Source organism: Cucumis melo, chromosome 11 (genome assembly GCF_025177605.1).
Source record: "Cucumis melo cultivar AY chromosome 11, USDA_Cmelo_AY_1.0, whole genome shotgun sequence".
In the NCBI taxonomy this organism is placed as follows: domain Eukaryota; kingdom Viridiplantae; phylum Streptophyta; class Magnoliopsida; order Cucurbitales; family Cucurbitaceae; genus Cucumis; species Cucumis melo.
Genome location: NC_066867.1, coordinates 29623148 through 29755006, shown reverse-complemented (window position 1 = coordinate 29755006; position 131859 = coordinate 29623148). Strand labels below are relative to the sequence as shown.

General features: G+C 32.4%; 15 protein-coding genes, 1 long non-coding RNA gene and 1 pseudogene across 32 annotated transcripts; 9 read left to right on the top strand and 8 right to left on the bottom strand.

Moving 5' to 3' along the window:
- The first annotated feature begins 1588 nt into the window (after window positions 1-1588).
- Window positions 1589-7554, top strand: LOC103497864 (mitochondrial thiamine diphosphate carrier 2-like). 3 transcript variants are annotated; one of them, XM_051091866.1, is made up of 8 exons: window positions 1589-1759; window positions 2051-2199; window positions 2805-2921; window positions 3876-3987; window positions 4971-5098; window positions 5628-5780; window positions 5891-6040; window positions 7047-7554. In XM_051091866.1, the coding sequence occupies exons 3-8, from the start codon at window positions 2877-2879 to the stop codon at window positions 7266-7268; spliced, it is 810 nt and encodes a 269-aa protein (XP_050947823.1). In that variant the 5' UTR covers window positions 1589-1759; window positions 2051-2199; window positions 2805-2876; the 3' UTR covers window positions 7269-7554. The 3 variants fall into 3 exon arrangements, with proteins under 3 accessions (XP_050947823.1, XP_008458464.2, XP_008458463.2); XM_008460242.3 differs by having other exon boundaries at window positions 2051-2206; window positions 7051-7554; XM_008460241.2 differs by having other exon boundaries at window positions 2051-2206.
- Window positions 7555-8334: 780 nt separating this feature from the next.
- LOC103497865 (uncharacterized) lies at window positions 8335-11516 on the bottom strand. 2 transcript variants are annotated; one of them, XM_008460244.3, is made up of 5 exons: window positions 11112-11505; window positions 10037-10161; window positions 8775-8916; window positions 8623-8682; window positions 8335-8505 (listed from the first exon to the last, which is right to left on the bottom strand). In XM_008460244.3, exons 1-4 carry the CDS (start codon window positions 11266-11268, stop codon window positions 8651-8653), a joined length of 456 nt encoding a protein of 151 aa, XP_008458466.1. In that variant the 5' UTR covers window positions 11269-11505; the 3' UTR covers window positions 8335-8505; window positions 8623-8650. The 2 variants fall into 2 exon arrangements, with proteins under 2 accessions (XP_008458466.1, XP_008458465.2); XM_008460243.3 differs by having other exon boundaries at window positions 8623-8916; window positions 11112-11516.
- Window positions 11517-12633: 1117 nt separating this feature from the next.
- LOC103497866 (uncharacterized) lies at window positions 12634-18590 on the bottom strand. 8 transcript variants are annotated; one of them, XM_051091863.1, is made up of 5 exons: window positions 18449-18590; window positions 16342-17178; window positions 14323-16188; window positions 13824-13890; window positions 12634-13078 (listed from the first exon to the last, which is right to left on the bottom strand). In XM_051091863.1, the coding sequence occupies exons 2-4, from the start codon at window positions 17176-17178 to the stop codon at window positions 13831-13833; spliced, it is 2763 nt and encodes a 920-aa protein (XP_050947820.1). In that variant the 5' UTR covers window positions 18449-18590; the 3' UTR covers window positions 12634-13078; window positions 13824-13830. The 8 variants fall into 8 exon arrangements, with proteins under 8 accessions (XP_050947820.1, XP_050947819.1, XP_050947818.1 ...); XM_051091862.1 differs by having other exon boundaries at window positions 12634-13073; XM_051091861.1 differs by having other exon boundaries at window positions 12634-13049.
- Window positions 18591-28539: 9949 nt separating this feature from the next.
- LOC103497868 (cullin-1) lies at window positions 28540-34679 on the top strand. Its single transcript, XM_008460250.3, has 20 exons — window positions 28540-28798; window positions 29226-29411; window positions 29516-29615; window positions 30209-30394; window positions 30520-30567; window positions 30649-30852; window positions 30952-31029; window positions 31151-31240; window positions 31394-31474; window positions 31604-31666; window positions 31992-32027; window positions 32114-32200; window positions 32288-32437; window positions 32515-32570; window positions 32732-32852; window positions 33022-33183; window positions 33349-33492; window positions 33580-33798; window positions 33910-34077; window positions 34166-34679. Exons 2-20 carry the CDS (start codon window positions 29272-29274, stop codon window positions 34265-34267), a joined length of 2235 nt encoding a protein of 744 aa, XP_008458472.1. The 5' UTR covers window positions 28540-28798; window positions 29226-29271; the 3' UTR covers window positions 34268-34679.
- A 2516-nt stretch (window positions 34680-37195) lies between these two features.
- On the top strand, window positions 37196-39083 carry LOC103497869 (pentatricopeptide repeat-containing protein At4g15720). Its single transcript, XM_008460251.3, has one exon. It carries the CDS (start codon window positions 37218-37220, stop codon window positions 39027-39029), a length of 1812 nt encoding a protein of 603 aa, XP_008458473.2. The 5' UTR covers window positions 37196-37217; the 3' UTR covers window positions 39030-39083.
- Window positions 39084-39817: 734 nt separating this feature from the next.
- LOC103497870 (cysteine-tryptophan domain-containing zinc finger protein 7) lies at window positions 39818-47150 on the bottom strand. Its single transcript, XM_008460252.3, has 12 exons — window positions 46863-47150; window positions 46556-46719; window positions 45652-45724; window positions 45423-45550; window positions 44804-45190; window positions 43784-44718; window positions 43229-43608; window positions 41825-43128; window positions 41577-41734; window positions 40860-41017; window positions 40582-40736; window positions 39818-40438 (listed from the first exon to the last, which is right to left on the bottom strand). Exons 2-12 carry the CDS (start codon window positions 46712-46714, stop codon window positions 40220-40222), a joined length of 4056 nt encoding a protein of 1351 aa, XP_008458474.2. The 5' UTR covers window positions 46715-46719; window positions 46863-47150; the 3' UTR covers window positions 39818-40219.
- Window positions 45290-45396, bottom strand: LOC127144094 (U2 spliceosomal RNA; annotated as a pseudogene).
- Window positions 47151-58490: 11340 nt separating the features above from the next.
- Window positions 58491-65369, top strand: LOC103497871 (sucrose nonfermenting 4-like protein). Of its 2 annotated transcripts, XM_008460254.3 has the most exons (14): window positions 58491-58729; window positions 59017-59229; window positions 59390-59477; window positions 60083-60265; window positions 60583-60717; window positions 60826-60885; window positions 61316-61405; window positions 61684-61818; window positions 62377-62521; window positions 62595-62768; window positions 63374-63437; window positions 63541-63610; window positions 64490-64604; window positions 64727-65369. In XM_008460254.3, exons 2-14 carry the CDS (start codon window positions 59105-59107, stop codon window positions 64816-64818), a joined length of 1476 nt encoding a protein of 491 aa, XP_008458476.1. In that variant the 5' UTR covers window positions 58491-58729; window positions 59017-59104; the 3' UTR covers window positions 64819-65369. The 2 variants fall into 2 exon arrangements, with proteins under 2 accessions (XP_008458476.1, XP_050947815.1); XM_051091858.1 differs by lacking the exons at window positions 63374-63437; window positions 63541-63610; window positions 64490-64604; window positions 64727-65369 and adding an exon at window positions 63204-63354.
- A 1245-nt stretch (window positions 65370-66614) lies between these two features.
- LOC103497872 (uncharacterized) lies at window positions 66615-69985 on the bottom strand. Of its 2 annotated transcripts, XR_007824905.1 has the most exons (6): window positions 69619-69985; window positions 69282-69425; window positions 69114-69171; window positions 68671-68912; window positions 67237-67527; window positions 66615-67151 (listed from the first exon to the last, which is right to left on the bottom strand). XR_007824905.1 is itself a non-coding variant. In XM_008460255.3 (5 exons), the coding sequence occupies exons 1-5, from the start codon at window positions 69969-69971 to the stop codon at window positions 67458-67460; spliced, it is 867 nt and encodes a 288-aa protein (XP_008458477.1). In that variant the 5' UTR covers window positions 69972-69985; the 3' UTR covers window positions 66615-67457. The 2 variants fall into 2 exon arrangements, 1 of the variants encoding a protein (XP_008458477.1); XM_008460255.3 differs by having other exon boundaries at window positions 66615-67527.
- Window positions 69986-70601: 616 nt separating this feature from the next.
- LOC103497873 (anaphase-promoting complex subunit 7) lies at window positions 70602-78161 on the top strand. Its single transcript, XM_008460256.3, has 18 exons — window positions 70602-70766; window positions 70906-70974; window positions 71124-71174; window positions 71275-71409; window positions 71588-71650; window positions 71733-71848; window positions 72004-72088; window positions 72647-72706; window positions 73424-73469; window positions 73666-73739; window positions 74535-74585; window positions 74667-74867; window positions 74943-74987; window positions 75066-75159; window positions 75280-75425; window positions 75525-75754; window positions 76680-76740; window positions 76900-78161. The coding sequence occupies exons 1-18, from the start codon at window positions 70698-70700 to the stop codon at window positions 76984-76986; spliced, it is 1683 nt and encodes a 560-aa protein (XP_008458478.2). The 5' UTR covers window positions 70602-70697; the 3' UTR covers window positions 76987-78161.
- LOC103497874 (monothiol glutaredoxin-S2-like) lies at window positions 77588-78086 on the bottom strand. Its single transcript, XM_008460257.3, has one exon. It carries the CDS (start codon window positions 78084-78086, stop codon window positions 77778-77780), a length of 309 nt encoding a protein of 102 aa, XP_008458479.1. The 3' UTR covers window positions 77588-77777.
- An 11205-nt stretch (window positions 78162-89366) lies between the features above and the next one.
- Window positions 89367-90036, top strand: LOC103497875 (monothiol glutaredoxin-S10). Its single transcript, XM_008460258.3, has one exon. It carries the CDS (start codon window positions 89521-89523, stop codon window positions 89830-89832), a length of 312 nt encoding a protein of 103 aa, XP_008458480.1. The 5' UTR covers window positions 89367-89520; the 3' UTR covers window positions 89833-90036.
- Window positions 90037-96156: 6120 nt separating this feature from the next.
- LOC103497876 (ISWI chromatin-remodeling complex ATPase CHR11) lies at window positions 96157-104315 on the bottom strand. Of its 3 annotated transcripts, XM_051091857.1 has the most exons (26): window positions 103926-104315; window positions 103494-103634; window positions 103295-103401; window positions 102668-102780; window positions 102476-102573; window positions 102016-102195; window positions 101695-101916; window positions 101277-101411; window positions 100899-101181; window positions 100747-100820; window positions 100382-100602; window positions 100215-100302; window positions 100039-100132; window positions 99700-99888; window positions 99555-99586; window positions 99379-99455; window positions 99198-99287; window positions 98981-99050; window positions 98796-98850; window positions 98655-98713; window positions 98356-98521; window positions 97490-97668; window positions 97179-97394; window positions 96987-97085; window positions 96862-96907; window positions 96157-96514 (listed from the first exon to the last, which is right to left on the bottom strand). In XM_051091857.1, exons 1-25 carry the CDS (start codon window positions 104139-104141, stop codon window positions 96890-96892), a joined length of 3222 nt encoding a protein of 1073 aa, XP_050947814.1. In that variant the 5' UTR covers window positions 104142-104315; the 3' UTR covers window positions 96157-96514; window positions 96862-96889. The 3 variants fall into 3 exon arrangements, with proteins under 3 accessions (XP_050947814.1, XP_008458481.2, XP_008458482.2); XM_008460259.3 differs by having other exon boundaries at window positions 96157-96907; XM_008460260.3 differs by having other exon boundaries at window positions 96157-96907; window positions 98655-98710.
- Window positions 104316-117113: 12798 nt separating this feature from the next.
- Window positions 117114-120907, top strand: LOC103497878 (uncharacterized). Its single transcript, XM_008460262.3, has 8 exons — window positions 117114-117531; window positions 117611-117723; window positions 117839-118011; window positions 118396-118489; window positions 118596-118796; window positions 119739-119824; window positions 119945-120009; window positions 120491-120907. The coding sequence occupies exons 1-8, from the start codon at window positions 117345-117347 to the stop codon at window positions 120595-120597; spliced, it is 1026 nt and encodes a 341-aa protein (XP_008458484.1). The 5' UTR covers window positions 117114-117344; the 3' UTR covers window positions 120598-120907.
- Window positions 120908-122005: 1098 nt separating this feature from the next.
- LOC103497879 (CASP-like protein 1E1) lies at window positions 122006-124570 on the top strand. 2 transcript variants are annotated; one of them, XM_051091856.1, is made up of 2 exons: window positions 122006-122652; window positions 124102-124570. In XM_051091856.1, the coding sequence occupies exons 1-2, from the start codon at window positions 122411-122413 to the stop codon at window positions 124358-124360; spliced, it is 501 nt and encodes a 166-aa protein (XP_050947813.1). In that variant the 5' UTR covers window positions 122006-122410; the 3' UTR covers window positions 124361-124570. The 2 variants fall into 2 exon arrangements, with proteins under 2 accessions (XP_050947813.1, XP_008458485.2); XM_008460263.3 differs by having other exon boundaries at window positions 122030-122652; window positions 124018-124570.
- A 510-nt stretch (window positions 124571-125080) lies between these two features.
- LOC103497880 (uncharacterized) lies at window positions 125081-130365 on the bottom strand. 2 transcript variants are annotated; one of them, XR_001763820.2, is made up of 4 exons: window positions 130229-130365; window positions 129891-130071; window positions 125688-128389; window positions 125081-125419 (listed from the first exon to the last, which is right to left on the bottom strand). It is a non-coding gene; the product is annotated as an uncharacterized LOC103497880 (long non-coding RNA). The 2 variants fall into 2 exon arrangements; XR_007824904.1 differs by lacking the exon at window positions 130229-130365 and having other exon boundaries at window positions 125688-127982; window positions 128070-128389; window positions 129891-130040.
- LOC103497881 (ervatamin-B-like) lies at window positions 127139-130791 on the top strand. The gene is made up of 2 exons (XM_008460265.3): window positions 127139-127589; window positions 127767-130791. Exons 1-2 carry the CDS (start codon window positions 127139-127141, stop codon window positions 128354-128356), a joined length of 1041 nt encoding a protein of 346 aa, XP_008458487.1. The 3' UTR covers window positions 128357-130791.
- Window positions 130792-131859: the final 1068 nt, after the last annotated feature.

Below are 131859 nucleotides of genomic sequence, written 5' to 3'. Positions count from 1 at the left end.
TGTATTGTCTAAACTATTGTATTTAGGGTGAGAATTGCATATAAAATTAATAAATCTTAAACTTTATAATAAATCAACGATGATTATAAATTGTTACCGTCAATGCTAGAGTGTCTTGAATTCTATGAACACCAAGTACGTGGTCTCGTTCCTCACTTTTCATTTTTGACACATGTATTTATTTAGGTTATTTACGATTTTGACCTAGAGTTTAGAGAAGTGTAGTAATTAAACTCTAATCGAATGATGTCATTTGTATTTTAAAAAAAAACTCACTCTAATAATATTGTTTTTTCCTCTACCCATGACGAACGTGGCTAGTACACTATTATTAAATTACGTATATTTGTGTATCGATCTTTTTTGTATTTCTTAAATGTTGATTTTGCAATTGTAAAGTGAGCAATGTCTACTATAGATTTTGAACTCACCTTATTCATTTTATCGGTCAATAAGTATAATATACAAAATAAGAAAATAAAAACTTTTATTCTCACTTTATTCCTTTTCTAAAAAATGGCAAATTGCAAAAGTCATCTTTGAGACGTCACTTGTACTTATACCTTCAAACTTTTAATTGTAGAAATTTAACACTCAAAATTGTAGCGTACAAAATGGACCTCAATCTACAACTATTATAGAAATTGAACTATCGGATTTTTATTTTAGATCAAGATAAACTATTAATGAATTATCACGTCATTTTTCAAATTAGTGACAAAGTTGCACATGATCAAATTTAAGACTACTTAAAGATCGACATGTATCTCATATTGAAATTGAAAAAATAAGTTAGAAAGCGCTAATAATGTCATGTGCATGTGCTTTCATCCTGACCGTTCGGTCCAATTTTGTTTTAATATTGAACTAAAGTCCATTTGAACGAAAAAATTTGGGCCCAAATACAAGTAGTTGGGCCCGAAGACCATGTCCATTGAACAATCAAATCCAAGCCTACAAAATCTACTCGAATACTCTATAAGTATAGGAGTTTTTCTTTGTTTTGTGAGGTTCATAAATTTTACACAAAAACACAAGTTATTAAACATACAACCATTCTTCTAAGTTTCAACTTGAAGAACGTCATATATTGTGCTTCCTCAAATCCAATACCTGTAAAACCTTCGAATTGTCGTCATATATTGTGCTTCCTCAAACCCAATATGTGTAAAACCTTCGAATTCAAAGTGTAAAACTTCGAGATAAATCAATACGTTCCAAAATAAATCAATATTAAGAACAACTCCAAAACCTTCAAGACAAGCTTACCCTCCTAGATAACACTTCAAATGATCCTTTAATAGAGATTATAATCACAATATTGAAACTATTACATATACAAAATTTACTTTTAACCAACAACCAATTAAATTCTTTTGACAATCTCATCAAATAGTCTTAAGAGTCTAAATGAATTTAACTCAACTAACCTAGGGGACACGACACCTGCTTACTACCCTAAGAGACTATTTTAATTTACCCTAAGAGACTATTTTAATTTTTCTAAAAGAAAGAAAGAAGACGAAGTAGTGAATTAAACACTTGAAAGACTAAGCTAATTGAATTAGAAGTAAATAAATAATACATTTAACACTCTTTTTTGGCTCCATGAAAATCTCTTCCCCTCACTCCTTCAATCTAGCCTCTTTTTCTCCTTTCCCAATTCTCACGTACAGACCTCTCTCTCTCTCTCTCTCTCTCCTTCAACGTATTCAATGGCGGCTCTTCAATTCTTCGCTGTTTCAGCCGCCTGTTTCAGGTCTCCTTCTTCTCTATTTTTCTTTTCTATAATCATATAATCATTTTTTTATTCAACATCGTTTGGCAGTTTGAATGATTTGTGAATTTGACCTTTCACCTATCACAGCAGCCTTCTTTGATTTGTCGTGATTTCGTTTCGCTTTTCTTTTTTTCTAACTCTGTGGCGATTCGATTTTGTTTTTGGTTACTGGTTCGTTTTTGTATCGCATTGATCTTTGAAGTTGTTCGTTGGATTATCAAGTTTGAGCTCTTTGTTGTTTTGACCTGATTTGAGGTGTCGATATTTTAGGTTGTAGTTCGTACCTGAGGAGGCATGGTTTCTCCGCCGATGGAGGAGCCTGGACAATTGAAGCGCGCGATGATTGATTCGACTGCTGGCGCAATTGCTGGTTGTGTATCTCGGACGGTCACGTCTCCTCTCGACGTGATTAAGATCAGGTTTCAGGTTGATTTTGGCTCTATTTGCTGCATTTGTTTGATTTCTAGGAAAAGTAGAAGAGAGAAGAACGATATGTTTTAAGCAGCGAATATAGTTTTTATGTCGTTGGCTGTAAGAACGAAATTGAACTTCATGTTTTTCTCTCCTCTTGCTGGATGAGTCCGTGGTTGTTTTATGATTTTAATTGGAAGTTCGAAACTGCTTCTGTTCTCAAAAGTGTATAGCGTACTTTTTTCTTTCTTCGACGTTGTTCATCTCACTTCTTCTGTTCAGCGTCTTGATGTGGCTTTGTCTTACGCAGCAGGATAGAAGCGTGCATATGAAGCTTTTGATTGTTCCAACTGAACTCTTTACACATGGAATTTCCACTATGGAATAGTTTCTTTATTTCAGGATAGTTGGTTTTGCAGCTGATATAACTGTGGTCTATCACTAATAGAACTTCAATGTAGATTCCATTGATTGACAGCTTCTTCTTCTTTTTCTTTTTTGCATTCTTCTGTGCTTGCTACAGAGTAAAATTTCCTGTGTGACTGTCTGCTATATTACGCGAGTTGTACTCCTTGCTTTGTGATGTATGCTTATATTCATGTTAATTTTGTAGGTTCAACTTGAGCCGACAACTTCATGGGCGTTGGCTCAAAGAAGTTTATCTGGACCATCAAAATACACTGGCATGGTCCAAGCAACAAAGGATATTTTCAGAGAGGAAGGCTTACCGGTTGGTTGTTTTTGCTTGTTTAGAGATCATGTTATATGTACTCTGCAATTGACATGTTATGTTGGAAATATATAGTTTAGGGAAGACTGCAATTACACTTTCTTGTTTGCCTATTTACATTACGTTACTCTTATTAATGCAAGAAAGATAGTGTGCATTTGGAAAGATATGCGATGTTTTTTTTGTGCGTAGAGATACTTGAGGAAAATTATGTTGTTTACTTGATAACTGATAATGGAGGAATAGGGATTGAGAATAAGGAAGAGGAGAGGTGAAGGTCATGTATTTGCTGATCAAATCGTCTTGAAAGCTCTTTGATGAAACCAATGTGGAACTAGGTAATTGCAAGTATGGTGATTGGATGAAAATTGGTTTACAAAATAAAGATTGACTGGTAGCTAATGCAGTAAAAATCCACACAAAACAGGGATTTTCAGAAGATTATCCAGTGTACCTTTCAAGACATGTAATGCTCTAAGTTTGATTATAAATTTGGAGGAAAAAAAGCTCGCCAAACCTGTACTCTTATCTACAAGTTTCTGATCTTAAAAGGCTCAATTCTAATCCGCTGCTTACTTCATTCTTGGTTTTCTTGAGACCTAATTTCTTTGTTAAATCACACTAACACTGTGTCATACTTGATTGAGTAATTGAAGGTTTCAGTTCCCTATGGCTTGTTCCTGTTCAGTTGTATCTGTATGCTTCCTACAGCTATATTCTTTTGACATTAGAAGTTAACACTGTGCATGTATTTTGTGACTAAAGTAACCAATATAATTTAGTATACTTTCTGAATGGTTCGACCATTTCCCCTTTCATTTGTTTACTTGGACTGTTTCCACTTCTATTTGACTTTCTTCTGGATATACTGCGGTGTCATATACATCCCAGATTTTTTTTCCTACAATAGAAAATGTATTTCTTCTTTCTTTAATTCAGAGTTATCTATTGCAGGGTTTTTGGCGTGGTAATGTTCCTGCTCTGCTCATGGTTATGCCATATACAGCTATACAATTTACCGTTTTAAATAGACTGAAAACATATGCCGCTGGTTCTTCTAAGACAGGTACTATTTAGAATATACATGAAATAGGCAGCCTAAGCATACTTAAACTAGTTAAGGCATATATATCTTCACAACTGTATTGTTTAACCCCCCACACCCCCACCCCCACACATATAAAGGAGAGATGGTCGAAACAATAATAATAAAAATTATAAAGAAATTAGAATATGGATATGGATAAGGTTTAATGGGGGGATAGAATTAATGGTGGAATCTAGATATGGATGTAAGGTGCTCTAATAGCCATCCTAAGTCGACCCAGTTAAAAGGGATAAACTATGAACTAAAGCTTTGAGGTTCAGATCATAGTGGCCATCTAGTATAATACCAGTTCCATTCAAGTTCTATGAGATAAAAATGTTGGAGGATCTAACCTTCTCCTGGCCTCTGCCTAAACTAGCCAGACATCCATAGTTGTTAAATAAAGTGATGAACAAATCAAATGTTTTCTTCCCTCCTCCATCGCCTCATCTTCCCTCCCTAAAATTGGAATAGAGGAACATTCATGTTTTTTAGTTTTAGCATCTAATATGTAAAGAAAGGAATCCATGTAACCAAACAAAAAAATCGACTACCTGGTTTCATGTAAGAAAATTGAGTATCATTTCTCATTGAAAAAAGAGATCATTTAAGTAAAAACAAATAATAATAAATAAATGTATTCTCCCTTCCTCCATCCCCGAGATTCATGTTTTTTAGAATTTCAACTTTTTTTTTTCTTTCTCACTGGATGCATTCTTCTCAAAGTGGTTTAAAGAAAAATTGAGCTCTCTTTTTCCAATTTCAGTTGATACTCTAGAACAATCTCTCTTTTCTCAATGAGATAAATGGACTCAATTTTCTTGCCTGAAACCAGGTAGTTGATGTTTTATTTGGTTACATAGGTTCCTTTCTTTAGATCTAGATGCTAAACCTACTTGTGAATCAGAATTAACTTGTTTCTGTTTTTATTTATCGATCTTGTCTGGTTTTATCTGATGCAGAGGCCCACAAACAGTTGAGTCCATATCTCTCTTATATTAGTGGGGCACTGGCGGGGTGTGCAGCAACCGTTGGATCATATCCATTTGATCTTCTTCGAACTATACTGGCTTCACAAGGTGAACCGAAGGTATCGAACTTGATGAATGACTCATTTTTTCTTATGGCACAACTAGAAATTGTTTTTACTATCGGAAGAACTGCTTTTGTGAACTATGATTGTGTTTATAACAAATAATGCTAATGTGCATAATTTTGATGCGAAAAATGACTTCACTTGTGCATGCGAAAAAAGAACACAATTTAACTTCTTTTTCTGAGTACAGTTTTGCTTTTTCAAAGATCTCTCAAATATTCTTTAGCCTTTCAAGCATTGAGCTGAATTGGGGATCTCTATCCTTTTTGTAATTTAAAAATCAATATATCAGTCTCCTCCCCCGTGTATAATTAGACATACATTACATTCTTTTGAAGAGAAAGGGATGAAGAAGATAGGCGTCGTCAAATGTACACTAACAATTTTATTTGGACAGCTTCTTAAAATCCTTTTATTTCTATAGGAGAATTCGAGTATGTTTCTGTGTCAATGATCTACAATTTCCAAGAGTGTACCGATGTTGTGAGCAACTTAACAATAGCATGTTTGCATAAATTTGTAGATATATCCAACCATGAGGTCTGCATTTATTGATATAATCCGAACCCGGGGGTTTCGAGGAATGTATGCTGGATTGTCACCTACACTTGTTGAGATTGTTCCATATGCGGGTCTACAATTTGGCACTTACGACACATTCAAGCGATGGACTACAGCAAGTCTACTACACCATTCTTTTTTTTCGATTGTTCGTTTTTTTTTTTTTTTTTTTGGTCGCTTATCTCGCTCCTTATCTCACAGTTTCCCTTGAAATTATATTTGCAGTCGTGGAACCTCCGCCACTACCCTAATTACGGACTAGGTAATACAGAAGATGGCCTCTCAAGCTTCCAACTTTTTCTTTGTGGATTGGCTGCTGGCACATGTGCAAAACTCCTCTGTCATCCACTTGACGTGGTTAAGAAAAGATTTCAGGTACGTATTTTTAGCCATCTATGACCTTAGATTAAAAATAGATTAAGATGATAATAATAATAATAATAATAATAATAATAGTGTAATGGAGTTCTCAGGTGATTCATTACCCGGTTAAATTGGCTATAGAGTATATTAGAACGAGTTTGAGATGAGTCTTTTTTAAGTGTAGTTTTTTTTCTTTTTAATATCTATTCGTGAGTGTCCTAATCACCCACACCTCGATTAATCTCACACAAGGCTATAACATTTAGGAAATTAACTTTTAGGTATATGGTTACCCATTTTTTTAAAAAAAAATATCATAATGTTTAACGAAGTAGGTTCTGAAAATTTTATGAACTTGCACTATTCTGAAGAAAGTAACTTGATTAATGTTTCTTTTAAGAGATGTGTTTATCAAAAGCATTGTTTTTGAAAGACGATCTCAAAAATCGTCTTGATTGCGTGCTTTCTTTTTGCACATAAATCAGATGCTTTCGGAGATTATATTGAAATTTCAATGCAATTTAATATATTTTTTTGGGAAATGCTTTGAAAATATAGATTAGGCGTTTTGCTTTTGCTTTTGCTTTGCTGATTCATTGAAATTTTATAGATGTACTTTTAGATCCTTGGTTAAATTAACTTTTGATTTCTGCTGAGTAGGCCTTGCTTGTTGAATATTTAATAAAAATCCCTTTCTTTTAACAGCTTTCATAAGGTTACCTAGGTTCTCTTAGATATACATAAACCGATTCAAACACAATGGACCTAGAAAAAGATTCTAGGTAACCACCAACCACGAGAAAAAACTAGGGTTATGTTTGACATTTTAAAAACATGGGATTGAAATTCGAGAAACTTTACTAAATCATTTTTGACATTCTTGATTGAAGGATCTAATTCAATTCAAAAATGACCCACTTATTTTATAAATAAAAGAATACCAAAATTGCAAAATAGCAAAAGATAATCATTGATTTTATTATATTTACAATTTTTTCTTCGATTATATTTTGGGTAGGTAGAAGGGCTACGAAGGCATCCAAGATACGGTGCAAGAGTGGAACAACATGCTTACAGAAACATGTTTGACGCTTTGAGACGAATTTTGAAAAAGGAAGGAACTGCTGGGCTTTATAAAGGCATAATTCCCTCAACAGTGAAAGCTGCTCCCGCTGGCGCTGTTACCTTTGTGGCTTACGAGATTACTTCTGATTGGCTTGAATCTATTTTAACTACTTGATCATTTATTCTCTAACCTTTTTTTTTCACTTTTTTACCTAAATTCTTTTCTCCAGGTTTCAACTATAGAATGCCCCCAACATAGAAAAAAGATAGGGCTATGGCATTTTTTGTTTTGTTTACATCCATTTAGATTTTGAGTTTAATGTAGAGATGACGGTGCTTTCCACATAGAAATTTTATCGAAAGCACAAAATAAACCTCGAAGGTTTATTCTCCGAAGTCGTGAAGAATTTATTCAGATTTTTATTATGAATGAACATCAATCAAACTAACACTTTTTTGTTTGTCTGGTTTATTTTTTTATTATTATTATTATTATTATGTTTAAACGAACTAAGGAAGATCTGAAAGAACGCCTTTCAGAAGTAAAAAACTCAAATGAGAACCTTTAATTTAATTTTGTATCCAATATAGTCTATAACAAAAATAAAAAGATTATTAGTTGTAGTGAATATTGTAGGGTTAATTGGATTGTGAGTCATTCTCAACTCAACCTATATTTTCAAAAAAAATTCAAAATAGTTATATATTCAAAGTTTAATTCAAAATTTCAAACATACATACAAACATAATATAAATATAAAAATAAATTTTATATATAATATTAATTTGGATCGGATTGACCCAAAATTCTTAAAATTTTCAATCTAATCCTTATTTTAAACTAATCCAACCCACATAATATGGATTAGATAATCTAAATGGTTGGGTTATTCTTACACACCTCTAATTAGTTGTGCAACCAACCAAACAAACAAAAAAACTGGAAAGGTTTATAATTTATTAAATTAAGAGTCTAACGACCTAATAAACACAAAAGGTTAATTACAAATTTTAGTTTTATGTTCTTCTTGGTTTTAAAGTTTAGGAAGTGCCTAACATGCCTCTTTAATTTCATTCTTCAAAATTGTCTAATTGGCTTTCAAAACTTGACATATAAAAAAAGACTCAACATTAATCCATCCATTTGAGATATAGAATTGACTTTTAAGTCTAAACCCTTAAACCTAGAAATTTGTGTTATGTAGATTAGTGAGTTTTAAAAAAAAAACAATAGAATTAAATAAAGCCAAAAACTCTAGTGGACATAAAGTTAAAATTTCAAGAACTTATTGTATACAAAATCGACAGTTTAAAAAACTCGTATAAAACCATTTAGAAAATTTTTGGAACCTTTATTATTTCTTCTTAGGAGCAAAAGTCGCCCCCCTACCGTTGTTTTCATGGCTCCATTCCTGGAAGGAATTTCAAAGTGTCAAAAATAACATTAAAAAATTTAGTACATAAAAATTAAATTTTAATGGTTAGTCCCAAAACACAAAAAGAGAGAGAGATTGAAAATACATAAAAACCTGTCATTTAGAATCCTTGATTTTGTCTCTAAGACTGTCCTCTGGAGGCAGAGACAGAAACTGCAAAATGGTTTGTATTTGAGCAACACTAACATTATACCTTTCAGCAATTTGGTGAGGTCCCATTGGCCCATCATGATCATCAGCCTTACCTTCGTGTAAGAGAATTATTTGTCGCATTTGTGCTACGTTTAGTGTTCCTGGTGGGGCTGGCCGATCCTCGTATTTACTCGATTTTATATTTGTATCTCTTAGCTTTGGCATTGGTCTACCGTATCTCTCCACCACAGAGGCCTGTTACATTTATTAAATCACAAATTCATCACATTAAGAGTTCTTAAAATGGTAGGTGCATGTTTAGAGATGATTTTAAAATGTCAAAAACAATCGCTTTAGAACAAGACAGGAAACAAAACTTTTCATTGATTGAATGAGAAGAGTCTAAAACTTGAGAAACAAACAATAGTCTAAAAGCTTGAGAAAAGAGTCCAAAGTTTCAGACAAAACTTTGAAACTTGCTTTTAATCACAAAAATCAATTTAATGACTAAATTTTCACTTTTTATTTTTGGAAATAGTCTAATTTAATACTTCTGAAAGCAAATTTTATTTCATGAAATATGATTTTGATTTTAAAAATCATAAAAGTGATTTTAACTGTTTCTAAATCACTCTCAAACATGTCCTAAGTCATTAACTCGTTTGAGCATAGTGAACAAAACACCCATTGTCACCTCACAAGTCAATGGATATATATATATATATATATAACACTTGTCTTGCAAATGATCATAAGATTATCAATTTGTATATATAGATAGATGCAGAAATACAAGAGATTGTCCAGAAATGGAAAATTATCCAGATAGCCAAAGAGAAGAGGAATCTCCTAGCCTAAATTTTGCTTATACACCAAGGAGGATCAGAAAAAAAATTCTTCCAAATAAAACAATAAAACTTGCCTCCTCACCAATATATATAGAGAGAGAGAGATAACTAAATCTCCATACTTCTGATGTAAGGTACCACCAGGATTTTGAAGTAAGGAGTTATTATTTAAAAAAAGGAAAATCCATTGTTGTGTAGCTTAGAATAAGGAAGGACTTTCCACGATTTTGAAGACAAAAACTATTAACTTATATTCTTCCGAAATCACAAATTTAAATAGTGTTTGATATAGTTGATAAAGATTGACTAGTTACCAAGTGATCAGTTATTTACTAACAATTTATATTAATCTTTTATTATCTTTATGAACTTATCAGTAGGATCACACCAGATTCCTACATTAAGGATTACTAATGGAGTAAGGAAGCGAGCATCGGATAATACTCAACAGTTGAAAGCAGTCTTAAAACTTGTATTCAATGTCTAGAATTTTGAGAATAATTTGGCAGCTTCTTATGGAAACTTACCTCCCCCATCTCAAGTTTTCCTCCGGGCTTTGATTTTATTCGACCCACCATTTGGCTAAGCATGGCATCAAATTGGGGATCTCGTTCTTCAAGCCTGTTTCCCGAATCACTTGCAGTGACATCACCTGAAGGAACAATAGAAAGTGGTTAGCATTCGATTATATTGCATCCTATGAATCAATTCCTGTCAGCAGAAAACACATCAAACTGATTTTGAAGTGACTTTCAACAACGCTTGAAAATTCACATACAAAAAATCAAGCTCGTTATCAAAATCCGATTATATAGAACTCAAAGGAATTCTATCGAGCTGCATTTGGTTCAACCGGTGAAAGAGAGTCAAACAAAAAGAGCATACGCAAGCCTAAATCATTTGGAAGTTTTTTCGTGGCCTCTGTTTTTTCTGTTTACATGTTTAGACACTGGAAGCCTAAATCAACGGAAGCTGACGAAAAAAATACGCAATAGAAGCAGAGAACAAAGAACTTCTAAACTTTGTCTCCATAAATGCAACTAACAGAAATAATATAAGAAGAAGAAGAAGAAAATCACAATCTGAGAAGCAAGTGAACTCAATGCTTAGGATACAAAAAGATCACATAAAATCGTAACCAGAAAGAAATGCTCACATTCAACAGTAACCTCGTCCATAGTTCTACTTCTACAAAATCATACACTAAGAACAAAGATAGACGATAATGAACAGTAACCAAGAGATATTTCAGTTCAGAAAAACAGAAGCCGTGAAACAAGAAAAAAACGGAAGGAGAACAGTTATTTAAGTGATGATGATCAGATCAATAGTAAACGAACTTTTAAATTCGGATCCTAATGGAGAAATGCTGCTACATTACCTACGGAAGATAATCAATAACAGCAAAAGCTAGTAGGAGAATGCAGAAGGAAAAGAAACTATCCAAAAAACTGAAGCTCGTTATCGAAACCAGAGATAAACAACTCATACGAATTCAACAAAACTGCATTTAACTCAACAGAGAAAAATACATAATCCTCATGCATGAATCTCCGGTCTCAATTCTCAAAACACCACAAACGATTAACAAATCACAATTACCGGAATCAAGAGAGCCACTCTCCCGTGCCTTCTCGGCAACACGCGGAGGAGGCTTCCGATCAACGATGCTTTCCATTTTCAACGAAGAGGCAGTAGTGGAATCGACACTCGAAGCCGGTTTGATTCTTCCAGCTGCTCGACGAAATGCCTGTCCCATCCTTTCCTTCTTCAAAACGAGCAACGATCTCACAGAACTAACTGGAATCAGAGGTTCAGATTCGTACGAAAATTGATCAGAGCCCTACGATACGGAGGGTTTTACGAGAAATTTTCAGGAGGGAGAAATGGAGACGAAATCAGGAATCGGGTGAGTCGTGACTCGAATTTTACTGAGTTCGAAACTCGAGGCGCCAAGAAGAAAATAAAAGTGTTGGGAGGGCGAACGTGGCCAATCCTATAATTCTCCACGTAATGGAACTTGGTGTGGTCATTGTGTATTTATATGTCTCCTCCTTATGGGCCCCATCTTATTAAATGAAGCTTTCTGATTGGAGAAAAAAACAAGAGGAACAAATTAGACAAAATTTATTATACTTCAATTTTTTTTAGAAAGGGTAAGTATTTGGTAAATTTTTCTATTTTTGACTGTGTTCTAAAATATCTACATAAACAAAAATCTTAAGGTATGCTTATCCAAATAGATAGTAATATTTTACCATGTTTATAAATATTTTAGTTAATTTTTATATATTTAAAAATAACTTCTTCTTTTTTTTTTATGTTTGGTTGCTCTCAAATTTTCAATTTATATAAATGAATTACAAAACATATAAAAAAATTTGGATGTTAAGGGGTGTTTTATAAGTTTAATTTTGGCCATAAATTGATGACAGCATAAATTTTTTTGACTTGTGTGTTTATTTAATCTCTAATTTTTAAAATAACAAATTTAGCCTAGAAATATTCTCATTCTTGAAAAATTCAAAACAAATTTGTAAGATCATTTTCTAATTTGTACCTAAAGATTAATTAATTTTTAAAAAAATGAATAGTTGCAAATATAATCATTGAATTAAAAAAATTAGCATATATAGCAACATTTTAAATATAGCAACATTTTAAAAAAATTACAAATATAACGTAAAAGTTTATTGCTATAGAAGTTTATCACTAAGTTACATTTGTAATTTTTAAAATTGTTACGGTATACTTAATTTTTATTCTTAAAATTGCTTCCAATTATGGTTTAAAATTTTGTTAGATACATATTATTAATTAATTTTAAAAAAAATGTTAGAGAGATATTATATATAAAATCGATAGTCGATAAATTTATTAGATATTTTTTGAAGTGCCAGAATTAAATAGATGTCTTGAATTGAAGTGACTAAACTTGTAGTGACAATAATAGTAAAAAGAAAAAAAATACATCTATATTCTCCAAAAACATGGAAAACCAACATTGGTTTGGTTGGCAATATCATTCATCAACAAACTTCGGCTTAAAAGTAAAGTCGTATTCTTAAATCATAAACAAAAATGTACCAAGTTTCAACTAAATTAGTCAAGTGTTGCCGATGCATAGAAAAGAAAATCGAAGATTTTTAAGTATTGTAATATCAAAATATACTGGTATAAACCACGACAAATCAATAAGCAATCTCTTGTTTTTAAGGATGCTATGATTTCCATTCATTAAGTTTCAAGCTTACTATTACGGTTGATATTGCTAATACATGAACCTTAAATCTTGAACTTTTCAATGCTAATATTCAAGTTCTCAATAGGTCTCATCTCACCTTTGGACAAGCACGTCGTGGTGGCTTCATTATCAAGTTCCTTTTCAGAAGTGGATATTTAGCTTTCACTTTTGTAACAATCTTAAAGCTCTTGTTTCCAGCGTTGTGGTCATCAAGGTCAGTTCCATCGACTGACTACTCTAATTCATATGAAGTTTCTGATAAATCGCCTTGTTCCTTGCTTGGTCAAGCTGTTCGTCTGGTTCCCAATCAAAATGCCAACCTTCACTAGCAAGTTGGAGCCTCTAAATGATGCTTTTAAACTTCCATTCTTAAATTTCTCCAGTAGCAGATAATACACAATTAAAAAATATATATATAGATTCATCAAAACCCAAAACTTCTTTCCAATATCAACACAAATTCAAAATAATAGAATCACCAAATATCCCAAAAGTTCAATAGAACCTTACAAAAAGATTCATAAACCAAACCCAAAACAATAAAATTAAACTCCAAAATCAAGTGAATTAACTCAACCCAGATCCACTTTCAATACCAAAACAAAGAAACTCAAAGAACATTACAAAATCTTACTCAAACAAATGCCATTATAACAACTTCATCAAGAACAAATATCCCAATGAAAGAAAAAACCCAACATCCCTAAAAGGAGGATTTAAACATGATCCCATCAAATTACAGTCGGTAAAACCACAGAGTAAACAAATAGGAAAATAAAAAATCAAATAAAGAACCTAAAATGAAAAGGGAAAAACAGTTATAATAATAATATTCAACCACCATCGATAGAAAACAGCAGCAAAAAACCCAAAAGCCAACGTGATTGAAAACATTTTGAAAAAAAAGAAGTCTGAAAAAAGGAAAAACCAAGTCCTCAACTTCAACTGATTACGAAGATTGAAAAGAATAAAGAAAAAACAAAAACACGAACATGAACATATAGCATACATTATATTTTGGAAATATTAATTAAAAATGAAGATGAAAAAAGAGGGGGGAAAAAACGTACCTGGGTTTCAAAAACAAAGCTGAGGCTTCGGTTTCATGCTGCTAATGAAGAGGTTGAAAATCGAGGACTTTGGGGGAAGGGGGAAAAAATAATAATAATAAAATCATTTAAATAAAATTTGGAAAGCAAAGTCAGAATCATAAACAAGAATGTAAATTTACCAACAACGAGGGCTACGGGAACTCGACAACGACCCGAGAGTGAAAGATTAGCTATGAGTTTCGATTAAACTAGCCAAGTGTTGTGGATGAATAGAAAAGAGAAGACTTCCAAATGTTATAATATCGATATATACCAGAATAAACTATGGCAAATCAAGAAGTAATATCTTGTTTTGAAGGATGCTAAGACCCTTTTCCAGGAATCAAGTTTCAAGCTTAGGTAACACCTCACTATTACTATTGCTATTGCTATTGCTATTACATGGACTAACAACTACTGCTCTATCTTCAATCTTGAATTTTTCAATGCTAATTTCCAAGTTCTCAGTAGGTCTCACCTTTGGACAACCACGTCGAGGTGGCTTAACTATCAAGTTCCCTTCCAGAAACGGATCTTTATGCTTTCGCTTTTGTTTGACGTCCAACAATCCTAAAGCTCTTGCTTCCAGCGCTCTAGTTGTCGGGGGTCGGTTTCGACTACTAACTCTCCTTGAATTCATATTAAGTTGCTGATCAGAAACGTTTTGGACGACTTCAGAAGTTTTAGCTACACTAGGATCGTTTGGTTCCTTGCTTGTTTGGTCAGGTCGTTCTCGTCTCATATGCATTATAACAGGTTCGTCAGTTTCAGCATCGAGAGGAACGGGCAAGTTTAAGTCTATTAAGGCACGAGATTGATTGAGGTCGATTTCCTTTGGGTTTCCATCAAGGCTAGATATGGGACTGCATCCAGATGAACTAGAAGATTTCTCCTGCAACAAATCTCCACTAGGCAGAATGTTCTTGCTAGTATCGGAACCGTCTTTAGAGCAGTAGGCATCCTCCTCTTTCGGTTTGCAGCAGGAATCCTCCTCTTTAGGGTTGCAGTAGGAATCCTCCTCTTTCGGTTTGCAGCAGGAATCCTCCTCTTCTGGTTTGCAGCAGGAATCCTCCTCTTTTGGTTTGCAGCAGGAATCCTCCTCTTTCGGTTTGCAGCAGGAATCCTCCTCTTTCGCTTTGCAGCAGGAATCCTCCTCTTTTGGTTTGCAGCAGGCATCCTCCTCTTTAGGTTTGGAAGCTACAGAAATATTACTTGTACACTTCAAACCAAAAGTATTTAATTTCCTGCGTTTTTTGGTTACATTTGTAGGTTTCCTCTTAATGTCCAATCTCGATTTTTGGCTAAACGGGTGCACAATACCGTTCTGAGATTGTGTGCCATCCAACTTGATGCAGCTGTGATCCTTCAAAACTTCTGCAGGTGAATCCATAGAATCTGGTTTACAACTAACCGGAAGCACTTGTTTCGACTTTGAAACATCTGATGGAGAATAATGTCCATTCGAAATGACTTTTTGTTTCTTGTTTTTCCTCAAGGCTTGAGAAGTATTGGCAGTCTCAGCCTTGTCGACACATTGGTCCTCTTCAGAATCAGATTCCTCCATTGACTCGCTGGAAGAACATAGGGCATGATTTTCGAAATAAGATCTCGATGAAGAAACGGTTAGTAAGTCTACTGGTAAACTTCTAAGTTCTCGAATTTTTGATGCACTTCCGTTAGCCAGACTGGTGTCGACGATGGTAAACTTTAAAATATCAGTGTTGGCTGGAGTTCTTGGTTTGAGATAACAATGGCGTTGCTGGGAAGGAAACTCCTCTTGGTCCACTTTGGAGTCATCAGTCCACCCATTTTCTTCGTTGCTCTTACCATCTTTATCAACATTATTGTCAAGCTCAAGTAGTCCAGGATCCAAAGCAACTTTACCAAGGACGTCACTGACAGAATCAAAATAGTGGTTACCCCGAACCAGCTTTCTCCTTGAAAACTTTTTGATACCTGGGACAAGAAAGACCAATGAATGCTTCATACCAGCAGTAAAACCATTACTCGGCTGCTCAGAGTGCCATCCACGAGCAAGCAAACGGGGCCAAACAGCTTCCCAGAAGAGATCACTCGATCGAGCTTTGCTCAACCTGAAATCTCCCGTTAGATAGTTGACAATTTCTAGTGGAGTAAGGGCAGAACATGCTTTCCCAGTAGGTATTTCAGGGCGGAGAGAAGACCCATGGTTCGACTTTACTGGATCCATGGAAACGCTTGTAAGATCTTGCTTCTCTTTACCAATCCCCACTGCATCCACAAAAGCTTCCAATCCAACTGTGGCCTTCAAAGCAAACACGAATTCTTCAAAAGAAAATTTGCCATCTCCAAATGATTTTGTGACCTGACAGTGCAACCATATTTTTTAAAAAACATACTTGGATGGAGAAAAATTAAAGAACATGCAAATGCAACAAAAACATTCAATGCCTTACAAAATTGATTAAAGAAAAAAACAAAAAACAAAGCAGATTTTATTGGATTATGATAAAAGTACCTCCATTAATGCATTCTTGTTATCCTCTGCTACATGAAGAAGCAACCGAGAAACCAATTCTTGTTGCCTCCAACCTTTAAACAATCTCTGTCCATAGACACATTTTCTGCCTCGAGTTTTCCGACATTCACACCATCGGCAGTACTTTTCTGACTGATAAAACCTTCCATAGTAAAAGGACAGAATATCCCCCATCTGTTTGCTTCCAACAAACTTCTTCACCAAAACAAGGTTTTTCCCAAATATGTATAAACCAAGAAGAAAACTGGCCTCTTCTATATTACTCCAAGGCTCACCCGAGACACCAGGAACCAGATGGAAACCGTTGATGTTATCCTTCTGATCCGTATCGGTTGCAAGTACTGTTTCTTTTGGCAAAGCTAAATCTGCTGCTTTACTGACCTTTATTTTACTACTTGTCGTCATTTTCGTTGCCTCAATGATCGATTTTGCACTGTCATCTTTCTGTTCATCTTGAAATGATTCACCCTTCAAGTCCTCCTTTCTGCTGCATTTCTCAACTTTATCCTCATGTAGCTTACGCTCCATCCAATGAGCTTCCTCGGAAATCCACATTACCTGGACAGGCAATCCCACAAAAAAATCGTGGAGGCTGCTATCCTGAATTTCCGCCTCCTTGCAACTCTGGAGCCAGTTAATATCAGATTTCAACAATAGAGGAGGAACTTCAACTTGATATTCTTCACCAACTCGAGGAGAAATCTCTGGATCTGAAAATTCATCGCATATTTCAGAATTTTCCTGAGAAACCGACTGTTCGGGAGATCCATCTTCATTGCCATCAATGTCTTGGTAATTTTCTTTGACCAAATCCATCTGCCAAAAAAAATGAGTTCAGCATCACAAAATGTGCCATTTATAATCTTGCCCCTCACAAATCTGTTTCAGCTCAACATATTTTAACCAAAACTTGCAAGATCCGCACATTCTCATAATGATCTTAGCTTTGCACCGTATTCTATTACTAAATTCTATAAATCAACTGATAAAATTTCAAGATGACAAGAAAAACTAAAGCCCCTCCAGTATTAGTATCACAATAAAGTAAGTTAAAATTACACAACTTTTTAAAGCTTTAGCATCTCCCAACCAAAAACGTCAACCTTCACTGGCAAGTTAGAGCCTCTAAAATGATGCTTTCAAACTTCGATACTTAAATTTCTCCAACGCTACTAGCAGATAATGTACGTATAAAATCAACAAAAAAAAATCACAAGATAATTCAGCTGTCCAAAATTTACACTGTAATAAAAACTACAACTCCTACATTACATATACAGTGTTTACAATGTCCTAGCGTGCAATCAAGAACTCAATAGAACCAAAAAAGAAACAAAGAAAAATAAAAATATTCATAAAAAACCCAAATTTTCGTTCCAAAATCAATACAAATTCAGAATAATAGGATCACCAAACATCCCAAAAATTCAAGAGAATCCTTACAGAAAGATTAATAAACCAACTCAAAACAAAATAATAATAATAATAATAATAATAATAACAACAATATCATTAAATTCCAAAATCAAGTCAATTAACTCAACCCAGATCCACTTTCCATACCAAAACAAAGAAACCCAAAGAACCAAACAAAATCTTACTCAAACAAATGCCATTACAACAACTCCATTAAAAAAATATATACCCCAAAGAAAAAACCAACATCCCTAAAACAAGAATTCAAACATGATCCCATCAAATTATAGTCACTAAAACCACAAACATCAGTAAATGAACAAATCCCAGACTAAACAAATAAGAAAAAAGGAAACGAACCTAAAATAAAAGGGAAGAAAAAGAAGAAAAGAAAACCCCATTTATAATAACAATATCCAACCTCCATTGATGCAAAACAGCACCAAAAAAGCTCAAAAATAAACGTGAAAGAAAAGAAAAAAAACAGCCTGAAAAAAGAAAAACTAAGTCCTCAACTTCATCCGATTACGAAGATTGAAAAAGAATAAAGATAAAAAGAAATAAAACCATGAACATGGATATACAAATATATATATACAATATGTTAATTAAAAACGAAGATGAAAAAAGAGAGAGAAAAGGGAAGAGAGGAAAAAAAAAAAAAAGGCACCTGTGTTTCAAGAACAAAGCTGAGGTTTCGGTTTCATGCTGCTAATGAAGAGGTTGAAAATCGAGGACTTGGGGGGAGGGGGAAGAATAAAAAGGGAAAAGATAAAAAAAAATGAGAAATAATTAAATAATGAAAATGAAAATTTGGAAAGCAAAGTCGTTTATTTATTTATGTGAATTTAATATTATTATTTTTTAAGGAAATAAATCGAAGGCGCAAAGTGGAGTTGCTTCACTGCAGTAAGTGAGTCGTGGCACGTAGGATTCTTGATTCCCGCTTCGGTTTTTTTGGATTGTTTTATCTTTTTTTTTCTTTTCTTTTAATTTGTCTTTTTATTCGTTCTTTAAATCCACAATTTTTATTTTCTACGTTTTTTCCTTTTCTTTTTTCTTTTTCCTTTTTTGTTTCTAAATTTTTTCCTTTTTTATTTTTTCCATATATATACATATATAGTGTTACTTTTTTTTTGTGTATTTTTTAATTTGAGTTGTGACTATGAGTGAAATTTGGATATTTGACTTCTAGATAAAAATTGAGGAAGATATTTTCTCAATAAATTGAGTTGGGTTGGAATTTTGTTTAGCAATTTCAATGCATGGGGGAAAGTTGTGTTTAGTTTTGTCATGAAATGATGTTTTGTTGAAAGTGTGGTGGGTTGATTATTTGAGTTTTTGTTTGTTCATTGTAATAATGTTTTTTTTTATAAGTTTTTTCTTATAAAATTCTTATCGATATAAAAGAATCGAAATATTTACAAAATATAGTAAAAAAAAACTAAGATTTGTGAGACGATTTAATAGATTTTGTTATATTTTGTAAATAATTTTAAATATTTAAAAATATCTATTTTATCTTTTTGAATTATAGATTTATTTGTTATTACGTGAATAACAAGTGCATTTTCTTTAGTCATAATTTTTATATTAACAAGTTTTGTTGCCCAATTATATTGTGTTATTAAAAGATCCTTTTAATAATTATTTGAGTATTGTTTGGTAAACATTTAATTTTTTATTTTAAAAGATTAAGCATGTAATAGTTTCTCACATTCTAATTTTTTACATATTAACTAAATGATTTGACGTTAAAAAATATGAAATCGTCTAAAGTTGTTCAAAGATAACCATTGTTTTTTATAAGTAAAATAGTCACCATATAAGATTTTGATTTTTTTTTTTTTAACAAAAGTTACGAATATTGCTTTTCTATTTTTTGTACCAAGATTTTTATAATTTGTTATCAATTTCTTATTAATATTTCACGTAATATTTTGATGTACATTTCTTAATAATGTTTTTCGTAAATTTTGTTTCAATGAAGGGAGGAGCACGGTCGAAGTTTTGTTGACTTAAGATAGGCTAACTTAGAGCTTGGCTAAAGCGAAAGGCTTACCAACCGCGAAGGAAAGGCCTAAGGCACTTGAGCCGTATGCAGGGAAAAACTCGTATGTGCAGTTTTTAACAGGGAGTGAAAGAGCCATATATAAGAACTTTGTTTTGTTTTAACTCAAACAATTATCTTTTAATATTATTAAAATTTTTGAATGAAACATATAAATCATAATTGCTACAAAATGCGACCTTAGCGTGATTAAATATATAAACATGATTTTTTTTCCATAAATTTTTATGCTCTATAGTTCACATTTTACTCATATTTTCAACAAACAAATCAAGTTATATATATATAATTAAGACTTGTAGTGTCTCTTTAATGAATAAATTAGAAAATTGGGTGGATAGAATAATAAATTACAAAATCATAACACTAAAAATAAAGGTATGTTATTATTATTATTATTTAATAATATTGAATGTAGTAGCACGATGTTGCATAAAAAATTGATTTGGTTAAAAGCTGGGTTGGGTTTCATCACGTGTTAGAGCAAAAACAACCTTAATGAAATAGCAGCTTCTTGTAGTGGTGAGTAACAACAGTATGCAGACTGACTATTGTAGTTTGATTTATAATGGTTTGTGGTACTAATTATTTTAGTATGTGTTATGATAATTTGTATGTTAATATAGTTTGAATTATAATTTTTTTGTACTACTATTCTTATGTGCAATACATATTGTTTTTTTTTTTTTTTCTAGTATAATTAAAACTATATGTTCCATCAATTTATATAAATTTAACTGGATTTTAATTTATGTTAAAGAACTATCTATTTGAGTCATTTACGGAGTTACCTTGGTTAAAATAAAATGGTTAAAAATGTACTGGATGCAATTCATGTATTTCATTCACGAAGCTCTTTTTTTTTTTAGGTACAAACTTGGTTATAAAATAAATAGCATGACTCATAATTACCTGCACTTCCCTAGTTAACTTTTTCATTTGTTTAATTTTGTTGACTTTTTGGTTTTTACTGAGTTCTTAAATAAAATTTCATATATTTTTTTGTAAACTTTAACTAATTAAAAAAATGTTATGGTTTTCTTTTCTAATTATAATATGCTAACTTCAAATTGATATAATTTAGTATTTTAACCTTAAATTAAATTTTTATATTTTTATAATTTTTTTATCAAAATATATTTGAAAAATAAAAAAAAAAATCAGAAAGTTTTAACCTCTGAGTTTTTTTTTCAACATTAGGCTAAATAATTATACTTAATTACATAATTGTACTCTGATGAGCTATTATTTTATAAAGAAAAACGTGACTTAATTTACCTTTCACCCTTCCTTATAGATATGTATCTAGAGGAAACATTAATTTTAAACAAATAAATTAAAGAGAGATAATTTTAAAAAGACAATCTAAAACTAATAATAAGTTTATAAATTAAAGAAAAAATGTGATATTAATTGTTCTTTTGCATCTAATTAAGTAATTATTTGATTTTAGTTTTTTTATATATACGAATTACGAATTACTAATTGAACACATCCAAATGCAAATATTAATTATTCATATACTTAAAATGTAGACAAATAGAATCATTTTCAAATATAACGAAGAAATTGAAACTCTTTACAAACTGTAGCAAAATTATTAAATTCTCAGTAGTTCATTTGAGTTTTTTTGCTTTATTTTGTAAGGAATTTCAATTTTTGCTATTTATGACAATTCCTCCAATCAAATTTCATATATTTATCAATATCCACGATTCAAACAATGCTTAAAATAATTTAAAATTCACTCACGAAGGCGTAAAATGGAGTGAGCTATAATAACTCACGCATCGTTTGGGTAAAGTTTAATTTAGTTTAATGATTAGAATTATGATTTCAAATAACCCTCGTTACTATTCTTCAATCTCAAGTAGGTCTTTGTTTCAAGGGTTGAGAATTTCGTCGACCAACTTTCATACACCTCTTCCGGTGACTTCACCAACAAACTTCCAACAATTGTCGCCAACCAACTTTTCGTTGCCACTAGTCAGACTTTTAATAAAAGCACTTCTAAAAATAGTTGTCACACACATTCGTGTCTTTATTTTAGAAGGTATTTATCAAAAGGGTTTAAAAACAAATCGGTTTTAAAGCTTAGGTACATTTGTTTACTTTAAAATACTAACGAACGAGTTATTTTACCTTCAAAAATTAATCTATATATATTTAACTACTTTGATTGTTATGGTTGCCATTTATGCACATTTTCTTATGAAGGTTAGAACTTGTACATTTTTAAGTTCATGGACGTCTTATATCATTATCTCATTTAACTTTCAATCTCTTTAATTTCAAGATTTATTGAAGTGTTGTAGTTCGCTTATATTTAAATTATTCGATACATAAATTTCTCTAAGATCAATTTGAATTAACAATATATTATGTAATCAGTATGTCATGTGAATATTGAATTCGTAAAGTTAACAAAAAAAAAATCCGACTTGCAACCTCAAGTAAAATAGTATATATATAAATTACCATCGAGTTAATCTCGACTTCCGTAAATAGTATGTTTGTTTATTTTTTAATAATAGTATTGCTTGTTATTTGCAATTGAAAAAATTTGAAATTAAGGCATTGGTGATCATAAAATTACACAAAAAGACAATGGAGGTAAGTTTTATTTTTATTTTACAAAGGTAAATTGTTTAATTTTTAGTATTTAAAAACTCGCTTTTTGTTATGTTAAACTAAAAAAAATCATCAACAACTTTATACTTTGTATAGAAAATGTCAAACTTTTTAGTTAAAAAAATATGATTATCGTTAGTTTTGAATGAAAATTATTCAAATTTTGTTTTAAAAATATTTTTGAACTATCGATTTTTTTTTTTAAATACCATTAAATTTAAAATAAGTTAAAAATAATTTTATTGATCCAAATTGTACACCAATTTTCTCACCAACCATAATTTTAAATTTACTGGACTATTAACAAAGATCGATAGATCACATATACACAATCAATCTCAAGAGTTATTTATAATTAACATACAGATGATTGTCAAATAAAAAAGTACATTTGACTATTAACACCCTTTTGATAGATTTATTAATATAATTTTTTTATTTGACTAATTATTATGTTAGTACGTTTGAAGAAGAAATTTTTATTTTGGAATTTTATGAGATTTTATTGAAACTTATATTTTAAATATGGTTTAAAACATAGATGTCGATGGATATATGGAAATGTTAATTTTAAATGAATTTTGATTTTCATAGATATTTATAAAATTATAAAAATAAAAAATTCAAAAAATAAATTTAAGTTAGCAAATAAATATTTTATTATTTTCAAATAAGTAAACATGTATATCTATTATTTATATTATATTTACCTAAATTAGCGTTATTTTGATATTTAATTCTTGTGATTTGTAGATTTTTCTACTATGTAATGAAAATATCGTTTTACCACTCCTACCGATATGAAATCCATGGAAATGTGAAAATTATCGATAGAAACATCCAACATATTGACGTAAATTTGAATTATGGTTTCAACTTAAAATTTTGATTTTTCTTTTGGATGCTGAGAAATTTTGCGTAAAAATTGAATTAATTAAAACATTTTTTTTAAGTTTAAGAGTATGTACGAAACTTTTTAATAATTCGTGAATATTTTTTAAACAAAACTTAAACGATTTTCATCCAAAACTATATTTTTAAAAGTTTAAGAGTATTTTAAAATTTTTTGAATGCTTAGAGGCATTTTTAACACAAACCATATAACGTCAGGGGTATTTTTTTATAATTTAATTTGTTTGTTTATCATACCAATCAAAATGTGTTTAAAATGCAAGCTATTTTAAATTGAGAATAAAATAAATAAACATTATAAAAAAAATTAAAAGATGATTAATATAAAGTAGAGATTACAAAAAAGTATTTACCGTAATTATAAAAAATTACTTATTTGATTTTCCAACCTGCTGTTTTTAAGGAGGATGAGAAATATTATATTTGATCAATTTCAAACTATGTAGAGTTTCATTTTTCTTTTTCATATCACGTTATATTCTTCGTAAAAAAAAAAAAATTATTTACTTACACTTCATGACAAAAGCTACTAATAAATACTAAATAGAAACTCGATGACTTTAATTTTGTCATGCAATATAAATATTTTCTTTTTGTTGATTTTTTCTTTTTCTTTTTCTTTTTTTTAACCATTTTTCAATTAAAATTACGTTCAATATACTAACCTCAAGCACATTTAAAATAAGATATTTTTAGAAAATGACGTAGAAAGGTATGGTAATTAATATATTTACCTCCCTCTAGTGAGTTAATGCTTCACATGTTATTTTTTCAAAGGTTGTCCATTGTTATGCATCATTGGCATGGATGTGAAATTATTTCAAGTTAGAAGGATATTAATTATAGTTAAATATTTTAGTTGAAAATTGTGAATTTTGATGAAGTTATTTAAAATATATAGCAAAAACTCCATTTAATTAAAATCAATGACTTTATAGAAATTTGTATAGCGATTCTTTTTTGTTTTATAAGTAGGCAAATTAAAACAACACATTAAGAAAGAAAAACTAACCGACTTGTTATTCTATGTAGAAGTCAACATGAGAGAATAAGGCAGTTGGAGAAAACGTCATTCCAACTACATGATAAACCAATCGATAAAGCATGTGTCGCGCTGTTATGAGCCAACTTACATTCTCTTCAGCAGCACATTCCTTTCGAAATGCCTATAACTTCAACAGTTTCGAGTTCCATGCCATCGCGAAAAGATAAAAAATATCGACCACAACAACATCATCGACAACATTACACGAACCGCGATTATTCCAACTTCGAAACCATCCTCTCTCGACATTCATTTTCAGTTGGGTTGACACAAGAGGGTGCCAACGACACACCTCATGAGAGCTCGAAGCATGATCCTCAATTTGAGGCACACCTCATCGACTGATAGGAGAGGAAGAAAATAATTAAATTAAAAAACATCGTGGTTTAATTTATCAATTTATTTATTTATTTTATGTATGCCAATGTTTAAACTTTTATCGTTATGTAATGAACACAACTCAATCAAGATAAAAGTTTGTATTATTAATCTCTTCGGTATGTTTTTACTGTAAAAAACACCTGACACTCCTCGTTTGGAAAGAAAAAACTCTAAACAAAAAAATCTCCCACACTAAGATTTTTCATCAATGGCTAAGATGAGGTGGACTTAACTCGACACAAAGTTAAACAAATGTTTAGTTCATCAAACATCTGTATGTACTTGAGAATAATAGATCTCGAGTTGAGATTTTGTACTTCAAATTTGTACGAAAAAACGATATAAATAGTCATAAAAAATAGCAGGATCCAAACTCCCAGTGATGGCTTAGTTTCCAACAACAAATTTGGGTGATGGTGCTAGACCCACGCCATATAAAAAGTTTGGATACTCACTCTCTACTAAATGATTTGTTTGAAATTTTATTTTCCATGGTTAATTTCATATCTTCCCTGGCTAAAACCAATGACCCAGAAAGAAGTTGCCACGCTATGAAGTTGAATTGTTTAGAAAGGAAATGAATCGAAGAACTTTTAGTCTCTTTGAATTCTTAAAAGAAAACTTTTTTTTCTTTCTTTCTTTTACTTTGTTACTTTTTAAAGATTCATGGTTTAAAGATTATTTTGAAAAAACAAATAATTCAATAAAAAAGAAAAACAAATTCTTGTTTTTATTTTGTTTTGGAAGACACTTTTGTTTCAATTTAAAATTTTTAAATTTAAATTTAAAATCCAGTGTTTATGTTAGAAATTTATTTGAAAACGAAATAGTGTATTGTTCGTAATTTTAGGAATATATATATATATATATATATCATTTATTGTTTTTTAAAATGCTCTATTTGAGCAATTGTTTTTTAAAACCATTCTTGAAAACAAATATACCTTAAATGGTTTTATTGTATTTTTTTTTTCGTTTTCTAAAACATAAAATGAAAATGAATGACAAACCAAACCCGACCTTAAATTTAACCTAATAATTTTGTTAAAAAAAAAAAAACATATTATCAAGTCCAACTCATCATTTAATGGTCGAAACATTATTTTGTTAAGTCAACCAATAAAAAATGGATTTAAAGACCATTTAAAATCGTTATTCAAACCTTATGAACTAAAAACGACTATTTCAAAACTTCAAAGAATCACATAGAGACGTCTGTCCTAATTCTTTCTATAACTTATGGACTTATTATTATCATCATTTGAAATAATAAAAAAAGAAAAAGTACATCTCATCTTTTAAAGACAATGAATAACAAAAGAGTACAAAACATTAATTTTATGTATTTGGAGTGTGGAGGGTGTGACCTGCATGGGGCCATCTTCAACCTTAGGTATCCCAAATTTCCAACAGTCACACTGCTCCCATTATTCTAAACATTGACATAAATTTTCATTCTTACATAATTTTAGTATAAGATGAATGTTTTAACAACTTAGAAGTTAAATGTTCTAATATTTTCAATTAATTTATTGACCCTTAGTATGAAATTTGTGTAAACAGGATCAAAGAATGTGATGTTTCTTAATATTTCTATTAATTTAACTTAAAGGTTAGACGTATTTTTAAGTATTTTCAACAACGTATATTAACGGTTAAAATTTAAAAAGAAAATGTGTGCTTATGTTTATAAATTGAATATTTAAAAAATAAAAAACTAAACAGCTATCCAATAATATCTTAATAATTGAAATTTAATAGATATTTTTTAAATTTTGTAACAATTTAGTTTTTATAGTAAAACATTTACCTCGTTTATAATTGTTATTTTTTAAAAATTATGTTTATCATAGTAAAACACTTAAATTACTAATTAAATTTTAAAAACAAAAAATTATTTTAAATAATAAAACTATCTAAAATATTTATAAATATAGTAAACATTCACCATAGATTATGATATTTTGCTATACCCATATGTCGATTAAATACATAATCTATTTCGATCCATCGTTGATATATTAAAATATTTAATTTAATTTATTTTACGATGTTTTAGACCATCAATGTACAGAATAAACAAAAACATCTTCATCCAAAGGTAATGAATGTGAAAACTTAATCGTGGGAAAAAACATTAAACTTAATTATTTTCTAAAAAAGAAACATTAACTTAATGATTAAGTATAAAAATGGCAAACAAATCGACCTTTGCTTAGAAATCAGCACCATTATCTCTCTCTCTCTCTCTTTAATGCAAAAAACTACACTTTTCTACTAGGCATACATTTTATATTAATATTTACAAATATAGAAAACTAATTATGAAGTTTGGTTTCACAATAATTTTGTTATAAAAATTTAAAATAGTAGAGTAATAATTCCTCAATTTGAACCCAAATAAATAAAACAATGGTTGATTGAACCTATCTTACTAATTATTGCACCTTGTCCTCCATTAAATTAGAGTAGTTTCGATACTTTGAATCTTCGAGACCATATTTATCAAACTATTTGTAAGGCAATAATTTAGAGTAAATCCACTAGCTAGGAAAGTTTGTTTTTTTTCCCCCAAATAAAATAGCTACTGTTTGTAGTCTTACCCTTCACTCCAAAAACTTTAACATAATTACATTTTAGCATAGATGAAAGTAGGGATGTTCGTAAATCGATTTTATAATCAAACTTTCATGAATCAGTAAACCTTAAATTCGACTTCAATTAACACCGATTAATGCCCTCCTTATAGGGATGAGCATGGTAGGTTAAAAAACTAAAACGACGGTCCGAATCGAGAAATGACAGTGGTGGTGAAAAATTGGGTTTTAAAAATTTTAAACCAATTTAAAATCGGTCAGTTTAAATGATATGATTAATGACAATAACAAACCAATTGAACCGACTTATAATTTTTTAATAAAAAGTATATGTATATAAAACTTAAAAAATAATTATAATTATGTTTTAATTAAGTCTTTAAGAGGTATTTTGTTAAACAATTATTTAGCTTTCTATCTGATTGTTCACCTCTTATACGATCGTATAGGAGGCCGTAGGGTAATTCTAATTAAAAAACTAACAATTAGTAAGAAAATCTTTAAAAATAATTCAACAAATAAAATTTTGCTCCAACAAAAAACGACCAAAATCGGTTCGAAGTCGGTTTTGTTTGGAATAACAACTGGAGTATGTTCTGTCATTCCCATACTGTGGTCGATTGGAATCAGTTTGGTTGAAAAATCAACTTCGATCGATCGTTGATCGCTCATACCTCCTTATATCTAACTGGCAGAGTTTTATTTGAGTTTTCGATCTATGATCCTAATTAAAGGACAAAAATATAAAAACTTTCATTTTTTTCATAATCAAAACTTCACGAATCCTTCTATTGGCAAAGAATATCAACTTAGACGAAGAGGAAAAAATATTCACACGGACTAGAAAATGCATTTTAATTGAATGTTTTCAAAAGAAGAATTAAACGGAAAATAATTTTTAGTAGAGAATATGATATCCGCAAAATTTTCCATGGAGATTCCTTGCTCCCATACCCATAAAATCAAATGGAAAATGAATGTAATTTACGTACAAAACGGCAACGACAACAAATTTTGACGACTTTAGGGGTCAAAGACTAAAAACAGGGAGTTTAAGCCCTTTCTTGCAAGAAAAGCAATTTAAAAATCCACGCGAAAATGCGAAGAATTAAAATTGGCAAGAAAAGAAAAGAAAAGATAAAAAAGAAAAAGAAAAAAAAAATCCTTAAACACACGGAAGAGGGTCATTCATTCACTACCCATCCAACGGGGCCTCGAGTCTTTTTCACCTTTCCCCCGACCGCTATCGCATTTCTCATCTTTTTTTTTCGCCGTTGAGATTTCTCCGGCGGAGCTTCGTTGGCTTCTCTCTTCCTCCGCCATCATTTATAGGGAGTTCGATTCTCGATTAGGATATTAGGGTTTCGTCGACGACCGTATCAGGTCGTCTTCTTTTTCTTGCTCCGATGATTTTTTTTAATGGTGTTTTTATGTGTGATTCTGGATCTATGTTTAGATCATTAGGATTGTTTTATTTTATCCTTTTTTTTTCTCTAAATTTTGCTTTGAATTTTGGTTCTCGTGGTTGATTTTACGTGCTTTGATTTTTCGTTGACGAAGATGTATGATTAAGAACGAATGACGGTGATACCTTGGATTTTGTAGGAGTTTGTTTAATCTCGTCGTCTCTATGATTTATGGAGCTTCTGTTTTTAAGCTTATATTAATGGAGACACTGCATTACTTTTGATTATTGTTTTATGTATGGATGGAGGGGGTGAATTATGGATTTAGGGTTTTCTTTCTGGCGAACTGTTCTTTAATCTCCAGCACGAATGCTAACATCGAAGGCTGGTTTTATGATCTGCAGGTATCTTTGAGTATTAGGTCTCTTGGATTAGGAGATTTGTGACGACATGACAATGGGCGAGCGGAAGACTATTGACTTGGAACAGGGATGGGAGTTTATGCAGAAGGGTATCACAAAGTTGAAGAACATTCTTGAGGGCTTGCCTGAGCCCCAGTTCAGCTCCGAGGACTACATGATGCTTTACACGTACTTTTCTTGTGTTGTTCGAAGTTTCTTGTTCAATTTTCTTCATATGATCGCGCCGTGATCTTATTATATTCGGTTTGTTTTCTTCTGGATTTCATCTGCAGTACCATATATAACATGTGCACCCAAAAGCCGCCGCATGATTACTCCCAGCAGCTGTATGATAAATATCGTGAATCTTTTGAAGAGTACATCACTTCTATGGTGAGAAACAAGTTCATCTGAGACATCCTTTACGATCTGATTCATATCCCTTATCAACAACTCGCGGTTATTGCGTCATTTAAATGAAATTATGTGGAAAGTGTAGAAAAGGAGTAGAGATCACTTCAAAGATGAGGGAGCTTAATAAAGTTTGTTCGATTGGAAATTGTTGTGGTTAAAATTGAATTCGCACACGCACAGTTTGCACTCCATAAATCCAACCTTCACACTTGCTTGGCAATGGAGGGTGTGACCATGTGATTCTTGTACATTAATCCAACCTACAGAGTTAAACTTACCTATTCATCAGACCACCAATGCATGTACATACTGCAATTTTTATCAGTTTGGTTTCATCCATGTTAAAATTTTGTGGTGCAATTTTGGAGTGCTTTACATGCACGACTTCGTTTGGAAAACCACATGCATGTGGCCGTGGGCACATAATCACATTTCTAAATATATTTTTCTTCCTTTATGTATCGTTTATATTGCTGGATTTTTTCTTTCAGGGGATCTATTGATGGAGACTTTTTCATTCTAATAATTTATAAACCATAAAGTTCTCTTTTTGTTAATTGTGGTGAACTTAGGTCTTACCATCCTTGAGGGAGAAGCATGACGAGTTCATGTTGAGAGAACTAGTCAAAAGGTGGACAAACCATAAAGTCATGGTGAGGTGGCTTTCTCGCTTCTTCCACTATCTTGATCGGTACTTCATCGCTCGAAGGTCACTTCCACCTCTAAATGAAGTTGGCCTCACATGCTTCCGCGAATTGGTATGCTTCAACTTTGAATTTGTGGCTTCATTTTCAAGTCCAAGCTCGAACATCTTTGTTCCACTTCAATTTACTTATAGATTCATTTGGAATTTTAGTTTAAATCTTAATCTTACTCATCTCAGGTGTACAAAGAGCTAAACAGTAAAGTGAGGGATGCAGTAATCTCATTGGTACGTCTTCCCCCTTCCTCCCTCTCATTTTCTAATTTGTTTTGGGATTTAGACGTACTTAATAATTATGGTCTAAATCAGATTGATCAAGAACGTGAAGGAGAACAGATTGACAGAGCTCTACTGAAGAATGTATTAGATATATTTGTGGAAATTGGTATGGGGCAAATGGATTACTATGAAAATGACTTTGAAGCTGCCATGCTTAAAGATACTGCTGCTTATTACTCTAGGAAGGCTTCCAATTGGATCCTAGAAGATTCTTGTCCCGATTATATGCTAAAAGTAATTTATTTTCCTTTTTTTTAAAGAAATAAAAATCAGTTGAAAAACATTTTTCTAATGCATGGAAATGGGTTCTTACTGATGCGATTGATTTTCTAGGCAGAGGAGTGCTTGAAGCGAGAAAAGGATAGGGTTTCCCACTATTTGCACTCTAGTAGCGAGCCAAAGTTGTTGGAGGTTTGTGGTGAACTTTTGTGATATCCTTCCACTTTCTTTATATACTTCAGTAGATCTCTCTCTCTCTCTCTCTCTCTCTCTCTCTCTCTCTCTCCGTTTATTCTAGTTTCCATTCTTGTAGAAAGTTCAACACGAACTGTTATCTGTGTATGCTACTCAACTGCTGGAAAAAGAGCATTCAGGATGCCATGCATTGCTTAGAGATGACAAGGTACTAACTATGAACTATGTTTTGTATATTCTTTCCCATATTTGAAATAATATATTTAATTGTGGTTCTTCCTTGATGTCTGTTTTTTTCTCTTGTCTTCCATTTCCCTTTTCTTGAATCTTTTTGGCTCATGGTGATGATGGGTTTTTTTAGGTGGAAGATTTGTCAAGGATGTTCCGTCTCTTCTCCAAAATACCGAAGGGATTGGACCCAGTTTCCAACATATTTAAGCAGGTCGGTAGTCTGCATTTATTTTCTCTTATACTTTTTCTTTGAAAGGATATAACGAGTTTAGAATAATCCCTTGTTCAATTTTTAAATTACTTTCTACTTAAAGATCTTTTTCTTGTATTATTTATTCAGCATGTAACTGCTGAAGGAACAGCACTGGTCAAACAGGCAGAAGATGCTGCAAGTAACAAGAAGGTTTCTATCTCATTTAGTTTGATTTTTTTGTTGACAGACCAATTTCTTCGATTTATTTACTCATTTAATGGATAATATGCAATTCAACCACTCTGTTATGATTTTTACTCATTTAATGGATAGTATGCAGAATGGGAGTTATTGTTGATGTGTTTTACCTTTCTTCCTTTTTTTTCTATGTAATTGTTGCAAGGATTAATTTGTTGGGAGTGAATTGATGATGATGGTTTTATTTTAAAATGGCCCTTACAAATCATAATATTTCTATGCAAGGCTTTTTACATGACCCTCTGTTCTGTTTCTGTGTTCTTTCTTAATCTATTAGGCCGAGAAAAAGGACATAGTTGGTCTGCAGGAACAGGTGTGTCTTTTGGCTTCAAACTTCTAGATTATATATATATTTTTTGTCTTGTTGTGAATGGTAGCTGAGATAAATGTTTGATTCAGGTTTTTGTAAGAAAAGTGATTGAGCTTCACGACAAGTACTTGGCTTATGTGAATGATTGTTTCCAAAACCACACACTTTTCCATAAGGTATGTGACTTCGCGTCATTGACACTCGGTGCAATTCATATCATTTGCATACTTCTACCCTTTTTTGAAGTGTATTTTTGTGTGTAGGCTCTCAAGGAAGCTTTTGAAGTCTTTTGCAATAAGGGTGTTGCTGGAAGTTCTAGTGCAGAATTGCTTGCTACCTTCTGCGATAACATCCTTAAGAAAGGTGGGAGTGAGAAGTTGAGTGATGAAGCAATCGAAGAGACACTTGAGAAGGTAATTTTTCTGTTTATTATTCATTTGAAGTTCATTTTGTGTTGGAACTTCGGATTTCATATGATTTAAAAATACAGGTTGTGAAGTTGTTGGCATACATCTGCGACAAAGATCTGTTTGCTGAATTCTATAGGTGAATGTTGATACTCTTTAGATGGTTGTTGCTCTTACAAAATGCGTGTTTTTTTATTGACCTTGATAAGAGTGTTCAGTGTCATTTGTTTTGTTTTGTTCTTTTCAAAATACGTGTTATCTTGAAAGTTGAAACAACTTATTTTGTACCATTGGTCGCAGAAAAAAACTTGCCCGAAGGCTTCTCTTTGATAAGAGCGCCAACGATGACCACGAGAGAAGTATATTGACCAAATTGAAGCAACAATGTGGTGGTCAGTTCACTTCTAAGATGGAGGGAATGGTAAGCACAAATTTACTATGATTATTTTTAATGTTAGACAAATTTTAATTTATCTCAATTTATGCAATAAGCTTTCTACAAAAACAATAATCCATTATCCATTTAAACAATTATTAACATTTCAGATGGAAGGAAGAATGAGCTGCTAATGTTAAATTCATATATTTAGGTTACTGATTTGACTTTGGCAAGGGAGAACCAAACTAGTTTCGAAGAGTATCTGAGCAATAATCCACAAGCTAGTCCTGGAATCGACCTAACTGTTACTGTTTTGACTACTGGATTTTGGCCAAGCTACAAGTCTTTTGACCTCAACCTGCCGGCGGAGATGGTATGCGTTGGTTTCTCTTTTATATATATAGATATATATGTTATGTATGCATGTGTGTATATATATATATTTTTGGGGGGTGGGTGGGAATTACAATGATAGTTTTGGTTGTGCCTTAAAACTTGGACGCTTGTCATAACAAACCATGTGTTCTTTTTGATTCAGGTAAAGTGTGTTGAAGTTTTCAGAGAGTTTTATCAAACAAAAACCAAGCATAGAAAACTTACATGGATTTACTCATTGGGTACTTGTAACATCAGTGGAAAATTTGAACCGAAGACGATGGAGCTGATTGTGACAACATATCAGGTGAAGTGCTTATAAAGTTGTTTTGACCTCTTCCTGAAGAGTATTGTTGTTGATATGATAAGTTTGCTTTCTGTTTGTTAAATGTAGGCTTCTGCCCTGTTGCTATTCAATTCTTCGGACAGACTAAGTTACTCCGAAATCATGACACAATTAAATTTGAGTGATGATGATGTTGTTAGACTGCTCCACTCATTGTCGTGTGCCAAGTATAAAATTCTTAATAAGGAGCCAAATACGAAAACCATCTCACCGAACGATCATTTTGAGTTCAATGCAAAATTCTCCGACAAAATGAGGAGAATAAAGGTATAAGGATCATCATATTGTCTCGTCAGTCCTTTTGTTAAGGTCCTCTCCAACTATTTATTTGCCTTGCTCCTTTTCCTCGTAATGAATGTGGTGTTGTTTGTTGCGTAGATCCCTCTTCCGCCTGTGGATGAGAAAAAGAAAGTCATTGAAGATGTTGACAAGGATCGAAGGTATGCTATTGACGCCTCAATCGTGCGTATCATGAAGAGTCGAAAAGTTCTTGGTCATCAGCAACTAGTGATGGAGTGCGTCGAGCAATTGGGTCGTATGTTCAAGGTCAGTAATCCAGCACATCTCTTTTAACTTCATATAGTGATTCTTTCTCTCAGCTTCTCATAGTTACTGAAACACGGACATTATGCAGCCCGATTTCAAGGCGATAAAGAAGAGAATTGAAGACCTGATCACTCGGGACTATCTAGAGAGAGACAAAGACAACCCCCACTTGTTTAGGTACTTGGCTTGATCTTTGTCTTACCACCACAGGCGAGGGTGGCGAACTGGTGCTATTTGAGATAGCATGGAAGGCTCGTGGTGTAAGTGGGGCTCGAGCACGAGTGATGTGCTGCCTTGCTGTAGCCTCTGTAGTCTGTGTGCCGCTTTTTCGTGAAATCTTAAAAAAACCAGGAGCTGATGGAATGAAGATTTGTACATTTTGCCATCAGAACGAGGTTAGAGAAAACCCCAATTATAAAGTTTATGTGTGCACTTTTGGGAGGAGAAACGGGGGGGAAGTAAAGATTTGAGTTATTTTTAATATAAAATGGTCCGATTTATATAATGAGTGGATCCATTCTAAGTCAGTGTATTACGAGGACGTCTTGGACTTTGGTTGATTTTTAGTTGAAATTGTACATCTGTTGCTTTTTCTCCTTTTATTGTTATTATTATTATTATTGTTAATTTTGAATACTAAGCATCAGATGAAGTAAAAAAAATATCTCTGGAAAAACCTCCTTGTTCTTGACTTGTTTCAAATACTTCCTACGATTCATCTTCGTCTCTTTTGCACATTCTGAATCTTGACCTTCTCTACCTCCCGAATGGAAGGTTTCCCTTCTGTATGGATGGGATTAGGTGTGGTCATAGGTCGGTTGACGGTTTTGGACAGAAATTGATGGTTTTCTGGGGAGACTATCGTTGAACAGTTGGCTTTTATTATTATTGTTGTTGTTGTTATTTATTTATTTGATGACAAAGTAGTGTTTTCTATCTCTATTCGTTTTCCTAAATTTTTTTACAGTTTTTGTTTTCTTTTTTTAAGTACTGTTTTTTAACTTTTCCCCTCCATCTAATTTCGATAAATGCGTTATGCGGCTGTTATAACACCTAATAAGCAGTTGGAACTGGCATAGTGATCGGTTCCATATCCTATTCTTGTCAACAAAATAAAAATGGTTATGTTTAATATTGGTTGAATGGATATCTTTTTTGTTCATCTGACAATCTCTTTCACTATACCAGTAATCTTGATGGATTTTTATCTTATTATTCTTATTCATTTTGGTGAGGATTCAAACATATATATTTTCTTTTATACAAAGTAAAGAAATTTGGATTTCAGAACTTTGTGATTATTAGTATATTGGGATGTCACTATTGGTGTAACTAGTTATCGATCACTTTCGGTGGTACATTAATTTCCTTATCTACATTTCTAGTACAAGATCTTGAGACTTGTATAGATATATTTTATTTATTTATTTATTGAAAAGCATATTTTCATTCTATATATTTTTTTTTTATTTAAATTTAAACGTGGATAAGACAATCAGCAAAGCCGACGTGTCAAACTCGTCAGAGTCAGCTACGTAAAAGGAGGGCTAAGGAGCCACAACACAAGAATTCCTTTGTTACGATTCATTCTAGCAGAATATTGGATTTACCTATTATCATGTGCCACGTGTGCTTTATATATATATATATATTTTTGTTCTGTATTTATTTACAAGGCCCTTGTATGAAAATGACAAAGAAGAGATTATGTGAATGATTTATTGCAAATTTCAGACCATTGATCTCCCCAAAATTTCTTCTTATTCTTCCTTTTTAGAACAATATCCAACTCCTCATTTAACAATTATCAGGGCTACTCAACATATAGATACTGAATGCATTTTGATTTCTTAATTTGAAGTTAATGTCTATTCGATCCATTTTAAAACATATACTTTCGTCTACCGCGTCTGCTAAATGCTTTTAAATGATCGCTGAATTAATTTTAACTTAGTTGAATGGTTAAATGCCGAGTGGATATTATTTAATTTAATTTAATTAGTTGAAAAATAAATTAAAATGTTTCAAAGCTTTAGAATATACGTACAACTTTAATTATTATAAACATCAATGATCAATTATTTATTTTCACGAGGGAAATTGCATAAAAGAATTTAGAAAAAATAGCCCATAACATATATTTTAAATTTGTTACTTTTGTAATTCAGAAAATGTAATGACATGGACTCTATTTTCATAATTCTTTTTGCTATTTTTGTAAAAGCTTTTTTTTAATTATCTATATTTATTTGTCATTTTTTAAATGAAAAATATTTATAGGTCTATTTTAAAGCTTTTATTTTAATTAATTTATTTTTTAACTAATTCAATAAAATTTATGCATTGTCAAATATAGCTAATGTCCATGTTGGCACTTAATGGGCCTAGTAAGCGTTAAGTATAGTTAACTCGTGGACCATTTAGAAGTTTTTAGCAAACATAGGACTAAAGTATTTGTTCTAAAACTTTAGGGATCAAATAGACATGAACTTCAAATTTCAGGGATTAAGAATACATTTTATCTTAAAATAAAATAATAATTTCACTAATACATTGAAGTTATTTTAAAATCTTCAATTGATCCAAAAACATAAGTTAAAAACCGATTGAAATTTAATACTATATCTTTCATTATTTATAGATTAAAGAATAACAAGATTCAAAGTTTACAAATAAAATGAAATTTAAGCTCAACAATTATTTCTACAATTTTATAGGTGGAAATCTTTGACCTTTGTGATATTTGTCTACTGAGTTTTGTAGTTATAGAATATATAGTATCAAAGATTTGTATGTCAACTTTAAGTACAACCTTTTCACTTGAAGAGATTGATTTTTTCTGCTAAAAAATTGTTACATAACCTTCAAATGAAATAACAATAATTTAATAAATTTTAGGATTTATTTGGTTTAACTTTTCAAATACTTAATTTTAAAATAATCGAACATTTTTTTTATTTAAAAAAAACTTTGAAAATGTCTTTTCTTAAAAAAAAGTACTTTTTTTCTATAATAATTTTTATTTTAGTTAGATAAGGGTTGAAACGACAGCGTTTAATGCATGTAACCTACAAATCCTTGCTCGAGTTAAAAGAAAACCATACGAAAGAGAAAGAAATACAAAAAGGATTTCTTGACTAATGTTGAAACGAAATCTCCATTTTGCCCTCACCAGGCCTTATCTTTCCCGCGAAAACGAACGGCCATTTCTTCAAACCATTGAAAATCTCAGTCTCCATCTTCGGAATTGCAACGATTTGATTTCTTCAATCTCCACTCACTCCATAGCCTTAAAGCTTGGATTCTTAAACAATACTGTCACTGTCAACCATCTCATCAATTGCTATGTCCGGTTCCGCAGTATTGCAACTGCACACCGACTGTTCGATGAAATGCCCAACCCAAATGTTGTGTCGTGGACCTCACTCATGGCTGGTTACGTCGACAACGGCCAGCCGAGTACCGCTCTTTTGCTGTTTGGGGAAATGTTGAGAAGTCCAGTTGTTCCTAATGATTTCACTTTTGCGACTGCGATTAAGGCCTGTTCGATCCTCTCGAATTTAAGATATGGTGAAAGGTTCCATGCCCATGTTGAGATTTTTGGTTATGGATGTAATATTGTGGTTTGTTCTTCTCTTATTGATATGTATGGAAAGTGTAATGATGTTGTTAAAGCTAGGAGTGTCTTTAATTCCATGTCTTGTAAGAATATAGTTTCTTGGACTTCGATGATTGCTGCTTATGCTCAGAATGCTCATGGTGATGAAGCATTAAAAGTGTTTAGGGAATTCACTAGTTTAAGTTCTGAACGTCCAAATCCTTACATGTTAGCTAGTGTGATTAGTGCTTGTGCAAGCCTGGGTAGGCTGGTTTCGGGAAAAGTCGTGCACGGTGCAGCTATTTGTCTTGGCTGTGATTCGAGCGAGGTAGTTGCAAGTGTGTTGGTTGATATGTATGCTAAATGTGGGAGTCTTGATTATTCTGATAACGTTTTTAACAGAATTTCAAACCCTTCTGTTATTCCTTACACTTCGATGATTGTGAGCACAGCAAAGTATGGATTTGGGAGAAAGTCTCTTCAACTCTTTGAAGAAATGGTTAGAAAAGGACTGAAACCTAACCATATCACTCTTCTTGGAGTCTTGCATGCTTGTAGCCATTCAGGGCTCCCTAATGAGGGCCTTTATTATTTGACATCCATGTATGAGAAATATGGGATAATGCCTGAGACTAAGCATTATACATGTGTTGTCGATATGCTAGCTCGATCTGGGGAGCTAGATAAAGCCTTTGACATAGCGAAATCGATGGATGTAGCTCCTGATGACAAGGCATTGTTGTGGGGAGCATTGCTTTCAGCGAGTAGGTGCCATGGCAGGGTAGATATTGCAGCTGAAGCTTGTCAGCAACTCGTGAATTCCAATAGACAAGTTGCTGGTGCATATGTTACTTTGTCGAATGCTTACGCGTCGGCTGGAGATATGGAGAAGGCTCACAAACTCCGAGTTGAGATGAAACATACTGGAGTTCACAAAGAACCAGGATGCAGTTGGATCGAGATAAAAGATTCAAGTTACATATTCTACGCCGGGGAAATAACTTCATGCCCACGAGGCGATGAAGTGTTGTGTTTACTGAGAGAGTTGGACCAGAAAATGAAAGATCGAGGTTACGTAAGAGGAAGGAAAGGATTGGTGTTTGTTGATATAGAAGAAGAGGCAGAAGAGGAAAAGGTTTGGTTGCACAGTGAGAGATTGGCATTGGGATTTGGTTTGATTAGCATTCCAAAAGGACTTACTATAAGAATAATGAAGAACTTGAGAATGTGCAGTGATTGTCATGAGGCTTTCAAGCTTATAAGTGAGATTATGGAGAGAGAATTTGTGGTTAGAGACATTAATAGATTTCATCATTTCCAAAGTGGTTGTTGCACTTGCAATGGTTTCTGGTAATTTGTTAAGAACACAGTGAATTATTGAATCCCAAACCCAAATTTGTTTTCAAAATTGTTCTGTTTTTTGACAAGAAAAACTTGTAATTCAATGTATATACTTGCTTGAGGATTGGTTAAATTACAATGTTATAAGCTTTGAGTTCGATAAGAAATAAAATCGTATTTAATATTTAATACATCAGTTTGAAAATTTCAAATATGTTCTTATTAGACACGATTGAAAATTCAATAATTTATATTTTAAAAGTTTAAAACTATTTAAATCTAACTATCTTTTCCTTTTTTTTAAATAGTTCTAGACGATTAAAAGTTCAAATCACTTTTTAAATTGAAAATCTAAAAAATTGACTTGATCAACACAATTTTAATCTCTCAAACTAATTTACTATTAAATTTCTTTTAAGATTAAGATTATGTTTCATAATAAATTTGAAATTACAAAAGTGATTTTAATTATTTTAGAATCACTCCTAACATACTTGAATCTAGTTCGTTGACTAACAAAAAAATCAATAGTTTTATTGAAATCTAATTCATTGACTAAGTCAAAAAAAAAAAATCAATGACTATAGAAATCTAAATTCCTTACCTCCTAACATGCATAAAGATCAAGAATGAAAAGGAGGAAAAAAAAAACAATGGATACAACTTGTACTCGCAACATAAAGTTAATTGGTCTAAAAAAAATCTCCCAAACAAATTCCAACCCAAATTTAAACCTTTGAAAAATGAGAAGACAAGAAAAAAAAGAAACAAGGTGCTTCAAAATAACTTGTGCAACTGTAATGACTGGATAAATACTTCACTATGGTTGCCAAATGAATAGATATTATTTGAACACTTGAATATGTGGTTGGCCTAAAACTAAAAGGCTGCAACCTTTTTTTTTCACTAGAGCTCCACTTTTAGGAGCTAAGATATCAAGCCTTTACAAGACCCTCAGGAGGGTGGGAAAAAAGAAAAAGAAAAAAAAAATTCCTCAGATCAAGAATAATTAAAAATTACATTTTGAATTTCCTAATTGATCTCGCTTTGTACAAAAGTATTGGTAAGTAACGAACTGTGTAACATCCTAAATGTTCCTAACCAATATCATCAGGTTGAAGTCAGTTTCAATGCCTCGCCTTTCTCAACTGATCACCTCAAGGAAGAATAATCCAAAGAAAAATAACTATTTACATCTTTGACCTAATCTCTACCACTGCAAAAACCCGAGTGAGTTATCATCTGTGTAGCAACCCGAACCAACTGTACGAGTTCACCAATGTCTTGGAAGCTGAAATCAATCACTTTTTTAACTGATGCAACGTAGTCCACATGCTTTCCTTCACTAGCACATGAACTGGCTGCCACAAATGCGTTTCGAGAATTTTTTGAGGCCTCCATGGCTGAATTCATATCACGAGCCTGCAACATTGAAACATTCCCCAGATGTTCACATTCGAGATTTGTATTTGCAAAAGGAAATAGGAATTGACAATAGCAGTATAAAATTTCTGGTGAATCTGATCTCGAAAGTTATTTGTATTCTTGTAGAAATGGAAACTTACAAAATTGAGGACCCGAGCAAAACTTGTGCAGGTTCCAGCATTCCAGATCTGACTTCGAGCACCGAGGGAACTACCTCTGTCGAAAGTAGCCTTATCCATAGCTCCGTGGTTGCTTAAGTTATCAACATCTGATGCAGAAGAAGATGGAGACTCGCCTGAAGAAAGGATACATTAAAAGAGAATCACAATGTTGATTAATAGATGAGAGAAGAGTTGCAATAAACCAATGAATTTCAGTTTTGTCTCCTTCAAAAATCATATAATCATTTTCCTATTACCTTGCACAATTGAACGAAATGAGTTCATCTCTAGTCGGTCTCCATTGATGCTTGAATGTTTATGGTAAACTATCCTCAAGTAAGCTACTTCAATACATTTAAATGCCAAAGATGCTGCAGCCATTTCTTGGCGACGTTCATATTCAAGAGCGCAGGACCTGCAAAATGATTGGGAGTTTGCAAGTTGAAATAAGGTTCGAGTCATCAACATCAAACACTCTTGAACATTTTCGTTAAATAAAAATTCAAAGACATCTATGTCCATAAAATAAAACAAAAGATAAAGAAACTCACGGCAAAGATTTCAATGTTGAACTCAGGACTGGCAAACACTATCCAAGACATTTTAAATATATGATCAAATCGAATGGTAGAGAACTTTCTTAAGATGGAGTCCAAAAGTTTGAAGTATTGACATGGTCTATTTTAAGCTGCCAGAGTCAAAGGTCGAGCTAAAGTAGGTTGGTGGCTGCAGGATTTTATTTCAGGTACAAAACAATGTCTCTTGTCTCATATACGAACTTATGTCCAGCCTCCAAATTCGGCACAAGCCAGATTGGCTTATCAGTTAGCACCATTTAAAGACCAACCATTGGAAAAGTAAAGTTTCAAACATAGAAGAACCCTGAGCTATCAACTACTTGCATTTAAAGGCTATAAAATAGACCCAAAAAATGAAAAAAAAAGGTGACTATAATGATGATCATTTTTACTTACTCGCACAATTCGGCTGTAGTGCTATACAATCGTATGGGAGAAATATCACCAGGCTTGCCACTTGTATTATCAAGAGTCTCTAGAAGGAATGCTCCATGTAGATACTTCAGAGCAGATTGGAAGTAAAGCTCGTTACTTTCAAAAGTGAATCCAGAGTTCTACAGAATACATAAGAAAACAAAATAAGAATTGGAAACAAGTCCCATCCTAGCAACAATGTTGCAAGAGAGTTGCAGCAATGGGGGAACCTTCAAGTGATCTGCTTCGTCTCTGAGTTTCTTGGCATCTTTCAATGTATCACTAGCGGTCTGATTAGAGGATTTCGTTCTGTTGATATTTGAAGCATTAACATCTCTAGATCGGTCAGGTGTTCTTTTAGACACTACCACATTATCACGGGGGGCATCAGCATTAAGCTGATGGGAATCTCCTGCCTTAATAGAAACTCGTAAAGGATCAGCACCAGGATGGGATGGTTCTACTTTTCCGTCCCTCTTTTCTAGTGTTCTCAGATCACCTTTATTTCCTGCTTCAAAATCCTGATTTCGCTTTGACGCAAGTCTAACTGCTTTATTTGATTGAAATAAAGCATCTGATCTCTGGTTTTCAGAATCATTGCCCTTGAGATTTTGAGGGGTTTCCAATCCTTCAGCGCCAACACTAATCTTCTCTTTCTTGTGTTTCTTGTGGCTGGGCTCCATACTGTCGTCTATACGATTATTGCACAACCTAGGCTGCTTAATAGCATTTGCACCAACAGTAACTAAATGGTGTTGAACTACAGGCGAAGCTTTGATTTTCTTGCTGTTCGTGTTGAGAGCATGAGAGCTGGGATGAATATTAGAGGTAATCTCCTCTTTCTCTCCTCCAAATTGATCGAGCCCAGATGACCTCATGGGAGATGATGAAACTGATTCAGCAGGAGATACTTTCACTACGGCTTTCGTTAAATGAGATTGAGAAACATTTGAAGAGCTAGAATTAGCTGCAGCTGAAACTTGTCGAGCAACTAAATTTCTCTTGGTTAACTCCTTACGAACTGATGTTTGTTTAGCAATTATCTTCTTCATTTGCATTTTTGCCTCCTTATCCTTGCTGATTTCTTCCATTCCATCAGTGAAATTATTAGATACATCAAGCTTCTTTCTCTTCCTCAACTTTTCACAATTTTCTTCCTTCAAAGGCACGGATTCATGGACTCCACTATTAGGAGAATTTTGATCATCTTGCCAATCATTCAGTTTCCTTTTCTTTGTCAAGGCACTTTTACCACTTGGTTGATTAACAGAGGACCTAACAACAGAGGAGATCTCGGTGGTTCCTCCCCGTTTCTTCAATGAGATTTGCATTTTATTTTCCATGTTCAATTTATTGTGCTTCTTGGAGCCAATATCACCCTGCTTCAGCAATCCTTCCCCACCTTCCATATTTGACAAACCAGAATTTGAACTGCCACCCAACTTTCCAACATCCATATTGAAGTTTTGATGATTATCAACAGAGCGCATTTCTTCAGGTCTCTTGTTCTTCCTTTTTAATTGGTCGCAATTAACTGCAGAAGAAGGATCAAAAGATCCAATTAATTAACTTTTCAAAAAAAAAAAGTCAACTAACTATCAAAATTGAAGATTAATATACCATGGACAACTCACCTCTATCAGTGGACTTTTCTTTCAGTTTACCTCTGTTCTTCGCCTCTCCCAAGTTGTTCAGGTCACTGGAAGATTGATTCATTGAATTTCTCAATTTATTTGGAGGATTACTCAAGCCATTAAGACTTTTATTTTTCCTCAACTCCAGCTGCTGGTCTTTAAGAGAACTTTTTCCATGAGTCTGGTCAATTCTGCAAACTGGATTTTGTATTTCTCTCAAAGTTTCGTTCTTTTTTCCTTGATTTGAAGTATCAGCTGATATCAGTCCATTGGCATGGTTCTGAAAAGCATTTCCACTCTGAGGCAATGGTAACTGGTACAAAGCATAAAGCTTTTCTGTTGTCTCCTCCTCACTAATGTCACAACGGTTCATCCCAGGCCTACACAATTGCAACAGTAAATTAACTGGCAGGATAACATGTGCAAAACTCTTGACATGAAACCACGGAATAAGACATCAACAAAAAATAACCAAAATCAAATTAAATGTTTAAACCCAGAATCATGATCAACTTAAGCTATTCTTTCTTTTCAGAGAAGAAGCAGCTAACTTACAGCCAATCTAGCATGCTACACAACCATTTATCAGGAAGTTGATCTGGTTTTGTCCCAAAGGGCAGAAGGCGCCACTTCTGGCAAATGTCACAGCATACCCATTCATCCATAGGAGCCACCCCTGCTGGTTCAACCACCTTTGAGCATTTGGACATTTTGATTCCACTGTCATCCAGGCCTTTAACCTTCTGAAAGTCAACAGAGGCCCTCTCAGTTGCATCCTTACTTATACGGTTTACATCTAACCCAGAGCTGTTAAAAGAATCTACATTGTTTGCTCCTACTTTCTCATTGCTGTGAAGTTTTAACCTGTGCCTTCTATTTTCGGATTCAGGAGTGTCAGAATCAGTGTTCTTTCTACCTCTGGATGCTTCACTTCTAACCTTGAAGCCTCCCTCAATTGTACCAGCTATTTTCCCACCAGCAGTCTGTACCACTTTAAATTTTTTCTCACCCACAATTTCAGGCTTTTCTTTCTTGATCAGTGCCTTCTGTTTAACTGCTTCATGTAGTGTAGCTTTATGAGAAAGCTTCTTTTGTGAGTCTAAGTAAGCACTGGACTTTGTACCCTCTAAACCAGGTTTGCATTGCAACTTATTAGGCAAGAATTCCATGCTTTCAAAAGCCTCATTGTCTAATTTTCGTTTAAGTGTTAGAGTAGTTTTCTCCTCGCCACGAGAAGCATGAACTTCATTCTTAAGATTGACTTGCTTTTCTCTATGCACCACCTCCATTTTCTTCTTCTTAACCAATGTACTGTCATTTTGCTTCAAAGTTGTCTCATTGGCTAGCTTGGCCAAACCGTCTTTTTTATTCTCAAGAGAAGGCACAGGTTTGGGTAATGGTAATGGTTTTTCCTTCCTTGACAAACAAAGTAGGCTATCATGAAGAGGTGATATCAATGCTCCATGGGGTACGGGGAAAGAAGTCATTGCCTGTTCAAAGGAGAAAGAGAGAGAGCTAGATAAGCATATAGATACAATATAAAACGAAAGAATAAAAAATCAGAGGAACTGTTACCTGAATTATCTTAGACGGAGACTCATCAGGTGGGCCTTGAGATAAGGGCAGCATCCCTTCACTTAAGTCCGAGCTGTTTAGTGAGGATGACAATGGAGAGTCCTCAAGTCCAAGGCCACTGTATATTGCAGCATTTTTCAATCCAACACTGTCAGAACCAACTTTGATTCGAAATTTAAGGGATCCGCTATTCATTGGGCTGCCTAATCTGCCTGAAGCTTCACCTTTCGAAGGGCAACTATTAGTAACTTTAGTAGCCGGCAAGCACGATTCTACTCTCCCGGAGATACTTCCAGACATTTCCCTTGTATTACGAGAGGAAATAGTATTGCAGACAAAAGCTTCCGGTCTCTTTGTCGGTGGAGCTTTTGGATTCTGAGAAGAACCCTGCAGGTACATGGTCATATGGCGATAAGTTAATATCATTTATATATAAGAAGGTGTTACTCCATAATATTTTTTCACACACCATAGCTAAAATAATCGAAGAAGTTTTAATTTAATATCATGTGAGCCGATGGCCCATGTATCAGGTGTTAAACTGATAAGAACAGATACTACACTTGATCTTAGCCAAAAGGCCAAGAACATCATAATAATTGGAAAAGTTTTCATATACCTCCAAGGGAAAATTAACGGGAGGTGGTGCTGCATTGCAGTCTCTCTGTTGATTTAAATTGTGTGGCAAAATTGAAGAAGGGCGTTCATATGTAGGCAAAAATGAGCCATAACCACCATACTTTGCCCCTAATAACAAATTAGAAACCCATATATGATTATTTCAAAAGCACAGGCTCGTCAACCTAACAGCAGTTTGTGTTCTATAATCTGAAAACTTGGCAACTCACCTAACTTTTCAGCTGAAACTCCACCTTCAAAGTCTTTTTGGAAGTGACCAAGAAAACGCTCGATCTTCTCATCCTAAACATGATAATAATAGGATGTCTGGTTAATCAAATAAGCAAAAAATTACGAATATGTACAAGTGGTAAATAAACAAAAAACAAATTAACTTCTTTTTCAGGGTAACTATGGCGTCCCAGCTGATCAAAGAAAGAAAAGTGCCAAAGTAATTATCTAGGGATTCTTTTCAAGCAAACAAAACCCGTGATGTTATACAATTTTGAATTCCATCTCATTTCATTTCAACTGATCAACTAGGAAATTTATTTAGAAAGTGAAGTCTATTCAAACAAACAAAACTAATAATTCAACTTCATCAAACAAAATAATTCTACTGAGCCTCCACATGTTCTTTTCTTTTTTTCCAGTACATTTTTAAACTGACGCTTATTCCCTGAGGCTCGTCTTAAGCCAACATTTTAACTTTTAGCCTCAAAACTCGTGTCTCCTTTGAACCACAAGAAGCTTATGCCTCTCATAGAAGAGGCAATGTAGCAACAATGTTTTAAACAACTTTATGTTCTCTTTATGACTGTTATGTTTAACAATAATTGGTTACACTCATTTAGGATTTGTTAGATGATTTTAGTTATGATTTACAATTCATACTGCCTCAAGGGTTATGCCTTGCCTCTTCAAGGCCAACATTGTGCAGTGTTGCTGGTTATATACCTCAACCAAAAAGCAAAAGATTGAGCTTTTTGGAGGAACCCCATTCATTGATATGATGAAACAGACTACATAAACCTTCCAAGTAATCTAGTTTAGAATGATTTTTGTTCACTGGGTCATTCAAGAAACAAGTCACAATCCGGCAATAAATTCTAACACTTAAGAAAAAATTCTTACGATGTAAGAGAGATTAATGTCAGGGTCAATATCACCGCCATTATCCTTGTGATAGCAAGAAGCTTCGCCTTCTTCCATCTCAATGCAATCCCCCATCATCATCGGCTCAACAGAGCCCACCATTAAATGTGAACCCAAAACCCTAGTTCCAATAATCATCTTCCCTAAAATCCAGTATCATTCTAATAAGAAAAGAACGACAATCAAAACAAAAAAAAACACCCAGAAACCAGATTTAATCGAAGCACTTCTCTCTCGCTACCAAAAACAAAACCGAAACCCTTATCAGAGGAAGAAAAATCGATACCGGCTCCTCTTGAACAGAACGATCAGCGAAAACGATCGTACTGTTGATGTTATTGGAGTAATCTAACAAAACCCCAGAAGAGATTGAAGCCAAAAAAAAGGAGAAACAATGATTCGATTGGGGTTCGAAGGAGCTCGTAGTTCCAAATTTTCGGAGTTTTGACAAGGAAAAGTTGATGATCGTAGAAAGAAAGCGAACTGGGGTTTGGATTTTCCGGGGTTTTTTTTTTTTTTTTTTTCTTTTTTACTAGATTTTCAAGTTCTTATATTATTCCGATTTCCGCCTAAAGAAAAGAGAGAAAAAATTCTCCGCCCGCCGTCTGATGAAAATATATTATTTCCTCCAAAAATTTCTCTCACTTTTCTCCTCTTCTCAGTGTGGGCTTAATTCTGCTCCCACGAGTAGTCTATTAACACGTGGCATTAATTTTTTATAACAAATTTACTTTTTTATCCCTATGCTTTGAATTTCATTTTTATTTGGAATTGGATTTTGCTTCAACATGTGGACTTTTAACAAAATAATTTAGTTAATTGAGTTTTAATGTATTTTATAATTCTTAAAATTTATTTTCAATTTTAACCAAAAAAAAAAAAAAAGATAAATCTTTGATTTTAATCTACCTTCCTCGAGGGAAGTTTGGGGAAAAAAGTAATTAAAATGAAAAATCTTTATGCCAATAGATTTTTGAGTGAGTTTTATTTTATTTTATTTTTTGGACTTTGTTGAATTTGGTTGAAAAGTTCCACCAAATTTGGTTGAATTATATATATTTTGTTGAATTTTGTTGAATTGTATATATATATAATTTGTTAAGGTTTACTTAAAGTACTAAAATTAAATTTCACATTCCAAATCGAAATCTCAAAGGATTACTTTATTTAAGTAGATATTAGAAAAATGAATATTTTTAAATTAACAGACTGTTTACAATTAACAATAAATATTTTATCAAATGACAATTTTTTGAAAAAGTATTTAGATTGAATTTTTTATACAAATAAACTTTAGTGTGAACTCAAGTATATCGGCTATAATTTTGGCTATGTTTTTTAAAAAACAAATTTTTAAGCTATCTTTTTTTAAAAGAAAATTCTAAAGCTATCTTTTGATTATGTTTTGGAAGCAATATTATTATAAATATAATTTTAAATTTGGTGTCAATTTTGAATTTTTGAGAAACTAAATATAATTTAAACAGGGTATTTTTAAAAATAGTAAAATAATGTTAAAAAAAATCGTGTGCATTTTAAAATTCCATCAATTTTTGTAATTTAAAAAATAATGCTTTTAGAATCTATATGGGTGTAATTCCAACGCTATTAAAATAAACAATGTCACTTTTTTTTTTTTTTTTTTTTTTTTTGCAAATGTGGTATGACATTAAAATTAGAAGTAAATGCACCAAAATTTGAAGTCAAGAACAAAGCTAACCAAAGAAGGGGAAAAAAACCAATAAAGAAAAACCAAACTCATAGCTATATCATCTTGAAACACAAGTATCAAATATGTTCCTAACAATTCTTAAATTTTAGGTATGAAGGTAATACGATGGTTTCTTTACAACTAAAAAGGTACATAATGAGTCATAAAATAAGAAATTTCGTTAGAGATGAAGGACCTAACGAGAGATCGGACCCCACAAGTATCGACTTGAACTGAGGGAATTGGCAACTTAATACATAGAGTAGGATTTAGTATAGACTCTAGAGGGAAACTCGGTTGATATTAGAGAAAATAGCCAAATTTTTACCAATTTCAATAGTTAAAATTTTCATTTAAAAACACGTGAATGAAATAGATGAAATAGATATAACGAGCTTTTAAAGAAAGAACAGTAAAATAGAAACCATGTTAATTATTAAAAATCCAATTATTAAGAACACATTAGTTATTCTATGTCACATGATGAACTAAATTCGACCAAAGCAGATGTCCTATTTATAAGAACTTAGAAGACCTAATTTCTACCCTAATCAAATTGGAATTCCAAACTTAAAAAGGATTTTGTTTTACGTGAAATATTTTATATATAATTTTAAGGGAGATTGTATTATATTATAGACTAGATCTCAAATCTAGTTTTTTTTTTTTTTTTTTAAGTATACTTTAATTATTAAATTATTTAAATAGCTTATTAAACAGATATTTAAATCACCAAAAAACCCACACATAATCCCGGGATTTAGATACATGGTTACCTAAATATACATGGGATTTTTTCTTCATTAATTTTCTATTTCATTCACATGTATTTAAAGTAAATTAATTTTCTATTTCATTCACATGTATTTAAAGTAAATATATCATATATTTTTGTTTAAGGGATATTTTCAAAAATATAAAAAAGTGAGAAAGTATTACACTATATAGAATAATTCAAAAAACAATAAAAACACTCATCGTGTAAAATACCAAAAGTACCCTGTCAACAATGCACGTAATATATTTGGTACACGATTGTTTAGATTTGGACCAAAATCTAAACGTTTTTTTTATATATAAAATTTGGTTATAGGATCATTTAGGTTTGGCTAAACGGTTTTTTTAATTCTTTTGCTACACAATCGTTTATTCTTTTCTATACAATCGTTTAGTTTTAGTTAAACGTTTTTTTTTTTAATTCTATTGGTACACGATCGCTTAGATTTATTTTTTTTACACAATTGTTTACATTTGGCTACTTCAATCTAAATGATTTTTTTTTTCAATGTTATTTTTTTCAAGAGGAAAGACGATAAACGCAGCGAGAAGGAAGACGATGAAAGAATCGCAACAACGAAAATAAGAAAGGCGGAAGGACAAACCTGAAATATTTAAAAAATATCTAATTTCATGGACTTTTATACATACCGTAAATAGTTTGTTGTTTTGTTAAAGTTTCCCTTTGTTTTAAATTTTTTTTGGTGTTTATTATTTAAAAAAACCGTAGAAAAATAACATTTTTGAAAATAGTAAAATATTGAATATATATATATATATATACATACATATATAAACTTTAAATAAAACATTCAAAATTTAAATAAAAATGGGGGAAACAATGCCTTAAATACCCCTACCTAAGTGATTCCTAAATACATGTTTACTAATCCCCAAATACCCTATAATTAAATAAATTTTTGCACCCACAATTGAAAATTTTACTTTCCCTACTTTCCCCCCAAAACAGAAAACAACCCATCAAATCACATTCTCATAACTCTGCAAGTTATTAGACCTCATTCAATTTGTGCAGACCACCGTTTCAAATCTTCTATTATTTGGAATTTGGAAACAAAGATCTTCAAGCATTTCTTTCCCTTACTTTGAAAACCCTAACAACACAAACTTCATCTGCATCACATCCTTCGCATCGTCCGTTTTGCATCTCCTTCGCATCAAAAGAGAACCCGTCGTTTGTTTTGTATCTCCTTCATCTGACACATCGTCTATTTCACATCGTCCTTCACATCTCCTTCGTCTGACACATCGTCTGTTACCGTCTACAAAGGAAACATGTTTACTGAGTAGTCAAGTATATTTTTAAATTGACAAAATTATTTAAAACGTGTATAAATAATTAAACGAATAAATATATGCTAAAATATTATTAAATTACAAAGATTTGATTTTCAGCTTTATCATAACATATGACAGGTGTATCTTAAATTATTATCCAGTATATTTTTAAATTGGCAACATTATTTAAAATGTATGAGAATAATTAAGTGAAGAGATACATGCTAAAATATTATTGAATTCCAAATATTTGATCTTCAGCTTTATCATAGCATGTATATAAAATTATACAAAATAATTTGAGGAATTCAAACATTATATTTGGCATAGTCTTGGTGATTCAAACTAAATTAAAACCAAACTGTAATTTTAGGATGAGATATATAACAAATACTATATTTGGCATGATTTTAAAGATTCAAACAAACAATCTAAAATTAAGGTATAAAATTATAATTCAAAAATAATTTGAAAATTTTGAATTAAAACTGAGAAAAACGTGGCCTAACTTGTAAAATTTTAGGGTGAGATATATATCAAACGTTATCTTTGACATAATTTTAGGGACTCAAACTAACGATCTAAAATTAATGTGTATAATTTGGATTTTAAAATAGTGTTAAAATTTTGATTTAAAATTAATGGTTTGGGTGGAAAATAATGTTAAAACAATGTTAAAATATAAAATATGTATTACGTATTATTCATGTCTATTTTTTGTATGAAGAATAAAAAATGCTAAATAGTTAAATTTATCTTTAGAGTTAAATAACAAAATATATATATATATGTATATATATATATATATATATATATATATATATATATATATGTTCGTCGAAGGGTCCTTTGGATATTATTAATATATATATGTATGTTTTTTTATAAATAAATTGAAAAATAAAAATTACTAAAATTAATAGATTATCTATTATCTTTGTAACAATTTAAAATTAAAGTGTAAAATTTGGATTTAGAAACAGTGTTACAAATTTGAATTAAAACTAACGATTAAAATATGATGGAAATTAATGTTAAAATTAATGTTAGAATATCAAATGTATATTATGTATTGTTTATGTATATTTTTTCTATAAATAATTTGAAAAATAAAAAATGCGAAATAGTTTAATTTATCTTTAAAGTTATTTTAGGGAACTTGAATTCAAATTGACGATGGTAAGGATGATATAGATTGAAATTGTTATTAAAAGTTTGTAATATGTATTATTTAATATATTTTTTTTATAAATAAGATGAAATATACAAATTCGTTAATTACTTGATTTTGTATCATAATAATTAGGAGAGGTCGAAACAAAATATCACAACAACTCGACCTCTGTAAGGATGATTTAGGGATTCTTAGTTTAATCTTTCGCAACAACTCTGTGAGGATTGTTTACCACAACAAAATATTTTTTGATTTAGTTAAAATTTATCGTGAATGTATTTACAAATGTTATATTTGTGATATGTGATATTTTGTTTGATTTTTTTATCTCAACAAATATACTGTATTTGTACGTGAACAATTGCCTTTCATGAAGGGTAAATTCAGGTAAAAAAAAATGAAAAAATTTATGTGGCAAGTAGTTATGCCATAAATCAAAATAGTTTTGGAATTTGTTATTTTTCTTTTTTTCTATCTAGGATTTTGTTATTTCCTCAATTTCCTCAACTATTTTCCCCCAAATTTTCTAACCCAACTCAACCTTGGATTGGATAATTCGAATTGGTATGAGTTACCAATATTTTTAATATCCTATAATCTATTTAAAATACTCATTTCTCGTCTAAAAGTAAAGGACTACATCTTAAGTAAAAGGCAAACAAATAAATAAAATACTAAATCTTATAATCTTCTAATCTCGTCACTTGTGTTCCCACAAAAATTCTTTTAAGATATAACCTTCTCGAATATCTTCGCCAATGGAACAAATAAGATATTTTTTTTTTTTGGTACTTTTCCTCTAATTTTCATCATCTTCTTTGATCAATTATCGTCTCTTTTATATTTGCTTTTTTTTATAGCACTTCAGCGTTCATATTGTATTTCATTAAATTTCGTTAGTTTGACATTTTAGGATTTTTTGTGAATTTAGTAAATTACACTTACTATCCTTTATGTTAAACTTACCTATATCCTAGACTTGTATCTTCATCAGTATCCTAGTTTCTTAGAAATTGACACCGTGTCACGTGTTTGTGATAAAAATTATCTATAACTTTTAATGATTAACAATCTCTAGTACTATATAATTCTTAAAAATTAATAAAACTCTCTCAAACGCCATTACCTTACTTATACTATGTTTTCGTATACTAACACTCTCCTCATACCAATTATGGCCATCACCTCCGTCATCGTTGTTGGTCAACTCCAACGATGACACTCTAAAAATACTACCAATTATGATATCAACCACTCTAAACAATCAACTATAACGATCTTTATCTTAAATTATTAATTTGTATTATACTATTAATCAGTAATTTAACAATAAAAAAGCATTTTCTTTAGATAAAATTAAAATAGTTTTAGTGCCAAATAAACTCGAGCACTCTTTCTGACCAAACACATTGATTCTTATTGAAAACAATTTAAAAAAAAACAATTTTTTTTTCAAGTCATCTGCTCAAAACAAAATCATTAATGCGATTCTATATACAAATTTACTTAGATTGCTATATATATATATACAAAAGTATTTGATTAATGTCAAATTACTGTAAATGACAAGTATTAAACACTACTAACTAATAATTTTTAAAAAAATCATTAGTCAAGTTTTTTTTTTCTATTTTTAAGAGCATACATCGATCTATCCCATAAAATTATAAAGAGTATTTTGTTTCTATAAACTAATTATTTTGAGTTTGCGATTTATATTAAAAAGGTATTCAATTAATGTGAAATTTCCACAAATGACAACTATTAAAAGCTAGCTAGTGACTAATAATTTAAAAACAAATTTATTGGTAGAGTTTTTTTTTTTTAAAAAAAATCCATCTTTAAAAGCACGTGTGGTTATACCACTAATCTATAGGAGTTGGTAGTTGGAAATAATCAATGCAGTTAGTTGACGGAGTTGATCTTGATCGTTAGAGTTGGTTGTCAAAAGAATTCATCAGAGTTAAATAGGTTATCAAGTTGATCCCCATAGGTTGTCAATTGTGGAGGTGATAATATGTAGATAAATATACACGTTGGCTCACTTTAAGATTTAAACAACGAAAAGAAAACGTGTGTAATATATATTTGTAACACACAACACACACATTTATAGTTCCACAACATGTGTGGTGAAATATTCAAACTCCTAATTAGTCTTATGGTATGGAAGGTACATATGTTTAGTGTCAATTAGTTGCGCCTGTATGTTAACTCAAACAAACCACACGTAGAAGCCTAAAAAACGTTGTTTGTATAGGCAAGATTTAGAATACCGATGTCAAATGGAATATAAGCTCTTAAATTTACAAACTTCGATGGAAATATGGATAGAATGTCAATATCAATGAATGTTTATGGAGAAATTATAAAAACGGGGAAAAGTAAATTAAATTATTGAACAAATATTTAACATGTCTATTATATATTTATATGAAATTACATACATCGCCAATATTTTCCTGTTTATTTATTTTTTTACATAGTTCATCTTTTGTTCTACAATATAAGAAAAATATTGATTTTTCCATCCTACCATATCGAACCAATAAAAATATAGAAATATTCGTAAAAGTATCGACATGTCAACTAAATTTAATGTTGTATTTATAAACAATAACTACGTGAATCGGTGAAATTTCAAAAAGTTGTATGAATATATGAACCATAAGTCTAAGACTTTGCTTCATGGTGTTACCTTCACACAAAATCCAAAAAGTTTATTCTCAAATTTCATAGGTACAATCGAAGACACAATTGTTGGATTGTTGCTCCCCAACAAATTTTAGGCAAAAAAATGCTTGATCGCGACTTTGGTTTTTGGACATATTCCAACTTTTGTTGTTTTGATATTTGGATTTTAAATTATCTCTTTTTATAAATGATATTTGATAGTTATGGAGTTAATGTATACAATCGATCGAGATCAGTTAAAATAGACATAATTATTTAATAATAATGTTAATAAATGCGAGTCAACATTTATGACGTGTGTTTGAGAATGACAAGTTCTTTTTACCAAGTCAATAAAAAATTTTAAAATGATCATATCAAACATGTCCAATCGTATTTTGATTAGTTTTAGTTAAGAGACAATTTAAATAAGCACCATGCTTTCCAACTTGACTGTGGGAGCAAAATTCAATGGCGTGCAATGCAACGTTGTCACGAGTCTTTGTTTGTCAAAGCATGAATGAATTATTTAGCAATGACCGATGATGTAGTGATACTAGGATCGAGATGCTCATTTGTTTAACCTTATATATATACACTGTATTATATTCTTAGATGATACAAATTAATATACTGTTGATGTTGTATCATAGTTTAAGTTACACTTGCTCGAGATTGAGGTCATGACACGTGTATACATTGAACAATATGACTAATAGGTTACAATGTATCGTTATATCTAATTATTTTGTGTGTTACAAATTTGGAGTGATTACAATATAAATACAAAATAATTGAATGGTGTAATGTTTAGTTGTATTGTGGAATGATTTAGGAGTGATTACAAAAAGAGAGAATTGAACAATGAAATGCAATAACGTACTAGAAAAACACGTGAATGTGAAACGGGAAAATAATAATACGCAATACTCGTGTATTGTTTTTTTTTGTTTGAAAAATGGTTTAGTCCCCGATGTTTGTAAAATTAAACAAACGTTTAAATTGTTGGGCAACAATAATTTGACTTTTATTTACTATCGATTTTCATATTTATTACGTAAATACATTAAGGTTATTTAGTCACCCCAAGGGAGGTTCCAAAACATATAGGCAAGCATAAGTGCACAGAAAACGAATGAGACATAAGAGAACGTGCATTCTAAAAAGAAAAAGTTAGTGCCTTGGGATGAGTCGGCTAGTTGAGTTGATACACATTCATACATATATATCAATTGGAAAATAACTATATTGCACTCAGTTTAGCTCTTTACATTGTCAACATGACGTGTAGTTAGAGCAAGTGTCATACGAGGACCTATAAGTAACCATACTCAACAACTCTTAAAGGGAAAGAGTATGTAATCTCCAAATAAGAGCTCCGACCTTATTTCTTACGTGCTTAGTTGAACTATACACTCACAACATTAACTTAAGCATTTGAGTGCATTAAGCTATATACTAGACTGATACAAGGATCTCTTACACAAGTCAACTCGAAAAGCAATATTGGACTAAGTAGAGAAAATGGTCGAAGGTCGAGGCCAAGAGGGGCCAACAATAATAACAATCGTGTACGAGATTTGAACGTCAACAAGTATTTTCTGTAGTTTTCAATTTTAACTGCATTTTTTAAAACACTTCTAACATATAGACAATAAAACAATAAAATAATTTGATAAAAGTGGTGTTTACTGTTTATAAAATTAATTTTAAAAAACATAAAAAATGTTATAAAACGATGTATGAATTTTTCAATTCGTATCAATTTAGTATTTATAGTTTCAAAATTTGATGATCTGATTCATAGGATTTTTGGGTAATAAAAGTTGACACTTAATTTTTATGAATTTCTTTAATGATGGATATTAAAATGCCATAAATTTCAAGGAAAATAAAACATAGTTTTTTGGTCCTTAAATTTTGTGTCCATTTTCGATATATATAAATGTTTGTTTATAGATATCAGTATTAATGTCTATTAAATAATTTAAAACAATTGAAATTAATTAATTTTTACCGTTATTACATTCTTTTTAAATTCACATCAAAGTTTTTTAACTAATTAATTACGCTCCAGTGCCAAATACTAAAATGAACATCAAACTCAATATAAACATGTAAAATATCGAATCTTAGGAAAGAATTAAATATTATAAATGCAAAACACAAGAGTAAGAACGTAACATTTAAAATAATTAAGAGACCAAATTTAAATTAAACTCAAGATTTTGTGGTAAAACGACGATGTATTGAAACTCATAAACCAAATATAAAATTAAAAACTTGACCAAAAACCTGTGAACTAAAAAAGTATTGTCCCCTGAAATTTTGAAGTGTAACTACTCATTTGCTATTTTTTATGCCAAAAACAACATACTCGACCTTCTCGTGAAAGCAACAATTAAATTGTTGGACGTAGAGAAAATCCAAGAGTGTGAGTTGTAGCGAAAGTAGGATTCCTATGAGCTGATGCGAAGTTATGATCATTAAGTATTATAAAGGTGATCAGCTTAATGTTGTTTGTTAGGATTACACAACCACTTAAGATATAACCATATAAAGCCAAGGGTGTGCCTGATTAAGGTCGATACGAGCAACTTCCCAAGGCACCTTTTGATTCTAAAATGGTGGTTTGAGCTGTCGTGGAACAAGGGTTGGCCTCGACTTGAGTTAGACATATAAATAAATAAGTTGGACCAGTTTACTATATAAAACAACATTTTTGTTGATGAAAGACCAAACAATACTAGTTGTTGTGAACAAAACTTTATATTTCATTTTAACGAGCTGAACTCAAATGTGGTAATATTAAGATACGACCGAGGATTCTAACATTAAAAAAAAAAGAGAGAGATCAAAATAAATATCTTTAAAAAGCTGGATAATTTAAAATTCTATTTTTTTTAGTATAACAATTGTCAGAATGGAGATCGAACCTCTCGTATTTAACACGAAAGGTTGTGTCAGCTATTAACAATGAACTATGTTTACCTCGACTTAAATACCAATTTGAAAAATATATTATTGTTTTCTTAAAAGAGATTGTTATTACTATTATTGTTATTATTATTCAGGGAGGAGGGCAAACCATCAATAAACTCAGATCGTTAGATTAATTATTATTTAATCAACGATTATTTAATGTAGAAAACAGCACAACAATGGTTGGTTGGTTTATTTTCTCTTTTTTATTATTTTAATTCAACCCTTCTATCATTTTAATAAAAAAAAAATATTTTTAAAAAATTTGTCAAATATAGAAAAAACAAAAACTATTTACAAAATATAGAGCATAAAAAAACTTAAGTAAACTATATTTGAAATTTGTTCTCTATTTTATAAACAATATCAATATTTTGCTATTCTAGATAATGTTTTTTTTCTCTTATTTCATTTTATGATTAATTTTTCTTTAAGAATTATACTTAATTTCATACCTAGAATATTCTACGATTAACAAAATATTAGAATCTCAATGATTATATTTTTTTCTTTATTATAAATTTTTTACTTTTTTAGTTGGGTGGAGCATCGAAATATTCTGACTTACTAGTTGATAATTCGAACTTTATATTAATTGAGCTATATTGATTTAAAAAGGTGTTTTATCGAGAATTCTCAAACTTTGTTTCTTTTATTTTCATAAAAAATTGCAATATGCATTTTATTATTCTAACTTGCTATATAAGTTTTAAATAAAATCGAACAAATTAATAGTGTTTGTTTCAGTTATATTCTGAAATTTATAATAGGATAAATTACATCTTAATTGTAATAATTACACAATCAAAATTTCTCTTAATAAGTTAACCAATTATTGATATATGTTTATATAATAAAATTTTCGATACCCTGGTTGAGATCGATATTTTATTTTTTAATACAATAACCGTAGAATAAAGATCGAACCTCTATCTTTAAGTTGTAAGATCACATCAATTACCGCAACTCACTTTAATAAATATTATAATATTTTATTTCAAATGCTATTCCAACTCTATCACTTTACAATATGCCAATATTAATTGCATCAATACTTAGACCTCGGCTTCATATTTAAATTATTTTCTTAAAAAGACGAAGTGTTGTATTTATTTTCTAAATTTAAAAACTTAAATTTTACTTCCATTAACACATCATCATCATCATTATTTTATTATAGTTTCATTTCATTATTTTTCCCTATTTATTTTATATGCATGTAAGTATATATATTATTAAAGTTAGAATTATTATTATTTAGAAATATATATTTTTTATATTATTATTATTATTATTTCTCCCCCTCTACATCTCTATCAAACCCGTTTCTGTGTTCTAGGGTTCGAAGTTAGATTCCGATCATATCGCTTCTCCATTTCGATTCTCTCACCCACTCTCTATATTGTCTTCATCTAAATTTTCCATTTTACTTTTCGGTTTTAAAAAATCTCTGATTATATTTAGGGTTACAGATTTTTGTTTTCGAGTTCGCATTTGAATGCGATTCATATCCGAAGGTGTTTGGCTTCAAATGTTGGTGGGTTCTTGCTCCAGTTTGTTTAGGGCTAGGGTTTTTTTTTTTTTTTTGGGTACAATTCTGCACTTTTACGTAGGCAATGGCTGGTAGAACTTCTGATTTTTGATTGCGGAAGTCTGTTGTAGAATAATCTGGTTTATTTGCTTCCTTTTACTTTTGCGTTCCACGCTTGACGAATTAGTTTTGAGTTGAGACTAGCTTGTTCGTCTCGAGGATGATTAAGTTGTGAGATGTCAGATTTGTAGATTTCCATATTGTAGCGTAATTTGGTCGAATTGATTTTGCAGTATTGTGGTTTAAATTAATGGGGACGCGGTAGAAGTTTCATTTCCCGAAGACTACATTTGGGGAATTCTCTCATCAATTGAGCGTCGAATGTTTGCTTCCAGTATGGATACTGTGCGGGACACAGCTAGAACTGCGGGAACGTTGTTAATCCCAATGCGGTTTGTCTGGCCGTATGGGGGAAGAAGTGTGTTTCTCAGCGGTTCTTTCACCAGGTGATGTTCAGGAGTTCATGGTCTTTTGTACTTTCGATTCTTTCCTGCCTGTTCTATGGTTGTGGGACGCATCAACCGAGTTTGGATTTTCTGGTTTAACATGCGTATGTGTGTTATGTTGTAAACGATTTTTGTAAATTTTAATTGTATTTTGATGAAGGTGGTCGGAGCTTGTTCCTATGACGCCTATGGAGGGTTGTCCCACTGTTTTTCAGGCTATTTACAGCTTAACCCCTGGATATCACCAGGTCAGATTGTGGTGGTTGAATAGGACCTTTTAAATTGTTCATGCCATTTTTCACGGGCTCCACGGATATGTCTGAAACTATGGTGCTCTTTAGCTGTATGCAGCATAATTTTGATATAATCTTAGATGTTAGTTTAGTAAGTATTGAACAGTAGTTGTGCTGCTTGGGTGAAGCTGTTGTTTGTCAAGGAAAACATGGGTTTGTGGAAGAATTAAATTAAACAGAATCACAACTATATTGGATTCTCCGACAATTTTATGTTAATTGATGACCTTGGGTCAAGGTTAGAATGTGTAGGAATGGCTTTTCAAAAATTAGTTTTTCCAGTTATTGATTGTACGATCATAGAATTTTTGCTATACTAAGTAATATTGTCAATCTTTTTATCTTTATTCATATCATCTGTGCAGCTATAATGAGTAGCGATGGCATTTTTCTTGTTATTTCCAGCTGACTTCACTATGTACTTCAATATTGAGCAATTGGCATGCTTAGCTATTAAATTTAAATTATACAACGAAATTTTATTGAAGATACTTAAATTTGTTGATTTCATTTGTTTTTGAAATTTACTAATGTGCGCACAAAGGTTGTCTTGTATGCAGTATAAATTTTTTGTTGATGGAGAATGGCGTCATGATGAGCAACAGACTTGTGTTTCTGGGGAATATGGGGTTGTAAATACTGTTCTATTGGCTACAGAGCCTAGTTATGCTGCTCCACTTGCCAGTCCAGAGATGACTCCTGGATCTAGCATGGATGTGGACAATGAGGCCTTCCGTCGCTTGGTTAGAATTATTTATACATTATTGCTCCATTAATTTTATTTTGTTATGCCACAGAGTAAAGGAAGTCAAGGATTATGGATTTCTTTGACAGTTCGATCTATGATATTGATCAGCTGATGGACATGCATATTGCAATTACTATTTTCTAGCTTGAGCCTTCTATAGAATAATGGCTGGTGTTATCTGATTTATTTCTCTGTCGTACTTATGGATTGGGTTTTTGATGTATCTTACTTCTATTTACTGGGATTTCTGCATAAGGTTTACACTCACGCTGCTCCTTTAATCAGCTATTTGAAATTCTCGTTATTGTCCAGGTTCGAATAAATGATGGACGATTGTCTGAGGCTGTGCATAGTATATCAGAGGCTGATCTGCAGTGCTCTCGTCACCGCATATCTGCTTTCTTGTCCACGCATACTGTTTACGAGTTGCTCCCGGAGTCAGGCAAGGTTTGGATTCTCTATCTTCTTCTTCTTCCTTTTATTTATTTATTTATTTTTGCATGATACCGTATTTTTACTTATTGTTTCAGTTGTGCTTATTCAATTATGTTACAGGTTGTAGCTTTGGACATTGACTTACCTGTGAAGCAAGCTTTTCATATATTGCATGAGCAGGCATGTCCCTTTCTCCTATCCTCCCATCCCCTCTGCTCGACTGGTAAAACCATCAAATGATTAATCTTTGCGCTTGAAGGAGAAAATAGAACTTCCCCTCTCCGACTTCTTTTTGTGACATTTTATCTTTCAACTATTTGGGGACATAAAAAACATCCCATTTCAAATCCAATCTGATTCATAGGTTTAGTTGGAAGAGTGCTCTTAAAATTCCAACTTTGAAATTTGATTGGGAGGGGTGGTTGAATGTACTTTGATTTAAATTTTTAAGTACAAATTACATGTTAGAAGCTAATTGATGTTTGTACAGATCACTTTATGCCCTTTTCTACGAATGAAACAATTGAGACATTTCTTATTTTCTTTTTATCGCCTATTTGGTTGTTCAAGAGATTTGGATTTATGACTTATCTATATTAACTCTTTACAGGGTATTCCAACAGCTCCTCTTTGGGATTTCAGCAAGGGGCAATTTGTTGGAGTTCTCAGTGCTTCAGATTTTATTTTAATATTAAAAGAAGTATGTCTAGAAGCCATTTCTCCCCTGCATTTTATCTTCCCCCTAATGGGCGTTTAAATTGATGATGATACTTCTTTCCTTATCTTTGTTTCGAAGATTTTTTTGTCCCTGAAAATTCTTGAGTATAAGCATGTACATCTCACTGACAGTATCTATTATTGTGATTTATCTTCGTTTCGGCATCATAAGTATGCTGATAGAATTGTTGCTGTTTCTCATTCACTTATATCCTGTAGTTCATTTCTTTTCAAATATGCTAATTTAAATTTGAATAGTAGCTTGGGAAGCGTGGCTCAAACCTAACGGAGGAAGAGCTTGAAACACATACCATATCTGCTTGGAAAGAGGGTAAAGCATATTTGAATGGTCGAGTGGATGGACAAGGAAGGTTTTTGTCAAGACAGTTCATTCACGTGAGTAATATATTTCTCAATTTTTAAAACTACTTTGTACTATTTTTATATCTTCATCACAACTTTTACAAATTCTAGAACTTTGATTACCAATTAACAAATTCTTGAAATATGTAACTCATTGCCTTAGATGAAATGTGATATCATGACCTTGTCATTTATGAACACTTGTATCAAAGATCTTGACTTTCTTCTGGACATAGCACAGAACTCCTGAACCACAATTGCAAAAATTTCTAGGAAGTTCCTAATTTTAGATTTCAGAGGGTTGTAATGCTTTAGCAATGTAAAGTGGTTTGGTTTCATGATTTCAAGTTAAAGCATTTACCTACTTTGAATTATTAGTTTAAACAGAAAATGCCATTGGCTACCGTCTTAATCCATTTGCACCTCTGAGGGGGAGATTGTGCTGTTTACTCTCGTGTTATCTCCCTTTCAAAATTCTTTTGTATTTGTTTTCAATTCGAAGTGTTAAGCAATCTACACCACTTGAAGTCTTTGTTTCTTAATCCAACCTGCCAGAAACGTGTGCTGACTCTGTTATTGTTGCTCGTGTAGGCTGAACCATTTGATAATTTGAAAGATGTTGCTTTAAAGATCTTGCAAAATCAGGTGGCTACTGTTCCCATAATTCATTCGTCTGCAGAAGATGGTTCATTTCCACAATTGTTGCATCTTGCTTCACTTTCTGGAATACTAAAATGTAAGTATACTCCTAATTTCTTATTTTAAAATGGAGCTTCTGCTGATACTAAGTAGTGGGTGTTAGTTTCCAGGTATCTGCAGGTACTTTCGGCATTGTTCCAGCTTGTTGCCTGTGCTTCAACTGCCAATTTTTGCGATCCCAGTTGGTACGTGGGTCCCAAAAATTGGAGAATCAAACGGAAGGCCATTAGCTATGTTGAGACCTAGTGCTTCTCTTAGCTCAGCGTTAAACTTACTGATTCAAGGTTTGCACTTACACTTTCTTGTTTCTTCTATAGATGGTTTTACTTTGGGTGTAAGATTCAGATAGATGGCCTTTCCTTGTAAGAACTGGGACTGCTTTTGTGGATATCAGATAACTTGAGGGTTTTTAGTAAGGGTTCTTCCAATTCTGGGCTTCTTTTTGGTCTTCCGTCACTCCCTTGACCCAATCTATTGGTGCAAAAATGAGGTCAGATTATGAATGGGAAAAAGTTGTGTTAGATTTTGAACTTAGATGATGAGTGGAGAGTCGAGAGACTGTAATTTGTGTTTCTGGTGAGGTGTGCTAACATCACTAGATTCATCTCATAACTGGTTTGAATTTTATCTCTTGTTTGGGATGTTTCTTTAACAAACTTGTGTCATTGGATTTTGGAGGGCTTCTTTTGATGTGCTTGGGAATTACATTATTATTTCAGGTTGTTTAACGCTCTATGGAAGGAAATATGTTGTCTATGAATCTGGTTTTCTGTTTGGATGCATTCTTCCACTCTGATAATTGGGCACTGAGATTTGCAATTGAAGTAATGTGTGCATGTCTTATAATTTTTTATCAATTTCACTTGACATAGCATTTTGCAACTTGCAGCTCAAGTTAGTTCAATACCCATAGTTGATGACAACGATTCATTGCTGGATGTATATTGCCGGAGGTTATTTGTTGCAACATCTTTATTTGGGCAACTATTTGTTTTTTAGTCAGGTTTATTGGAAAGAAAATAAATAACTATGAAACCATTACAATTTTTTTTACAGTGATATAACAGCTCTTGCAAAGGACAGAGCTTATACACACATTAATCTTGATGAAATGACCATTCATCAGGTAACTTGTTTCCGTACTCCCTTCAATCTCATTTCAAACACACATTCTCATAAAAAAGATCTAATTTCTAATACCAAGTTGAGGACATTGTTTTTATTTCCTTTGATGCCCTTTCTTTTCTAGCTGTAGGGACTTATTTTAAGTTTATTGTCTCTCTCTGTTCTTTGTTGGATTGTCTTTCTAAATTTCATTTTTAATGCGAAATGGAACTTTTGTGGGGAAACATGAAAGAATACAATAGGTCGTACAGAAAGTCAGCCAACAAAAGATCCAAGCCAAACTAACTGTACAAACGAATGGGCCTCTTTGGTTGGTGAAGCCTGAAGAGAGAGCCTTAAACCTAGCAAAGGACCGACCTCTTCTCAAATTGTCAAGCATGAATTAATTTTATATGTTGAAAAATGTAAAACTGATTTTAGATTTAATGAAATCAATGCGATTGCAATGTTAGTACAAGGAAAAACACTCGGGTGTAGCATAGGAAATGAGGAATCAGGAGTAACTGGGAGATGTAAGATGATAGTGATGCTATCCACACTCCATGAATGTCTCATTTAACTTGAATCAGTATCCATGTCTGTTTCTTATTTATTTGTTAGTATCGTAAAATGGTTTTTGGAGAGTGTTCCGTTGTTGAGATTCTTCCTTTTCCATTACTCAGACGGAAGGAGGCTCGTAACATTCTGAAAGAACTTGATTACAAACTAGTTATGGTCATGATATAAAAGCTAGTTAGTTATTGTTAAATTGCCCATCTCATTTTAACGCAGTCTGTTCCTACATACAATCCGATGTTGAATGAAATGGTGGAAACTTGTGATTTTTCTATTTTATCAGTATTCTTATTTTTCCATTGTTCTTGCATCTGCTTCCTTTCAGGCATTGCAACTTGGACAAGATTCTTTCTCTCTTTATGAGCCACGAAGTCAACGATGTCAGATGTGCTTGCGTTCCGACTCGTTGCATAAAGTGATGGATCGTTTAGCAAACCCAGGTAGAGATAATTGGTTTTTCCTGTTGGTATTGATTTAATACAAGGGGATTCTGTTCTATCCTTCAATTGTATGGGTGATTCAACTTTGAAGCAAACCCCATTCCTTAATAATGGACTTTCAGGTGTTCGGCGGCTTGTAATTGTGGAAGCTGGCAGCAAACGAGTAGAAGGGATTATTTCGCTAAGCGACATATTCAAGTTCTTGCTTGGTTAGGTGAACCCTTTGACGATCCAGAGGGGTTTGTGCAAAAGGACAGCGTAAAGGAGGAGGAAGAATTGTACACTATCCATCTGCATAGTTGTTAGTGATGGGGAAGGACTCTCTTCTCTTCATTTGGTTGGGTCTTAGCCTCTCAATTCTATCGCCTGGCTTTTGGAGGAATTTTAGGGCGGAGTGGAGAAGAAAAAAAAGGCCACAGTAAAAAAAGAAAAAAAAAAGTAAAAAAAAAAAAGTACAATTGGGAGGAACTTGAATAGCATTCAAATTTCTCAACTCCCCCTTTTTTCCATTTATTATTATTTATCAGTTTATTAAGATGCCTTTGCCTTTGCCTTTGCCTGCTACTAATGTAGATTATTGGAGATGATGATGGTGATGATGTTGGGGATTTATTGTTACCAACCTCTGTTCTTTCCTAAAAAAGAAAAAGAAAAAAAAAAAAAGAGTTATGTGCAGAGGGGAAATTGGGAATCCAATTGAGGGGTGACACTTTGAAAGTTGTTAATTCTGTGCTTTTTATTAACACGTCATTGACTTTTGTATTCCATCTTGTTTTGTTTTTTTTTTCTATTTGGATTAAAAATCTTTTTTGTAATGTGGAAATTAAAGGAGCCAGGGCAATTGTCTCGTAGTAGAATGAATCCCATCAAACCAATTGAATGGTTTCCTTTTTTTCATCTTAGGGTTAATTTTTACATTTCTCTAAATAACTTGTAAATAATTTGAACGCCACCGTACGATTTAAAGAAATTGTAAATAATTGAAGGGTTCATTAAGATTTATAATTGGAATAATTCGGGGGACATTAATATTAACGAATGCATTGAATAGGTTGAGGAGAAATTGAGAGACGTTGCTGAATTGCTTTTATTCGTCGTGAAGAGGAGGCTTTAAATTTTGATGGGTTTGGTTCGAACGTTGAAATTTTCCATCTTGTACAGATAATTAGTAATGATGGTCTATAAATGCAAAGATTTCTGGACCATCGGATTGAAGTTATAAAAGATTTTGACAGAAATACTCGACGAAAATTAATGCTTCACTATAGGCTTTTACGGATGGATTGTGGCTTCACGTATTCCCTCTTGAATTGCCTGCCTCAAGGTGGTACTTCCTATGATTTGATTGCAACAAAAACCTGAAAACCAACTGTCTCGGTTTCATTTTCTAATATAACATATTGGACATCTAGATTTGTATATGAAGAACACTTAGTTTTAATCTTAAAAGAAAAAGGAAATATACCTAATCTTAATTTGAGAAGAGTAAAAGTGCCATCGAAAAAAGACTACAAATTGAGAACTAAAACTTAATCAGAACCGATCCACCGATCCATGGGTATTATTCTTTATTTTAGATTAGTTGTAATACTAGTATGAGCTAATTTCAAATATAACAAAAGAAACAAGACAAACAAAAGCGATTGAGAGAAGGAAAGCTAGAGAGTAAAGAACGAAAAGCAAGATTTACGAAGATTTTGAATAAGGATAAACAAATTGAAAAATTTAACATACACACAGACCACATAAGGTCAATTGTGTTAATGTCAATTGACAATGTTTTTTCAAATCCCAGCGTAATTTTTCCAAGTTAGATAAGGGTATATGCTTGAAATAATGTTCTAATTATTTAAATGGTGTTTTTTTCCTAACCACTCAAGCAGTGGCGGATCTAGAAAATATATTGACGGGGGCAGGAAGAAAAATATGAAAAATAAATTACATAGGTAAGATTTGAACCTAGGTGGAAGGGGGGCTGACAATCACAACAACCACTAAGCTAATAGTAAATATTGAAATTAAGTAGCTTTTTTTATATATATTATATAATAGCAATAAAGTTGAGGGGGGGCTCGAGCCCCCCCTGGGCCTATGCTAGATCCGCCGGTGCACTCAAGAAAGTCGTTACAACATATTTTTAGTAGAGGTTTGGGGTGGAAGAATGTTACATGCATGTTTTTACATTTGCCAATTAAACTAAGCTCGTTTTGGTTCGTTACAACAAGTGCCACGGGGAAGATTGCTTAACATTCAAAGATTCCATTTCCAATCCTCCCAACTGTGTTCTACTTCCAACGTAATGATCCATCATATAGCTACTTTCAAACCAGAGGTCATCTTCAGAACCTTATGTAGGTCCGAAATTCTGTCTTCACGTTTCTTTCTTCAAGTTCATGCTCGAAAAAGATGACCCTGACAGAGCAATAACACCGACCTCATAGAGCAACAACTCTAATCAATTTGTTGTTAGGAATACCTTTCCATGGACGGAGTGAGAAACCAATACATAATATTTCCCCGTGCAGGTTCTTCTCTTCTTGAGATGATCTTCAAATCGAAGGAAGATGCTACTTAGTCATCAACATGAAGCGACGCATGGGTTGGATCAAACTAGCATATCCAAACTGCATACCTCGTTAAAATCCTTGGCAGCACAGAGATTTCTTAGTCTCATATAACGGTTCTTTCATTCAGGAGGTAAGAAGGAACTTGAATCCATGCCACAGTTCTCCTCCCTTTCTAGCTAAATCTTTCCTCAATATTAATGGCAATTCATTTAAAGAATAACCAGCAACCAGCAAGGGAGAAGTAATGAATACAAAATATTTTCTTCAAACAGATTCTTCTATTCAATTAACCCACTGATCTATATTCAACCACTGAATCATACTCTTCCATCCGTAATGGACTTCCTGCAAAACATCTGAAAAAGAAAGTTTTTCCAAATAAAAATGTAGCAGAAAAATAATGAACACAAAAATTGAAGCCAGGTAGCAGGGGTGCAGACATATATTCGATAAAAATTACTTTGAGATAAAAAGAAGAATACAAGGGCATATAACAATACCAAGTCCACTAAAGAAAGGGGTTTGAGAAAAATTGCAGCCAGACATTGTGATGAAGAAACAAACACAAACACAAACAAAATTACTCATGGGACCTTTATGCTATAGTGAAGTAGTAAGGACTATGTTTGGAATACCATTAGGATAAAAAGGGGGCTCTTTTGATGTTAAAGAAACTCATGGGACTTTAATTTCTTATGCATGCAATCACCGTATTTTCTGTTGGGATGGAGGCAGCAGTGATTCAGTTGTTTAGACATCAATACACTCAAGGGGCTCTTTTGATGTTAAAGAAACTCATGGGATTTTAATTTCTTATGCTTGGCAATTCTTTTGTACTTTCTTATTTAGTAGTTTTTTCCTTTTAAAATTTGTGAGTGTCTGGGTAAGCTTACATGCACCTCGACTAATGTCACCGGACAACCCACCTGACTCTTCAATGTTTAAGTCTCAAGAAAACTCGTAGGAAAGTAATTCCTATGTAGGTGGCTACTATAGATTGAATCTGAAACCTCTTAATTATTTATTGAGACTGTCTACACTTTTTTACCGGTATATAAAATTATGATGGTTTATTTCGTTTAGCAAGACATCAATATAATTCCTATTTCAATCCTCTGAATCCTGTCAAAATCCATCCCTGCAGTGTTTTAATTTAGGTATAAGAAGGTTGCTTCTATGACTTACTACACAAGGATAATTTGGGTGAGGGTTAGTTATGTAATATTTTCGATGAGCTAGTGGCAGAGTTGAGTTGGGAAAAAATGGCACAACGGTACACAAACATACTGAGAGTGAGAGTAAGATTGAAAATTTACTTGTAATCAAATGGGTTGTAAAGCTTAGGAGCAGATATCAATAAATCACGTTCTTGCGTTCTCTGGCTTACTAGAGCTTAGAACTCCGATGCCAAGAAATCTTACACTCATTTCAAAATTTAGATGCATAAAAAAAACCAACCACGAGGATTTAAGTTATTCAACAGTTAATGAGTCACGTACCTTAGTTCATGCCAAAATAAATCAGTCTTTTCAAAGAGGAAGGGACGCAAAGGTGAAAGAAAGTCATCTTCCGCATTAAGCTGTGAGGAAGTAGCTTCAAGTCTCGCCACAAATAGTGAGATAACCAGATGAACAATTATAGTTGGATCAGGGTCCTCGAGGATGACCTGTAACTCTCTTTGAATCCATGGTTTAATCCTCTCTAGAATCACTTCTTTGCCTCCACGATTTCCTAATATGTTCTGCACATCTTGCAAATTCGCATTCACAAACACAGCATATGAAGAACTAAATAACCGAATTGCACTTGCAGCCAAGAGAACTTTGCAACATCTTTTTATGGAATCAAAGAGAGAAATTTAAACCATTAATTATCAATCATTCAAGTAGGCAATGTTGACAACTTGAGTATGGTTCAATTGGTTGATTATTAAAAAACATACCAGTTCTAAACATGATCTGACCGATGATGGAACAGCTTGTATACATCGGTTGTATATGCTTTGTCAAAACCCAACAACATATTAGCAAAAATATTCAAGCTCTAACTCCAAAACATGGAGAAAAAAGTGAGGCGTAAAACCCAATCAAGAAATGAACCTTGAAGTTACCTAGCTCGCCACTGAAGTTTTCGCCGGACAACAACATCAGCAGGCAAAGAATCCGGCCCTCGCCGTCCGAACGATCGCCGCCATGTAAGTGATCTTTCCGACCGTCTTTCTCTATTTAATTCATACCTCGTGCTCTGAAGAATCCTACATGAAAATAAAAGGAGCAAATATAGTTCCAAGTTCAATGTTCAAATCCATCCCTCCATTACAACAAACTAGAGCAGCTCTCAAGAAAACAACGTTCCATATTTACTTCTAACTTCAATTCAAGTAGAAAAGGTACACTTGAAAACAAAATCAACTACCAAAAAGACGTATCAAAACCAGAAACACACACCCGCGAGCGTCTGTTTGGGAAGATCCAACTCCAACCTTGAGCTTCTCGGAACAATTCGAGGTTTTCAACCGTTCTTTGCGGAAGCTTTGCGATGAGAGGTTGATTTTGGTAAACCATGAATCGAATTGAGCGTTACAAAGAGGGCAAGTTCGCTTCAAATTGCTCCATTTGCGAATACAGCCTATGCAATAGGCATGGATACACGTTGTCAGCACGGCGGCGGTACGATCCTCCAATTCTCTGAGGCAAATTGGGCAGGTTTCTCCACAAATCGCCGGCGAAATTACCTTCGTTATGAAGTTTTCGCCGTTGAGCTTTCGCGCCGGTTCTCGGGTCGAACTTGAAGGCTTCATGGCTTTCGCCTACAGCATTCTGTGGAAGAGTAGGAGAAAACACAAACTTTTAAGGCCCAAATCACTCCGTAAAAATACCTATTGGGCCTATTTTGAGCCTACTTTCAAATGAATTTTGGGCCAGCCTAAATAGTTTTACCAAATGGGCCTTGGGCCCAAATGGTCAGTAAAACTGCTCATGAACCATGTAATTTTGGGCCTTCTAATGAACGTAATTTCGGCCCATAACTGTAAAAGGAACAGGCTTTGAGCCCTCAAAGTGGTGGATATAACTGCTTGTTTGGGCCGCATATTTGAGCCTCTTTCCAAACGTAATTTCGGCCCAGTTCATTCAGTCTGTCCAGTGGCTCGTTATAATTGATATTGGGCTAATAATTTGGGCCAACTTTCAAACATTCGGCCTAGTATATACGGGTCCAGATTGGAGGGCGTAACTGATTAGATTTACTGGGCCAGATCTTCGGGCCTACTTTCAAATGTAACTTCTAATTTTGCCATTGATTATGGGCCCAATGTAGCAAGTATAGCGAGTTATTGGGCCTCCATTTGATTGTTGGGTCATAGATTTGGGCCTTGTTTGAATAATAATTGCGGCCCAGTCCAGATTTGCTCTTCCTCTGCCAACGAGAGAGTGAGAAGAGAGCGGGTTCCGTTGAGGTTTCAGTGACAGCAAAATTGTTTCAAAAATTTGGAGTTGTCTTCAGAACTAAGAACTGCTGAACAAAAATGGAGGTTCCAAAGGATCAAATCTCCACTCTTCTTGACCAGGGACTCTACAGTTCAGCTCAAATGCTGGTAAGTTTTCGATTTTCTTTCGCTTTCTCTTCAGTTCAATCCACTCACTCCATCGCACAAACAAGCAAATTCACCTTCTACATATTCGAAATTGGAGATCGGACTCAATCTGTTCAGTGATTTTGATTATCTTGTTCAGGGTTGCTTTCTTGTTTCATCGCCTGCTGCTAATGCAGAATCCACTCCTCACCTCAAGTCTGAAAGCTTGGTTTGTAGTTCTGAATTCATTTACTTTCAATTGTACTTCTTTACTGATTACTTATTTCATCTTTAATCGCATTGTTTTTTTAAATGAATTTCTTCACTCTAATCCGTTTTCTAGTTGAACCCTTTTTTACTCTGTTTCTGCCTCGTTAGGTGCTTCTTGGGGATGCATTGTTTCGAGAAAGGGAGTATCGAAGAGCAATTGTAAGTTTCTGAGTTGATTAGATGCTGCTTGCTGCAGGATTAGTTTTATTTTAGGGGTGTTTTTTTTCTTTTCTTTTAACTTTATTGTTTAACTTGGCAGCATACTTACAAGCAAGCCTTGCAATACTATAAGATTATTCCTAAACAAAATTCTACTACTGCTAGAAGTTCTTTGCAGTCGAACAGGTCATCTTCTCCAAACTCTTTTAACATGTCGGCCATTAACGAAAATGAGGTAGACAGAAATTTTTTCCCAATATACGGCTCAATTTTTTTATTCACTTATTATGTATGTTCATATTTTCCCTTCGTCGGCTCATTTTTTTTTCAAATTTTCTTAGATAAATTGTCTTTGAGGAGATTTCTTTTCTCTTCATATTTCATATTATACCTTCATGTTGTTTCTACGGCAGGTGAAGTTTAAAATTGCATCGTGTTATTGCGCCTTAAGTGACAATAGAGCTGCCCTTGTAGAGGTCTCTCTCTATCTTTCTTTATCAGACACGTGGGCATACACAATCTACTTGATGTTAGATTTCTCTCAGTTGTACTTTGCAGATGGAGGGAATTCCAAGTAAGGCAAGAAATTTGCAAATGAATCTTTTGCTGGGAAAGCTTTATAGATATGCCAGACATAACCGTGCTGCTATTGCATATTACAAGGAGTGCTTAAGGTTAGTCAGTGAAAGCATAAAAACTTCAATGGTTACTATTTTGTTCAGCTTACTAACTAGTGTGTTTGTCAACTAGAATTAGGATACTTTCTCCTTCCCATTAAAATAAAATTCAGCCTCACGCTCTAATACTTCGTTTTATTTATTTTTTACAGACACTGCCCGTATGTGTTTGAAGCTATTATTGCTTTAGCAGAACTTGGCACTACTGCCAAAGATATCATTTCCTTGTTTCCTCAGGTATGTTATCAAAATATTGATGGAAAGGACTAGCTGAATGTAAGAATACGTAGTTATTTCTTTGTTTGAAATTGCAGTACGGTACGTTTTTGAATGTCATGTGATTGTCTTGTAATTCTCTTAGCATGATGAATTGGCAAATTCTACAGTTAGGTTTCAGAAGCTGCCGCCAGTATGCTTAAGATAGGTTTCATGAGGTGTCAAAACCTGGAAGGCCCTTCTCTTGGTTTTGAGTCTCTAATTGTCTTTCTTTTTTCTTTAATCCTTGCAGTGAGTTCTATTACCATGTTCATTTTTGAACTGTTGTGGGAACCCTGCACCTCTTATTAAGTGTCCACAAAGATTCTTATGCTGTCTCAACGATATTTACTTGCAATGTTGATGTACTGCCCATAATTAATCTAGTGCGGAGGCTGAAAGAATGACTACAGTTTATGCATTTAGCATGAAGATCATCTGCATCAATGCTGGGTTTATCTTATCATAATTTTTGTTTATAGAATATTTAACATCGTCTTACAATTTTCCCCTTTTGGTTTCTCTTGAATTTTATTTCAGACAGCAAACAGAAGTGGCAAAACTCCTTTTGATCACTTCGATTCAAATCGCTGGCTGCCAGTAAGTGTTGGAACTAGAAGAGATATAGAAACTATCTCCCAATGTCCATCCTTTACCATTAGCTTTAATTGTGAAATGAAGAAGCTCTTTCTCATTTTCTTAATTAGATGGCCTTTTTCTTTTCATTTTATTTTTTGAGTCATACATCAGGATGTGGGGTTTTAAACCTCCGACCTAAAGAGATAAGGTAGATATCTTTACTATTGAATTATGCATGTTGGCTTAACCAAATAGCTTTAAACTTGGTAGATTGTTAAGCTGCACGTGCATTTGACTTTAGAAGCAAACTTCCACTAAACAAAAGGAATTAAATTTCCAATCATTACTATCCTTGTTAGCCAGATGAGAATAGGTTAGCTGGGTTTGGTATAACACGCTTCTCAACTCAAAAGTTGATTCTATGATTGTTATTTTACCAGTCTTTTTGAAAAAAATGTAATGGATAAGTACTGCCCAGTATTTAATCACAGGCAATCCAAATCAGAAATTGGCTTTTGAAATAGTTGTCTGGCAAATATTTGTGTTTGCTTTGATTTTGCAAGTACAAACAAATTGTGCAATCTGCAGCAGATCATGGGCAAAGAATCAGTTTAAAATTTTTACCTTTATTTTTCACTCCTAACTTTTTGAAGTTCATATTGCTTTCTAAACTATTTATTTATTAACAGTAGTATTTATGAGAAATGAGTGCTAATTAGTTTGTTAAATTTTCTGCAGCGCTATGTTGAGGCCCAGTGCTGCATTGCTTCAAATGATTACAAAGGTAAAATACTGTCTTTCCGTTCACACTATCAAAGCTAAGTATAATTAGTCATTTTATCCAGTAAGCACTTGATATTATCCATCCTCTTCTTCTAGAAATGATATACAGCGTGGTTCATATGAGAAGTTCAGACATCCTAGCTTTCTCATTTCTCTTTATATTTATTTATTATTACTTTGTTTTAAAACTCTTGCAGGTGGTTTGGAGCTATTTTTGGATTTGTTGCAACGTTTTCCCAATAATATTCATCTGTTGCTTGAAGTTGCAAAGGTGGGTTATTGTGATAAGATAACAAATGTAAGTTTAACGATGTTCATTCTTGGGCAACCCTTTCCCCTCAAGCATATTCGTGGTTCATTGTGGAGCGTAATTTTGTAGTTGGATGAAGTTTCTCCCTTCTCTCAGTATTGAAGTGGAGCTAGCTTATGTTGCTTGTAGCCAAAGGAGAGAAACATCCATAATCGTTTTGGCAGTAGCCATTACGTCACCTGTGTGTGTTCTCTTTCATTTTTCTTGTTTTCTGTTTTTGCTGTATGGTGCCCTTTCATGACAATGCATATGTTGTTGCAAAAGGCATCCTGTTTTCGCTCATTGAATGTTCCGAGGCCATCTGATCTTTTCAAGGCTTCAGTTGTTATATATCTTTGGTTAAATTACAAGTTTAGTTCCTCTACTTTGAGGTTTTTGTCTATTTATTTAGTCATGAACCTTTAAATCTGTCTAATAGATTCTTAAATTTCAATTATGTCCAATAAGGTTCTTGACAAATTTGTACCGTTTAAAAAATAATTGATCTATTAGATATAAATTTGAATTTTATATCTTTGGAGACTCAAAACTTTTAAAGTTTTAATTTTGTATCTCGTAAATTCTTGAATTTTATGTCTAAGGGGACTCAAAACTTTCAATGTTTAAGGATTTCATTTGTGATTTTAACATGTATCTTTTCATCTATTGGTGGGTCATATTTTATTTGAAAATATGGTGATGTTCTATAGGCGGTAAATATAAATGGAACATTTTCAACTTGTCCACTAACTGACATGCTAACATCTACGTGCCTAGGTCGAAGCCATCATAGGAAAAAAAGATGAGGCCATCATGAATTTTGAGAAGGTAACGTGAAATGTGAGCATAATGATGATAATGATCAACTCTTTTGATCACCCATTGACATTTAATTCAATGTTATTATAGGCACGATCAATTGATCCATTTATAGTAACATATATGGATGAATATGCTATGCTTTTGAAGATAAAGTCCGATTATTCAATGCTAAACAAGTTAGTCCATGACTTGTTAAATATCGATCCTACAAGACCAGAAGTTTTTGTGGCTTTGTCTGTATTGTGGGAAACGAAAGATGAGAGGGGAGCCTTGGCTTATGCTGAAAAGGTTTGTTGTGATGATAGATCTTTGGAATTTGTTTTATTTTCTATATTGACTAACGTTCATACTGCTAATAATCAGAGCATCCGAATCGATGAAAGGCACATAACAGGTTTCATCATGAAGGTACTTAATATATGTATGCAAAGATACCTGAATGCCCACCAGAATATCAAACATCAATTTTCAAGTTTCTACTTTCAGGGAAATCTGTTATTAGCCATGAAGCAGCCAGACGCAGCCGTTAGTGCTTTCAGGAATGCTCAAGAACTGAGACCTGATATTCGTTCATATCAAGGTGAGACCTCCCATTGTTGCATTTATTTTGCCATTGAATGCAATCTCACTGTTCAAAAATGTATTTTGTCGTCTAAGATGCTGAACTTTCAAATGGTTGTGAATTCACTTTTGGCTGCAGGTTTGGTCCATTCTTATCTGGCACTGTCTAAAATGAAAGAGGCATTATATGCTGCCCGGGAGGCAATGAAAGCGATGCCTCACTCTGCAAAGGCTCTAAAATTAGTTGGAGATGTACATGCTAGTAACTCAGGTGGTAGAGAGAAGGTACACGATTTAAACATTTTTTCTGTAGTAATTCAACCTAGAAGACTGCCATTTGCAAATATATTTCATATGTTGGATCTGGTATGGAATTTTTAATAGGCCAAGAAGTTTTATGAGTCAGCACTTAGGCTGGAACCTGGTTACCTTGGAGCGGCATTAGCTTTGGCAGAGCTCCATGTAATTGAAGGCCGAAATGGGGATGCTGTATCATTACTGGAGAGGTACCTTAAGGATTGGGCTGATGATTCTCTTCACGTAAAACTAGCTCAAGTATTTGCCGCCACAAATATGTTGCAAGAGGCTTTATCTCACTATCAAGCTGCATTAAGGTGAAACCTTATCGATGCTTTCTGTTGCCCCCCCCCCCCCCCCCCCCCCCCCCCAAAAAAAAAATGACCGAACCTATATAGCTTACTCGTAGTTATGTATGACTAACAACCTCACTGGACGTTGCTCTCTCACCCCTAGTTGGCCCGATTCACCAACATTATTCTATCACATTCCCTCTCCCTTTCTCCTTGGCAGATTTGGGCCGTGTTTGAGAGTGATACTAAAATAATTAAAATCACTTTGAAACATTCTTCTAGTCATAAAAATTATTGATGATATGAAAATTACATTTAAAAGTTTAAAATTACCTATTAAATAAATTTGGTGCAATTAAAAGTGTGTTTCGGAGTATTTTAATTAAACATAATAAAATTGATTTTATCAATTTCAAAATTACTTCCAAACATGCATTTACGTTGGTACACCATCATCATTGGAGGCCGAGACCATCTGCATCCTGCCATCCTCCACTCCACCAAGAGTCATAAAGGATTCAAGGTCTTGAAACTCTTAAATCAATTGTTGACCCAAAGATTAAGCTGATGGGTGAATGTAAATTATTACTATTTCATCTAACAAAAACATTAGATGCTATCGTGATTCATGATTTTATTTATCTCAAAGAGATTTCCTTTCACACGCTCAATTCTCGCATGCGTGTCAAAAAGTAGTTCCTCCAAAATCTAATGATCAGCGACAAGTACTTAGGATCTCTTAGATTGAAAACTTAACACTTAGGTTGCTACCGAAACAGTCTAGCTGCTGCAAGCTCAACCTAACATTATTCTAATAAATCCGTCTCTAATTTTATTAATTTTTCTCGCGTGTATTTATCATCTGCTTTCTTGCTTTTGGAGTGGTATTTGCTGACTACTTCCTTTATTCATATGACATGTATTTATTTGGTTTATTAATCATATACAGGATGAATCCCCAGAATGAAGCTGCCAAAAAAGGTCTAGAGCGGTTAGAAAAACAAATGAAGGTTTGTTTTTAATCTTTCAAATTTCATGATATTTATAACTCCTAAATGCTTTCAACTTTTCTTAAAAGCAAGAAGTTGAACATTACTTCATTCAAGCATGGCCCAATCCTAGGTTAGAGGGCACTAGAACAGGAACAGCTCATTGAAATATTATTGCAGGGAGTGGATCCTGATGCACCTGAAGATGATGAAGACAATGAGGTCGATGATGCCGATGGAGACCAGGAAGAAGCCGAACTCTTATGATCAGTAACAATCCAACACACGATGTTTACTTTTGCAAGTACTGATTCAGACTTTGACTCTTCGATGTTTTCTTTCAAGAGTAGATATTAACTCGTACACGTAAGAATGTGAAATATTTGGGGTCAAAAGTGCAAATTACCTGGTTTGGAAGCAGCAATTTGAACTGTTATTTTCAGAATTGCATTAGGAAGAACTGCAACAGGAAGTCACAACCATTCACGCAAATCTCTCACCATTTCTCACCCTATTTCACATTGTCGAGATCAAGCAGGAGAAAGTTGCGAAAATCATGGACGAAGAAGAATTCCAATTGAGTAGCTATGATTCCATGACTACTAAGCTTCCGTTTCTGTCTGATCTTCTTTAACTGTGAAAACTATAATCTGTATGTATTTATTTTACCTAATGAAGTGACAAATGAAGAGCGGTCTTTTCTTGTAACTTATGTACACAAGATCATTGATTGTATTCAGCTAGAAGCCTGTATATTCATCTGTGTATCATCTAAACTTAAATACTCAATTTTGCATTGTTAATGAATTTTAAAGTTAGTTTATCAATTGTCATATATATTACTTAGCAGATGGAAGTTTTGGCATAGTTTTTATATTTATATAGAATATTTATTACTAGGTAAACCAAAACATTAGATTACATTGAAGTCACCAAAAAAGGACTTTACATAAAGCTTTTTAAGTAAACTCTCTGTGCCATTTCTGCCTATTTATATATATATATTATAGGAAAGCTTGGCTATGTCAAAGTTACATCAAGTTAGAGAGCAAGAAGGTTTAAACCCATAAAGCACCAGCCTTCCTAAGCATTGGGATCAGGTTGCGCTTAAGATGAAGACTCATGACTTCATTAGCGCCACCGACCAGTTCCCCACCAATGAACACGGCAGGTACGGCAGGGTTACAACCAATCCGAAGAAGAGCTTGTTCTATCTCTTTCCCTCTAGGAAGCTCGTCGAGCTCGTACACCGTCGGGTTAACTCCAAAATCACACAAGAGTGTCTTGATAGAGTGGCTCATACAGCAACTATTCTTGCTGAAAACCACCACTGGTCTATCAGAAACCAACTTGTTCACAGTCTCCATTGATATATATATGTAGTTTGAGAGCTTAAGAACACAGAGAAGGAAATAGAAGAAGAAAATGGTTGAGAATGAAGTGAGGAATGAAGAAGGGAAAAGGGGTTATTTATATAGGATTTTCAGTGATGAGAGAGAAAGAGGGAATGTTGGAATTTAAGAAGGAGAGATATTTGAAAGAGCTGGAAACTTCCAAGCCACTCTTTTGAAGGGGTTATAGTATAAAGTTGGGATATCGAAAAGAAAAAAAAAAATGCAGAGTAAAACAGCTTCGAATCTTTGCATAAATATGTGAAGACGAAAAAACAAACAGAGACGTGTCCTTTGTACGGTTTCCATTTACAAATCTCTCCAGTACTTGTTAAAATTCCTTTTACAATATCAGATCACATTTCCTTTTTCTTCAATCTTTTCACCGTCCAATTCTGTTTATTCTCTCTCTTTATATACACACACATATATATATTGAGATATATTGTTTATAGTACAATACGGTGAGAAGTTTCGATCCACTAATCTTTTGTTTTTGACATGTTGGTTGAGTTATGTTTGCTTTGGTTGAAAGAGATTTTATTTCCTTTTAGACTTACTAACACATAACACATATTGTATCTTAATTGAACTATGGTTGCTTTGACTAAAATGAATTTCTTTTTACTTAATTGTCTTTACTTACACATACTACAAGTTAGTTGAGTCATGATCGCTTTGGTTTAAAGAGATTTTTTTTCTCTTAGTCTTTACTAACACATACTATATAATAGTTGAACGATGTTTGGTTGAAAGGAATTTTGTTCTCTTATTATAAGTCTTACTAATACATACATATATTCTCAATGTTAGTTGACATATGTTCATTTTCGTTGGAAGAGATTTTATTTTTTCTTAGACCCCGTTTGTTTCACATGAATTGCCACAGGATTTTCGACAGACTTTAATTATCTTTGTTTGTTTCACAAACTTTCAAATTTTAAAACACAGGCTATTGTTATCCAGGAACGTTAAAACCTTTTTTTATACAAGTTGGTAAATCAAATATATTATCTTTAACTTTCAAACACATTAATTATCCTAGACATTTAAAATATGAACATTCAAATCCCAAAGATTTAATATATATACCCATGTATCGATATTTGTGATTCAAATGGTCTCTTAGTCTTTTCAACACATACTACTACATGCTAGTCGAAGTATATTCGCTTTGGTCGAAAACAATTTTCTTTTCTTTTACAAGTCTTACTAACGAAACATATAGATATACGCTACAAGTCAATTGAGTCATGCTTGTTTTGATTGGAAGAAATTTTATTTCTTTTAGTCTTATTAACACATACTATATGCTAGTGAGGTATGCTCACTTATATTAAAAGAGATTTTCTTATCTTAATATATATTATATGTCAGTTGAGTTATGTTCACTTTGACTAAAAGTAATTTTCTTTTCTTTTCTTTCTCTTAATCTTACTAACATATACTTGAAGACTAAAGTTAGTTGATCTATACTTGCTTTGACTAAAAGAGATATTTTTTTTTCTTAGTCTAAGCTAAATTATATAACAAAGCCTAAATCACATTTTTCTTTTTGGTTTATTTGAGCTCTACATATTTGTAAAGCATGAGATTTGTATCTAACTTTTTGGTTTAGGAGACATATATTATGTGAATTGAGCTATGTTTTACATTGGAGGTTATATTACTAGTTTAGTCTTAGAACATTCGAGCATATATCCATTTGGTCTTTAAAAAGTGTTTAATAACTTATAAACTTTCTAATAGATCTCTAAAGTTTAAAAATATTTGACAAAGTTCTCTACATTTTCAACGTGTCTAACAACTCAAAAATATATATTAAAAAATGTTTAACAAAATTAACTCATCCATTAGACATAAAATTGAAACTTATATCTAATGGAAGCCTAGACATTCACTTTTATAATTAGTATATATATTGTATATAATTTCTTTTAAAATAAAAAAATTGAATCGATCAAAGATTTATTAAACATAAAACTGAAAGTTTAAAGATCTAACAAACAATTTCCAAACTTTAAAACATATGTGACATATGAGAAAAGATACACTTCTCATAGAACACATGAACCAAATAGATCCGACGTAAATCGATAAAAAAAATAAACTTATAACTTATACTTGAATAAAACTAGTGTATAAGTAACCCTAATCCATTGTTAGAGGCATTATAATCTCTTAAACTATTAAACTATTAAAAAATGTGTTTGATTATTGTCCATTTCTATCCATTATTATTATTATTTTGTTAAGCAAGGTCAAAATTTGTTCCTTATCTATATAAATATATATTCTTTGGAATGAAATCCAACTTTATTAGATTTGGCAATTCCCTTCCTAGGTTTAGATCTGGATTTGCCAAATTAATAACATCCACACCCACATAGGGAAAAGAAAAAAAAAAAAAAGAAAAAAGAACAGAGAGAGAATCCAATTAATTATTAACAGAACATTATTTGCCCAAGAGGGCTAAAAGGGATTTGGGTTTGGATTTTTTTTTGGGGGGTTGGCCATTGTTTTTTTTTTTTTTAATCTGTATAGTGTTAATAAATCTATAGGTTAAATTAGGAATGCAAGCCAACATGCCCAAACCAAAGTGAGACCATCCAATCCGGCCGAAACCATCAACGATTCGGTGTTGGCTCGACTTGTTGAAAAACTTTTGATCATTCAAACTCGTTAAAAATCGATTGACTTTGATTCATCGGATGGTCTGTCAATAACAATCATAGTCGACCAATTTGTCCAACAAATCATTGCTTCTTAGTTCTATAGGAGCAACTCGCAAGCTTTAGTTTCCCTTATCTAACATATTGTTATTGGTAAAATATCATTTTAAAACTAATTTTAACAACCGAATTCATAAAAACTATAAGTTAAATTATCATTTTTGTCCGTCTAATTCTAATAAAGCTTAACTATAATCACTATTATTAGTTTATTATTTTCAAAAAAAAAAAAATCATCAGCATTTTAACTATAAAATTTTAAAACATATATTCATATTTTTTCATGTAGAAGTAAAATTTAGACATATAAAATAGTAAGAGTAAAATAGAGTATATTTTAAAATATATATATATATATATATGGTAGAAATAAAATATGGTAATTTAAATGAACCAAATAATAAATAGAGAGAGAGAGAGAGAGAGAGAGAGAGAGAGAGAGAAGGATTTTGGGGATGTACCTATCTTGGAGGCATCTATTGAGCTGTAGAAAAGTATTTGGATTTATCCATATGAAAAAATATCCCTTTGTTATTATTTTCTTTTATTTTCTTTATTTTTTTATTTTTTGGGATTCGCATCCAATTCAAAAACAAAGAAATTCAAGAACAAGCTCCTTCTTTCTTTTTCTTTTTTCATCTTCCTTCCTTTATTTTTCTCCCAAAAGAATTCTCTAGAGGCTTCAATTATTTTTCTAATCGAGAAATCGAACCTTTAATTTTAAAATTAATAGAACTTTTAAGATAATTGGATTGTTCATTTGAGATTATGGTATTGGAGTACTTCATAAAGCTCAAACATATATTCTATTCATCTTGTTATCCGATCAAGAACATCGATGAACCCTAAAAGAAAAACTCACCTTGAAGGCGGCATATTCAAATGTATGGGTTACTCCTCACATATATAGTCAATATATTGAGTTTTGAAAGAAAGACTTCAAATCATAATTGTTGTGATAATCAATACAATCACATCAAATTAGCATAAATTTTGAGTATAATTAAGTTTTATCTCATTTCCCTTACTCAATGAATCTCCACATTTTTCATGTAAGTTTTTAGCTTAATATGTCGATTTAAACTCGGTGTGAGAGTTAGATGTGTGCAATTTCGTAATCAACCAAAATACAATCTAACTAGTTAAAAGCATATACTCATAACAAAAAATTCTATATTTATATTTAGCTAAGAATATATACCCATAAACATGTTAGTTTTTCCAATTTCAAAGAACATATATAACTTCTTTTAGGGTTTTTATTTCGTTTTGAGAATTTCATTCGTACCTAACCCTAGTTGAGAGTCGTTCAATAATCTTTTTTTATAGTTATTACTATTATTAAATTATGTTTAGGTTGACTAATTAAACGGGATTAGTTTACGATAGGTTAAGTCAAGAAAAAGTTGACGTTTATGTTTGTTGAGATTAAAGAATAGAAAATGAAGGATAAGTGAGCTAAGTCCTAAGTCTCTTATTTCGCTTTCAAATCTCAGCATGTCCAATGCTGCCATCAAAAAGCAAAAGAATTTAAAAAGCCGTACATGGAAAAAGAAAGAGAACTGAAGCTGAGAAAAAAATAAATAAATAAAAAGATGCTTTAATATATAATATTTTTTTTAATATTATTTTTTTAGTATTTTGAGGTCCCCAAAATTATCCCCAATAAAGTTTTTTAGTTTTAATATTTTCCTTTTTTTTAGTAATTTAATTCATCTACTTAAAAAAAATAAATTGATGTTGACTCTGATTAAAGTTCCATATGACTGAATAATAATGCATATATATAAAGAAAATTTTTACAAAATATATTCAAACATTACCTTTTTGCTATAAAGTTATTCAGATTTATTGTAATTTTACTAAAGGAAATTAAAAATATAGTTTATTTTCATCACATTCTTAATATTTTTCTTCTATTCATTTTTATAATCAAAACCAAGAATTTTCAATGTTCTACAACAAATTATATATATATATATATAGAAATGTAAATTTTAAAGCAACAGAGAAATATGGGATGGGATTGGTAGAATCTAGACCTAATTTTGTAATTTTGGACCACCTTCAATTTTTTGTGGTAACTTTTCATTCTCACTTTACGATCTCTTATTTTCTAAAGATTGACGAATGAAAAAAGAAAATTATACCCTAGTTTCTAAATTTTTTATTTAGTGTTAAAAAAAAAACATAAATATGGGAAGTTCAATGTTATAAAGTTGGAGGCAATAATTCAACATTTTAACATTTTAACTTGTTTAAAAATTATAAAATATTTATGTAATAATTCAAGTTTATTATTTATTTTTTGTAATTTCCTTTTAGATATATTCATCTAAATTTCTATAAAATTAAGACTTCGATATTTCTCTCGATATCAAAATTTTAAAATTTGACTCCTATTACACATAACTTTACCGTTCATACCATAATAATGATCACTCTCTTTCCACGCAACATCACGAGATAGTGTCCAAGAGGTTTTATGCATGAGACATCCATCAAAGAGTAGGTGTAGCAACTCATTTGATTACTCCAGCATGGTATATGCTTCAATTATAACATAAAATGAAAGTGACTAAACTCGTAGTAATAATAATGTAAGAAAAAAAATTATTAATACTAAATATAAATCAAATAAATGTGTAAAAATGCCAATCGTCTTTTCTTTCTTTTTTTTTTTCTCTAAAAAATTCATAGCTAATTTACTTATATATATTTCACCAAAAAAGAAAAAGAAAAAAAAACCATATGTTCTAATATAATCTAATCTTTTAAAAAAAGACAAAAAAAAACTATAATATTATTCTTAAGGATATATATATAGAGAGAGAGAGAGGTTGCGGATATCCAAATATAGCATATTAATATAAATATAATAATAATAAATAATAAATAATAGTAATAATAATAAAATGGCATCGATTTGAAAGGCTTCTTCGCTTTCTCTTTATTTATTTTGTTTATTTTTTCTTTTTCCTTTTCGAATATTTGATAAGTTGGTGATCCTCAATGCAACTTTCCAACTACGTACGTTTTTTTTTTTAATTTTATTATTATTATTATTTATACCTATATACCTTTTACAATGTTTGGGAATATTTTGAATATTATGTATTGAAAGAAAAAATGTAAAAATTAAAAAATTAAAATGGCTCAAGACGTAGGCCAAGAGCCATATTTTTGTGAAAGGGTTATTTTTGAGTTCCATATTTCAATACGGCCTCTTTTGTTAAAAGGTTACATAATTTTCATGCACATGCATATAGCTAGAAATCAACTTAAAGAGTGTTTAGAATTAAATACGAGTTAGGATTGTTAATTACAAGCTTTTGTTTAATTTTAATAATTCAATATTAATATAATATAAATATGGCTTAATTACGGTACATCTTGTATTTGTTAAGTTATTATCGCCTTGGGTTAAGCTTGATGGATAACCTAAAGTTGAGAAACCAAACTTTTATATATATATATATATATGCTATGAGTCTATGAATTAATTAAATTAAAATCTTATTTTATACTAAATATTTGCGTATTAGTTTTTTACTAATTAATCGTTAATGGAAAAACCTTATTTTATAAATTTTACTAATATAATCAAGTTATTTTTTATACTAAATATTAATTAATTAATTACTAATTAGTTAACTAAATATACATATCTTGTATATTTTTCATCCAACATAAAAGAATATAATTTCCAAACTTAGGGTTTGTACACCTACACTCATATGACATATAATTTTCATTATTTTGTGCAAACAAATTAAAATATGAGTTATAATCAATCTGACTAAATTCAATTTGTTAAAGTGTCAGATATATGCTTGATTAAAACATGAGTTTGAATTCCACTTCAACACGTTTGGGTATTAGTTTTTGAAAATTAAGATTGTTTTCGTGAGCAATTTTTAGTAATCTTCATCCTTCTGAAAAATATTTGAATTTGTAGTTAATTCCAAAAACAAAATAACTATTTTTACTTTTTTGTTTTTGAAAAAATAAGTGCTTACAAATACTTCTCCAACTACATATATGGATTCCTTTGGTTTTATTGCTAACTTTTTAGAAGTGTTTTTGAAATCCAAACTAATTTTTGAAAACTAAAAAAAAAAGTGTTTTGTTTTTAGGATTTAGCTAAGAATTCAAATATTTAGATTAAAAATTGGTGTGAAATCACATAGACAATCCCTTTCCAAAAACCAACAACCAAAACTTCATTTGATAACTATTTAGGGAGCACACATTGAATTTGTTATTATAGTATGTATTTAGGTTGCATACTATTTAGTCGGGTAGTTAATGAAGATGAGAGAATATAGATAAAAATAGTAAACTTTGTAACAAATTGAAATTTGAAATAGTAATATTATAGTTAATTATATTGTAGGTTATAACAGTCGGAAACATCAATAATAATTGGGTCTATTGCAAATAATATAAAAACTAGATCCAATAAAATTTAAATCTATCTCTCATAGTCTATCATTGATAGATCATATGGCTAATACCAAAGTCTATTTGCAATTCTTAAAAAATGTAACATTGCTGTATGTCTAACTATTAATCTTAAAATTATTACCCGACCCATTGCAATTACCGGTTATTAGGAATTTTTTTAGTACTGTTATAGGTAATTGGCTAAAGGTCAAACATTGTGTGGGCTTTAATAGTCCACTCCACCCAATTAAAATTTGAGCCCAAATAACCATAAATTATTTCTTTATTTTTTAATTTTAAAAAGTTAAGCTTAGAAACATTACCGATTTAAAAGTTTTATATATTTTGTTTTCATTTTTATCAATCAAAATTAATCCAAATAATTTTCAAAAAACATTTAAAAAGTATAATTAGAAAAGCGAGAGAAAACAAGAATAAACAAAACCAAATATAAAAAAGGACTTAAATAGGTTATGAAACAGCATCTTTTTAGTTTTCAAAAATTACCTTAGATTTTAAAATCACAAAAGTGTTGCAAAGAATGGTTAATAAGCTTAATTTACACAACAAAGAAGTCTAAATTATTATAAAAATATCAAAACAAAATAGAAGCTCCATAAAATCTCATATTTTTCATCTATGTTGGTGTTAAAATCATGTCATGCAACGATATATTTTTCATCCAACGTTGATATTAAAATCATGTCATGCAACGACATTAAAAGTGATAACCTCGCTTTCGTCAATAAAAAAAACAGCGAGGTTAAAGAAAGAGATTAAAGAAAATGAATTCAAATCGAAAAGATCTATATATCGAAAAAAGTCAATTTTACAATAAAAAGAAAAAGTTAAAATACGATATACGATAGATAGATGATTTGAATATTTTGTTAACAATAATAGGATGCTAAACCTTTATCAAACAGCTTAACTATTTTCAAAAGCAACTTTTCCGAACCAATTTTATAGACTCAAGAACGCTCCTAATAGCCTTAACTTTTAGCTTTCTTAACAACACTCCAATTAGCTCTTTAATTTTTTTTTAACTTCAAAAACATATATATATATATATATATATATTTATTTGGTATGCAAATATTTCAATTTATATTGATATAAAATTGGAAAAAAAAATAATAAAACAATTAGGTGATAATTTCAACTTTTTAAAGCAAGATAAGAAAAAAAAAAGGGAAAAAGGGAAAAAGAATGTGAAATAAATGCAATGTCGGATCGTAGCATCGCATGATTTTTATTTTTTCGTCTAATTAATTTCTTTGTTTTTTGTTTTTGTTTTTCTTCTATTCCTCATTGATTCACCCATCCTCTACACATCAATAAAAACCACTTTTTTTTTTCTTATCATTATTTTCTAACATTACAAAATTATTTATCCTACCCAGAATAAAAAAGAAATTTCTTTTAGTTTACAAGTTTTATTTTATTTTTTAGAATTCTTTTTCTAGTCTAGAAAATTAAAACAATTATTTAACTCTTTCTAGAAAAAAGTAATTTATATTTTTCTTGATCATTGATATTCTATTTCAAATTATATCGATGATAGGCATCAAGAGATTCCTATTAAATTTTATCAATGTCAATGATGAATACATTATTAGAAGTTTATCAGTGTTTATCGTTAATAGAATTTAAAATTTTGCTATAAATATTTTAGATATTTTACTATATTTGAAATTATCTTTTCTATTTTTTATTTTTTTAAAAAAATCACAAATTTACCCTAATCTCGTTATTGAGAAAATACTAGTTTGTCAATTAACATAGTTTATATAATTTTTTTTTAATCTTTTCTTCTCTTTGATAAAGATGGATTCTTAACTGTAAAATTAATAAAAAAAATTAGATATTTTAAAAAATAACAAAATATAAAAACTATTTATAAAATACAGTAAAATTAATTAAAAAAATTTATTATATTTTGTAAATAACTTTTTTGTTCTCAGAAATATATGAAGGCTAAAATTATTATAATTTGACCAAAGATCAATGTTTTTATGCAGTATTTATTGGTGTTTTTTTATATGTAAAAGATCATATAAATTAAATTGTTTTTTTTTATTAATTTCAACTTTTTAATGAAAAATAGAAAAATCATTATATATAGTGGGCATCTTCTAATGATAATCACCATGTTGGAATCACCTCCCTAATCCATAAATATATCAACAACTAATATATGCACCAAAATGTGGGGTCTTCTCTCTTTCTAAGAATATTACAAAAATAGTTATAAATATATGCCTATATATATAATCTCTCAAAATGCCTAAATGTAATGCTAATAAATTAACTAAATTAATATGTTTACAAAAAGTATATAGATTAATTTGAAATTAAAAAGAAATCAAATGATAGATATACCTTGTTTTGTTATTTAAAATAATTTTTTTTATTTATATATAAATTTTTAATTTAACCAAATTTAGTTTAATATATGCTGTGTTTTGATTATTCCCAACAATTTTTTTTTTCCTTTTTCCTGCAAATTTAAGCAAATAGTGATAGGAATTTAATTTGCTTTTAATATCAAATTTTGATTAGGGAACTTGAAAAAGTTTTATTCCTTAATCCTTAATGGTCTCCTCAACTCTATCTCATATCAACATTGGGATAGTTTGTGTGTTAGTGATCATCATCTTTGTGATGCATAAATTATCTTTGAGTGCTGATGAATTGTCACAAAATGATAACTCCACTTTTATGATATTATTCTATATATCCAATATTTTGACATTCCTTGCTATCATATGATCTTCTTTATAATTCCTATATCCATTTGTCAAATATGTGTCATTTATATGTATCGCACTAAGGATTTGATTGTTAGAAATTATCGCTACTCGATTCTATTCCTTACATAATGTCATCATTGCTATTTCATTGTTATTCCTCAAATAATGTCTTCATTGTCAACTTAATAGAACCAATGTCGTCGACAATAGCATAGCTCAACGATCAAGGAATTTTTATTTTCTCTAGAAAAATTTTAGGTTGTTTAGAATTTTATCACATTGCTACTTCTGCTTAATTATGCTTAGTCTCTAGCTTTAAAATGTCATGTTATTCCCTTTGATCGTAAAGTTTCAAAATTTTGTACTTTTACTTCTTAATTTTTAATAATCCTCGATGTTAATTTTTGGAGGGTGGCCGTTTTTTATATTAGTGAAAATTGAAAAGTAAAAGTATAAAAGTTTTTAAAAAGTCCTAACACAAGTAGAAAGTTGAAAAACTTACTAAGGACTAAAAATTTACGTCTCGTTTGATAGCACGATTCGATTTTACTTTTCATTGTTTCTAGAAATTTTTGTTTATTTCCTATGGATTCCTCGATTATATATAATTATTATTTAATTAATTTTTCTCCATGGCCCAATTCTAAAAAAAATAATAATAAAAGTAGTTTTTTTAGTTTTCAAAGTCTTGTTTAATTTTCTTAAAATAGCATTATTATGAAGTGCATAACATGATATAAAAACACGTGTGCAGAAATTATTAATGTTTATATAGCTTAATTTTTAAAAACAAAAACCATTATAAACTAAAAAGATATTTTCAAATAATGTAAAATAGATCAAAATATTAATAAAATATAGTAAAGGTTATATGTGTTACTTATCGATGAGATCATTGATAGATACTAATAGAAGTCTCTACTAGCGTGTTTTTTATTTGATAAAATTTGAAATTTTACTATATTTTATAAATATTTTAAACCGTTTTGTCATTTAAAATAATTTTTATAGATAAGATGCTTATCAAAAACAAAATCATACTCGAGTCTTAAAATTAGAAAAAAAGTAGGAAAAAAAAGGTACAAAAGTTGTTTATTAGCATCTTCCTCTCTCTATAGTGTTTTAATTTTAATAAATTAGTGTATTGGACTTTCGGCAGCAACGCCCCTCATGTAAAATGGTATAAAATGATTCCCTAAAAAAGAAAAGGAAAACACAAAAAGGGCATGGATGCAAATATCTTAATTAAAAAAATATATATATCTTCAATTTTCTACACTATTATATCCATTTAATTATTCTAGTTTACTTTAAGTAATGAAGCTTTTAGTCATGCCCTTCCTCTCCTATATAAATACACACCAATCCCTTTCAACTACTACAAACCCTACTGATCCACATATATCTAATCTCTCTCTTTCAAACTTTCTCTCTAAAATCTCTAAATAAAAAAGAAAGGAAAAAAAAAAAAAAAAAACAATGGACTTGGTAGCAAAAATGGCTGCAAAGAAAGCTGTAGTCATCTTTACCAAGAGTACATGTTGCATGTGTCACGCAATTGAAAGGTTGTTTTACGATCAAGGAGCGAGCCCAGAGATTCACGAACTTGATCGGGAATCGAGAGGCAAGGAAATGGAGTCTGCCCTCTCCAAGACGTTGGGTTGCAGTCCAACCGTGCCAGTCGTGTTCATTGGCGGAAAGCTTATCGGATCTGCCAACACTGTCATGACTCTTCATCTCAATGGTTCCCTAAAAAAATTGCTAAAGGAAGCTGGAGCTATATGGCTTTGATGTTTTGAACTTAAATTAGTAAAAATCGAACAAAAGGGTCCTTTTTTTTTTATCCTTTTGTGTGTAAAAATATGCTTAAGTATAATAATGGTTGAAATAAGTAACAAAGTTGATGAAGTTGATGACTTATGTAATATATTTTCCATTTTTTCAGTTTTATCCCTCAAGTTTAATATATTTCCTTTGGCCCTTTTTTTGTTTCTATCATTTTGGAGGCAAATTGTAAAAACTATCCCAACCTAGCAGAACGTACGATTACACTATCTGTTTCAAGCTTGTACAAATGTCAAAATTAGACTCTCGAATTTATAGTTACGTTGTAGTAATTGGAACACTCTCAAACTTATACGATTTCTATATTTGATTGCATAAGTTTGTGAGTCTAATTCTTATAAATTTGAGGCTTAATTTTTACAATTTTCATTGTCTAATGAAAAAAATAGTTTGAACAATAATATTTTAGTACTTTATTGAGTAACGTTTGGATTTTTAGTTAATCTTTTTAAAATGTTAGTTAATTTCATTACGAGGTGAAATATTATCTAATATGATATTAGAGCCGATATGTCTTAAAAAAATTCTAAAATACTCACAAATTTTAAGAATAAGAACGTAAATCGTCCGAAATTTTAAATATCATATCTTTTTTCAATGATTGAACTATATGCATATACATATACTACATTTGTACAATGCTTAAGTGAAGTGATTGGTGTGGTGACAAAAGGTAGAAAGATGCTTAACCCAACTTTTTTTATATAATTAAATGGAACATTTTTAAATATAATTCGATCAACCAAAATATTTATAAAATTTAACAAAATTTCAAATATGTTATTGATAGACATTGATAGAATATACAATTTTGTTATATTTTTATAAATATTTTCAACAATAATTTCACTATATTTTATAATATTTTTTTATTAAAATGGAATAAACCGAAAACATAACATTTAATAAATTGCGATAAGATTATAAAGTGTTATATATATATATATATATATATATATATATATATATATATATATATATATATATATATATATATATATATATATATACATACTATCATAATTAAATTTTTTTAGCTTTGTTTAGTGATTGAATTAATGATATAATATAAACTATTCTAAAAACTTTAGAATAATAAAATGGGGTAAGAGAAGCTCTATCACACATAAACGAATGTGTTTGGCTAAGTATATAACTTTACAAAGAATGTCTTTCAATTTCTATTTTTGTTACCTAAAGCACAATTCGAAGTGCCATTCTAGAAAACATTATAATAATAAATATATTTAAATAAAGTTTAATAACAATTTGAGTGCCCTTAATTAAATGCCCTACCTGCCCGAATCTCTAAAGCATATGATAAAATGCCACATGCAATTTTTATAATTTTTTCTTAAAAAATAATATAATTACCGCGTGCAAAATAAAAGATTTGAACTTTTAACTTCCTATACTTCGATATATATTTTAATCGATTAAATTTTAAATATGTTTTCTATAAAATATTATAAGAATAAATATCATATCTCCAAAAGGCATGAGGAAGTAAAACAACGTTAGATGATTTTAGTTTCATGAAAAGCGTCTTTATTAACAAGATAAAATGGTATATTTTCATTAACTACTTAAAGAAAAAAAATAACTTTAGTTTTCAAAACGTTATTCTTATTTAAATTCTTTTTGATAAGAATTGTTTGACACAATTGTGAAATTATTTCAAAAATTACTTTGAGTATTTGTCAAATATTTCATTTCTTTTCAAAATTAAACGCTAAAAATAATTAAACACAACATTATGCAAGTGGTTAAATAGCTTTTTAAAACACTTTTAAATTTTATTTTAAACCTTTTTCTTATCAAAAAGTTTAAATAAAAAACGATTTCTTTTTATCTAGTAAATTAATTATTTAATTTTTAATTCTCTAAAAAATTAAAATTTTCTTATCCCATCAATTGAATTAAAAATAATAAAATACTTAAAGAAAGAACAAAATTTAAAAAATTAAAGTAAAAAAGAAAAAGTCTTTTCTTGGAAGGAAATAATCATGTCGATCAATGATTATATAGTAGAATTCCTTTTGAGTAGTTGTTTGTTTTCTTTGATTCTGGAGGTTGGAGATTAAAGAAAACTATGGTGAATTCAAGTTGCCATAATTGACCCTAATTGAAGCAATGCATAAAAGCATAAAAGAAACTAAGTCTGTGGGCTGAAAAGACTAAACATTGTTATAAATATATATAAAAGGAAATAATTGTCATTTCATGAGAAAATGCATGAAAGAATTACATTCTCCATAGCGTTTTTAAATGGATTGTTTGATTCTTCCTATGCTATGTGTGTGTGTGTATGTGAAAACAGAACTAATTCATATACACACACACACATATATATATTAAACACAACAAAGAAATTTTAAAAAAATAAAATAAAAAGATTTATTTAATTAATTAATTTCACTTTTTATGGAATGAGAGAGAAAGTGACAAATGTCAACTTAATTTATTCAAGATGGATGGATGAAATTTCTATTAGGTCAGACAAACTAAATAAAATAATAACAAGACAATTATGCTTATATGCTCTCAACCCCAAGGGATATAACATTCTTATACCAATTTTGTTTTAAAAATTTGCTATTTATAAATATAAAATTTTAATCATCTATCGATATTCATAGACATTGATATTTTGTTATATTTGTATATAGTTTCAACACAATTTTATTCCTTAAAGTATTTATTCTTTATTTATTTATAATATATGAGTGGAAGAATCAAAATTTCGATCTTAAAGTCGATAGTACAAATCTTTCGAAGCAAATTTTATTATCATAGTTTCTTCGAATTGGTTTTCTATTTGTGTTAGGTCTCTCATCTTCAACTTTTCTTATATTATATTTCTTAGTGACAGTAGTAGCAATTTTGAATTTCATCTCTATAGTAGTAGAACACATAATGTTTACTAATTAATTTCAATAATTACATAAGCATGTAAAATGTGATTTTCATGGAATTTAAACAACTTTGTGAGACTCGAATACTTCTAACACATCTACCATTTCATAGAAATTTCACTACATACTTTAGAATCCCTTAAAAATAATAGAGTTCATACTTTCGTTCATCGGTGTAACTCTTTAGTAAAAGACATTTTGAAGTGCAATATTTTCCAAATCATCTGCATCTAAGCTATGTCAATTTTTTTTTCTTATTTGTGATAATAAGTGATTATATAGGACAGTATATGTGTATTATTCTCTCTCATTAGGTTGAGGGTTTCTCTTGTTTATTTCGAGCTACTAGATATTGCACTACTCGATCAAAAGTACTCAAAGTAGCATATTTGTTGGGCTATTTAAAGGGTGACCATATTTCTTAATCTCCATTTTATAAAAGGATATGCAGAAGATTGAACGTAATCATAAAATTTATTTTTCCATCTATTTTATCCTCTTTTTCGCGAAGAGAGACAATTTTAAACTATATTTTCCTTTGAGTATATTATTCTTGTTTCAACGACATGGATGGTTTGTCTTTTTCTCACATTAAAAAAAAAGTACCTCTTATTTATTAATATCAAGATAATCTAAAATCAACCTAATCATAAGTTATCACACACTAAGTAAAAAGAAACACGATAGAACCCTACTCAAAGCACGAGCTATACCAAATTCCATTTTCCCCCTCATGAATCGAAAGTCATTAAAGACACCTTCTAGGTGTCAAAAATATATATGTTAAAAACAATTGAACCTCGTGACAAGAAATATCATTACTATTATTAATCATGTTAATAAGAGTAGTTGAATCGTAAAACACAAAAATAAAACGAAAAACTAGCTCAATTGAGATGAAGAATATACGCTAGGACAAAAATCTATACCTCCAATTTAAAAAACAATGAGATGAAGAAAATCTAACGAAGAATATAATATTATGCACGATTATGAGCATTGATACTACTTTTTGTCGTAAATGGATTGACAAAAGAAAAGACACATTACTACATTTGGGCACTTATATACATATTCCATTTAGAAAATACAAGAAAGATTATATATATATATATATAACACATGTCCCTCACTTTCTAATATACAATATTTAAAATGACAAATCAAATTTTTAACTTTTTGTTTATTAAGTGTATTGAATTTTGTAAATTCTTAAATTTTAAAAATATCTAATAGACCTTCGAATTTTTTGTTTTTTTATTATTAATTATACGGTACCTTATAAGATTTCTTTAATTTATAAATTTATTAGTAACCATTTGCAAAAAAAAAAAAAAGGGAAAAGTTCAAAATTCACGAAGATGTAAAATCCAATTTCATATCGAATGTAGCAATAATTTTAAAATTTTCAAATGAGCTAAAATTTAAGACTTATTAAATAAAAAAATTAAATTCAAAGACCTATACTTGACCATTTTTAAAGTTAGATTTATTTATTATACTCAGAATTAAAAGTTGCATTTAAAAACATTTTAATAAAGAACCATTGATTCGAGGGCATACTGTGTTTTAGAAATATTATGATTAAAAAGTGTAGGGAGTTAATCAAAGCCGGAAACGTGTTCTCTCTACTTTTGACCACCTTTTTCAACATATACATTAACTAAAAAAATACTCCTTGCTTTCAATATAAAAACCAAAATGATTATTATTTTAAAAATAATAAATAATAAATGAATAAATTCTAATTTTTTTTTAAAATTTGTATGCATCACAATCTTTTTCATTTTTTAAGGTCTAACTACAAGTTGATATTATATATTTTTTATTGTTTTAAAATAAACGTGTTGAAAGATACTCTATAATTCTATCGAGATTAAGATGGTTATTCAAAATATTTTCTTAAATTAACTATTACATCAGGAATTCTTCTCGAAATAGATGAAATTTTCAATAATGAAATGGGTATAGATCCATGATGTGAATTCAACCATTGGCCTATTGCAAGTACCAAATAAAATTATCATAAGAAGCATGACAAAAAAGATATAAGCGACACTCACATTACATCTCCAATGAATACCAAAGAATGGAATAGAGATGGCAATAAAAACACCGTGTGGTATGGAAGATGGCATATGGAGAACAAAACAACTATGTAGAAATTGTGAAAAAGTGTTTGTTTACAAGTACACTTTTAGAATTTGCAACGTCAAACATTGTTAAGCGCACACGTTAAATATACGACCTAGATAACGATATTCAAAACTATTTAAACCAGTATCACAATTTTAATTTTGTATATTAACTTCTCAACCGAAGTACAATTCAGCTTCAATTTCCTAGGTCTTGTTTTCTAAAATTTTATCGATTGTTTCTTTTAATGACTTTTAAGTTTTTTTTACCATTGGACATTCATGAAACCCAATATTAATGATATCGAGACCTTGGTTTCTTCAGATCCTAGTATTGCATTTACAAATCTTAATAAAAATCAATAATTAAAGCCATTCTTAAGATTAGTCTTAATTAACCTGAGTCTGAAGTACATTGTATTTGATTCTGATAGAAACACAATTGATTCTAATTTAGATCCGAGAGTTAATCGTTATTCATTAAAGCAAATAGCTTTACTTGAACCTTTAATTTTGCATAAATCCAACAACTTGGGTTATTACACCATTTCCACCTGTTCTTTTTCTTATATGGGATGTTTGAAAGTAACTTTCCTATAGTTCAAGTTCACTCCCCAACATCTCTTTTCAATTGTCCACAATATCAATAGCACAGAATTTATGCTCAAGACGTGTATCCAATGACTAGAAAGATAATTTTGAGCATTACTTCACTATTATTAAACAGCTAATCCATGGGAGGTTCTATTTACATAGGCCAAAAACTTCTGGCCCATTCTAAAATTGATAGATTATTTGATTCTACTTTCTACTCATCAATCACTCTAACCCTTTTGATATAAAAATAAACGATAATTTCCTTGTTCCATCACAATTTCTTATCTATAATCACCTCCATTAGAAAAACAATAAAATATACATGTAGAAACATTTAGGTTGTCGAAACTTCGAAAACATTTGCAGGAAGTAGGAAAGCACATTAACAAAAGAACAAAAAGGTCTGGGTAGTCTGAGCAACCCAAACGTATTGTCATTTGTTATTGAAAATAAACCCTACAAGGCCTTGTTCAACCCTAAATTGGGTTTTCATGTTTTGTTATGTTTTTTAAAACCAAGCAAATGTTGAGAACTGAAAAAATAAATAAATCACAAAAACTGCTTTGTTTTTGGAAAATTAACTTAAAATTTACGAAAAAAAAAATATGCAACTCAAGGTAAGATATTTTAAAAAATTTGACAATCATTTCCTGAAACTAAAAATCAAATATTTACAAAACACAAGTAAATGATTCATCATCAAACTAGAATACCCACTACCTTACTTCACTTCTCTCGACTCCATGTAAGAGTGGGATTCAAGTAAAGCTAAGAGAATCTTGAAATTTTCTAAATAAAGTTATGTTAGCAGCCAGAAAATCTTTAATTAGGAAACAAAGTCAGAAATGGTTACTATGAGATGAGACATCCCTTACATGGTCATCAGTTTGTCAACGGCCTTTTCTGGTCCAACTCTAATTTGTTCTTCATACCAGTCTTGCGGCCGATGATGCAACCTTTTCCTTGATGCACTAACATCATCTGCCAAACAGATTATAATATTTTCGAACTAAAAATCAACTATGGCATACAAGATATTGGCAGAACCAAGTTGTGTTCTCTCTAATAATTTTATACAAGACCTTCCAGTTACACCTACCAATCTAATTGATCCCCAAGAAGTTATCCCAAAAATATGGGGAGGGATCTCTAAAGCATTTTAGCTACCAACGTGAACTAGATTGTAGAACTCAAGAACACGTACAACTATGGAACAGATCCTGTTCAAGGTTGTGTACTTCTAGATGGTAATCAAGAGGCAATAAACAAAGATGTGGCAGACAGACAGTTGTTTTGCCTCAACAAAAAAGATAAATGATGGGTCTTACCCGTCCAAAAAGAAGTTAAAAAAAATTGTTACTTCCTTCGTTTTCCCTGCAAAAGAAAAGTTGGGTTAGGACTATTTTATTAGTTTTGGGCAAAACAGGACAATGGTGTCGTTCGGAGAACTTACGGAGTTTACATAATCGTCCATTGATAATTGCTTCCTCTTCTTTAGATTAGTTGGGCTCTCGGTCTGCCTTGCTAAGGAACGTTTTGATGGTGTCATACTCTGAAACAAAATAGAATTCAAATTCAGCAAAATTTTCTTCACAAATAGATAATTAAAGAAAAGTTTGATCAAAATAAGAATAGAGAACAAAACCTTCGCAAGCTTCTTTTCTTTACGGGCCTGTCTCTCCCTTTCGTCATGTTCCTGGTTTTCTTTCTCCACTAATCGGATTAAGGTATCACACCTCCTCGCAAGTTCTTGGGTCGTTCGCGACTTGATAAACCAATCAAATCGAAACAAGGGTGATGTTCGAAATGCTGCCTTAAGTTCGTCCCAGTTTCCGTAACCAAGCTTGTGAACCATGCATATCTGTTCATCATTAAGATAAAACTTGTCATGTTCGATATCCAACAGAATACATTGGCACATTCCAGATGAGAGAATTCAGAACATCCAATACCCACCATGAAACGATCGCATTCTTCGTTATACAACTTGCCTTTATTCTGGCCATACTGGATCTTGAGCTCCAGCCATGGATTTTTGTAGCGATCCAGTTTCTTCCCAATGGCTTTCATTATTTCGTCTTTACGAGAAATCCTTGCTTCCCCTCTTTCTATGTTCTTGATGATTCTATCATAATCTGCAAATTACATATAATATGCTTAGAAACTTTTCAGATAGTAGTAGATTATAACCGATAAACAAAAAACTAAACAGATCTGTTTTTAATTCTTGTGAGAAATAAAAAAAACTCAACTCAGCCTTCAGCAAATTTATTTGTAATAGATCAGCCGTGAAAATATAGTGAATACTAATAAGCCATAACAAAACTAACTAGCTGATTGAAGGCTGACTTAGTTTGCTACAACAATTTGAACATCAATTTAGCTACCCTAAAAAAGAATTTAAGTGGCACAATAACAAAGGAGTCCAGTAAACGCTGATCTAGTTTTAGATTTTCTCAAAATAGTTGAATCATTTCCCTTGAATTATACTCTAATTGAGCTGCACCTCAAATCTGAACATCACACCTACAGCTCATTAAAGTTAGAAGAAAAACAACCAAAATAGTTCAATAGAGACGATTAACAAAGCTTTGAAACCATGATAGGCTGATGGCCACCATTTTTGTAGTCATGGGAGAGATGACATAGATGGAGCAAATTTACATGCAGAAAAACGTCTCATTTCATAAGTCATCTAAAGTTGGTTTCAAGAAATAGTAAAAAGAATATTCTCTGCTTCCTATGTCCAATTATGATAATCATCAAGAACATTGTCCTATCATATTCACAAAGATGCATCATCACAAGATGGATCCATTTACCATTTAACTCTTTGTATCGCTCCTTAAAGACCTTTGCATATCTCTCAACTTCTTCTTCCGTTTTTCCTTCCATCTCTGAAGAAATACTTTTTATATCGTTTCGCCCATATTTCTCACAAGCTCTAATAAATGTATTGAAATCTCTGCGACTCCATGAAGAAAATCCCTAAACCAAAAAATCAAGTTCAGAGAAGTAATTATGAGACAAAACCTTAAAACATAAATCCACTTCCTAAAACCAAGAATAAAGTTCATTAAAGTGATTGTAAGACAACCCCTTAAAACATCAATCCACTTACTTCCTCTAAGAGCCGCTCCTTCTCCTCTAGCTCTTCGGCAGTCAAAGGATCGCCCACTTCTAATTATCACGTCTAAGATTAGTCATATCATGAAGGAAAAATTAGGAAAGGGGAGATAAAACATATGTATTAGTAACATACCTTCCGGCTCCTCGACATCTATTGTGTCTTTCAACTGGTTCTTTTGATGTGTTTGCTGTGCCAGTCAAAACAGTGATGATCAATTAAAGAATAAATATAATAAATAAAGCAAGTAAAGCTGCTGAATAATAGGCACGAGCAATTAATGTAAAACAGAAAGGAATACTGAAAAATTTTACACTCACCATGAGATACCGCACTTCTTTTTCATAGAGTTCACTCAACCTCTGTGTGTTGAAAAACTGGAAGTCGTGCCTATAAACAAAAATTATTGTACACTCACGTAAGAGACGAATAGAATGAGGGATAAATTTGGAAAAATTATAGACAGATAAGTATATAAAAAATAAAAAGAAGAAAAACTAGGGCTACAAAATAAATCAACCAATTCAAGAGCCTTACAACTGAGGCATGCGAGGTATCCTGGGCTCTTTTGGTTTTGTTGGACCACCTTGCCGCATCGTTTGCTTAAAGTATTCTGATTCTGAGTAACTATTAGAAGGGAGAAAACAGAAGTCAGGATTTCCAAAGATTAAATAATAAGTTCATGTAGTAAAACTGGCAAGGAATTTTAAGTCATTACTTCCGCTTCCGTTCTCTTTTAGGTGGTTCGATCCAATTTTCACTGACAATTTTCTTGAAGTCAAATTTATTCTCGTCCTTCATTAAGATACAAGGTAAAAAGTAAGAATATTTTCTTTAATAGCCTTTGAATAATATTGGAAGTGATTTACAAGAATCTGATATAATTGCATTTACCTTTTCATCATCAAAATCGTACAATTCAGCAGCTGCCACGACCACACATAAACATTAGTGGAAACTAGTAACTCAAATATTTGACAGAAAGCAGAAAATTAACAGAAAGAGGCTAATAGTCAGTTTATGTCAGGATGTTACACACTTTCATCCATTTTAAATTTAATGGCATCTTCAGTAAATTTCTTCATCTTTGCATCAAGCTCTGCTGTTGCTGCTTCTCCCTTTGCAATGATTCTGTCAATGTCCTCGTCTGTGATGGTGCTATCTTTGGAACTGAAAACCATCTCAGCACCAAACCTCACCATTTGAAGTAGCTCATCCTTGTTGACAGCTATTATAAGAAAAAACAATAATACATAAATAAATAAGAGATATGAACAATGCGGTAATGATACATGTTAAAAGATATAAGGAACTGTATAAATATATTCTAAGCATTCAATGATGCAGTGCTTGAAGTATACATGAAGATAACACTCACTTTTCTGCTCTGCTAAACGTCCTTGTTGAATCACCAAAGCATCGAGCGCAAGTTTCTTGTAAGCCCTTTCTATCACTTTTTCCTCAATGGTATACTGTTCCATCGAAGAATAAATTACATTTACTGCTGCAATAAGTTTGAGTTCTCTATTATATAACTTAAGTTACTTTGTTTACCTCAGTGCAAAACCGGAACACTTGAACTTCCTTCTTCTGACCAATCCTGTGAGCACGATCTTGTGCTTGCAGATCAACTTGAGGGTTCCTGAAATAAACGTTGCATGTCAGAGCATATTGAGGGCGAGACAACAGCAGAAGCAAAAATCTTGATCAAAGAGATGTACCAGTCACTGTCATAAAGAATAACTACATCTGCAGTAGCAAGATTAATACCAAGACCTCCAGCTCTAGTTGACAATAAGAAAACAAAATTTTCACTTCCAGGCCTGTTGAAGGCATCAATGGATGCATCACGATCTTCACCACCAGTGTTACCATCAATTCGACAATAATAGTATCCACGAAACATTAAATAATCTTCAAGAATGTCTAACAGCCTTGTCATCTGAAATTCACACAAATGCAAAGCTTAGGCAAAATGTTAAAAAATAATACTAAAACCAAACAGAACAAATAGTAAATCCACAATGCTAAAGTGGCATGGAAAACTTATTCACTTGCACCATATAACGTTAGCAAAAACATTTACCTGCGAAAATATTAGGACTCTAGAATCACGCTCTTTCAGTTTAGGAAGCAACTTGTCCAAAAGAACCATTTTACCTATTAATGAAATTTTCAGTGTTAATGAATGAGTCACTAAAGCATGATCATCAGCGCATCCTTGAACACAAAGCTTACCAGCACTAGTAATAAGATGGTCCCCTGTGGTGTAAGGAGGCCCAGGTTCAGCACCTTGAAACAAATATGGGTGATTACAGCATTTCCGGAGCTGCATTGCTATATTAAGTAGCCGTTTACGCTCACCACCAGCATTAACAACTTCAAGATCCTTTTGCAGCAAAGCACGATAGTATTGTTTTTGCATTTGCGACATGCCTACTTTGAGTATTGTTTCCTTTTTTGGAGGTAAACCTTTCTCTACATCTGATTTCAACCTCCGAAGAAGAAATGGCCGAAGGACCTATCGGGTGCAAAGTAGGAGACAAAAAAGAATGTGAGATAAAAGAATTGAAATATCAAACTAAAGATGCATGCACAGAATGCATTTAGGTATACCTTGTGAAGTTGTTGAACCACCTCCTGCTGATCATTTTCCCCAGAAATTTGAAACCATTCATCAAAAGTCTCGGCTGAACTAAATATTTCAGGCAAAAGAAAATTGAGGAGAGACCACAGTTCATGAAGATTGTTCTGAAAAGGATAATAAAAGACTATTTTGTTATACAATCCAGTAAGAAAGAAAATGAATGAAATAAATAACTGGGGAACAACAATGCCTGACAATATTGCTTTTTTTCAAAGAACATATCCAACCAGATGCTGTTATTTAAAATAAATTACTAAACAATCAAAATGATTTGTCAATCTAACAGGGCAATAAACACAAAGGCCTGACCTAGGAATATAAATTTGTACATATTTAGATCCAAAACAGGCAGCAGAATTCCATGATGGGAAAACTAATTTTGAATACCTGAAGCGGTGTGCCAGTGATTAGAAGACGGTAGTTGGTGTTATAAAGCCTCATTGTCTTTGAAAGGAGGGAATTCTCGTTCTTAATCCGATGGGCTTCATCAATAATAATGTAGCGCCAACTAAAACGGCGCAAGCAAGACTTCTCCTTAATGGCCATTTCAAAACTGGTAACACATACATCAAATTTCCCAGCAACGAGTAAATTTTCCCGTATATCCCTCTGCAGGAAGTGCATCAATGAAGTGCTAATAAGTCTTCCGCACAAATCACAATCTAACATCACTAAAATTCACATACTTTAAAGAATGGAGAAAAATACCCTTTCATCAGGATTTCCAAGAAACTTTACAGCACGCAAGACAGGGCAAAATCGACGAATTTCATTCATCCAATTTCCCAGAGTAGATTTTGGAGCAACTACCATATGGGGACCTGTTATTCCTCTGTACTCGTGCAGATAGCCCAACAACGAGATGGTTTGTAATGTCTTGCCAAGCCCCTAATGGAAAAGCACCATTTATTAGCACACTGATTTATGTATGAAACTGTCAAAATTAAAACGTTTAGCAAGAAATAGAAACTTTAGGTACCTTGTAAGAGATTTTCAATATCATAAGGAAATAAATATTTTATGTATGAAACTGTCAAAATTAAAATGTTTAGCAAGAAATGGTAACTTTACAAACCTTGTAAAAGATTTTCAATATCATAAGGAAATAAACATAATCGAAGTCAAATAAAGAAAAGAGAAATGTTGAATCAATGGATCTGTTTATTACCATCTCATCAGCAAGGATTCCATTTATGCCATTCTCATATAGCCGAATGAGCCAGTTTAATCCAGCTAGTTGATAATCTCTCATTTTCCCTTGGATACCTGCACTCGATAATTTTTATTAACGAAAATGTCCCAAACTTTAAAGGAAATGCAAAACCCAAGGAATGTTAAAAGAAAAACTTGGAAAACTAACAAGATGGTTGTGAAAGTAAACGAGTATTCCCAGTCCCAGATAGACCATCTTCTTCCTCTTTAAGATATTCTTCATCTTCTTCTTCTTCAGTTAGTTTTGATGCATGGCGACCCCTGAATTATTACCAAAGCAATAGCTATTACTAAACATGCTCATAAAAAGTCTCTCGTTAATTCTCAAAAAAAGTGAATGATCACCCAATGGTTACATGGACAACCTGAATAATGATAAGTGTTCGTTCATTTCCAAACAATTTATGAGCAAAATCAAAATGCAAAATGTGCTTTGGAGAAAACAAAACAGGAAATGTGATCATGCCCAAATGACACACTCGCAAAAACAGCATTAGTGTCCCTAGACCCTTAAGATTTATGGGAAGATAAAATGTTCAAATCTGTAAAGAAAAATATTCGATGGTGGTCAAGAATAAAGTTTCCATCGGTAAAATAACAGTTAATATATAATTCCCATATAAGGAGCTTATTTTGTAGAGCAGACTAACTTTCATAGACACAATACTCCTATTTACAACGCTTTTACAGCCCCCAAAAAAACGACCATCTTAGCTATTTAAGCTACCAAGAAGCAAACCAACATCTGTAAGGCTCTTCAAATGATAATACATACCTTCCCTTCGTTTTCTTCTGGGAAGAAGAATGATCGCCTTTAGCAAAATGAGCAAATATCTCAGTTTGTTGCAGAAGATACTTCAAGCGTCCCTTCCCCTTGTTATTCTGCCACCCGAGAACATTAACTCAATGTTATGTTAATTATCACAGAAAACGGAAAATAACATCAATCAATTGTATTCACTGATTCCACAAACCATATCAGCATCAATAGCAGCATTTTGTGCATCTAACATGTCCTGAATCTTCTGCTTCTTCATTTGTTGCATTTCTCTTAGTCTGGCCTTTTCACGCCGCCCAATATCAGTTTTATCATCTTGGCCCTCGTTACTTCCATCCTGTTGAAAAATGTAACAATAATGTACAGCGTCCAAAAAATATAACAATTCCAGAAATAGAAGCACAAGCCAATACTTAAGATGTGCCACCATATGCTCAACTTTCCAGTCTCTCTTTCCTCGAATTGACCAAATGACGGAAATTTTTTGACAAAACCTAGTCAATCTAACCTTCGTATGAAGTAAACCAGAGAAGGAACAGAAAAATTAAAAATCAAAAACCCTACCGAGATCCGAGTAAAATTAACACAAACAAAAACCGTATATTGAGAACCTCAATTCCAAATTTACCTCTTCCTCGCCATTTTCGACAGGTGATCCATCGTTATCAGAATCGTCGGCAGCTTCATCCTCGTCAGAGCCTGCCGAGCGAGCGACCGCTTCGAGCTCCTCCTCGTCTTCCTCCTCATTGATCTGGTCGTTAGTTTGCTCCTCTTCCTCCGACGAGCTAGAACCATTGGACATGGCTTCATCGGAAGACGCCTGTCGCTTCGAGGGTTTCGCCATAGCTTTTTCACGGACGCCGGGAGGGGGGTTTCGAAAAGGAGGAGTCTCTGTGTGAAAGAGAAGTAAACCGACTTATAATTCTCGAACCACTGACCAAATAAAACGAGAAATTGATAACATGAATGTTTTATAGGCGTTGGATTGAAATCAACGGAGATCTGCGGTTCGGAATCATTTGTTACTTTGGTAGCATAATTTTCCCGCCAATAAAAAGAAATGGCAAGTTCCCGCCTATCGCTGGGTTGGGCCTTTCTAATGGACCTAGCATGGCCGGTCACTTAGCCCATTGGGGTTGTTGAAATTTCGTAAATGCGGTGATGATTCTATTTAAAAAAAAAAAAAAACCGAAAAAATAGTTGCAAATATATATCAATTAAACTCAAAATATTAGCATATATACTAATAATTTAAAAAATTAAAAATATAGCATAATCTTTCGTTATTTATTAAAGATATAAATTTATCAGCGATAGACCATATTACAAATATTGGTCTATCGATCATAGATCATAATAGTCTATTATCGATATAAGTTGAACTTGATAGACTTTGCTATATTTGCAGTTATTTTAAAATGATGTTATATAATTAGTTATTATTCATAAAATTGTTACTAAACCATGGTTGCACAAAATTGTATTTGGTGGCAATTTAAGTTTAGGGACTTACAAACTTGTTGCACACTTTTTTTTATCTTGCATATATGATAAAAATAACAAAAAAAAAAAAAAAAACAAACTCAACCCATGAGGCTGCATCATCGCTAAGACCTTGGTTGTGAACGAACCTAGTCTTACTTTTGTATTTTATGATTTTTTTTCTTTATGGTTTCTTAGTTTTCTTGGTTTGGGTTGTTTCTGATTTTCCGATTTATTGGTTTTCGTGGTTGTTGGTCTCGCAGAGTAAGAAATACATTTTTTATACCCCTCATATTCTAGATAAACCTAATATTTATATACATAAATTAAATGTTGAAATGACACAAATATCGAGAGTTTTAAATTTAATGACAATTAAGTAAACATTTCTAATGTTATTTGGGTCTATTTACAACTAGACAATTAAGAATTCTCATATGTACTAGTACTAGCAATTGCATCTTTGATGCAGTCATCAATTCTCCCGAGAGGTCACAATTACCGCGAGCAAACATATTAATGACGAATAACACATTTTCGCTATTCTACTAATACTTGTACTTGCTCTGCTATTCTACCCGAGCTTGGCTGAGGAAGAATTACAGGGTGTAAAACAAAAAAATTATGTTGATTCAGGTTGGGTATACTATATTTAATTTATTAAGGAATCCCCGCCCTTAACCCATTAACGAAAAAGAAAAAATCAAAAGATAAGGTCATTCCATTTCGACAAAAGACCCACACCCAAGTTCCATAGCTTTAGGTCCGCTATCCCGATCATGATTTTCCTACCCCCAGAGGGAAAAGTCCTTCCCTTTTTGGCTGGTTGTGGGCGATGAGGGATTTGAACCCCCGACACCATGGTTCATAGCCATGTGCCCTAATCCTCTGAGTTATAGGCCTCACCCCGTCTCCGCTGGATCTATTCCGAGGGGTACCCTAACAAAAGGAACCTTTCCTCTCCCCAACCATTTGCCATTTTGGGTTAAGAAGATGTGAAAGGGCCTCTCTCTCTATAAGAACAGTGCGTTCCAAGGTGTGAAGTGAGATAGAAAAGTGGGAGAGAAGAGGTTTTGAATAAGACGACCTTTTCATTTTTGTTTCATATTGATATTTAAAAGTAATAAGAATTAGAGGTGTTAAGTTTTTTATCATCCTGCGTCGAGCTATTTTTTTGCAGGACCTTCCCTACAGTATCGTCACTGCAATAGAGTTTAACCACTAAGTTCAGGATGGATTGGTGTGGTTCATCTACGCCTAGGACACCATAATATTGAACCATGAACGAAGAAAGACATGAGAGAAAAACATATCAGCTAGTAATTGTGAGGCCCCAATTCTTGACTGGAGGGAACCAAAGGCCTCTGCCCTTCCATCCCTTCGATAGATAGAGAGGGAGGGCAAAGATTTTTTTGGTTTTTTCATGTTGTTAAAGAGTTGAACAATGAAAATAGATGGCAAGTGCCTAATCGAATTGATCGGGTCATGTAGGAAAAAGGTTCAAGTCTACTGGTCTGTTAGGATGCCTTAGATGCATACATTACTGCACTTCCACTTGACACCTATCGTGATAATAAACAGCTCATCTCGTCGTGACCTTCTCTTAAATATAATTCTCAAAACTTTTGTCGCTTTATTCCCGTAGGGGTAAAGAATCGATCGTTGTCTCGGCTATGCTACAGGAGGCTCTTGGAAAGTCGGAATAGGAGAGCACTCATCTTGTGGTGGGCTTACTACTTAGATGCTTTTAGCAGTTATCCGCTCCGCACGTGGCTACCCAACATTTACCGTGGGCACGATGACTGGTACACCAGAGGTACGTCCTTCTCGATCCTCTCATACTAGGGAAAGGTCCTTTCAATGCTCTAATGCCCACACCGGATATGAATCAAACTGTCTCACGACGTTCTAAATCCAACTCACGTACTGCTTTAATGGGCGAACAACCCAACCCATGGAACATACTACAGCCCCAAGTGGCAAAGAGCCGACATCAAGGTGTCAAACCTTCCCGTTGATGTGAGCTCTTGGGGAAGATTAGCCCGTTATCCCTAGAGTAACTTTTATTCATTGAGCGACGACCCTTCCACTCGACACTGTCATATCACTAAGGCCGACTTTCGTCCCTGCTCAACGGGTGGGTCTTGCAGTCAAGCTCCCTTATACCTTTGCACTCGATGGTGAATCTTCGTCTGGCCCAAGGAAACCTTTGCACGCCTCTGTTACCTTTTGGGAAGCCTACGCCCCATAGAAACTGTCTACCTGAGACTGTCCCTTGGCCCGTAGGTCATGGCACAAGGTTAGAATTCTAGCTCTTCCAGAGTGGTATCTCACTGATGGCTCGGGCCCCCCGGAAGGGGGCCTTCTTCGCCTTCCACCTAAGCTGCACATGAAAGGCCTAAAGCCAATCCCAGGGAAGAGTGAAGCTTCATAGGGTCTTTCTGTCTAGGTGTAGATAGTCCGCATCTTCACAGACATGTCTATTTCATCGAGCCTCTCTTCGAGACAGTGTCCAGATCGTTACGCCTTTCGTACGGGTTGGAACTTACTCGACAAGGAATTTCGCTACCTTAAGACTGTTATAGTTACGACCGTCGTTCACCAGGGATTCGGTCGCCGGCTCCCATGTCTTCAGGTCACCAACTTCCTTGACCTTCCGGCACTAGGTAAGCGTCAGCCCCCATACATGGTCTTACGACTTTGCGGAGATCTGTGTTTGGGTAAATAATTGCTCGGGCCTGGTCACTGTGACCCCCTTTGTGAGGAGGCACCTCTTCTCTCGAAGTTACAGGGCTATTTTACCGAGTTCCTTAGAGAGAGTTATCTCGCGCCCCTAGGTATTCTCTACCTACCCACATGTGTCAGTTTTGGGTACAGGTACCCTTTGTTGAAGGTCGTTCGAGCTTTTCCTAAGAGTATGGCATGGGTTACTTTAGCGTTGTAGTGCCTGGTACTTGAACATTGGCTCGAAGTATTTTCTCTACCCCTTTTTACCTTAAAAAAACAAGGGCACCTTGCATCCTTGAACCAATAACCATCTTTCGGCCAACCTAGCCTCATTCGTCCCTCGGGACCAACAAGGGGTAGTATAGGAATATTTACATGTTGTCTACCAACTACGTTTTTCGGCTTGATCTTAGGCCCTAACTCACCCTCCGTGGACGAACCTTGCAAAGGAACTCTTAGGTTTTTAGGGTATTGGATTCTCACCAATGTTTGCGTTACTCAAGCCGACATTCTCGCTTTCGCTTCGTCCACAATTGCTCGCGCAGTTGCTTCCCTCTAAAGTGGAACGCTCCCCTACCGATGCATTTTGACATCCTACAGCTTCGATAGATCGCTTAGCCCTGTTCATCTTTGGCGCAAGAGTGCTCGATCAGTGAGCTATTACGCACTCTTTCAAGGGTGGCTGCTTTTAGGCAAACCTCCTGGCTGTCTCTGCACCCCTACCTCCTTTATCATTGAGCGGTCATTTAGGGGTCTTAGCTGGTGATCCGAGTTGTTTCCCTTTCGACATGAAGCTTATCCCCTATCGTCTCATTGGTCGACCTTGACCTCTATTATTTTGAGATCATATCTAATCTTCAGAGTTTGACTCGATTTGGTACCGCTCTCGCGGCCCGCATCGAAACAGTGTTTTACCCCTAGATGTCCAGTCAACTGCTGCGCCTCAACGCATTTTGGGGAGAACCAAGTAGCTCTAGGTTCGAGTGGCATTTCACCCCTAACCACAACTCATTCGTTGATTCTTCAACATCAGTCGATTAACCTCCACTTAGTTTCACCCAAGCTTCATCCTAGTCATGGATAGTTCACCCAAGTTCAGGTCTATAAGCAGTGACAATTGCCCCATGAAAACTCGCTTTCGCTACAGCTCCGGTGGGTTCCCTTAACCAAGCCACCGCCTATGAGTCGTCGGCTCGTTCTTCAACAGGCACGCGGTCAAAGTCTTGGTCTCCTCCCACTGCTTGGAAGCTTACAGTTTCATATTCTATTTCACTCCCCGATGAGGGTTCTTTTCACCCTTCCCTCACGATACTATTTCACTATCACTCACTCAGGAGTGCATAAAGCAACTAATGCGACGTATTTGTAAATAAGTCGATCTCTATCAACTTTAAGGCTAAAAAAAATTGTAACACTTTTTAGGTGGCAATAAGCAAGTCATTGCAGTCGTAGAATTGATTTAATTTGGTTGTAATAGTTTATGTTTAAACCATAGATTATTTTTGTTTTGGTTATAATAGTGCATGCTTGTGGCTTATACTTTTACAATAAACATACATTTTTCTTTTCTCAAACCTTTAATAAAAAAAATTAAAAAAATTATCATAAATTAAACTATTTGGTATATCACGTGTATTAAACGTGTATCAGGTATCTACTAAAGGAGTGTCAAGTATATCAAAATGGATATTAGTGGTGTATTGAAGTGGATATCAATAGTGTATCAGATGTATCAGTGGGTTTAAATTGTACTTTATCGTTTTTAAAAAAATAAACAAGTTTGTGTTATAGATCTATTATTTATTAAACTTATTATGTCAATTATGCAGAAGCTCATTTTTTAGCGTTATGCTTGATGGTGTTTGTATTTACGTAATCTATGATTTAATTTGTTTTGTTTTGTCCTCTTTAGTCCTTTTTACTATTTCTCCCTTTATGTTTCAACATGCATCATGAGTGAAAGTTGGCCATATATCGTTGTGGTTGTTGAGGAGAAATGCCAAGATGAAAGTACACATCAACCAACTACAAAAGTTAAGCTGCCAATAAATCATCCATGTCATCCCATTTCAGAAGGTTCATTTTGTTGAAGAAATAGCTACACATGTAGTTATAAATTAAATTGTGCAAATATTATTTATTTCTTATTTTTCCATGTCTTGGGGCAACCATTTGGATAAATAGTAAAATAATATTCCACCACTTTGTAATGAAATAGAGAAAATTTCTCCTAGACTTAAAAACCCACGATTCTCTTCTTGGTATCAAAGCTTTGAAATGGCCAACATCGTCTTCCTCGTCGAATCCTTAACCATAAACTTCAGTAACCCTCCTCTAAACTTGATCGTGGAAATTATTTGTTGTGAAAAACTTTAGCCCTTCCTATTTTGAAGAGCTACAAACTTGAAGGGCATTTGACAGGAGAAAATCCATGTCCACCGAAATTCACTCACTAATTAAATCGGTGAATCACAATCTGAAATTGATGCCACGCATCATTGAGATCCACTGCAACAAAAATGGTCAATTCGAAATTTGATAAATGGGTTACCTCTAATCTACTACTTTTGGGCTAGATATACAACTCAATGACAGTGGAAGTGGCTCTTCAACTGATGGGGTTTAACACAACAAATGACATATGGGAAGCCATACAATATTTATTTGGAGTACAATCAAGGACAGAGGAAGATTTTTTCAGGCACACGTTTCAGACTACCCAAAAAGGTAATTCTAAGATGGAAGATTATTTGTGCATTATGAAAACTAACACTGCCAACCTCGACCAGGCCGGGAGTCTTGTTCCTCTCTGTTCCTTAATTTCTCAGGTCTTATTGAGGTTGGATGAAGTCTACAATCCTGTAACCGCTGTTATTCAGGGAAAACCCAACATCTCTTGACTAGATATTTAGTCGAAATTACTAATATTTGAGAAATGCCTTGAGCATTAGAACTCCCAAAAAAATCCAAGTAATATTGTCCAGAACGCCACTGTGAATATGGTCTAAAATCGTGCCAATAATGATGCTCGACAACTTGGGAACTCATATCCACACAATAGTAATCACTCAAATGATAATGGTCAGCATGGTGGTAACAACTTCCATAACAATGGCAATCGTGGTCGTGGCCAAGGAACAGAAAATAAACCGACGTGCCAAGTATGTGGAAAATATGGATTTATTCAGAGACACAAGGCTCGCTTAGTAGCCAAAGTTTTTATCAGAACCCCGGGATTGATTTCTTCGAGACTTTTAGCCCGGTAATTAAGGCTTCCATTGTCCATGTTATGCTCAGTTTGGCTGTTTCAAAAGACTATAATCTTAGGCATCTAGACTTTAACAACGCCTTTCTCAATGGCAAATTATCTAAAGATGTATATATGTCTCAACCCACTGGGTATGTTCATCCATATTTTCCAGATTATGTGTGCAAGCTTAATAAAGCTATATACGGGCTTAAACAAGCACCTTGTGCGTGGAACACAACCCTCTCAACTAAGCTATTGCACTCGAGTTTCATGAATTCAAGGTCTGACTCCTATCTGTTTATCTTTCGTAATACCAGCACTATCATTTTATTTATGGTTTATGTTGATGACATGATTGTCACTGGGAATAACCTTGCAATGATACCTTAATGAAGTCTCTGCATAAAAAGATTTGCCTTGAAAGATTTAGGTCAATTGCAATACTTTCTTGGAGTTCAAGTTCATTATCTTGACTTTAGATTTATCATCAATCAAGCCAACTATGTTGAAGACTTACTCTATAAACTTCAACTCACTGATTTGAAACCAACATCGTCTCCAAGTGTGCTTGGCAAGCATTTGTCTCTTGGTGAAGACACACTCTTAGCAGACCCATTTATCTATTGTAGCACCATTGGTGCGTTGCAATATCTTACCAATACAAGACCAGACATTTCATATATTGTTAATCATCTCAGTCAATTTTTACAAAAACCAACTGACCTTCATTGGCAAGTTGTCAAAAGAATTCTCCGATATATAAGTGGAACTAAACACTATGGTCTCTTATTTCAGCCAACTACTGATCTGTCTATTAATGCTTATTCAAATGCTGACTGAGCTTCGAATATCGATGATAGAAAATCTGTAGCTGCCTACTGTGTGTTTGTAGGAAATAATCTTGTTTCGTGGTCCTAGAAGAAACAAACTACTATAGCACGATCGAGTACTGAATCTGAATATATAGCTCTTGCTCATACTGCCTCCAAAATAACTTGGCTTAAACAACTACTCTGTGAACTCCATGTCCCCAATTCTGCTAAACCGATTATATGGTGTGACAATTTAAGTGTTGGAGCTCTTGTAGCAAATCTTGTTTTTTATGCTATAACCCAAACATATCGAGATCGATGTTTATTTTGTTCGAGACCAAGTTCTTTGTGGTGCTCTTGGAAGTTCGCTATATTCCGCCGTGAGATTAGCTAGTTGATTGCTTAACAAAACCCCTCGCACACTCTCATTTCCAATGTTTACGTGCCAAACTCGGGGTACTCAATCTACCCTCTCGTTTGAGGGGGGATGTTAGGGAGAAATGCCAAGATGACAATACATAACAACCAACCACAAAAGTTAAGCTGCCAACAAATCATCCGTGTCATCCCATTCCAGAAGGTTCATTTTGTTGAAGAAGTATATCCTTTCTCCAATTATATTGCTACACCTGTAGATATAAATTATATTGTGCAAATATTCTTTATTTCTTACTTTTCCCATGTCTTAGGGAAACCCTTGTATAAATAGTAAATTACTATTCCACCTATTTGTAATGAAATAGAGAAAATTTATCCCATACTTGAAAACCCACGATTCTCTTATGTGGTCGCTTGTTATACTTGTTTACAAGAATATAAAATATATTTAAGTTTGCTTCCTTCGTTTCTACAAAGGAAATCCCATATTACCTCTATATTTTTTCTTGTCACACATAGGATCCTTTCTAAAAATTATGTGGATGAATGCACAGTAAATATTTAATAAATTAATAAATAATCCAACGACGTATCAAACAATTAGTTAAGACTATTAGTATTATCGAGACTCTATAGATTTAAGATTATAAAAGGTAGGTGTAGGAAATGTTTAGAAGTTCGATTATAAACGGTGTTAAAGAAAAAACAACTTGAGATTATCAAAGCATAACCACATAAAACTCGAAGCAATATTATTTTTTCATTGCATAGTTAACAACTAAAGACTCGTGTTTCCAAAACAAAATTTTGCTCAATGGTGAGTGATAATAACATATTTTAAATACTTTCTTCTACTTTTTTGTTACTAAAAACATTAAAATTCATGCTAACGACACATAAAAGCAAAGAAGATTAAATCATACCATGTTACAAAATAAGTTAGAATTAAGAATTTACTCTTCAAGTCTTAAAATCACAACCAACGGATAATGTTTTTGATTTAAATCCTTAGGTCTCAAGATTTACACCGTTACTCTAAAAAAAAAACCCATCAAAACTGTTTAAACAAGTCAAAATTTCAAAATATTTAATTTAAAAAGAAAATCATTTAGTCCCTATGTTTTGAATCTCATTTCCATTTAATTGTTGCTCACTATTTTAGTCCAATAATCCCAATTAATTGATTTAAAATAGTTACAATAATTATAATGAACTAAGTATCACTGTCTTTTTATCACTATCAAAAAATTTAATTTTCAACCCGTGCTTGTTTTAATGAATTAAAATACTTTAATGCAAAAAAAAAAAAAAGTGTAAGCAATATTTAGTGGAATTTCAAATTAAAAGCATAAATATTAACACTAGGAATAAAAAAAAAAACAAGAAAAAAAACTCATAAACCTACCTTATAAACCATAGATTTAAATAAAACTCAAAACTCAAGATTAAAGGTATAATATTTTAAAAAGAAAAATTGTCATACATAGGCAATAAATAAATAAATAAAATTACTTTGTAAAAAATAAGCAGGTTAAATAAAAAAAATTAGAAAATTATTATGAATACTATAAAAATGAAATTATTTACAAAATATAGTAAAATTTTCAAATGAAACTATAAAGAGTTGGATATATTTTGTTATATTTTGTAAATAGTTTCAATATTTTGTTAATTTAAAAAATGCGCCTAAAATTTGATATATTTTACTGTATTTTATAATTATTTTTATTTTTTTTCTCTATTCATTTGAATAAGAACATTAACTATATTCAATATATTAATTTTCCCAACAAAACCTAAGAACCAACCATTTTCTCTTTAACTAACCTTATTATTCTCAACCATTGAATCAATGAGCAAGCCACATGAGTGCCCATGATATTAAAAAGAAACAACAATAAGCCAATTTAAATAAACAATCAACTAAAACAAATAAAGAAATATTTGACAAAAATGTTTGAAAAATTCAAACAAAATTAGGTTATAGCAAAAAACAGTTAAAATCAGTTAGGCTAAAAATTAGCGGTAAACCAAAAACATCACAAACCCTCTTTTCCTCTCCCATTAAAACCCCCTTTCTTCTCCATTTCCATTAGGAAACAAAGACGCAGAGCCAAAATAAATAAATAAATAACCCCATAAGAACAAAATCTATAATTGCTATGAAGCTCTGTCTATGTCTCCTCCTCCTCGTAGCCGCCTTCGCCGCCACTCTCCCCGTTGCCTTATGTGACTGGACTCGTGCCTTTGGTAACCCCGAGTACGCCTTCTGGGGCAACTCTGCACCGGCGACAATAAACGATGTCGATGACAGCCGACGCCTACTTTTCCAATATGGATTCGCTTACAAATATCCAAAGAACAAGTATTTGGGTTATGATGCACTTAGGAAGAACAACTCCCCATGCCGTAGACGTGGGCACTCTTATTATGACTGCACCAAGCGCCGAAAGGCCAACCCTTATCGTCGTGGTTGCATCGCCATCACTGGGTGCGCTCGATTCACTGATTAGTAAGTTTTATAAATATTATATATGATCCATTTGGGGAATTAAATATTTTTATTTAACGGAATTTATTTTTAGCTTTATAATTTGCTTTTCTGAAATCCTGATGTTGGGAATAAATTCTGTTATTTGCTGTTTTACATAAAAATTATTGGAAATCCTTACTGGGGTTATTCTAATTTTTATATTTACTTCTTCCCCTTGATTGTAATATGCTATTTCTTCTATGTTTATTTATGAGTTGTGTGCTTGTTTGAAATTTAAATAAAATTATTATATTTACATTTAATATATTATTGGCTTCTTTATTTATGTTCCAACATAGGTTGAAATGAAAATTATGGAATATCATTTAAGAGCTATAATGTTAAATTACATCACTTAATTGACACATAAGGTATAGAGTTTGTATTATGGAGCTTGAATCATAGAACAAATATAAAAAGTAAATGAATAGCAGAGGTACGACTCAATTGATCATAGAGAGCTTTACTTTATGCATCATATTGTAATAAAAAAGATATGTTAAATAAGTAAACCATTCTATGCATGAGCCCTTGACAAATGTGAAAATATATATATTTAAAAGTAAAATTTTCATAAATATAACAAACCAGTAAGATGCAATAAAGTGTATGAAGTTAGCAATTTAATTATTGTGACATCTACCGTCTTTTCTTCATTTTTCAATTATCCCAAAGTCAGATTTGATAGTATTATAAAGAATCTTGAAAAAAACTCCGATCTAAATGATCGTGTAAAAAAATAAAAGATTATGTAGACAAATCTAAACGATCGTACAAATAAAGTATCGTGTGTAAAGAATCTCGAAAAAACCTCATCTAAATGATGGTGTAGATCATAGACAAATCTAAACAATGATGTACCAAATGAATTATGAATTAAAAATAATTGTTTTTGTTTAGTCAAATCTAAACGATCGTATATAAAGAATTTAGAAAAAATAAATGATGTAAACAAATCTATTAATCTAAACGATTGTGTAGCAAATTTTTTTTGAAAAAATTCGTTTAGGCAAATCTCTCTAATCGATCAAAAATTTGGCTAACCAAATCTAAACGAGAAACGTGGTTGACGAGACATTTTCTTCTGTATTTTTCATCATGGGTCTGTGTTATATTTTCATAATTATTTTTTAAATATTTTACCGATTTGTTATATTTTCTAAAACACTTTATTTCAAAAATGTATATGGTTTTTTTCTTTTTTAGTTATAGTTTGTCAAATGTAGTATAAATTATTAATGCATTCATTCATTCACTTTTTTAAAATTAAAAAATTTTGTGGTTAGTTATTATCGTGGTTATATTAGGTATTTAATTAAAGTGCATGATGTTTTAACCGTGTTTACTACTTAATTGTTGATCATAAAAGATTTTACACTCTATCGTTATACTTGGTGCCTCAAACAAGGGATCGAAAAAGACACAATTTTAGTCTTGTTTTCAAAATTGTATATGGCTTTCGATATATTTGATTAGAAGAATCATACATGGTTGTGAAAATCTGATATCGATTTCATTAGGGACATAAAAAATGGTCTACAAGTAAGAGTATTTAGTGGGTTCAAAAACAAAAGTTAAGAGCGTAAATCATCACATGGTAGAGATTAAAAGTGAAAACTCAAATGCCATATTTTAAAATTGTAACACTCTAGGCTTAGGGTTCATGATCTGAATTTGATACCTGATGACCTTATAATTTCTTGTGTTTTTATAACTCAACTACGTCATCTTTGATTGTCTTGAATCGCTTTATGATTTATGTCTTATACTCATTAGTATGCTCTTTAGAAAAATTAGTTATCAGGAGGTCACCCAACCTAAAATTGTTATAAGCTAAACACGCAATTAACTTTGACTAAACCACTAAAAGACAAGGTGTTGTTCTTCTTTTTACCTTTTCAATAGAGTTGGGATGAAAAAGATTCAAATATGAAATATCGTAGTTGTTAAGATTATCTATACGTTAGTTGAGCGTACTTCTACTTGGCAAATGAGATCACTAGTGATTGTTTATTCTACTTTACAATAATAACCCCTATTAAAGTGTCTTAAAAATCTCTTAAAATTGGGGGAACTCTCTTAGAAAACTTGTATGGATGACCCACCGGCTCAATATGTAAAATGATTCATTTTCAATAAACAATATCAACCGACCATTTGCTTACATCATAACAAAAGTGAAATTATCGTTTTGCCCCAACCTTTTGGGGAACAAAATTCTAAAAAGCTCCTAAAATGACTACACTTCAAACATAGCAGTTTATTTGTTTCGCCCATCCTCAACCTTTAACAGTACAACCATCTTGCTAACTTAATATCTCAGTCAAACGTGTCTCATTGTCTCGCTCTCATGCTAGCTTGCTCTCAAATTGTCTTGTTGGCTTGCTATATCTTGCTTTATATACTTACGTAATGCTCGTTTCATTTTCTAGATGCAACAACTCCTGGAAAAACGTTATTCAACAAATTACAATCGAAAAGAACTCTATCAACAAATAATTCATCATTCAAATGAATGCTCTAGTTCAAAGAAAACACGATTAATCACTTGTTTGGGTGCAATATTATATTATTCATTTCAAAAAATTGTCACAAATCGTTCATACTTTGACAATCAATTACATCATAGAGTCGAATTTCAAGCAAAACAACGAGAATGTTGTATACCGAGGGCGAGACCAATAAAAGAAATGGTGAGGGCAAATTTCATAATCTATTGTTATGTCGTAAGCATAGGATCGTTTGGCAACAAAATTCCAAACTCCGTTGGCAGATGCCCCTACTTGGAGCCTCACATCTCCACCATTTCTCTTTTCCCCTTTTTCCTTCTTTATCTTCAACCTCGAGAAGCACTTCTGAATTCGCATGGAAGCCTTTACCTGTTTCTCTTCTTGTAAACTCCACGCTCAACTTCCCCGTTTCTCCACTTCTTCCTTCTCCGACCATCTCATTTCCACCACACGCTCTAGTTTCTACTCCACACGCCTGAATTACAGACGCTTACCCTCTAAAATGGCTGCTCCTCTTCAAGTTTCTGCATCCTCCACCATTGGTTCGTCACTGCTTTCTGCGGGTAATTTCGTTCTACTTTTGTACGAACATTGCGATTGATCTTTGGTTTGGTAATGAAGGTGCCTCCGACGAGAAATTGGAGACTTCCTCGTCAGGTTTGACTGGTGCGCATGATTTGCTTATAATTGGACCTGGCGTTCTTGGCCGCCTAGTGGCGCAGAAATGGCGGGAGGTACCGATTGTTAATTAATAATTTAATGGGTTGTTGCTTTTGGCGTATTTGTTTCACTGCTACATAGTCGACGACCTATCGTAATAGGATATTGTTGGTCGTGTGAATTGAGCAGGAACATCCGGGATGTGAAGTTCATGGGCAGACTTTTACAGCGGATCATCACGAGGAGTTGATACAATTAGGGATTCAACCCTCTTTGAAGGGAGGTGATGCGGGTCGTCGTTTTCCTTATGTCATTTTCTGTGCTCCTCCCTCCCGATCGCCGGATTATCCTGGCGATGTCAGGTGATTAAGAAAACTGGAGGAATTGGGGGGAACTTCTTTGGATAGTTCGTTGAAAATGCATGACATGAATGATATTTGATTTGTATATATTTGAGGGATGTATCAATATCAGAATATTCATACTTGAGGGATGTGTCAGTTTTCATGGATTAGTTAGGGACCTAGTAGACACAAAATCAAAAGTATAAGAATCAGATAAAACTCTAAAAGTTAATGGTTAAACTTGTAGTTTAGCCTTTATTTAATTTTGCTTTACAAGGTAATGCCTGTTCTTGAAACGCAGTGAAGCAGATACACAAGTTCTACTTGTACCTCCCAAAGATCTTTCTATTGATCTACATCATGTTAATCCTTAAAAATCATTTTGTTTGATTGATCAATCAGATTGGCTGGATCAAGTTGGGATGGAGAGGGCACCTTCCTTTTTACTTCAAGCTCTGCACCATATGATTGCAATGACAATGGACCATGTGATGAGGTGGGTACAATTACCCTACAACCAACCCAGATTTCCAGCCATTGATTTTTTTTTCCTTTACACTGGAATGGTGTTGAACAGAAGTTTCATTTATTCTTCTATACAGGACAGTCCAGTCATACCTATTGGGAGGAGCCCTAGGACAGATGTCCTCTTAAAATCAGAAAAAGTAGTAATTGAGTTTGGTGGTTGCGTACTTCGATTGGCTGGACTCTACAAAGCGGATAGAGGGGCACATTCATATTGGTTAGAGAAGGGGACAGTTGATATTCGTCCTGATCACATCCTGAATCTTATTCATTATGAGGTGTGGAAAATGTCATTTTATTTTTATTTATTCTGCTTGGTATAGAGTTTTTCTTCCCACATTTTGTTGCTTATGGAACTTCAATTGTCTTTTAAAACCGTTACTTAGTTATTCCTTTTATGCTCTCTCTGCATTTATAATTAGATTCAATCTTCTGATAAACCAAAGAATTAAGAATTAGATAAAAGGAGAAAGCATATTCCCCAAGTATTTGAGTTATTGAGAACCTCCAAGGGTTCACACTTGAGCATAAAACAACTAAATTCTTGCGTACCTCCATCTCCTCCCACTCCCTCTATTAAGAGCCAACTCCTTGGCTAACTATTGACAGTACCCTTACCATCGTAATGATATTCCTAATGATTCTAATGACGTTCCTAACCTACTTCTGCTAGAGCGCCAGTGTTATGAATATGTTTTCCTTTTCTGTAAAGAGTTACCTCTCTTGTATTATTTGTGAATTTTAACAAACGTTCATTTGCTAATCAATAGCATTTGTACCATTTGTATTTTCAGTATATGATCTGAACAGTTTGTTGTATATAACAATGATATGTAATACGAACCATCCACGTGCCACATGCAGAACTATACTGTTTATATTAATGGTCTTACAAATGATTCTGATATGTCTGGTAACTTCCCATTCACCATTGCTATTATTTTCTCTTGATTGTAAATTTGATTCACCTGAAATTGTGTCCTTCATTTGTCGTTTAGACCAAAAAAGGTAATCGATTCGCCAATGAACTAGTCATTTACTTCATTTACCGCATTTGTTCTTTATGCCAGTTGCCACTTTTGATTTCATTCCATCTCCATGAGGGATGATGAAATTTGTTTTTGTTCTTGAAGTTGGATCAGTTTTACTTGTAATTAAGAACTGGACATAGCTGATCCTCTTATTAATCATGCACCTCTTGCTTGTGCTTTTACAAACAGGATGCTGCTTCCCTCTCGGTGGCTATTCTAAAGAAAAAACTTCGTGGACGGATTTTCTTAGGTTGCGATAATCATCCTTTGTCCAGGTTAGTCCCTTCTTCTACTGCTAGTTGAAGAAAAATATCCTCAATACGTGCAGACTTCAGACTTGAGTTAAAGAAATGGAATCATAGAAATTTGATTAGAACTGTCTCTCATGATCCCAGGCAAGAAATCATGGATTTGGTGATGAAGAGTGGGAAATTCAGTAAAAAGTTCCAAGGCTTTACTGGTAAGCCTTTCTTTCGCTCCTTTTATTACGATGTACGCTTAAATGTCTCACAAAAAAGACTCTCCTTAACTTATACGTTAATAATTTTACCTTTTTGGGCTGTTTGGTACACTGAGTGGAGTTAATAAATCGGAGGGAAGTTAGCAAGTTTGTGTTTTGGCGTAGAGTTATAAGATGGAGTTTCTTCGTAAATGTGAAAAGTAGATTAAGAGGGGAAAACAAAGTTACTCGATAGATGTGGAGGAGAAAAAAATGGGAGGACGAAGTTACTTGATAAATGTGTAAACTTCACTATTGTTTGTGGTTGAAGTTTGAGTTGTTTATACTAGCTTAAGCTTTGGTGGACCAATGGCCCTTCGTTTATTTAATATTGCAACTGATAATATTCTTATGTTTATGGTCTCTCTGTACCAAAGCATTTCATCTTGAGGTTCTCTGATATCCATGATTACAAATGTAGATGAATGACGTGTATTTACAGGAACCAATGATCGATTAGGAAAGAGATTGAACAACTCGAAAACTCGAGCAGAAATAGGCTGGGAGCCAAAGTACCCGAGCTTTGGTCAGTTCCTTGAAACCATTTAACCAAATGCTGCTTGTGCCTTGATTGACATATATATATGAACTAAAAGACTAGCTTAAGAATTCGGTAGGGGAAGACAACACATCTAGCCTCGAGTTTCTAGATCTTCCTGAACTCTATAACTTAGTTTGGGAGTTGCGAGCGGGTTGGTTATACTCGTACATATGAGTTGATTTTGAAGGTTCCGATGATTGTATTTAGAACATTTGTAGCGAGTATTTGTGAAGAGAATCGATCATCGAATGACATACATTCTTATGGATAGAGCTCAAATTGAAGGTGTTTTTTTATGGTACACTTCTACTTCTTCCATATTTTCTTCTTCTTTGCAAGAAGCTAAACAAAACTGCCGCCAATCCTTTTCAATTACATGTGACCACTGACTAGATGACGTGATGCAATATTTTTTTATCTTTTGTTTTTTGATTTTTGAAAAAAATGGCTTGCCAAATCTGCACTCTTGCTTTGAAAAATGAATTTAAAGTATGTTGGTCGAAAGCATGGATATATTTCAACTGACATGAACTGTGAACTATCTTCTTCGACTAAAAAAAGTATAGGTTTGAATTCATACCCTTCAAAATTTGGCTTGAAAATATTTATCGGAAATCTATTGTATTTGTCATTATGTTTTCAAAACTTTGATTTCTTGTATTGTTTGGTCATTTGTTTCTTGAAACAGCACTTTCATATGTGATTAGAGTCTGTAAATGTTGTAAAGCTTAGGCTTGCTTTTTTAGTGTTTTCAAATTCCAATTTTGGTATCAAACACATTAAAAGAAAAATATTAGATACTAAAAGAAAAGTAGTAGATACATGTTTTTTAGTATATACGTTTAGTAGAATATTTGATAAGAAAATAATTGGTTCTCAAACATGATTGAGGTAGTTTTCTTTATTAATATTAATAAGACAAGTATACTCAATGTATCATAGTATAGATCACAAAACACAAATCAAATAGCAAAATTTAGATGTAATTCTCATACTCTATCCGTAATATCTAAATGTATTCTAACTGTTTGGTTTACAAAACATAAGGTAGTATTAAATAACTAAAGTTTGATAGTGTTTATTATCAAAGAATTATTGACTTTATAAACATTTACGGTGTTTAAAACAATGAATTGGTTGTTACAATCATATACCATTATAATTGAGTTATAATAGTTTGCATTGATACCAGATTGAATTATAATAGTTTGAGCTCATATAAATTAGCTAAAGAAATCTAAAGAACGTTAGTAGAACTACAAAATATTAGTTATTATAATCTTGGGATCACCGGCGGATTTAGCATAGGTACATGGGGCTTAGTAGTTATTTTGATTGTCCTTATTTCCACCTGAGTTCAAATCCTACCTATAGAGTTTATTTTCCTTTTAGCTTCCGTCAATATATTTTCTAGATCCACCACTGCTTGGGATGGTCCTTGTACTAAGTCAAAAATCAAATTCTCGAACCACGAAAAAAAGAAAGCTTTCACCATAAATAAAGTAGGGTTGGGTCTTACTGACGAACAAAAAGCAGTCAACAATGGCGTATAAAACCTTCGAAAATTTCAAACGTTATGCATAAAATTGGCAGCAATAGGAAACTCAGAAGGAGACAACGCAGCTTAAGTAATACCTCTAACTATCTCTCACGTTCTCCCTTTCCTTCTTTCTTCTACCACTATGTGGCGCCTTCAATGGCTTCCAACGCATCCCCTAATTTCAACACTTCCCATAAATCCTTCGTCTATCAGCACGGTTTATCCTCACATTCTCCATTTTCCAACTCCAATTTCTCTGCTCTCTCTCGAAGAAAGTGTCCATGGACGGCCACAGGAAGGCCGGATTCGGTGTACCGGATGGATCGCGATCGGAGACGACGACGAGGACGGGTAGGTTTTGCGATCTTATTGTGAGGTTTGTAGCAATGATTCTCACTTTGGCTGCTGCTGTGGTTATTGGCGTGGATAAACAGACGAAAACGGTGCCGCTTCAACTTGCCGCCTCGTTGCCGCCGCTCCACGTTCCGGTTACTGCACGGTGGCATTATTTATCTTCCTTCGTGTAAGTTTTAATTTTTCTGTTCATTTCTTTTAACTTATAGTTTTGTGACATTTTGTTATATATATATATATATATATATATATATATATATATATATATATATATATATATATATATATATATATATATATATATATATACATATATATATATATATATATACATATATATATATATATATATATAACCATAAATTTAAAGAAAATTTTTTACAAAAGAATATTTATTCCGTATTGATATGATATTTTTTGTTACGGAATTTAGAATTGAAAAAACCATACTTCATCTGTGAATTACTCTACAAATGTCACCGATCACCGAAGAAAATAGTTTTGGTAGATAAAGTCACTACCAAAGGAAACCCTTTAGATGATTTAATGAAACTTCTTCCATGATTAGAAATCAAATTTATTTATGTGTACTATGAGGACTTCATTATGCGATAGAAATTGATACTTAACTGTGATTAAATTGATAGATTAAGAGTAGTTTTCGATTATTGAATTTCTTTGTAGATGATACATTTTCTTTTAAACATTTTTTCCTTAAAATGAGTTTAACTAATAGTTTCGATGTTTATATACATAATTTGGTTTACTCTCTACCATTAAACATTATGAATCAATTTTGTAAATATTTTGAAAAATTACTTTTAATTTAAAATTATTAAAATTAAAACTATAACATTATCTTTTGTATTAAATTGTTTTAGAAAGTCTTATTTTAGAAGAAAAATATAAATTCATAATCATAAAAAGTTATAAATTAAATTTATAGATTAAGAGTAGTTTTTAGTTATCGATTTTTTTTAAATATACATTTTCTTTAAAATGAGTTTTTATTTAAAACTTTTAATTGAATAATGTTTTTAATTGAATAATATTTTTATCGGTGTTTATATACTTTATTCTATCACATAAAAGAATGTTTATACTATTAAACATTACGAATCAATTTCGTAAATATTTTGAAATTACTTTTTATTGAAATTATTAAAATTAAAACTATTTGTATTAATTTTTTTATACAGTCTTATTTTAGAAGAAAAATATAAATTCATAATCATAAAAACTGTTATTGATTTTCAACCACAAAACATAATAATAATAACAACAAATTTTTAAAAATAATATAATAATAAGAGAAAGGTGGGAGGAGGGTTAGTATGGGAGTGTTTTAGTAATTTTATTATAACATGAAAAGTAGATTTTTATCTATTTCTGTTTATTAATAGATTAAATTATTACAAATTTGAAAACATATTTGAATTTTGAAAATTTAGAGTAAAGAACTAAATTGTTTATTTCACCTAAAACTAAAAGCATTTTCTATAATTAATATATCTATGATTTTGTTTGATAAAAGGTATTTCGTAGTGGCAAATGCAATAGCATGTTCATATGCAGCCTTCTCGCTGGTACTTTCATTACTAAACAAAGGCAAATGCAGAGGTTTCATAAGATCGGCGATAATCGTGATGGACATTCTCACGGTGGCCCTGCTGTTTTCCGGCTTCGGAGCGGCTGCTGCCGTCGGCGCCATCGGCTGGCGAGGGAATTCTCATCTTAATTGGAACAAAATGTGCAATGTGTTTGGAAGATTCTGTGGGCAAGGAGCTGCTTCTCTTCTCCTCTCTTTGCTTGGAGCGATGGCGTTTCTCTCTCTTTCTCTGCTTTCTGCTTTCAGGCTTCAAAGGGGATTCAAGTAAAAGAAAAAAGGTTCTTTCAGTTTGAAATCTTCCCTTTTCTTTTTCTTCTCAAATCAATAAGAAAGTTCCTCTCGTAGTCTTTTAATTGTAGATTTGTAATGGGTTTTGGTAATTTGGTACTGTTTTTGTTAGATTTAATGAGATTTTTGATATTGAAAATGTGTTATCTTGGAGTATACATTGGGATTATATTTGGTTTTTAGTTTCTTATTATTACTAGTCGAACTTAAGCTTATAACTCTATATGGCGACTAACCTAACCGTTTGGATATTCGAATTTTCATCCTACTACTAAAAGGATTTAATTTGGTTGAGATTTCTTGAATCTTTTCTAATTTAAGTTGTAAGGTCCAACTAGTTCCTAATCTATTTGTTTGGAATACACAAGACAAATGACCCTTAAAATAGTTACTTTACAAAAAAAAAAAGTCAAAGGTAAAAGTCTCTTCCAAACATAAAAACACACATAATTTTAATATCCGTAATTCTAAATTTTTATTCAGCTGTCTTGACGTTATATAAACAACTTATTTGTATGATATAAATTCATGTTAAAACACCTCCTAACTCACACTAAAATTACCCCACAAAGCTTACGATAAAAATCAATCAAGCATGCCAAAGACAGATAAAAAAAATGTCACAATTATTTAAAAAGTATATATCTTTAATTTCATACATCTGTTAACAATTTGTTCAGATGTAGAATTATCAATGAAATATGCAAAAGTTGAATATTTTCACTTCAATTAAATAAATTTAGCAAAGAACAATGGTGGGAGAAAAAACGGAAATACAAACATTACCAAAAAGGCAAAAGCCCAACTTCTTTTTTTTTTTTTTTTTTGACTTCTATTAATGAAACAAAGAGATTGCTATAAAATAAAAATGAAAGAGGACAAAGAGGCCCAGAAATTCCTCTCATAAAGGAAAAAAAAAAATGATTCAAAATAAATTATACACCACCATTTACATTAACCCCATCATTAGTCTTGAGAACTCTTCTTTCTTCGTTTATCCTCAATTATCAATTATTGGGCATATCGATGTGCAATTTATCTGGAAAAAAAAACACAAACACACACATACAATCAAAATAAATAAATCAATCAAGACAGATGCAAAAGTTCTTTGTTACAATCTAACAATTTTTTGTAAAGAATCAACACCAAGTACTTCATCTTTTAAAATGAAAAACTGATTTATATGAGTTAAATTTTATACGTTATTTTGACACAAAATAATAAGAATCGTAGTAAATAACATTATATATGTTTTTAAGTTACATTTCAAAAAAATTTAGAGTAAAAATTGATACAATACTTACCGTAGATTTTGGAAAAAAGTGACTTTTTCCTCGGGATAACGTTACCCTCCTCGCCCGCGGCAACAATGGAGATTTCAAATGCAGCCACCACCAGAATACACAAGAGAAACACTGCCATCATCTTCTTGTTCGCCATTTTATTTTTAAGTTTGCAGTGTTTCTTTTTCTTTATTACAACTTTTTTAAAATTTTATTTTTGGCGAGAGGATGATTGTTTGAGGAGAAGAAAAAAGTGGAGTTTTATAGGACTATGATTATTTTTTAAATTTAGAAAATTGAATGCTAAAATTAGTACTTTTTTCTACTCTTTCTATTAGAGGAAAAGGTCATGTGGTTTGTTTTCTATTTGCAAATATTTTATGCAGAATAAGTGGAAAACATGGTTCATATCTGTTTCCTTTAATTGTAACAATGATCAAGAGTGCACCTCCTAAAAGAAAAAGGAATTAAAATTGGACCATCTTGAGGACAGTTTCCTTCAAACCAAAGACTAAAGATTAGTTTCCTAGTTTTTGTTTTAATAAAAGAATGTGAAGGGAGGAATAATTGAACCTTTGGAGAGAACTGTTGATAAGAACAAACTTATTTTGAGCTTAATTCCCTAGCTTTAGTTTTTTTCTTTACAATGGCAAGCAGACTAAACACGAGAGAAATCCTCAAATAAAACCGAGGCTACCCTAGCTGGAAACCAAATGTCCAAAAGATAAGAAGCGATTTTAGCCCACATTAGGTAAAGAAACGCTATTAAATATATCACTAAAAAGTCAAGCTTAGCTTATATACACGAGCATGAGCAACCTTATTCCAAGTCGAGTAAAGGAACATACACTTTAGTTTAGTTTATTTATTTACTTGTTTTTTTTTTTTGTTAAAATATTATTTTGATCTTGTCTTTTTTTTTTTTTTAAGTTTAATTCTATTGTGATTCATATATTTTAAAATGACAAGCTTTAGTCATGAGTTTTCATCTTAAAAAATAAATATTTAAATTCTGTTAACATCCAATTTAGAAATTTAGAAAATATATTAACATCATGTTATTTTATTAATTTTTAGAGTCAAATTTATTGTATGAGTTTTAAGGTCTTGCATAACATTTATCATTTGGGATTAACAACACACATGGCCTACCTATATTGCATTTATATTCAATTTTTTCTATTATTTACAAGAAATATATCCAAGTTTACTTCTTTCTTAATTACCCAGATAGTAATGAAGAATCCAAGAGTTTTAAGCCGGCAAGCTTCCACCTTTTTCTGCCGTGCTGGAAAGATGGAAATAACAGATTAACCCCCAACAGAAACTTCAAGGTGTGAAGTACATGAATCCAAGAATTTCTTAAGTATCCAAACTTCGTCCTCCTACAGTTAAGAATGGATCAATATATAACTAGAATTCGATGTTGAGAATGAAACATACTTGGCTCGATTTGCAATCTGAAAGCGGCCATGGAAGCATATAAAATGATTTGGAGTGTGAGTTTGATTTCTCTGATTCTCTGGGTTTTCTGGACACCCACACGGGTATCCATGGCAATGGACTACCCTTCGGGATCTAGTAATTCCGGTGAATTACAAGACAGGTACCAGAAATGGATGGATAAATACGGTAGACAATACAAGAGCAGAGAAGAATGGGAGCAGAGATTCACAATTTATCAGGCAAATGTTCAGTACATTGACAATTTCAATTCTCTGAATCATTCATATACTCTGGCCGAAAATAACTTTACAGATCTCACAAATGAGGAGTTTATGGCAACTTACTTGGGGTATGAAACTGTTTCGCTTCCTGATACTGATACATTCTTCAGATATGGAAATATGGTTAATCTGCCTACTAATGTTGATTGGAGAAAGGAAGGTGCAGTTACTCCGATAAAGAATCAAGGCCAATGTGGTACGAACTCGTAATACTCTCATTCATCCAACTAATCAGAAATACGTAGAACATGTTCTCTTTACGTCTGATTATGAGTTTTTTTTCCTAACTAGTACCCTACACCGTAACCTCTATTGATTGTAAGTCATTTCGTCATATTTGGAAAAACTTACGAGTCTTGAATTTTCGACATAGGGAGCTGCTGGGCATTCTCTGCAGTAGCAGCAGTCGAAGGCATCAACAAAATAAAAGCAGGGAAATTAATGTCTCTTTCAGAACAAGAGCTTGTAGACTGCGATGTGACCTCGGGGAACCAGGGATGCAATGGTGGTTACATGTACAAAGCATTTGAGTTCATCAAGAAAACTGGACTAACTACAGAATTAGAATATCCATACACAGCAACTAGATCTGCATGCGACAAACAAAAAGAGAAATACCAGTCTGTGTCAATAAGTGGATATGAAAAAGTACCTGTCAACGACGAGAAAAGCTTACAAGCAGCAGTAGCTAAACAGCCAGTCTCTGTAGCAATTGATGCAGGGGGGAACGATTTTCAGTTCTATTCGGGTGGAATCTTCTCAGGCAATTGTGGAAAGCAACTGAATCATGGAGTGGCAATAGTTGGGTACGGGGAAGATAGCAATCAAGCTTATTGGCTTGTCAAAAATTCATGGGGCACTAGCTGGGGTGAATCAGGTTACATAAGAATGATGCGTGATTCAACCGACAAGCAAGGTACTTGTGGCATAGCTATGATGGCTAGCTACCCCATCAAAGACTAAGCATACTTCCTCGTGTTAATTGAACTTGTCTACCTTCAGAGGTCAAAAAATTAAATTTACCATGCAGATTTTTATGTCCACTAAATTATATTATACAATGATGCAATAAGAATTAGTAAAAGGTTATTATGTATGAACAACAAAAGTCAAAAGGAAATGAAGGATTCAAGCACAATAAAATTTAAACATATTTAAGGAGTATTTATCATGAAAAATTCTTCTCTAAATCTTCTCCACATGCCATTTGGATTCCCTATATATATTTGAGAATAAGATATAAAAAAATTTATAGTATCTAAGACCCCAACTCTACAAATCTGCGTCTTACAGCAGAAGCAAGTTCCACTTCCCCAATGCCATCCAGTCCCTCAACAACCTTTTGCCTGACCTTGATATATGGTATAAACCCTCTGTCTGTCATCCCCATGGTCACCTTTCCCGCTAAAATATATTCACGACACTCTAGACAACCTTCAACAAGAAGCTCATAGCTCTCAAATCCAACAGAGACTGTCCCTCTCCAACAGCTCAATGATCTCAACTGCTCTCCTTACCTCTCGGTTTGCTCGTAACGCAGCCACAACATTAATAATCGTTCCTTGTCTTGGCGTCAACTTAACTTTTACAACCATTTCTTTTAGCAATTCCACTGCCTTGTCAGCCAGTCTAACAGCTGTTGCTGCATGAATTAAGGTGCCATAACTCTCCAAGTCAGGAACACCCCTGCCCCTCCCATACCTTTCAAAACTTGAAAGGCCTCAGCTAATTCGCCAATGGAATAAAGAGAGGATATAAGCTAATTACATATGTTGCAGTCAGGCTTGTAATAAATTGACTGCATATCCATCAAGATATTAGCAACAGACTTAGCCTGGCTACGTTGTTTTAGCCAGGCAGAAGAAAGTAGAAAATGGGTCTGAGGGGAAGGGACACAACCAGAGTTGAGAATCCTCTGGAGGACTGGAAGAGAGAGGGGAAAGGGTGAAGGGCTTTGAAGAGTGTAGAAAAGCAGAGAGCCATGGACAAATTGGGATTTCGAGCGAGGTCTAACAGATATTAAGATTGTAATATCTCATCCACAACTTGTGTTCTTATATTAAGAGGAAAAGTGGAGAGAAACAAAAAAAGATAGGGGTTATGGCAAGCTTCTTGCAATGAAGGAAACAGATCAGGAAGTTTCTTATAGGACTTTGATTCAACTGCAGCTCTAATGCTCTCTTGAAGGGTTTGTGATGGTGATATTGAGTGGATAGAAGAATATTGCCCCAAAAAGTGAGGGAAATCGAGTAAAAAAGCAGAAGTCTTTGTTCTCCCAATATTCACGCTAGTAAGAATAGGACGGTCTTATCTTGTAGCAAATAACTGTTTATCGACACACTATAGATCATGGAACATAGATTTAACATTATGTATGATCCTACTTAAGAGATGATAAAAGAGTAATCACAAAAAATGGTAGCACACAAAGAAGCAACAAAGAAGAGGAATAAGTAGAAATTAGAGATTGTGGAAACAAAGCACAAAAAAAACTCACCACTTTGATGTCAAGAAGAGTTGTGAAGACTCGCGAATAGAACGGGCTAGATGATGTTCACAGACTGGCGGACAGAACTGCACAGGCCGGCGGACGGAAGTACACGGCTGCCGTAGTCGGCGACGATACCCCATGAGTTTCACGATTTAAGTTGTTGAACTGTGAGGAAGTGGAGTTGAAGCTGATTGACGAGGAAATGGGAGAGACAAAAATAAAAGGCTACAGTGTTAGACATGGTAGGTGAATTACCTTTTTGTCCCCAATCTATAATCAATACCCACATTTTAAACAAAGAAATCTCAAAGGTTTCCTTAATTTATGTGTCATTCTTGTTTTACCTAAAATTGTTTTTCAAATCCCCAATTAATTCACCCTCTATCCAAGTCTTCTCTTCTTTCTCTCTAACCCTCTTCTTTCCACCTTCATAGCAACCCGCGGCACAACCAAATTGGCGTCGGATCACCGTCGACCACACTGGACTTTGAACGATAGATAGATGAACGAAACTCAGGCCACGAGTGGAACTCGACTGGATGGATAAGCAGTACTTGGCTTGACGGCGAACGACGGCGCGGCTCCCTCGTAAGTACTCTTTACTCTCCTCGAACAAAGGTGCACACATGGCGGACTCAGACAATACGCAAGTCGGCTGGACGATAGATGATGAGGGACCCAGCTTAACGGCGGCGGGTAGAGCAACGTACGACCAGACAACGAAAGATTGTGATGGTGACGGTAGCAGGGGATGGTTCACGCAAACTTTAGTATACTCTCATATACGTTTTTTCTTTTAGTAAATTTGATATATAATATGGTATATGCATTCATTTATTTGATATAATTAGAGTATTTTTTATTTAGGGTTTATGTATTGTGATATATAAATTTTGATTTTTTTTTTTTTGGAATTTCTGACCATATGAAATTTATGAATAGTAAAGTTGATATTTTATTTACATATCGTGGCTAGTTAGAATATTTAGTTATATTTAAAATAACAATGAACTAAAAAGAAACTATATGCCAAAGCCAAACCATCAAAGATAGAAAATAAACTTCCATTGAATGGATTCTAGTAATTTAAACTAGTTGTACTAATACACTATTTCACATATTTGTTTGAAACATTCCAAATAAACAATAGAATATTGAAAAAAGAGCCAAAAAAGAATGTGAAATTCAAAAGGACCATAGTAGATGCGTAGATAGAAAAAAAAAATGATTATAAGCTCGTTTCTCTCTCCAAATACAAAAGAAATGAATCTCAACTAATTATTGCAATTATAATGAATATATCTCTCTCCGAATTTAGAAATATCTAGCAAATATGTAAAATATTATTCAACTTGCCTCAAAAAAGTGTATTTTAGGTCGGAAATCACATTACAACCTATTGATGAAAATATCCTCAAATTTTGGTCATTTTCAATATCTAAACATAGAGTTATCATTTTCAACGGTCACCCACGGGGTAGGACAAAGTGCAAATTAATTCATTAATGTAAATGGCGAGTAAAGCCTAAGAATTCGTTTGAGCACAAAAGGCTTAGATAGCCTTGGTCACTCATACTAAATGTAGTCATAAGAAATCGTGTTAAGTGTGAATTAAACAAATTTCCATACTCATGGAAAAATAAAATAAAATAGTAGCTTCGACTCCAAAAGGTTTGGGTTGATCACTCTTAACGTTACTTGAATTATTAATTCGAGGTGTGAAAGACTGAATTAAATGTCTAAAATAATCTAGTGAGGAAGAAGAGAGGTGAAAAGTATAAGATAGTTCGAATTAAGATCTTAGTACTCCCAATTTGAATTATTAAATGTCTGGTATGAGCAAATTTTTGTATGAACCAAGAATCTCAATTTGGGAGTGAACAACTAAATGTTCGAAGTGAATTTAGACGATCATGAAACTAAGGGTTGCTTGGGGCTCATAGTAGAATAGACTTATATGATTTGTTTCAAATAC

Coding starts and splice junctions, on each gene's coding strand:
- LOC103497881 (XM_008460265.3), top strand. CDS start 127,139: ATGGAAGCATATAAAATGATTTGGAGTGTGAGTTTGATTTCTCTGATT. Junction 127,590..127,766: donor AAAGAATCAAGGCCAATGTG/GTACGAACTCGT, acceptor TTTTCGACATAG/GGAGCTGCTGGGCATTCTCT.
- LOC103497869 (XM_008460251.3), top strand. CDS start 37,218: ATGTTGAAACGAAATCTCCATTTTGCCCTCACCAGGCCTTATCTTTCC.
- LOC103497865 (XM_008460243.3), bottom strand. CDS start 11,268: ATGGGACAGGCATTTCGTCGAGCAGCTGGAAGAATCAAACCGGCTTCG. Junction 10,162..11,111: donor GAGTGGCTCTCTTGATTCCG/GTAATTGTGATT, acceptor TTGTTCCTTCAG/GTGATGTCACTGCAAGTGAT. Junction 8,917..10,036: donor GAAAACTTGAGATGGGGGAG/GTAAGTTTCCAT, acceptor TAAATGTAACAG/GCCTCTGTGGTGGAGAGATA.
- LOC103497864 (XM_008460241.2), top strand. CDS start 2,075: ATGGTTTCTCCGCCGATGGAGGAGCCTGGACAATTGAAGCGCGCGATG. Junction 2,207..2,804: donor TGATTAAGATCAGGTTTCAG/GTTGATTTTGGC, acceptor TTAATTTTGTAG/GTTCAACTTGAGCCGACAAC. Junction 5,781..5,890: donor CATTCAAGCGATGGACTACA/GCAAGTCTACTA, acceptor TTATATTTGCAG/TCGTGGAACCTCCGCCACTA.
- LOC103497871 (XM_008460254.3), top strand. CDS start 59,105: ATGTTTGCTTCCAGTATGGATACTGTGCGGGACACAGCTAGAACTGCG. Junction 60,266..60,582: donor ATGAGGCCTTCCGTCGCTTG/GTTAGAATTATT, acceptor GTTATTGTCCAG/GTTCGAATAAATGATGGACG. Junction 64,605..64,726: donor GGATCGTTTAGCAAACCCAG/GTAGAGATAATT, acceptor ATGGACTTTCAG/GTGTTCGGCGGCTTGTAATT.
- LOC103497876 (XM_008460259.3), bottom strand. CDS start 104,141: ATGGCGAAACCCTCGAAGCGACAGGCGTCTTCCGATGAAGCCATGTCC. Junction 102,574..102,667: donor TTTACTTTCACAACCATCTT/GTTAGTTTTCCA, acceptor TATCGAGTGCAG/GTATCCAAGGGAAAATGAGA. Junction 101,917..102,015: donor TTGGAAATCCTGATGAAAGG/GTATTTTTCTCC, acceptor CACTTCCTGCAG/AGGGATATACGGGAAAATTT.
- LOC103497866 (XM_008460245.3), bottom strand. CDS start 17,178: ATGGATTTGGTCAAAGAAAATTACCAAGACATTGATGGCAATGAAGAT. Junction 16,189..16,341: donor ACAAGAATGCATTAATGGAG/GTACTTTTATCA, acceptor TTGCACTGTCAG/GTCACAAAATCATTTGGAGA.
- LOC103497870 (XM_008460252.3), bottom strand. CDS start 46,714: ATGATTATTGGAACTAGGGTTTTGGGTTCACATTTAATGGTGGGCTCT. Junction 43,609..43,783: donor TGTAGCATGCTAGATTGGCT/GTAAGTTAGCTG, acceptor GCAATTGTGTAG/GCCTGGGATGAACCGTTGTG. Junction 41,018..41,576: donor ACTACAGCCGAATTGTGCGA/GTAAGTAAAAAT, acceptor ATCATTTTGCAG/GTCCTGCGCTCTTGAATATG.
- LOC103497875 (XM_008460258.3), top strand. CDS start 89,521: ATGGACTTGGTAGCAAAAATGGCTGCAAAGAAAGCTGTAGTCATCTTT.
- LOC103497874 (XM_008460257.3), bottom strand. CDS start 78,086: ATGGAGACTGTGAACAAGTTGGTTTCTGATAGACCAGTGGTGGTTTTC.
- LOC103497878 (XM_008460262.3), top strand. CDS start 117,345: ATGGAAGCCTTTACCTGTTTCTCTTCTTGTAAACTCCACGCTCAACTT. Junction 117,724..117,838: donor TGGCGCAGAAATGGCGGGAG/GTACCGATTGTT, acceptor TGAATTGAGCAG/GAACATCCGGGATGTGAAGT. Junction 119,825..119,944: donor GATAATCATCCTTTGTCCAG/GTTAGTCCCTTC, acceptor TCATGATCCCAG/GCAAGAAATCATGGATTTGG.
- LOC103497873 (XM_008460256.3), top strand. CDS start 70,698: ATGGAGGTTCCAAAGGATCAAATCTCCACTCTTCTTGACCAGGGACTC. Junction 71,651..71,732: donor ATAGAGCTGCCCTTGTAGAG/GTCTCTCTCTAT, acceptor TGTACTTTGCAG/ATGGAGGGAATTCCAAGTAA. Junction 74,868..74,942: donor CCTTGGCTTATGCTGAAAAG/GTTTGTTGTGAT, acceptor GCTAATAATCAG/AGCATCCGAATCGATGAAAG.
- LOC103497872 (XM_008460255.3), bottom strand. CDS start 69,971: ATGAAGCCTTCAAGTTCGACCCGAGAACCGGCGCGAAAGCTCAACGGC. Junction 68,913..69,113: donor TCAGATCATGTTTAGAACTG/GTATGTTTTTTA, acceptor CAAGATGTGCAG/AACATATTAGGAAATCGTGG. Junction 67,528..68,670: donor TTATTTTGGCATGAACTAAG/GTACGTGACTCA, acceptor TTTCTTTTTCAG/ATGTTTTGCAGGAAGTCCAT.
- LOC103497868 (XM_008460250.3), top strand. CDS start 29,272: ATGACAATGGGCGAGCGGAAGACTATTGACTTGGAACAGGGATGGGAG. Junction 32,028..32,113: donor TAGTTGGTCTGCAGGAACAG/GTGTGTCTTTTG, acceptor TGTTTGATTCAG/GTTTTTGTAAGAAAAGTGAT. Junction 32,201..32,287: donor ACCACACACTTTTCCATAAG/GTATGTGACTTC, acceptor TTTTGTGTGTAG/GCTCTCAAGGAAGCTTTTGA.
- LOC103497879 (XM_008460263.3), top strand. CDS start 122,411: ATGGACGGCCACAGGAAGGCCGGATTCGGTGTACCGGATGGATCGCGA. Junction 122,653..124,017: donor CATTATTTATCTTCCTTCGT/GTAAGTTTTAAT, acceptor GTTTGATAAAAG/GTATTTCGTAGTGGCAAATG.